At 37.5% G+C, this 123600-nt stretch overlaps 5 protein-coding genes and 2 long non-coding RNA genes across 12 annotated transcripts in view; 2 read left to right on the top strand and 5 right to left on the bottom strand.

Moving 5' to 3' along the window:
- LOC134794346 (BLOC-3 complex member HPS1) overlaps positions 1-18125 on the bottom strand; it is a 36855-nt gene extending 18730 nt beyond the window's left edge. Inside the window, exons 1-8 of the mRNA XM_063766139.1 lie at positions 17954-18125; positions 16326-16472; positions 15945-16057; positions 15481-15690; positions 11504-11625; positions 8089-8224; positions 4786-4909; positions 3342-3498 (exon numbers count right to left, since the gene is read on the bottom strand). Of these exons, the coding sequence (XP_063622209.1) occupies positions 3342-3498; positions 4786-4909; positions 8089-8224; positions 11504-11625; positions 15481-15690; positions 15945-16057; positions 16326-16472; positions 17954-18049 (1105 nt within the window). The 5' untranslated portion in view covers positions 18050-18125. The remainder of the gene's footprint in view (positions 1-3341; positions 3499-4785; positions 4910-8088; positions 8225-11503; positions 11626-15480; positions 15691-15944; positions 16058-16325; positions 16473-17953) is intronic.
- LOC134794343 (ATP synthase subunit s, mitochondrial) overlaps positions 1-33722 on the top strand; it is a 242433-nt gene extending 208711 nt beyond the window's left edge. Inside the window, exons 2-5 of one of the 2 annotated variants that reach the window (XM_063766135.1) lie at positions 32513-32546; positions 32715-33009; positions 33167-33430; positions 33601-33722. In XM_063766135.1, coding sequence (XP_063622205.1) covers positions 32523-32546; positions 32715-33009; positions 33167-33430; positions 33601-33635 — 618 coding nt within the window. In that variant the 5' untranslated portion in view covers positions 32513-32522 and the 3' untranslated portion in view covers positions 33636-33722. Of the gene's footprint in view, positions 1-32367; positions 32547-32714; positions 33010-33166; positions 33431-33600 lie in introns of those variants that run through there. The other variant, XM_063766134.1, reaches the window with a different exon arrangement.
- On the bottom strand, positions 27154-32267 carry LOC134794347 (uncharacterized). Its single transcript, XR_010144662.1, has 3 exons — positions 29714-32267; positions 28475-29326; positions 27154-27648 (listed from the first exon to the last, which is right to left on the bottom strand). It is a non-coding gene; the product is annotated as an uncharacterized LOC134794347 (long non-coding RNA).
- On the bottom strand, positions 33577-35660 carry LOC134794334 (dihydroorotate dehydrogenase (quinone), mitochondrial). Its single transcript, XM_063766125.1, has 5 exons — positions 35464-35660; positions 35184-35393; positions 34593-34987; positions 34060-34397; positions 33577-33943 (listed from the first exon to the last, which is right to left on the bottom strand). Exons 1-5 carry the CDS (start codon positions 35488-35490, stop codon positions 33732-33734), a joined length of 1182 nt encoding a protein of 393 aa, XP_063622195.1. The 5' UTR covers positions 35491-35660; the 3' UTR covers positions 33577-33731.
- A 12405-nt stretch (positions 35661-48065) lies between these two features.
- Positions 48066-51213, top strand: LOC134794583 (ras-related protein Rab-4B). Its single transcript, XM_063766391.1, has 4 exons — positions 48066-48230; positions 48337-48417; positions 48578-48910; positions 49545-51213. Exons 1-4 carry the CDS (start codon positions 48215-48217, stop codon positions 49760-49762), a joined length of 648 nt encoding a protein of 215 aa, XP_063622461.1. The 5' UTR covers positions 48066-48214; the 3' UTR covers positions 49763-51213.
- A 9201-nt stretch (positions 51214-60414) lies between these two features.
- On the bottom strand, positions 60415-114828 carry LOC134794331 (hexokinase type 2). 5 transcript variants are annotated; one of them, XR_010144660.1, is made up of 10 exons: positions 114314-114828; positions 74825-74987; positions 74567-74748; positions 74309-74482; positions 73217-73316; positions 72401-72590; positions 72109-72314; positions 67429-67655; positions 61438-63166; positions 60415-61380 (listed from the first exon to the last, which is right to left on the bottom strand). XR_010144660.1 is itself a non-coding variant. In XM_063766122.1 (9 exons), the coding sequence occupies exons 1-9, from the start codon at positions 76144-76146 to the stop codon at positions 63077-63079; spliced, it is 1362 nt and encodes a 453-aa protein (XP_063622192.1). In that variant the 5' UTR covers positions 76147-76305; the 3' UTR covers positions 60415-63076. The 5 variants fall into 5 exon arrangements, 1 of the variants encoding a protein (XP_063622192.1); XR_010144661.1 differs by lacking the exon at positions 114314-114828 and adding an exon at positions 86681-86919; XR_010144659.1 differs by lacking the exons at positions 73217-73316; positions 114314-114828 and adding exons at positions 73923-74022; positions 76117-76338.
- LOC134794316 (uncharacterized) lies at positions 93977-97387 on the bottom strand. Its single transcript, XR_010144657.1, has 3 exons — positions 96927-97387; positions 96170-96578; positions 93977-94079 (listed from the first exon to the last, which is right to left on the bottom strand). It is a non-coding gene; the product is annotated as an uncharacterized LOC134794316 (long non-coding RNA).
- Positions 114829-123600: the final 8772 nt, after the last annotated feature.

Below are 123600 nucleotides of genomic sequence, written 5' to 3'. Positions count from 1 at the left end.
CACAGCCGTGCTAGGAATATTTACGTGACAATGTGTAAAAACTATTTCAGTGGTTCGGACAGAATTATGAGATAAAAAGTTAATAATACGTTATAGGAAGTACTAAACTAATGATTTAGGTTAAGAACTCAGGCACAAAACCATATTGTTACCCTTAAAAGTTGGAAAAGCAATTTCAATTTTGTAGGTTATATACAATAAAATGGCGGTCAATGTTAAAAAGCAACGTGAACCGTTAAAATTCTTATATGCAGCATACGACTGTTATATATCCCACTATAAAGTCCAAGTCGTTATTTCGATACACTAGTGAACCTCTAAACAGTTATAAGGCATCTTATGGACGTTTTAACAGCCGCTATGCAGACAGTCCCAATGGTAGTATAATAGGCTGCTTAGCGGTAAACATGTTCAGCGCTAAGCCGTATTATGCGCCACATGTGTTCGATTATACGTCTATTGGTTTCATAATAGTTCACTCGTTCTCCCTTATAATAAGTCAGCGAAATAAAAGCTGCTTTAGCGGAGAACATGTTCAGCGATAAGCTGTATTATGCGCCCCATGTGTTCCATTATACGTCTATTGGCTTCATAATAGTTCACTCGTGCTCCCTTAAAAGTCAGCGTAATAAAAGCTGCTTAGCGGTAAACATGTTCAGCGATAAGCTGTATTATGCGCCACGTGTGTTCCATTATACGACTATTGGCTTCATAATAGTTCATTCGTGCTTCCTTAAAAAGTCAGCGTAATAAAAGCTGCTTAGCGGTAAACACGTTCAGCGATAAGCTTTATTATGCGCCACATGTGTTCCATTATACGTCTATTGGCTTCATATTAGTTCACTCGTGCTCCCTTAAAAGTCAGTGTAATAAAAGCTGCTTAGTGGTAAACATGTTAAGCGACAAGCTGTATTATGTGCCACATGTGTTCCATTATACGTCTATTAGCTTCATAATAGTTCACTTGTGCTCCCTTAATAAGTCAACGTAATAAAAGTCCACAATTACCTCCTTATACAGCACATGGCGTAATTTTATCCACTAAACAGACCTTATAACGGTTAAAGCATTTGATAACCCTTAAAGCTGTATAGGGTCGTAGCAAATATACCTTTATATCACTCTTTGCGTATTAATGGTAGTTTTCAGAGCCGTAATGCAGCTTTTAATCAGCCCTAACCTATATAAATATCACTGAGATCTATTATACAGCTGTAGGACCACGAGTGTGCTCTTATAAGTGTCTTAATACGCACAGAGCGTTAGATAGAACTAAAAGTGAGTAGTTATAGAGCTATCTGTGCTACTTGGGCTACTATTTTCGCGTAAACTAGACAATTTTTATATCTTTAGTTAATAAGGCCCAAAAGAATTATTTTTAACTTATTATAAATATCCTCTTGTTGTGAAGTACCAAATATTGTTATTTGTATATGTATAACTCTTAAGTTAAAAACAATAAAATCTGTTATTGTCTACTGTCAAAATTATTATTTTTTGCGGGATTAAGTAATACCCTGCTAGTGTTCAATAAGGCCCACAATAGGACTTTTATAAAAGGTATATTTTCCAAGAGTATCGTAATATTTTTATAACTATTTTGGTATAATGAAGAAACTTCAATAAATAAGATACCTATTTGAGTGAGTTTTTCATACTTAATATCCTGTTTATTAAAAAAAAAACATTTTAATTTAAGGTGGGCCGTATATAGGAATATACGGCCGACACGGAATATACAATAAGGTGAGGTCACTTACCTTATTGTATATTCAATATGTATACGTGTAATATTGAGCAGTTGGTTTATAATATACATAATATGATATTGACGTTGAATAGGACAGGACATGACAATAGGAACCAGAAATAGGTATAGTCGGTCAAACCAATTTGTCAGTAAATAAAAACAAAAACTATATTCATCCTTTTCTTTTGGGTGCTAGTACTAGTGTAAGTCAAAGATAGTATGATGATTCTCTCTATGTTTGAAATGAGACAGTCCTTTGACAAACTATGGTAAAAAATAGTTGTGAATATCATGTACATTTTTATTACAATTTCGAAATTCAAATGTTCTTCCTAATCAACTCGGCCACTAAACTAACTGATAACTTGGTATCCGATCCGCTAACTCGGCGAATGAATCGCCAATTCGCCAACTCTCCGAGCCGAGTCAACGCTATCAAACTGCTACTAAGGCCATTCAAAAATAAACCTTAATTCGAGAGCCCGAAGGTTCTTATATGACAAACAATACATTATGACTTAAAACTTTATGGGAAACAAAGGGACCCCTTTAATTTCACGTAATGTCCGCATCTAATTTATATATGTCCACAGTAAACAAACAAATGAATGATAAGAAAAGACAGACAGTGCTGTGAGCGGCAGGTGGGGCGAGGCGAGGGGCGAGGTATAGGTAGGCTATGATAGGGTCTCGGGCGCCGCGCCGGCGACACTGACGGACCAGCGCGGCGTATGTATGAATTTCGCGCCTTTTTAAATATATTTTACTATTACAATGCAAGCTACACACCGAAATTTCTTATTTTCCATAATATGGCTGCGTATATTATTTTATAATAGACTTATTTTTACAGACTCTAATTCAATATTAGATATTATAGGACAAAAAACGCATATTAATTCTAAAGCATATATCTTATTCTTCTAAATTTTTAGCTTGCCTTAACTTGCTTAACTTAAGAATTTAGATATGTTGTTGTGGATTTATTAAACTTTAATTCAATATCGACAAAATAATAAGCTAATTTGTAGTTTGACTAAGAAGCACGTTAAAAAAATTTCTAATAATTTTACATTATAAAGCGTCATACATATTATAAACGATGGAACTTAAACATTGCACTTTAATTCAATATTAAAAAATCATTACTAAAAATATATAAATACCTAATTTATATCTAACGCTCGTTCTAACTTTTCGTCATATTTTACAAATATGCTTAAAAATATGTCCCATGTCAGATAAGTATCACTTTTTCATCTTTAGAATTATCAAAACTTTTAGTGCAAAAATCCGGTCCCACTATTGGTCTATAATGTATAGTTATAGTTTGTAAAGTAGTGTATAAAAGCCTCGAACTGTTTGAATGTTGTTGCACACCTGTTATTGGTGCATAAATATCATACGTGTCTGCTGTACTTATGTAACTTTACTTGCTTTGTTTATGTACTGTTGGTGTGTCTTATAAACTAAAATAAAATAAAATAAAATAAAGTCTTCCAGCATCCGCTCGATAGAGACTTGCGTTCGATTTGTTTTAGGTAAGTATTCCGCCTATATTTAGAACTCATAAAGCAGTAGTAAATTTTACCTATAACAGTTTCTAGAGCGGTGTGCATGGCCGTGGCCGTAGTCTCCGGTGTGAGGGGAGTGGTGGTCGTGCAAGACTTGCGCAGTTCCAGCATCCGACTCGATAGACGCGCGCAGAGATTTGCGTTCGATTTGTTCTTGCGAAGGGCGTCGGTTGTCTGAAAATAATAAGCACAGTCAGTCGTATCTAAATATGAATACGCCTCAAAAAAATCTCAACGACCTTACACACTTCAAAGTAAAATTCGTATTCACTGTGATTTATATTTGTCGGGGCGTGACTCCAGAAGGACGTATTGCAGCGTGACAGTTCATAGTTTTAGACGCCTGTATACAATTGATTAGCAATGTTTGGCTACTAGCAATGTTTGCTGTTTGGAAGTTGTAACGAAATCGATAACGTAGAGAGTAACGCCATCTATTGGCGTGTTGTTGAACTAAGATGACAGGTAGAAGGCTTTGGAACGTCAAGAGGGTTCTCTTGGGTGAAGGTAGGCATGAAGGTTGGCATTTTTGTCGTTATGTTGGTAGACTGGTCAAGCAGGTTGACCAACTTGACGTTGAGGCGGGAGGACTGGGGCAGCGAGGCTTCTCCGCTGGTAGGCAGTCTTGATCGGACCGCGCTAGAAGTCGGACGTACTCGTTAGCCAACCTCGTGCCTAACTCGCCACGTTCCTGAAGGCTTATACCTGAAGGATTATTCTGATAGCTTATAGAATCCAACGTTCTTTAACCATTTAGCTAAGTGTTTTATTCCAAGTGTTATTTTGATTTCTTACGTGTGATTAAAACCTTACCTTTGTAAAATAAAGAGAAGAAGTGTTGTTTTGAAAAGACGTGTCCCGCCGAGTTTGTTGCCGGTCCCAAATAGGGCTAAATCTTCTCGGGTCCGAGGTGTACGGTTGGAGCCGGCCTAGCTTGACTTTAATAAAGACTTGAACGATTTTATGCGATCCTTTTATTTGAGTGCAATCCAAATACATCCCAATAACGCCTAGATATTTTAGTAGGCACTAGTATGGTTAACGAGTTCGAATGTTTATTTCATGCACTGGTAGCAAAGGTAGCATACTGATTTAGCTGTGAAGTAATACATTGAGGTACTATGCCCACTGCCGTCGCCCGTGCCTCCGTCATATTTTTAACCTTGACTGTGAAGTCATCATCACAGATATAACAGACCAACCCATAGAATTTGTGAATTAAAAGATGTACTTACGTAATGCCACAGATTCAGCACAATTAAGCATGGGAGTACTAATTTTTATGTGATCCCGGGCTATAACCGCGAACCACTTCGTCCGTTCGTTTATTTATTTGCCTCTCTGTCGCTCGAATATACAAGTGATAGTGAGGCAAATAGACGAAACTTTGATCTTCAAAGTCCGCGGCAGTCCTTCAAGTGTCCAATTTAGTTATACCTAACATTACTGAAAGTTATTTACCTTTTTTAATGCCGCTTCCAAGGCATCGAGTGTGCTGGGCAACAGCTCTAAATTCCTCTGTAACAGTAGTCTACGCAAGTTGGACAGGATTTGGGACGCCATGTTCACTGCTATCCCCACCTCCCTATGAATTGTAGAAATAACATTTTTAAACAACATATTTACAGACCACCTGCTACAGGATGGAGCATATAAAACAAATCGCGGGCACCACAGATAATATAGTGTGGAAGCGCGACTGCTTATTTAAGTTACGTCCATGTTTACGTTCTGTACTCAAATAAAAAATATGTAGGTATCTACAAAAACTGAGTTCTGCTGATGAGCACGGGTTGTTACATACAGTATAGAACTGCATAATACACCCTATACATAGTTGCAACTAACGTATGCCATACGTTAGTTGCAACTATAGGGTGGCTCTAAAAAATAACTGCATTCCCGTTGCCAGCGAGGGTTTAGGATTATTCTGAGCAACTTTTACCCCGAAATCGCGGAAAAACAATTTGACTGTTTCATACATTTTGGCTGGTCCATTTTCTATGGAAGGGTGATTTTTTTCGCGATCTCGGGGTTGGTCCCATAGTAAAAGTTGCTCACTATTATACTAGTAGTTCGCCCCGATCTGAGAACTCGCGGTTTGCCAAAAATTATATAGAGCGATTGACTTTGTTGCACCTACTTACTCGTATAGTTCGACATAAAATAGTAGAAAATAATTTTCAAGAAAAACAAACCGACTTCTATGGGGGCCGGTGAAAGATTATTGTACATAGATGGTGCACATGTAGAAAAGGAGGTAAAACCACCCACTTTTCTAGTAGGTAGCATTTCGTTTCTGAAAGGGTTGCAGTTTTAGCCTCACGATCCCACTTCTCTGATAGCAGTTCGGTTCTGTGAGGATTGCAGTTCGAACCTAACCAAAACCACTTTTCTAGTAGCATTTCGTTTCTGTAAGGCTCGCAGTTCTAACCTAACCTAACCCACTTTTTTTAGGTTCTGTGAGGATCGCAGTTCAAACCTAACCTAACCCACTTAACGGCGCGTGCGGTGCGGTGTACGGGGGTTTGAGCGGGAGGGGCTAGTACCTAAGTTAGGCATCATTATACTTTATACCTACATTTTATGGTAGGTAATCATAGTGGTTTATTTAGCTTAGGTATCAGTGGTTTTCCGGGTCAAGGTCCGAGTCCGGGTCCGAGTTCGGGTCTGGGTCCAGTTCCGGGTCCAGGACCAGGTCCAGGTCTAGGTCTTGGTCCAGGTCCAAGTCCAGGTCCAGGACCGGGTTCAGGTCCAAGTCCAGGTCCAGGACCGGGTTCAGGTCCAGATAAGAGCCCGGATCCGGGTCAGGTCTGGCTCCAGGGCCAGCTCCGTCAAAATCGAAATTCTAAATCGCCAAACGTGTAGTCATTGAAGAGTTATGTTCTGATCATCATCAGCAGTTCCACTTCATAAAATGCGACAGTTTTTAATGTAAATTCTTGATTTTAATACACAAATTTCTATACGCATGCCTTTAAGATTTAAGGAGTTCCCTCGATTCCTCATGGATGCCATCATCAGACCTCGAGCTTGACAAAAATGTGGCTTAAAAACTTAACTTGCTTAACAAACATAACGAAGAGGACAAAACGCCAAACGTGAACTATGCGTCGTTGAAGAGTTCCGTTCTGATCATCATCAGCAGTTCCACTTCATCAAATGCGACAGTTTTTAATGAAAATGCTTGATTTTCTGATGAAAATACAAAAATCTCTATACGCATGTCTTTAAGATTTGAGGAGTTCCCTCGATTCCTCGTGGATCCCATCGTCAGAACTCGAGCTTGACAAAAATGTGGCTTAAAAACTTAACTTGCTTAACAAACATAACGAAGAGGACAAATCGCCAAACGTGAACTATGCTTCGTTGAAGAGTTCCGGTCTGATCATCATCAGCAGTTCCACTTCATCAAATGTCACTTTTTTGAATGTATATGCTTGATTTGTTGATAAAACACATAAATCACTATATGTATGCCTTTAAGATTTGAGGAGTTCCCTCGATTCCTCATGGATCCCATCATCAGAACTGGGTTTTGACAAAAATGGGACCAATCTGTATGCATATACATACAATCAAAATAATAATTTTCAAAATCGGTCCAGTAATGACGGAGATATGGAGTAACAAACATTTTAAAAAATCACAATTGAATCTCCTTTTGAGATTTGGAAGTCGGTTAATAAATGAGGGCGCCACTTTCTAAGTAGCTGTCACATTTTTGACGTAAAATGCTTACACATGGCAACAATTTATAGTCTGTAGTAGAAAAAAGCGGCTAAAAAATGTAGGCGCGAAGGGTTATCGTCCCATAGAAAATTTTAATATCGCGCCTTTTTCTACTGACAAACTTGTTTGACCGACTATAGTATGGAAATTTTAGAGTTCCATTTAATTTAATTTCTACTATTTTATGTCCCACTATAGGCGGCAATGGATCAAAAATCGCGTGGATATATTACAAGGTCTGTGGAGCCCTTAACTGATACTGTATCTGTGGTAAGCCGAAATATTTCCTGTCAAATACCTATATTATGTTTATTTTTATCTTGCTAATTATTTCAAAATGGTAAATTTAAAAACGATATTATAAAAGTACAAGCCGAGCACTTTCATTTGATACCAAACTCCACCATACTTTCTAGCAAAAAGATGACCAGAATAGCAAGACACCTCACAAATAGCTTTTTAGCCTTCTAAGCTCTTCTAGCTCAATAACCCCTTGATCGAGTCTGCTCATAATTTAATGACTAAAATATAATGCCCTCAACTACACGTTTACCCAATTTCATTTAAATTAGAACAAATTTACTTAAGTTCTTGAGTATCAAACTATCCTTTGATAGTTCAGCTTAAAAACATCGAAATGCCGGGACGTGCCCCTAGACAGCCGCGTGTCCCAAGTCGAATGTAAGAACTTCGTTCGCTTCGCTCGCTCGTTCGATTATCCCAAAACAGTTATTTTTTAGCCACCGTACGTGTATATGGTGAAATCATGGGAGATCAATTCTTTCTAAATTTTTCGTATTTGCCGCCTTTTTCTAGATGTGCTAGTCTTTAACCCTTTTCAAATTTCTTCAACATTTATTCAGCAAATAGGCCACAAGGGCACTTTTACACGTCAACATTTGACGGCCAAAGACGTCAAATGACACGCGCGGCTACAGCCAAATATCAACCTTCGTGCATTCCAACAAGGTTCACAATGACGCGTTTCACACGATAGGCGTGGCGTTCAAAGGGACAATTCAAACAGCCTACCTCATCTGCAAGTCCCGCAGCACGAGCAGCACGAGGCGCGGCGCCACGCGCGCCACGTGTAGCGAGTGCGGCGCGCACGGCGCGTGCGCGGCGCCCGCGCACAGCTGCACCACCGCGCTGTTCTGCTCCGACAGCCCTGCAAGGCAACAGTATTTATTGAAATGGGCGTGGTCTAGTTTTTTTAAGATAAGATCTTTATTTGCTTACCAGTATGTTATGTACATAGGTTACATAATAGACCCTGGAAGGGTATAACAAAACATGCTGTTCACTATATGTATATACTACTTATTACTAATAGGCCTGATGACAAATTTTGAAATCCCTTTTAATATTGTCGGTACACTTGTATTGGTTCCGAAAAAACACAATATTTCAGGTATACTCATAAGATTCTACATAAATAATTGCATTTTATTGTAGCTAGTTTAAACCTCGCGCGAAAACGCCTCGCACGCCATTTGTGACGTCATAAATTAGATGGTGGTAGATATTGTTTACATACTTACAGTAACGAATTTTGCCTTGAACCCGAATGATATTGTTAATTCAGCACCATATATTACGATTAGGGGTGATAAATACATTACAAAAATTAATCACAATAACTCATTTTATACAAAAACTCTCACACGGTTGCAATTTAAGATTAATTATTTAGATACATGTAAATTTTTAGTGAAAATACCGAGCGCCGGTTTTACTTTTTCATTTTTCATTTTTTCTGGTTACGACAGCCAACATGGCAATGATAGTTCCATTCAGCCAAATAATTTAAAAAGTTTTTTGGTGAAATATCGTACTATTTAGCATTTTATTTATAAAAACTTTTTACAAAAAAAATGAAACCGACTTCAAAAAGGATGAAATAAAATATTATCCTTTTTTATGGCTATGCGTTACCACTGATATGTTTGAAGTCGGTGCCAAGCCAAATTTTGAAGCATACCATGACTTTGGTGTGATTCGATAAGGATTTACCTACGTTGGATTGCCTTACACGACGACAATGAACGTACTTTCTGCAGGTACAGTGGACGTTAAAAATATGTTTACACTTTTCGCCTTATTACAAAGGAGTAAGGTGCAAAAGTGTAAACATATCACTGACGACTGGACCTAAGAACACACCTCAGAACACACGATCAAACCTTCTTGGCGCAGTCTGTACCATGTTTGTCGGCACATTAGTGTAAATATAAATGCATTTTTATGCCGTCGTATTTTTTAAAGAGCATTTCTTACTAATGCTCGAACAGTCTATAGCACGCAAATGTGGGATTGGGACTGAGTTATTTCCCGTCCCTCATCCAGAGGACCACATTTCAAAATATAAAACAATTCAAGGAATTTACCTTCTTGCCAAATTTCACCTAATGCGGTTCAGTTGTTTAGCCATGAAAAGGCGACAAAGAGGCAGACAGAATTATTTACACATTTATAATAGTTATTAGTACAGTTCTAATGGGATTTATAGCCATAAAGCTGATTATTTTTGACTGGTATTGTTACTACTTGGCTTGGCACCGACTTCAAACATATCAGTTGGTAACGCATAGCCATAAAAAAGGATAATATTTTATTTCATCCTTTTTGAAGTCGGTTTCATTTTTTTTGTAAAAAGTTTTTATTTTACCATTTTTAGTTTTAACGCATTGTTAACAGCGCGACGCATGAATGAAAAACAATATCATGTTTTACACTAAATTCGTGTACCTATTACTTTAGTAAATATGTAATTAGGAATTTTCTCGAGTCCGTTTGGGAAATTATAATTCCTGTCAACTAAATCCATCCGCCCGCCCCGCCACTGACCCAATCCCTCAGCCCCCCGATCACTCAACCTCACAGCACATGAACTCCTGATCCAGGAACCCCTCGATCCTGAACCAGCAACCCTTCAACCGCCATTCCCCGACCCCTTAATCCCTGACCCCTTAACTCCTAACCCTAACCCCCGATCAGTAGCCTTACCAGCTTACCACGAGTTTGACATTGACATATTCGCTAGCGCATGTGTGTAACTTACTTCCTATGCATCTCGCTCGTACTAACCTTAGTGTGAGCGAGATGCATAAAAAGTTACATTTAGATGCATAAGACGTTAGCGAATATGTCAATGTCAAACACGTGGTAAGGCTACAGTTGCAGTACATCAAATTGGTGGTTTTCGGAAGCAAATGCTCGAGTTACTTTAGAAAACCCCGAAATCACTTAACACGTGTCTTTAAAAATTGAGGAGTTCCCTCAATTCCTCATGGATTCCATCATCAGACCAGAACCAAAAATAATACGGAAACACCTTGGAGGTAACTTCTTCCAAACAAAAAAAGAATTACTCAAATCGGATCACAGGTGCCGGAGTAATCGCTGAACATACTTACATTTAAAGAAATCATCATCATTATCATCAAAATAATCATCATCATCAGGTTTACTTCATCAAATTGGTGGTTTTCGGGAGAAAATGCTCGAGTTGCTTAAGAAAACGCCCAAAACACCATGCATGTGCCTTTAAAAATTGAGGAGTTCCCTCAATTCCTCATGGATCCCATCATCAGAACAGAACCAAATTAAAATGGGACCAACTCGGAGGTAGCTCCTTTCAAACAAAAAAAGAATTACTCAAATCGGACTACGGATGTCGGAGTAATCGGTGAACGTACATAGAAAAAAAAAAAAAATAGCCACAACCGAATACAGAACCTCCTCCTTCTATGAAATTGAAGTCGGTTAATAAAATAACCAATAAATATTTACTTTATATCGTGTAATAATATTATTTGGACGTAATAAATGTTTAGTGGCGAAATAATATTTTTTTTTGAACCTCCAATCTCTTTGGTGAGGACGTATGGATTACGGTAAATGAGGTTGTCTATGCTGCTCTAAGAAATATGTCATGGATTGATGACGTCACTTCTTAGATCGCTTCTGATTGGTGTTTCAGTGAAAATGGCCGACTGGAGAATTTTGTACTTTTATTTTATTGAATATATTAATAAATAATAATCCTTCAGTTTATACTGAGATTGGGCCATTTTTTAGAATCATATTAACATATATGTTTCTTTGAAACCATTATTTCCATGATTCTTTGTTACTGTCATCAGGCCTATTCCAACCAAAGTAGGTATATGACATCTCTTTGAGTTTATAATATATCATGTTATAAATTCGAGGCCACTTCCAGATGTTCGATTGAGCTGGAAACGGATATAAAATTATGACAATAATTTGTAAAATATGTCAATAATTTGTTTTGGCAAAAGTAAGTAGGCGTAGTAGGCCTCTCTAAAATTTTTAGGCACCCGTCACAACGCTGACCGGCTTGTGTCGCTTATCTGTGAAGCCGTGCACTATGAGTAAGTTTTGCGTTACTATTTTTTTTTTGTATAATAAAAATGTCACGTACAAGGTAGCCGGATCGTTTCGTCATCATCCTGACTCCCGGACTCTTCCCAGTACTCCTGCGCGGCGATACACTGCATGCTCATGAGGATCAGGTCCGGCGGTGTCAGCTCTTCAGTGCCACGGCTGCCGGCAAATATTACTCATGGAAAAAAATCGTTAAATCACTGGGTGTTGTGAGTGTTGTGTCGGACGAGTGAGAACCCTAGTGTGTGAAAGTGTATAATCTAAACCTATTGCAAACAATTCGAAGATTATTTTAGTTGTGTTCTTGGTTTCCTGAGTATCATCTATTGTTTCGGTTTACGGTCCCACTTTAAAAAACTACTAATCTTAACCATTGCAGGCACAGTTGTTGTGAGCCGCAACAATGTCCCGCAAGAGGAACATTGGGGAGAGAGATATAACATTTTAAGATAACATTTTCTAGATCCAGTTGGAAGCCGTAGCCTAGAGATAAACCGCGGTCACCAGGGGTCGTGGGTTCGAAACCCGGCTCGGGCCAATGAGTTTTTCAAAACTTAAGCATGAAATATTATTAAAATTAGAAGCTTTTTGAGCAAAACATCGTGAGGGAGCTAGACTAATCGCAATCCTTGTGTTCCCTCTCTCATGGTCGAACGGTTAAACGGCGGTCATTGAAAGTGATTTCATAAAAACACACTTCAGTTCAGTTTTAAAAACAGACTTGACAAACACTAAAAATAATTGGCCAAGCACGAAGTCAAGACTACGGTGTTCAGAGCACCGTTCCCTTTCTCTATACGCCTTACTAACTCTATGTGCTGGGACTCCCTCTGGTCGCATAACAACTTTTGTCATATTTTTAATTGTCATAACACTTTATGTATAAAATTGTAAGTCATAAAAATCTTTAGTCAGAATTATCCTGAGCATAACTGGGTTTTTGTCATAAATTAGTTATGTCATAATTTTTGTAGTCATTAGTTTAATTCGCATAAAATTTTAAGTCATCTGCTTGATATCCATAATTGTTTTTCGTTCGAAGTATTGCAGTGCATAGTATTAATATAGTCATAAAAAATTAAGTCATATATTTAGTGGTCATAAAAGAAACTAATCATAATAGGTAGGTTAGGTTCGTTAGGTTGCTTTAGATGCCCGAAGGGCAAACTACGCAGAAATAGGAGCCCCGCGTGAGCGGGGCTCCGTCGAATTAAGTGTTTGGACGGAGATTAGGGAAAAGGTTTTTTTCGAGGAGTTGTTGAGAGGCTAAAATTAGTTTCTTAAATTATTTATGTAAACCATTATGGTTGAAAATTATTATGCTACAAAACGTTATACGTAAAAACCTTATAAATATCGATAAATATGCTTTTAGCTGGTATGACATTTGATTAATTATAATCAAAACCTATATGCACAAAAAATGTATGACAACTGCTGAGTATGTCATCAAATATTATGGCTAAAAATGTATGACACAATATAATATGACTTTTCATTTGTATGCGCAATGATGATTATCAATCAATCAATCAAATCAAAGCATTTATTTTCAGGCTACTAAGGCCCATAGATACATACCTTACAAACTAACATATATATACAATAATAAAAAACTTAAATACTAAAAAATCATTTTCGTGACCCAGTTTTCTGTTGCGTCGTCACTTGCTCTGGTGTAGGATTCGGCAGATTCCCACGGAACCGCCGAAATATCACACCCTTCGGCCAGAAGTCCGTGCTCGCGATGGCTTCCAGCAGCGGCCGCGGCACGCGCACCACAAACGAGCTGAAGTGCACGTAATGTCGCGATCGCAGCTGGAACACTTTCAACTCGTAACGGGTCTTCTTGCGAAGATATTCCACCACATCGTCTGCCGTGGCGGAAACATGCAGGCGCGATACGTATAGCGCCGTATTCGGCGTGGCAGCCCTCAGTCCAGATGCAATATCTGGCTCCGCTGTGCCACACTGGCTCTTGCGAGGCGCCTTGCGCGGCCGCCTCTCCTTCGACGCCTGCGGGAAACCTTTTTCGGCGCGGGGTAGCTTCTCATCTCGAGAAGCAGATTCGGGCACCTTCGGTGGTGCCTTTCTTTGTTTTGCAGCAGCAGCGTAATCGACACCAGGAGTCACTGATACACCAACTGGAGCAGATGACGGTACGACGAGACGCGGCGTGCGAGGTGCGGGGGGCGGGCCGGCGGCGGGGACTGGCGTCATATCGCTCGTTGCTGACCCAGCATTGCACACAATTGCACGCGCATCACTACACGAGCCCAAGTCAGTGGCCTCGTGTGACCTACATACCGAAACAGTGTCACGGAGTGTCACTACCTCAGTACGAAGTTCACAAATGGTGTTATTGGCCACCTCTAACTTATGACACAAGTTGTTATGCGCATCAAAGATATGACCTAAACTTGTATGCAACCCAATATGGACCCCTATGTGCTCTATTGTGAAAAAAAAAACACAACGACAATGAAGAACGGAATTCTTAATTTGAATTTTTTCAGATAAACTGCAATAATAAATATGTTTCTTACTGAGCACATTGAGATTGTCAATTGGTTGGAAAGCCCGTTCGAAATTTAAACTTATTTGCAATATAATAAGGTTGTATTTTGTAGATCTCTCTCATACTTATAGTAGGCTATTTAGAAAAAAATTAATATCCCACAAAAATAAGCAAGCAGAATTAAACTTTGTATCAAAGACATAAGTCATAAATTTCAATGCCAAAGTTTTAACTAAGGATCTTTCTCGCTAAAACTACTCCCTAATATGAAATGACCAGTGTAAGCATCAGTTAGCTAGCCCTAAGCAACCAAAGATCAGGCTGCAGTTGAAAAACTAATAAAGATAAAGTTAAGCTGATAATTTTTCCGCCGTCTCCATGCTTCTTTAAGTTGGGTATTGACTGGTCAGCTGCCTGTTAGCTATAGTTTTCGCGAAAATCGCCAGGACAGAGGTGAAAATTTTTGTATGAAAACTTGCAACTTTAAATGCATTTTTTATCGAAACTATTGCACTCTAAAATGAAGTCAAAATCAGTCCACCGACTCAATTTTTTGCAAGCTTTCTAATGGTACCCCACACGATTCTTACAAATAAAAAAAAATTCAGGCTACCCCTCTCAACCCCCTAAATTTCCCCCTAAAATCTAAAAATGAACATTAATCGTTTAAAAAAAAACTAGTGCAGTGATATACACGCATCAGCTTTCAGCTGCTAGTGTATCAAACAATATAATATAAACTAGGGCCTAAAGAAAGGACGCTTAGCACGACGAATTTCGATCATTGACCCGCTTTGTTCCTATCTCTATCGCTCGTGCGTAATTATAATGTGCGAGCGGGATAGCAATACGCGTGCGATAGAGATAGGAACATGCTGGTCAATTAGGCTTGAGTCGGTCCTGAACTAAGAACTATTAAGAATGAAATCCCATCAAGGACCGAAAGGAACTAAATCTTTTTGCGCGCTCTTAATCGGTCTTTAGGTCCTTTAGTTCAGTGGGATTCGAGAGCGCTTGACTGAGTGAAACGTAAAATAGACGGAACGAAACGGTTGTCAATGTCGCTGGCACGAGTGTGAACGAGATGAAAGAACGACGTGACACTCCTAAGCCCGTAAAATATGAAGGAAAATCAAATATATTTCGACATATTTCACATTTTTAAATTATGTTAAGGTGTTTTAATGTTTAATACCGACACATCGTATCGTACAAGTTGAATTGTATTCAGTTACCAAAGATTGGAAAGAAACCAATGAAAAATCGACTCCTATTCATTCCCGGCTCTCAACGACCGAACTGAACTAAAGGAACTAAAAGACCGAACTAGTTCGTTTGACCGATTGACCGAGAGCGGAGCGCTCTCTGTAGTGACCGAGCAGGCACAAGCCTATGGTCAATGTACCAAATTCCTCGCGCTAAGCGTCCTTTCTTTAGTGGATTGTAGGATCTATGTAGTTCCAGTTTGCGGCTATCCATATCAGTTAAAAATGTACCTTGAATACAACGCGAGCTGTTTGTCCCCCACAAAAAGCATCAGATGGTACTGGCCCTTTATTTGCTTCGAGGCACTCTTGAGCGCGTTCAACGCTGCCCCAGTGGCTCCTGACTCCCCTATGATTCCAGTTGCTCCCGGTATGGAGTCCCCTTTGGTGCGGCTGTCAATAAGCACGGAGAGCCAGTTGCGGTAGACCGGAGACTGGAGTCTAAGGATGAGGTATAATGAACAATTTTAATTAGGTATTTAATCATATAGACTATATAGAGGGGAGGCATTTGCCCAGCAGTGGGACACTATAATGGGCACTATATATTTAAGGATATAATGATACACCAGAGGTTGTGAAACTTTTGGCGGTGGACCCTAAAAAGTTTTACAAATCTCAAATTAGCAGCAATTTTTTGGCAAATAACATTTACTGGTGCATAAAAATAAGATGAGCTCAGTCAAGAAACTTACAAATTAATATTTTGGCCACAGATGTGTTGTACAAAAGTCTTGAGGTCCAGCATTTCTCTTTGGGCATCATCCACTGCCTGCTCACTAATAATCATGAAAATATGGTCCAACCACTGAAAAAAGAAGTGTTACTAGCCAAAAAACTTTGGAAAATCGCTCCTTTTAATAAACTTTAAATTAGATACTACAATTACTACATTCTTCTTTCCCAACCAACTTAAAAAAGGATATTAATGGGCTTCCGGTGGGGTCAATCTGTGTAAAATTATTTTACTACACATTCGCTTTTACTCCCGATTGCATATTGGAAAGCTATTCTTGATGCTGATAAAAACATTAGTTAATCTAGAGTCTTTAGACTATTCTAGACTTATCAATTACCTCATCAAATACAATTGTTGTGTCATCTTTGCATTGCATGGAAGAGTATGTGTTCCCAAACTGCGCAGCCATAACCCGCTGTGATGTAATGATCGGAGACAAGAGTTGTGACACTTTTGAGCCATCTTTTAGGTCTAAGTCACTATGCTGAAAGGTACAATGTTTTTGATTGGTTATTTACACAAGATTACAGTATAAGCCAAGACATGGTGGGAATTGTATCCAATTAATACATAATAACTATAAATTAACAAATTGAAGTAATTAATTGTGAGAATTAGATATTTGGATTTTGTTGGCTCCTACAGAGCCCGCTTAAGTACGAGGCTGTTTGGCGTGAAGGGCTGCTTTGGCGATGCCAAGCTAAACCACTGTATGTCAATGAGAGCTGACTTTCAGCCCACAGTGTACGGGATAGTTGTTCATACCTGATTAACATGTTTTAATGAAATAACATTAAAATCATTGAATTTGTATCTTAGAGTCAGACCAAGCCAACTCTGTATGGCATTTGCAATGACAAAGTGTGGTGATGCTGTTGTCATCATTAATGTTAAATTTCAATAAATTTCTAATCATGAATTAATGATTATTATTACAATTTCTATCTGACATTTCTAATGAGACTCCTCACTTTGTTCTGTTCAAGTAAGTGCAAAGTTAACTTAAGGGGCCCACTGATTAACAGTCTGCCGGACAGTATCGGCCTGTCAGTTAGAACAAAATTTTGACAGTTCCGAACAACTGACAGGCCGATACCGTCCAGCGGACTGTTAATCAGTGGGCCCCTTTAGACTCTAGGACTCTACTAGCATTGGAAACTTACAGGTAATATTTCAAAATGGAAAATTATATTGATAACGAGAATATTTTATGACCCATTACTAACTGCAAATAAATTAACCTTGGCAGGAATGACAGAAATAAATAAAAAAACTTGCCAAGTACGAGTCTGACTCACGCACGAAGGGTTCCGTACCATGACCTAAATAGTGTTTCGTTTTTTAAGTTTATAAAAATGCATATGTTAGTGTATAATATCACGTTTATTATATGGGAGCCCCACGTAAATATTTATTATATTCTGTTTTTAGTATTTGTTGTTATAGCAGCAACAGAAATACATCATCTGTGAAAATTTCAACTGCCTAGCTATCACGGTTCATGAGATACAGCCAGGTGACAGACAGACGGACATATGGGCACAGAATAATTAATAGTACTACCGTACAGAAAGGAAACTTCCTACAAAAACGAAGTTTGACAGCGGTTCAGGGTCGAATCATGCTGTCCCTTTCTAATATATGGCACTATCCCTTTCGGCTATTTAGGGTTGTCAAAAATCAAGTGATTATCTTATCTGTGGTCGTGCACGCAAAAGGAAGTCAAGTGGTGCCAACCCTAATAATTGCTCGGAGCAATGATGAGCCGAGCGGAGCCGAGTTTGACCGAAGTCAGGAGTTTCGCACCCCTGATATGGGTAAAAGAACTGTAGGGAACGGCATCGAACAATATTTACAAGAAACCGATATGATTAGGTGCAAGCTTTAAATACCTTATATCATGAGACGAACAATAGTTAACTAATTAAAACAAACTAAAAACTGGTTTGGTTTGAATGTATGTACCTGTTCGCTCAGCGATTTCATCCGTTCTATGAATTCTTCGTCCCATTTTGAATACAACAAGTCGTTCACATTGTCAAAAATTAATGTTGCTTTCATTTTTAATAATTTTCTAAATAAATATTGATCCTTATCAACAAATAATTCTAAACACACAAGTTCTAGTGAATCTAGATCTAGATGAGATCTAGTGATTGCAAAAGATGTCAATAAACACCCAGCACCATAGACTTATAATATATAGAGACGGTGTCTCAGCGAGCTGTCACTGTTGCCACTTTTGTTTAGTGTACGATTAACAATGAGGCCCACCTTGCTGTAGCCATGTCGATAAAGTCATATCGATAAACTATCGACATTTCTTGCAATTTTAATTTTACTTCAAAGGCTTAACGATACCTAAAATGACCAAAAACGCTTTTATTCTTTATTGTGGTTATCAGATCACAATTTTATAGTCACGCCCCAGCAGGGAACCAAGGGAAAGTTCAGACATTTAATTAAAATACATAAATACCTCCTAAAATAGGTGTTCCGCAATAATTGAATTATATTATTATATTATAATATATTCATTATCCATTAGCATTTCAATTATGTTTATGTTTAACGAAGATATTGAAGCTTCAATTAATCGCTATTTCGTTCCGCTGTGTAGCGTTTATCGATATATAACATGATTAAAATCGACTTTTGACATCCCTAAAAGAGCATACATATACGCTTTTACGCACGCATACACAGCCTGGGCGCATCAAGAAAGGCAACACTTGATTTAAAGTCCACCTTGTCAACAGTATGGTTGTCCTTTTTTGACAAACGGCATTTTTAAAAGAGCGAGGAGAGAGAAATGATACTAGTTGCTGCGCCGTGAAAGAGAACAGAAAACGTTGGGCCCTTGCCCAGACTAGACTTGACATATAACAGCTGTATTTTTCCGGTGATTTTAAAAATGAAATTGCATGAATCCGTTCGTGTGATGCAGTTTTAAGTACGTCTATGAAAAACCAGACAAACATCAAATTAGCCAACTTAAAGTAGCTAACACACTATCGCACCGCACCAAGGTCATTGTGGGACGCACCCATAAGTAAGAGGGAGACAGCGATATCTCTTTCTCCCTCTTACTTATGGGTGCGTCCCACAATGACCTTGGTGCGGTGCGATAGTGTGTTAGCTACTTTAGGTAGACCGCGGTTGTGTATGTGTGCGTAAAAACGTATATGTGTGCTCTTTTATGGATGTGAAAAGTCGATTTTAATCATGTTATATATCGATAAACGCTACACAGCGGAACGCAATAGCGATTAATTGAAGCTTCAATATCTTCGTTAAACAAACATAATTGCAATGCTAATGGATAATTAATATATTATAATATAATAAAATAATTCAATTAGTGCGGAACACCTATTTTAGTAGGTATTTATGTATTTTAATTAAATATCTGAACTTTCCCTTGGTTCCCTGCTGGGACGTGACCTTAGAGGATATAACCAACGGAGACGCCATGTCTAAAATTTTCGGTACAAAATAGTCTGCCGTTTTTTGCGGGGGAAGGGCACATCAAATGTATAGGTACGTCATGTCAGATAAACGTCAGTCCATACCACGGACGTAGAGAGTAAACTGGATAGTGTACACTGGCCAAAAAGTGTGTCCCACAGAACACCGCCTCTAGAAACCTAATATTGGCCATTTTGTTCCCGACGCAAATCACCAAACTGTGAGATGCGGGAGGGGTGCTCACGGCGTTGCGATTGGTCGTTTCAAACATGGCGCGCTGACACGTGCAAGCGTAGGGATGGGACATATTCATTACAGGTAGTGGGTACTGCTACCAGTGATACCGAAATTTATTGTGGTAAAATTGTTACCAATTTAGTATACTTAGAGTAAACTTACTTAATAATTATATTGATTAATTTAATATTTCATTAAGTAATTTAACAATGTACCTGAAATTTTTACTTAACATATTAGGGCATTTCTGCTTAAAGTACCCAGAACATGAATTTTAAAGTTTAGAATTTTTATATTATTTCCACTCAGAATCGCAATCTCTTTTGATACGAGAAAAAAGTGTCGCCGAAATCTCATACAATTATTTTCTTTTGTCCGTTTTATTAAGGTCATAGAAGGTTGTATTGAAAACATATTCAAATGGACCAATAACATATGCCTATTACAAATCAACTCCGAGTTCTCTCGCACTTATTTGAAGTTCATCATCAGGTCCATCTCGAGACATGAGACCTAACTGCTCACCTACAGGATTCTAAAAAACCCATACAACATATGTCTATCACAAACCAACACCGAGTTCCCTCGCACTTCTTTGAAGTTCATCATCAGGTCCATCTCGTGACATGAGACCTAACTGCTCACCTAGAGGATTCTAAAATACTCATACAACATATGTCTATCACAAACCAACACCGAGTTCCCTCGCACTTCTTTGGAGTTCATCATCAGGTCCATCTCGTGACATGAGAGCTAACTGCTCACCTAGAGGATTCTAAAAAACCCAATACAACATATGTCTATCACAAACCAACACCGAGTGCCCTCGCACTTCTTTGAAGTTCATCATCAGGTCCATCTCGTGACATGCGGCCTAACTGCTCCGCTGGCCTAGAGGATTCTAAAAAACTTACACAACATATTACCTATATATTAATTTATGTCTAAAATGGTACAATACGGTATGACGAAGCACGAAGTTTCCGCAGCTGAAAAACCATCATCGTCACATCACTAGTTGAAAGGGAAAGGTATAGCGCATTACATTTTCAAGTTGACGAAAAGGGACGGACATACTTCGCCTCTGCTTACTGACCAGTATAAAATGAACCCCGCGGACAAGAAACATTATTCAATGAAATAATGAATTTGACTTTCCTGTGGGATGTTATTCCATCTGTTTCGTAAGTAGATGTCTTAGATGACTTGCCACACCATTTTACGCTGCAATATCCCATGATTTCCCAATGAATTCAATAGTTTACGATTTATTTTCTTAGACTCGTGCACACTGCTAACAGGTCGTTACGTTGGGCGCAACTGATCGGAGCGGCGCGCGAACAATCTTATATTTGACCTATACACCATACGGGCGGTGACCGCGAGTCGTCCTATAAGCTCGGTCTATAGGGGTTGGTCTGTGGTGTGTCCACATGAGAGGTCAAACCTGAGCCCTCCATCTCTTTCTAATTAGGGTGACCATAAGTCATATGAATGTGGGATATTAGCATAAGATGGAATGTATAGTTTGGCCAGGATCTTTTCTCATTCGTGCATAATCAGAGAGAATCATACTGTATTTTCCCTATGCTAGTATAATTGCCCCAGAAAAGAGATGGATATAGTTTTATTTCTCTTCTGTAAAACGTTTCACACAACCTTACTTAATTTAGTCGTTATAAAGCTTTTAGTCTTTATAAAAGCTGTTACAGATGGGATGGGCGTATTGGATCGCGATCAATGCGATCATGGTTGATTGTGAGGAAGGTGGTCCGCCGTACGTCCATCGTACGTATTGGGTGAAAACCAGCGTAGTGTCTTACAGACACTGCTTAATTATGCTGAGCGGCATCCTATTTGGTGTATGTTTACTGTATTGTTAACTTTATGTTGTACTTACCGTAATGTAGGTATGTTTTTGTACGCCATATAAATATTTTCTATTTCTATTTATTTCTATCAAAGATAAGAGAGAGCGAGACAGATTTCCAGGGTCGGGTAAAACGTTGTAGTTGTACTTGGTAATTCGCAAATCGTATCGATTAAAAACGCTGCCTTCGGTCGTGTTTTAATTTATCACCACTCGTTGCGAATTTAATTCCTACTTTCAACACTTGCAACGCAAATAAATTTATATTATTACTATGCCCACTGGTTATCGATACTAGTCATTTTGTCAATCCCTAGCGTAGCGTAACAATTTATGTTTTTACACGAAATTATTTTGATTATTGACTAAAATGATAAAATATTAGCACACGACGAAATAAAAACTTACTTACATTTAACTGTGTAACCGGCATTCTACACTATTTATGCTCTTCATAATTCATAATTTAACAAAACACCTATCACTATCAATATCATACTCATGGTGTGTTCATATACGTGATGACTTCCCTTTTGCATACTTTAGCTATTCTTTAAGCGTAAGCGTCATCGTAGATCTGTAATTGAAACAAAATTTTCAAATTTGCCGCTTTTGTATACTGACGGAAATGTCGGCCCAACCTATATAGATCGATTACATATATATAAATAGTTAGAATTAACGTTCCAGTAATTAAATATTATGTATAAATATGAGTCTGTAATGTCCAAGGACTTCGGATTTAATTTTTGGCAATTATGTAGCTTTCATTACGTGAACCGAATAATTAAACATGCCGAAATAAGTATATCTTTATTTATTTATTAGTATACTATTTAGGTAAAGTTATTTTTACATTAAGTATGAAATAACAATGTTGTAAGACCGATCCAAATCGTACCGACATCATGGTCACCCTAATCGTCATCAAGTTGGGGATACCAATTATTATTCAAAGTTACTACAATTTCTACCATATTCAATTTACTGTTTTTTTTTGTTGCGCACATGCTTGGCTTAATCAGTTAATAATATTAACATCATAATAATTAACAAATTACTTAAAAGATATCAGAACTGTAATTGGAATATAGCACTAAAATAGTATAAAAAGGTAATGAATTTCATTAGTATATTGATATAATTTCTACCACAATGGTATCTTTTTAATATTGGCAACATGTGCGAGTGAGACACAGGGCTCGGGTTTTTCTATCTCATGTGGACCGTTTTCTCTAGTCTGGTACGAACAACATTCTGTCTCGGTGATAAGGTTCAAATTAGTATGGCAAAAAAAGTGACATCTCGCTCCAGTTTAAACAATATAACTTCATGGTCCATACATATGGTTGACATGTGGTTGACCATTGGCCGCCTATTTTCGACAGAGGGGAACGCCTGTTAATGGCGTCTCCATTGTTAATTACTCCGAGGACGTGACTATAAAATTGTGATCTGATAACCACAATAAAGAATAAAAGCGTTTTTGTTCATTTTAGGTATCGTTAAACCTTTTAAGTAAAATTAAAATTGCAAGAAATGTCGATAGTTTATCGATATGACTTTATCGAGATGGCTACAGCAAGGTGGGCCTCATTGTTAATCGTACACTAAACAAAAGTGGTCCCACTGACAGCTCGCTTGGAAGGTATCTCTGTATATTATTATATCTATGTATTAGCGCTTTGCCCAAGGGCCCAACGTTTTCTGTTCTCTTTCACGGCGCAGCAACTAGTATCATTTCTCTCTCCTCGCTCTTTTAAAAATGCCGTTTGTCAAAAAAGGACAACCATACTGTTGACAAGGTGGACTTTAAATCAAGTGTTGCCTTTCTTGATGCGCCCAGGCTGTGTATGTGTGCGTAAAAGCGTATATGTGTGCTCTTTTAGGGATGTGAAAAGTCGATTTTAATCATGTTATATATCGATAAACGCTACACAGCGGAACGAAATAGCGATTAATTGAAGCTTCAATATCTTCGTTAAACATAAACATAATTGAAATGCTAATGGATAATGAATATATTATAATATAATAATATAATTCAATTATTGCGGAACACCTATTTTAGGAGGTATTTATGTATTTTAATTAAATGTCTGAACTTTCCCTTGGTTCCCTGCTGGGGCGTGACTATAAAATTGTGATCTGATAACCACAATAAAGAATAAAAGCGTTTTTGGTCATTTTAGGTATCGTTAAGCCTTTGAAGTAAAATTAAAATTGCAAGAAATGTCGATAGTTTATCGATATGACTTTATCGACATGGCTACAGCAAGGTGGGCCTCATTGTTAATCGTACACTAAACAAAAGTGGCAACAGTGACAGCTCGCTGAGACACCGTCTCTATATATTATAAGTCTATGGCTTTGCCTCTCGCAGTAGTATTATATCTGTGTTAGTGCCCTCCTGCCCTCACCACGGCCCTCCCGGCCAAAGATTATATAATCACTACGTTTTAAGAGACGGGACTTCCATACTAGCGACTGGAATCAGTTTTTGTGAGTTTGGTTCAAAGAATATAATACTCACTAGGAGAAGAACGGTAACTCCATACAAAAAAATGTCCCCAACCGTTTATATGTTTATACTAGTGGCGCCATCGTTGTGTACCAATGGAACTAAAGCTGACAACCGATTTAGCCTGGCGGGTATTGGTAGGTATAGGTAGTAATTCTGTTGATAAACATATTTGTTATCTTCATATCACGAAATATATGAAAGATGCAAGTATGAGTTGTTAAAATAAAAATATGTAAAAGGATTTTTTTAACTAATTTAATATCATTAATTTAAAATACATTCCGACGGTTCGACGGTCCACAGGTAACAGAGGAAAATGTGTGTTCACCTGTGTCAAAATTACAATGTGTAAATCTAACTTAAATGATTTTTTTCTATATATTATATTCTTGAATAATAAAATTAAGTCTTCCTTTACAACATATTTGATCCACTACCTGCATCTGAAAACATTTAATCATTAAAACAGACACACATACATTTTCTTATATTTTAGGTTAAAATCTTAAATAATTACTAGAATCCTAAAATATATTATATAATGTCCATTCCATTAATGCACAGTTAGATAATTTTCCACTAAAAATATTCGGAGAAATAATTATAGTCATGTTGCATGCAAGTTATTCAGGAAATTCACTAATTTTATTGTACTATTTACATTGATAAAAAAAATAGGCTGCAGCTATCGATACTTGTAGTACATCCCTAGTTCACAATGAAAGTGGATATGAAATATCTAATTTTCGATGTGTTTATAGCCTGCTACACCAAAATAAGGCTAAAGGTATCTAAAGCAATACATACCTGTCTTCATCTAATGGAAATTTCGTGATTAACTTCCTTTTTTGCGATTTTCGCGAGCGTATCGATATTTAACACTAAGGCCCCGTTCGCACGGCAGCTTTTTCAACGCGCGTTAAAAAAGCGTTTGAATGACACCAATGGATAGCCATGTATGTATTCACACGAAGGCGGTTTTTAAGCGCGGCGCTTTTTTATCGAGCACTGTTCGATTTTCGGCGTTGAGCGTTGGCGTCAAATTGAATAGAGCATACGGAACTCCGTGTATCTGTTCTCACAAGCGTTTTTTTTTTTTTTTTTTTTTTTTTTTTTTCTGGCTTACTCCCTGGAATTTTGCACAGGGTGGATTTGCCAATGTCGGTGTTGACTTTCACACGTGAGGAGAATGTTCGGTATAATAATTTTGCATTTTTGGGAGGATGTAGTCGGGGAAACCTAAAAACAAATAATTGTTATGAACATCACAGACAAACACATGACGAATACAACGATTAGCAAAAAAGCGGGAAGCGGATGACAGAACGTTAGTAGTGCCAACATGAAGGAAGTGGAAGAGAAGAAAACGATATATATAATATAGAAATATAGAGTTTAGAATAAAACGAGTATAGATTGACATGAATTATACGCATTAAATTAGAAGAGATAAGACAATAATTAGAGTTTTATGTTATTTGTTTGTAAATATTTAATTAGAATAGAAGTTAGCTTAGTATCCATGTGGCAAAGAAGCGAGCTAAAGCATATAGGTCGTGGAACATTTTCGGGTAGTACATCGTATAGTGAGTAGCTACATTTTGTACAAGCAAAGAAGATGTGGTCCAAGTTGCCCTCATCCAACCCACATTCACACAATGAGTTCGCACGGACACCAATCATAGCCAGAAATAACGGAGTACATACTTTGCCTAAGCGTAAACGGCAAATGGTGGATATTACCCACTTTGGAGAAGTACGGAATCGATAGAACCATGGTTTTCGAGTTCACAAGCGTTAAAAAAGCGCCGGCGCTGCTGTCAGTTGGCTGTCAAGTGTCAATTTTTGGTGTCAATCGTCAAGATTATTATTAGTTTCACCTTAAAAATGTCAACTTATGCTTACAAATTCCTGAAATATTCAAGCTATATTCAAATAATACGTCGTAATAGCAAATAAAGTATGGCTTTGCTGAGATGCGTACGTGGCATTACGACTCACAAGTGATTTTTAAGCGTTCATATGAACACAAATATTGGAAACGGTAAAAAAGCGCCAACGTCGGGTTCTAACGCAACGCTTTTTAAGCTGTCGTGCGAATGGGGCCTTAATGTCGCGCCAAGCGCGATGTAAGTTGGTAAGTGGTATCAACTAGGACACTTTGTCATGTGGCAACACTGCCACACTGACAGCTGACAGTTCCGATGGCGGGAAAAAGCACGATGGCGATGGCGCCATTAGAGAAGAAATGAAGGTACGTGCAGGAAGCGTAGGACGGCGCTGGGTGTACTGAGTCGGTACATGGTGCGCCTCCACGCGGTAACGGGAGCCTGCCCCGGTGAGTGTTTGTCCTGGGTGACGACCCAGGTGAGCCGACACAGGTAGTACCCAATGGTGATGACGCTGACCAGAGTGAGGACCTAGCTAGAGCAAGGAAGTCCCAGTGATCCCGTTGAACTAATGGATACCCAGGATTTGAGCATGCCTACAGAGCCGCGATGACAAGCAACAAAGCAATGTGGCTGACAGTTGATAAATAGCACTGACGTTTTATTTTGTTTTTTTTTTGGCTATGGCTAGGTCACCAAATTCCATACAAAAGCTGTTTTTGTTCCTAGTTGCGTCAGCCGCTCCCGGCCTTCACGTTTCAAACGAGGGTCTGAAAAAAGCGCGGGAAACGTGAAACGTGGCGGTTGTGTGTTTTGGTTTCTCGTACATTTAATTCAATTTAAGATCAAGGAATTGGTAATTTGTATATATTTTAGATAGTATTACATGTAAATATTTTTGTTTTCTGTATATATTGTGACATTCACTCATATTAGGTAAGTCTTTTGTAATTCTTCACAATGGGGGAGGATGATCCTCCCGACCCTGGAGGAGAAAACCTCCAGGTTGGTATAAATATTGAAATAGAATCTAGCATGGATACTGATACATCTGTAAATAATAAAAATGATTTAAAAAGAAAAGTATATAAAAATAAGAGGTGTAAAGATTGTAACAAAAAGAGAAAGCGAAATGCTGGTGGGGAATATGTTTGCGAGTGTGAAATTGTACAGAAGACCCAAGCTCATTCTATAACAAATACTGACACAAATAAAGTAGTTTCTGATATTCAAACAACAAAAGTTGGCAGAAATTTATTTTCAACAGCTGATGTTGCACCGTTTACGGTGCATGTTCAATTAAAACAAACTGATCCTAACTCGTCCCTGCACCCGGTGTCTTTTGGTAGGTTCTTAGTAAAAAACGGCTTCAAAAATATTATAAATGGCAGCGTGAAACGTATTGGTAGGACAAGAATTTCCATGGCTTTTGCAAATCATATCGATGCTAATTTGTTTGTAACCAATCCTCAACTTGACAACGAAAATTTAACAGCATACATACCATCATTTACAGTAACGCGCATGGGCCTAGTCCGTGGTATTCCATCACAGTGGTCGGAGGAGGAAATAGTGTCCAACATTTCCGTGCCCACTGGGTGTGGAAAAGTACTTAAAGTTCGGCGTTTGAATCATAGAGTTACAGTTAATGGTGCCGTTTCGTGGCAACCCTCTGAAACAGTTGTCCTAACTTTTGATGGTCAAGTTTTACCAAAACGGGTATTCTCATGCTACAACTCACTGCCTGTCGAACTGTATATCTTTCCCACAATCCAGTGCTTCAACTGTACTAAATTTGGTCATACGAAAACTAATTGCAGATCTAAACCCAAGTGCTTTAAGTGTGGTCAATTGCATTCCGGTCATACCTGTTCAGTGGAGGAGGACGATGCCGTTTGCTGCCTTTGCAATGGTTTCCATTTCGCCACGAACAGGGCTTGCCCGGAACACAAGAGACAGAAGGATATTAAAGTAACTATGGCTAACAATTGTATTTCTTATGGTGAGGCTGTTAAATTACATCCAGCTGCTTCAAAATCATTTGCCGATGTCCTTCTGACACAATCACCGCAACAGCCACAGTCTCAGCCAAATTTACATCGCAGTGTCAATAATCCAGCCCCGGGTACAACCATGCAGTCACACAATTATAAAAAGACAACTTTTTTGAAACCACGTACAGTTAAAAAACTTATAACAACAGGGTATGATGCAGCAGCTCACAATGCTTTAGTTAAAGAATATATCATTCCATCTCCTCAAAATGGCTGTGCACTACAGCAAGAGTCTCCTAAAGATAATGTTTCAGTAGCTGAGGAAATACAAGCGTTAATTAATCATTTATCTCAGCCTAATGTAAGAATACCGTCCCACGTTGCCCCCATGCTTGAAGAACTTGTCTCAACTATTAAAAATAATGGCCAAAATTATACAGTGGAACTGCAGAAGTGTAATAAATAAAAAACAAGATTTAATTTATTTATTAAACAAATTTCAACCATTTGTTTTTGCCCTCTCTGAGACATGGCTCAAGCCTGGGGCTCTTCTTAGAGTCACGGGATATTCATGTCTCAGAGAGGACCGTCCTTCGCGACCTGGCACTCCTGGCGGATGGGGCGGAGTAGCTCTACTTGTCAGGAATTCCATATCATATTCACCTTTTCATCTTCCATCCCATAGCGATGATTTTTCAATTGTTGCTGCCATTGTAAATAACATCTGTATCATTTCTGTATATATTCCTCATCCATCATCATCTATTTTTGTTGAGCTTGAACAAATAATTTCTTCTCTTCCTAGGCCTGTTTTAATTTTAGGAGATTTTAACTCACATCACCAGGTTTGGGGTAGTTCATCATCTAATTATAATGGAGATCGGCTCATTCATATCATAGACCAACACAATCTTTGTGTTTTAAACAACGGTTCTCCAACCCGCCGAACAGCTCCAACAGAGTCAATTAGCGCTATTGATTTATCAATTTGTTCAGTTGATCTTGCGGCTTCTCTCACTTGGCATACTCTGGAATCAACATATGGGAGTGATCACTACCCTATCATTATTACATTTCCATCTTCTATTCCGCCATCTCCAAAACCTAGCCCTAGGCTTAAGTATAATTTAAGTAATGTTGATTGGAAACTTTTCAAAACCCATGTAGAGGAGAAATTGTTGTGTTTACCGTCCATAGATGATAGTAATGTAGTTAGTTGTTCAGTTGCATTAGCTCAGATAATGACCGAAGCAGCTGATGAAATTTTCCCGGTTAAAAACAGTGCATCAGGTAAAATACCTTCTCCGCCTTGGTGGGATGATGATTGCACTCAAGCAATCAGAAACCGTAAGGAGGCTGAAAGAAAATATAGTCATTTTATGACAAATGAAAATTTTGAGACATACATGCAAGTTGCTCGTGAGACTAAAAAATTGTTGCGAAAGAAAAAGTTCGAAGGCTGGAAGCGATTTTGTTTGTCTCTTAGTCCTAGCGTAAAACCATCCATAGTATGGAATAATATTAAAAGATTTAGACATGCTTTCAATGAGTCCTCTAGACAGATCCTTCCTCCTAACCTTGCTACACAGTTTATGGATAGATTAGCACCTGCTTCCGTCCCCGAAGAATATGTATTTCACCCTGCTGCCTTTTCATTTGACTCATGCTATTATAATACTTTAAATGGGCCTTTTAAAATGGAGGAGTTAAAAGCTGTATTAAGTGGTTTAAAAGATACTTCACCTGGGGAAGATGGAGTTCCTTATTCCTTTTTAGCAAATGCCAGTGATGGTATTCTTTCTTATTATCTAAATATAATAAATTCTGTTATCCAGTCTGGTAATATTCCTGATTCTTGGAGATCTCAAATAGTTATTCCTATTTTAAAGCCGTTCAAACCAGTGTCAGATGTTTCTTCTTATCGTCCAATTGCCCTTTCCTCAGTATTTGTTAAAGTAGCAGAACATTTAGTTAAAAACAGATTAGAATATTTTGTAGAAAAAAACCAATTACTTTCTCATAGTCAATTTGGCTTCCGAAAAGGTAGGTCTACTTATGATAGCTTGGGTATTTTAATTTCAGATATTCGATTGTCATTTTCTAGAAATGAGTCTATAGTAGCTGCTTTTCTTGACATAAGCGCCGCTTATGATAATGTCTTAGTCTCAGTGTTACAAGCAAAACTTCACAAATTAGCTATACCAGTAATGTTAACCAATTTCATAATAAACCTTTTATCAGAAAGGTCCATTAGCCTTCTCATAGATGACAACAATAGGATTTCCCGCTTAGTGTGGAGAGGCCTTCCCCAAGGATCCGTATTAAGTCCTTTGCTATATAATATCTACACATTTGATTTAGAATCATCCTTAAATGACACGGTTAGAGTCTTGCAATATGCTGATGATTTATTATTATATTCGCCAAACCTTTCTATTGAACAAGCCAGTAGATCAGTCACTTCTTCTTTGGGCTTATTGAAGTTATGGTTAGATTCAAATGGTCTGCAACTTTCAGTGCATAAAAGTGTTGTAGTTTTGTTTACTAGAAGAATGTTTCCTCCTCCGATCAATGTGCAATTTAATAACTGCTCCATTTCCATTAAAGATAAAACCAAATTCCTAGGTGTTATTTTAGATAATAAATTAACGGGTCTTCCACATTGTGATCACATAGTTTCTAAATGTGAAAAAAATATTAATATCCTCAGGTGTGTTTCAGGAGTTTGGTGGGGTTCACATCCTTTTTGCATGAAACTCATGTATAATGCCTTGATTAGAAGTATTTTAGATTATGGGACATTTTTGTTAGAGCCAGGATATGTAGCTGGCTTCCAAAAACTAGATCGCATTCAATCCAAAGCACTCAGATTGATTTGTGGGGCCATGAATTCAAGCCCTATCAATGCCATGCAAGTTGAGTGTGTTGAGCCTCCACTTCATTTACGACGCCAATATCTTAGTGATAGATTTATTTTCCGTTGTTCCCAATTCTCTAATCACCAACTCTGGATTATCCTGTCTAACCTTGTGCTTCAAATAACTACTTCCAACTATTGGAAACACAAGAGTCCTCCTTGTTTAGTAAAAAGCTTTCAAAAACTTAAATCTATATCAGCTCCCACTGTTAGCTCTTCAACACTTCCCATTTTCCAATATGAATATGATTCTCTGACACTTATTCCTCCAGTTCTCCTCGATATTGGTGTCTCCAAGAATGATGTTGAACAAAATCAACAATTCCTGGGATTCATTGGAACAGATGGCCTGGGTGCTCATCATATGTACACAGATGCTTCTAAGACGTCAGAGAATGGTTGTGTTGGCATTGGTGTTCTCCACACCCAATCTAATATTTACCAAAAAATAAAGTTGCCACCAGAATCCTCTGTGTACAGTGGTGAGTGCTTTGGAATCCTGAAAGCAATAGAGTTCATCATTATAATGCATCTCAAAAAAACAATTATTTTCTCAGATTCCCTAAGTTCACTACAGGCAATATGTAAATTTCCTTTCAAATCTAAATCTAATAACCCAATTATTTATCAAATCCGTAGCCTATTGTTAAAATGTCACATTAAAGGGTATTCGGTTTCCATTGCCTGGATCCCTGGACACAGAGGGATTAAAGGTAATGAAAGGGTGGATGATTTAGCTCGAGATGCCATTAGTTGTGGGGACATGTTTCCGTTTAAGAATGTTGCTGAAGACCTGTTGGCACTGCCTAAATTATACCTACGAAAGGAATGGAGGAATTTATGGACATCTGGTGCAGGTGCTGCTGCGTTACATTATCGAAGCATTCAAAAATCAATTCCTGCCAAACCTTGGTTTGCTAAAATCTCTCTGCCAAAACCTGCAACTAGTATGTTAATTCGAATGAGATTGGGTCACGTATGTACACCGGAACACCTCAAACTACTAAATCGCGTGGCCAGTTCTGCATGTACTTGTGGAGCTGATCCCGCTGATCTTAACCATATATTCTTTGCATGTAAACTTTATGATCGTTCTATACTATTAAGACAGCTGTCAGATTTTAAAGTTCCGTTTCCCACATCTATTACAACACTCCTGTATATTAATGATTCTTCTCCATATATATTTAAATCATTGTATTCATTTATTTCACGTCATAACATTAAACTCTAACTGCCTATAATTTACCTTTTCCTGATCCTTTTCCAAAATTCCGTCTTACCCGTTATAATGTAATCCTTTAATTCCGTTTCCCTGCTTTACTCGTCTGGCTGAATGCGCCAGGAGCGCGATGCCAAAAAAAAAAAAAAAAAAAAAAAAAAAAAAAAAAAAAAAAAAAAAAAAAAAAAAAAACGAGGGTCTACCGCGAAAACGAAAACGCGACGAACGAGAGCGATATAGAGATTAGAGAAGCCGAAGACGGTTTCCGATGGTGACGGTAGGCCCTCTGTTTTGTACTTGCGGATATTTTGACGTATAACTATTCAATAACATCGCATTACATCATCGCCAGCAATCGCCGGTATTTGACTGTACTTATCAAATTTTTGTAGTTTACGTTATTCTCTGCTAAGATGTGGACTGTAGCCTCACGCTTCGTAAGTACAGCCAGTTCCCTAACATAAGTATCAAGTATCCACTTTTCTGTATGACGTGACTACTAATATATGAACCAAATTCATAAAAACCACAACTACGCAGTTGTTGGTCATTTAAGCGTAGCGTTTCCAATAAAACATCGAGTCTTCTCTTCTTTCATTTCGCAGACATTACGATGCCCAACGCTTACAGTGAAAGCAGCTCAAGCCAATCAAGTCAGATGTTTCTGGGAATATGTTAATATGATGTTTAATAAGCCAGACGCAGAGCGTATAAAAAAAGTTGGTCCTGACCGTGCGTGCGCTGAATGGGTGCTACGGAACGGGGGCACCGTCGAATGGGTTGGAGGGCAGAAGCTTGCAGACTACAATCTGCTGCCAGCTAATGACCAACCAGTCCCAAGACTGGCAGTAATTGATGCTACAAATTCATCAATATCACATTATGGTTTCTCTCATTTAAGTATGTATTTTGCCAAACAATGAATCACTTGCAAAAATGCCATTACATTGTCCCAAAATACATTTTTGCAAGTGACTCACTAGCAACTACGGCTATTCTATGCTCAATTGGAATTATTTGGCGATTTTGTTTTAAAGATTTAATTTTATTTTTTCAGTTGGATGCATCAAACTGTATAAGATTATACTTCACAAAAGTTCATATATTGAAGACAGAGCATTGAAGGGTTTATCACATAGTAAAGACTCATTAACTCACTTACAAGTCTCAGATATAGCTGATGTCAGTGACGCTGGACTCAAGGATTTAAAAGATTGCCACAATCTACAAAAATTGGTGCTGTTTGATTTGAAAACTGTAAATGACTTGGAAGAGTGTAAACAGTACTTGGCATCACAGTTACCTAACTGTAAAATACAAGGTAAATAAGATCATTTATTTGATTTGTGTATTGACTTGCACGCATTCAGGCTAAGTCTCTCATAATGATATTATACCTAAACATAAAATCCCAAATACAGTAAAACAAAGTTTTCTTAAATCATTATTTTTTATTATTTGTTTCAAACTTTCTGACATTGATATTTACAGGAGCACCTGAGGTAACAAAAGAAAAGCCATCATAGATGGAATGTTTTACAATGAAGTCAGCACAAAAAACCAATACATTGTTAAAATGGACTGATAAGTAATAAATATTAAAATAAATCAAACCACTTTTGTCATTTAACACCTTTACCAATGGCTTCATTGACATTCCTGTAACCATTTTTGTGTAGGAGGTCAGCAAGCTCTTGTTTGATCTTATTGACTATGGGAGGTCCATGGTATATTAAAGCTGTGTAAATTTGTACTGTACTAGCACCTGCCAAGATCTTCTCATATGCATCTTGGCCACTGAAAATACCTCCTACTCCTACTATTGGCACTTTACCTGAAAATATAAACAAAAACTGTTAATATCGTAAGATGATAAGGTTCTGGCCATTCTTACTGTTTGCAGAATTGTAGATTGATTGCAATTAAGCAACTTGGACTAACTAAACTAACCCTGGGTTAATTTATACATCTCTTTGATCATTTCTGTTGATTTGCTAGCCAATGGTTTTCCACTGAGACCACCTGGCTCTTGGGACACATCTTGGTGTACCAGTTGTGGCCTGTCTATTGTTGTGTTTGAAATGATAAGTCCATCAACTTGACTTCCTTTCTTAGAGATAACTGCTGCAACATCCTTTTTATCTTGTTCTGTCAGGTCTGGCGCCAACTTAAGCAATAGGGGTATGTTTTTCTTGGGAACCATTTCATTTCTTACTTTATTAACCTCGGTTAATAATTTTGAAAGTTCATCCTTTGCCTGTAGTGATCTTAAACCGGGTGTGTTTGGGCTGAAACAAAATAAATATAATGATTATGAAAGATATAAACAGAGACAAAAAGCAATAGGTAAACTATATTTGAAGATCATTATTTTTGCATAAATAAAAGCATTATCATGTATTCTAGCAACATGAATGCTAAGTTTGACACCTGTACTTAAGTAAGTATTCGCAAATTATATACTTTTAGCATTTTTTTTATACCTGCTAACATTGATGACAAAATAGTCAGCAACATTCCAGAACTTCTGTATACCCAAACAGTAATCTTTTACAGGGTTATCAGAAAGCTTGTTCATTCCTAGATTAATGCCAAGCAGTGTACTAGCCAACAGTGACTTATCCAGATCTTTTATTTTATTATACACATTGTCATGGCCTTCACTATTGAATCCATATCGGTTAATGACTGCCTTGTCCTCTGGCAGACGAAAGACACGAGGCTTTGGATTCCCCGGCTGGGGGAGAGGAGTGACAGATCCTATTTCCACCATGCCAAAGCCAGCATTTTTCAGGCCTATCACAGCATCTCCATGCTTGTCAAAACCAGCAGCAATACCAATTGGGTTAGAGAGTTTGTTGTTCAAGAATTCAGTTTTCTGTAAAGTTAAAAATAATCAATTTTGGGTATTTTTTAAATTTATCTTTAATGAATGCAAAACTACAGATTACTAGTCTGTGCAGAAAGAGAAGAGTCATGAAATGTATGGGATCCAAAACATTCTATGACTCTTCTCTTTCTGCACAGACTCTAGTTAAGAAAAAAATGATAGTACTATTAGAGTAGTAACTTACTAAAACACCTGAATCACTGTCACTTTGAGCTGGGAACAGACCATATTTAAAGGCAGATACTCCAATTGTGTGCGCCAATTCAGGGTTGAGAAGTTGACTTAGGGGTTGCAGCACATTCTCATAGTAACCATTGAAGTCTTTCTTCATATAAATAAATTGGTATGCCAGAGAGCCTCCCAAAGTCAGGTAACATAATGACTTAATTTTCTTCTGTAAAAACCAGAAAGTGTCGTAAATCATCTCGGCATTGTAGTATATGAACAGAAGAAAATGTACTCACTCCTGCTTTATTCCTGGCGGAATTCATGTTGTCTCATGAGAAACCTTGGCTGGTATGTTTACAAATTATTATAATTCTTATGATGACTGAAGTAGTGTCGGAAAGGCAAACTTGCTCACAAATGAGTTAAAACTATAGTTAATATAGGTACCATTCAAAATAAGATTTATGTTTATTTACATCCCTAAAAATTCTAATAGTGATTAGTGTCAAGTCAATTGATTTTTTTAATGTCTTTTTCAAAGAGCATATAATCCAAAGAATATAATACTCACTAGGAGAAGAACGATAACTCCATACAAAAAAATGTCCCTTTCAAAAGTTCGTTTATACTACTAGCGCTCTGGTAGGATACCATTGTAATTAGAATTGACAACCCGTTTAGCCTAGCGGGTATTGGCAGTAATCCAGTTCAGGAAGCTAATGGTCCTGGGTTCGAATCCCAGAGAGGGAATTTCTTTTTGTATTTTTTTCTTTTTTGTTGGGGTCAGGTTTTTAAGAGCCCATCAACGTGCACACTAGCGCCACTGCTGAATACATTAAACTAGTTTTTATGTTATTGGATTCGTCAATCTACCCGTCCAAAGTTAAAACGGCCGTTTTTGTTTTGAGCTCATAGATCGACGAATCCAGCAACATAAAATCTAGTTTGATGTATTCAAAAGGTACCTAAATACACAATACAGTCCGTAGCGGCCCCTTTTTTAAATACATGTCGTTAAATTTAAATAATCACGATTATTTAGCAGTGGCGCTAGTGTGCACGTTGTTGGGCTCTGAAATTAGCATTTCACAAATAAGTAAAAAAATACGTTAAAAGATAATGATTAGGTACTATATTCAGAAATTCGTGAAATATAAAAGGTAACAAAAAGTTACGTATTATTAAGATATAAATATTTACGTTGTTATTACATCTATCCGGTTATCGGACATTTTCTGCTTCACAGCTCCGCGCAGCGTTCTTGGTCACCGGGAAACTAGTTTGGATATGCGGCAGATACGTGCCCTTCTGAGCTTTTTCCAAGAAATCATATGACGGCCCAGGATTATATTATTATCTCACGCTCAAGCCATCTGCTGATTCACTTTCTAAAACAAAATAGTCAAAAAATTAAACAATATAATCTATCTTCCTAATTACTAACGTCGCTAATTCCTAGGGTTACCAGCTTAAACAATGTGGGGTTTTATGTTGAATTTTGATTTTAATTTCGGACGCGTCCGCGGGACTTACGGGGATAGTAAGATTAAATTATTATATTTGAATTTGGTAATTAGCACGCTCATTTTTATTTAAAGATTAATATATATCTTACCTTGAAATTATCGCTGTTTCTGATTTACTACATCGGTTTCCACACACACATTAGGGCTTTCCATAATCCGGATAAGAATTGTTGATAAAGTCGCCATTGCCGGATACATACAGCAAGGAAGGAAGAGAGACAACGGTTTAAATTTAACTAAGTCTGTGCGAAGACGCATTTAGATATGTTGCTCGTACATATGAATAGATTTTATTTTTAAAATTAATAGGTAAATAAATATATTTCAAGTGAATAAATCGTTTTATATGAAAATTGATATTTTTGCATTAAATGACTTAAATGACAGCATTGACATTACAGACTTTTATCTTGTCTATGTTCTTACCGGCCAGACCCAAATCAAGGCCTATCAAAGAGGCCAATTGACAAAGATTTTTTTTTATTTTATCAAGGAGGGTAGAGGCACGTCTACCCTTCGTAGATTTTATGAACATAGACAAAGAAAAACTGAAATATAATAGATAATAATATACATATATCAAAAAATAAATAATAATTTACATATGACTACTTCATAAAATACAAATCAAAATAATTTGATTTGTTCCTAGAAATCGCATCTATAGACAAAGCCAGTTCTAGCAATGTTGCTGTAGTAAAATATTTTGATGTTAATTACTGGCAATCTCGTCTGGGAACGGACAACACATGCACAATTTTGAAGGGTCACATCGTTTCAAGGAAGTCAATAGGCCTTGATATAATCACTACGTTCTAAGAGGCGGAACTCCATAGTACGTTTTTGTCAAACGGTTGGTTTTGACAGGACTTGACTGATGTATGACTGATGAGCATCTATTCATACCAACATAAAGAAAATTGTTTATAGCACAGATAAAGAAATATATTATCTATATATTTATCTATGGTTTATAGAAAGCAGTGCTGTGAAAAATCGATAATAGTGAGTCTCGAAACGATAATAACCGACATGATAGAAAGTAGTGCTGCGAAAAATCGATAATAGTGACTTCCTAAACCGATAAAAAACTAACTAGCATAATTACCATTTACCTTAAAAGATAACTAGCATAATTACCATTTACCTACACTGTTCGATGTCGATGGTCTGGCATGTAAAGGTTTGCAGCTGAAATTTAAAATTCTGGTGAAAAATTATTTTAATATTTTTAACATTAGGACATGATGTCACGATCCTCAGCATTGAGGGAACGACTGATGATGATGATGATGATGGTGAGATGATCTATTTTTTATGGGTAATCAAATATACCTACTGTTACTGTCTGTCTTTCGGGGCTCCCTGAGGATGGGGGCCATGGGCACGAGCCCTTATGGGAAAGACGTACTGACTTATATATTAAACCACTTATTCATAAAACTTAGCATCTACCTTTGTTAAATTTGTCGTTAGTTTCTAACAAACACAAATGACAAAATGACGGATAAAGATAATCGATTATCAAGGGCTTAAAAGCATTTGTGAATAATGTCATAAGAATACTGTTGTGGAAATTGAAATAAGTACCTTCAATTCAATCTCTCATAGCATCTAGCATACTTAGTACCTATTGATTGAAGTTTCTTGTTAGATGGACATTGTTTCCATCAAAAAATAGGTAGGTAATACTAATAAGTAATTACAAATAATGAAATAGCTGTAAGTACCTACTCTGGACTGGAATAACCGTGATGTGCACAAAAACAGGCCAATTCGAACATACACTGAAATCAGAATAATAATTTATTTTAATCATCATCATGCATTCATTGTTAAATTTAGTCATCGTGCGTCTTGCCCGCACCAATACATGTACGGAAAAGTACGATATTTGAATGACATTAGTTAGATGTCATTATGATCCAACCTCACAAACACCCAATTATATGACAAATTGTTTACAGTACCTATATTAGGTACTCAGTAAAATTCCTCCTCCTTAGAAGGTAGGTAGTGTATGCCGTTTATACATGTTTTAGGGTTCCGTACCCAAAGGGTAAAAGCGGGACCCTAATATTACTAAGACTCCGCTGTCCGTCCGTATGTCTGTCTGTCTATCACCAGGCTGTAACTCATAAACCGTGATAGCTAGACAGTTGAAATTTTCAAAGATGATGTATTTCTGTTGTCGCTATAACAAGGAATACTAAAAACAAAATAAAATAAATATTTAGTGGGGCTCCCATATAACAAACGTGATTTTTTTTGCCGTTTTTTGCATATGGGCACGGAACCCTTCGTGCGCGAGTCCGACTTGCACTTGGCCGGTTTTTTAAATTATAATATTAGGTCTTGGTTCAAAGTTTGTTTGGGGTTAGCTGGATGAAGGGATAACTTCATCTTTATAATTTAAAATGTATCTGTTGCTGTGCTGGACTGTTTTAAACTTACCTACGATAAAATGTTTATTACTTACCTAATCACTTAGTGCCACTTGCACCATACCACTAACCCGGGGTTAACCGGTTAAACCATTAACATAGTGTCAAATTGTACTGGTAACCATGGTTACTCTAGGTTGAATCAGTTAACCCCGGGTTAGTGAATGGTGCAAGTGGCCCTTAGTGGGCTACAACTAAGGCTAATTACCAGGGGCGTATTTTGATATTTGGCGCCCCGGGCCAATAAGTTTCGCCGCCCCAGAAGTTAAGGAACAAAAACACAAAATGTTTAATTATCTTTGACGTGAAAAGTTAAAAGGTCTTTAAAAATCCGTAGATGGGGTCGGACCAAAAACCAGATGTAATGTAACGAAGTGTTATGGCGTGGTGGCATATATCTCTGTAACTAGGCATAATACCTTAATGTATAGTTTTGATATCAGTGTATAGAAAAAAGTAGCCTACTCGGAACTGCATTGCAGTGGACGCTGATTCTGCGCTAGAAACGGCGCATTCTGAGCTAAAATGACCCCTATTATATTTGCAGTGTTTATTTAGTAAGTAATTACTCATCAGTCCATTAACCGATTCTGGTGAAATTGGTGTCATTTGATAGATCTTATTCCATAATATCTAATGAAATTTATAAAAATAAAATACGAGGATTATACTAAGCTGTAAAAAACTAAAAATGTGGCATTTTTTACAGAAATTTTACGACTGCTCTTGCTTGAGGCCACCGTGTGCGAAAATTAATACACAAAACTGACGCAAAATACCTCGTATAGAAGGATGAAGTAAAAACAGTTCTTTACGATCCTTTTTAACCCTAGTACAACATGTTCATCTCCTCAAATAGTGCATTAGAATTTATGGCCGCGCGGCGCTATAGCGGGTACTTACCTACAGGGCGCCTGAGACTGTAAGCTTAGAACGCTTTTGCATAGAGAGCGCATGCGGCGCCCTTTACACTGTAATGTCGGGCAAAGCTCTGACATACCTAAAGGGCGTCTGCGGGGTCTTTTACACTGTAAAGTCAGGCTTCTTACATTCAGGGCGCCTGACAATGTAAGCTGCACGCTCTCATTTACAGGGCGCCTGCGGCGCACTCTCACTGTAAGGTCGCGCGAAGCGCGCTCTGTCATACAGGGCGCCTGCGGTGCCCTTTACACTATGGAGTCCCTATAAGCGGCCCTAAGCGGCGTTTGCAATAACTTTCCACGCAACGTTTCACGTAAACCACTGTGGCTGTGTCCCTGATACAGCCTATCCCTATTTATTTATGTTAATTTGAAATTGACAAGACAAAAATAAAGTAAGAAGTAAAAATTAGTTAAATGGCGCCAAAACCAATACAAAATGCAATCGGCCAGGGGCGGCTTTCGCCGCCCCTGTGGGGTTGGCGCCCCGGGCCATGGCCCGGATGGCCCTAGGGTAAATACGCCCCTGCTAATTACTAATTATGGCTAATAGAAAGTTACCTTGTCTACTTGCAGCATGTTGAGGAAATTCTCATAATAATTGGTATTCCGACAGTGGAGGTGCGGAAAGATTTAACTTTGGATAGGCTCTTTTTAGGGTTTTGTAGTCACCTAGAAACCCTTATAGTTTCGCCATGTCTGTCTGTCCGAGGCTTTGCTCCGTGATCGTTAGTGTTAGAAAGCTGCAATTTGGCATGGGTAACATATATATATCATGCATTGCGGCAGCGATAAGTTAAAAACTATAAAAAAAATTTTTTGTTCCAATAGCGTGGGGTACCGTTGGATAGGTCTTTCAAAACGAATAAGGAGACCCTTTTTTGATATAGTAAATTTTTCGGAAATAATTGCTCCAAAAGAAAAAAAAATATGTGTCCAAAAAGTATGACAAAAATCGTGAAACAAAAGCTTAATAAATAATTTCAATGAAAACTATAGCAAACATGATCGGTCCAGTCGTTTTTGAGTTATTGCTAAAAATCTCCTTTTTCTTAGTAAAAAGACGTACAAAGCGCTGCAAATAGGTACTCCCTGTAATTTATAATGTACCTACATGATACTTACGAATATCCCCCGTTTGGCCTATTTTGACAGAATCGTAACTACGAAACTCTACACTGAGCAATTGAGCATGGCTCGACATGTAGCTTATTTTCTGTCTTGCCAAAGTCTCTCCGTTCAAAATGATCGCCACAAACGTGACGAATCTTCTGCAACTTTTCTATGGGTAAATGAACGAGATCTTCTTTTCCAGTCTAGCTTATCTAACCCAAGTTATACACCTGTAAGCAAAGTGGTTTTGGCTTCCTTTTCATTGTGTACTGTAAACATAATATTGAGGGACACAAATGATGCAAATTAAAATAAGTATTGCAAACATAAGAGGAAGATAGTAGTAGTAAGTATGTGCTTTAAAGTGATTGCGACATTTGGGTTCATGCAGGACTACTTTCAGATAACTAAAATATGAAATTGAATAACACGTAAGCTTTTATAGTAATAAAAGGTCATATTTGAAAAAGAAATGGTGATTATAGAGATTCGATGATGATAAACAACGTGCGTTGTGTCGGTCTAATAAGTACCCTGTGCCCTAACTATTAGAAGAGACTTACAGGTAGCAAACATAGCAAATTCAAATAATACACCGCATAAGTAGCAAATAACATTTTTAGGAATTTATAAATTGAAATAGACGTCATCTTTGAATGCCTGGGAAGTATTTGACCAACAACTTTGATAACTAGAGACTGATGACCCCACAGTCAAACTCATTGTTGAGTTTTGCTGGGCTATGACTATTTTTAAGAATACCTCTGTATTTTATTAAATAAATAAATAAATAACATTTAGGGCGAGCAATACGTGCTTGTTCCTCCTATTACGGAGTGGCGGAGACCGGATTCGAACCGGCGTCTCGGTCGGTCTTTAGCTTGTTACGCGGCTGATAAATCAAAATGTTTAATAAAATAATTTGATTTGTTCCCTGGTAGTTGTATTTCGGAACTTGTAGACTTACCGCTGTTCATCCTTGAGAAATTTGGCAAAGAATCCTCCTCGAGTGATTTCTCAGACACCGCATATTTCACAATATCGGTTTTTGCCGGCCATTGTACTATTTTACAACAGTAGGTACGGGTTTCTGTTTCAAATCACCACAAAACTCAGGAGAAGCAAACTCAACTTTAGAAAACTGTTATTATTTTGCAAAATTTGCACACGAATTATGTCAATTTTGTATTTCAAAATGGTTGCCGCTCGTATACGCATAATGTCAAGTTGGCATTTCAACAGTGCTGCCGCCAATGCCACGCCGCTGAACTAATTATGACAAATATCTTTGCTATACGTTTGTTCGTAGTAAGAGAGTTTCTCGCCACTGGTCTTTTTTTCAAAATTAATTTACTTGACAAGACAAGTGAAATGTAAACACATTGACGTTTCCGGAGTTAAGCCCCCCATTCACACTCCTACCTTGTAGTCCGCCTCGTTGGGTAGGATTGTGTATGGGGGTCGCGGACTACGTGCCTTCCTACAAACCCAAGTAGGATGCCTCTTGGGTCCTACAAATCCTACAAGCCCCGCCCACCGCTGTAGTCCGCCGCGTAGGATTGTGTGTGGGTTGTCGTCCTACGTTGCGGACTACCGTGTCTGACGTCTGACGTATAACAACAGTGCGCGGCATTTTTTAGGGTTCCGTACCTCAAAAGGAAAAAACGGAACCCTTATAGGATCACTCGTGCGTCTGTCTGTCTGTCTGTCTGTCTGTCCGTCTGTCACAGCCGATTTTCTCCGGAACTACTGGACCAATCAAGTTGAAATTTGGTACACATATGTAAGTTTGTGACCCGAATACGGACATGTAACGTAAACAAATGAATTTTAAACATGAGGGCCACTTTTGGGGGGTAAATGAAAAAATGAAAAAAATTTTTTTTCAAACTATATCATGTTACATATCAAATGAAAGAGCTTATTGTAAGGATTTCAAATATTTTTTTTTTATAATTTTCGAATCAACAGTTTAGAAGTTATTCAAGAAAATAGGCAAAAAATGACCATCCCCCCCCCCCCCCCTTATCTCCGAAACTACTAGGTCTAAAATTTTGAAAAAAATACATAAAATAGGTCTATACCTATAGATGACAGGAAAACCTATTAGAAATGTACAGTCAAGCGTGAGTCGGACTTAATTACAGTTTTTAATCCGACCCCTACGGATTTTTTAAAGAGATTTCACTCACGTTTCACATAAAAAATACATTGTTAACAGTGCCGGATTACTTAGAGTAGTAGTTTTCTTAGAGTAATTGGTGATAATTTTCTGATAAGATAATCATTTTAAATATTTAACGGTCTTACCTACTTACGAGTAATTGTAAGGTCAAATTAAAAATAATGTTTAAAAAAAATGTTAAATTGAGAGCTAGCTTAAAGTTTTTTGTACTCGTCGACTTTAATGGTTGAATTAATAAAGACTTTGTAACCAATAAGCAAAACAAGCACGTGCTTACGGCACCACGTTCAGGGAGGGCACCAAAATGCCAGGTTGAAAAAGGTGAACAAATTTTAAAATTAGGGACAGACACATCGTTTTTACCACACGATTTTTTTAGCTGTCCAAAAGCTAATTTGCAAAAATAATGGCGCGTAATTCTTTGGGAAACAATCGGCAGCAGTAGAAGAGTCGTGATTACATGCATAGATTCGATTTCAACCCACTCTTTTGCGGTTCGGCGTTAGGTCTTATGCGAGGCCTTCTGCCTTACGGCAAAGTTGATCTTCTGCCTTAATTACACTTGGGCGTGGATCCAAATCCAAGCTTTCCTCTTTCGCAGCTGGGCCTACTGCTTTCTCACACTTCGCCAATTCAATTCCAAGCTCTCTGCTTTCTTGCATATTTTATGCATGAAAACAACCTCGCTGAGACCCTTAAATATCGAGCCCTATGCGAAGCTAGGCTGATAGAAAACTGTCCCATCCCTTCTCTGTATGAAATCCTGGATTCGCGCCTGGTTGGGACTAAAACTAAAATTGCGTTTTTATATCGAAAAATTTTCGCGCTCGCTTCGCTCGCGTTTTCAATTACTTTATAAGGTATGATAAAGGTGACATTCGGGTGGCGACTGCAGCAACATTACTCTGTTGCAACGTTACTGCTGCAGTACTTCCGTGATAAAATGATGTGACTGATTTCCATACTAAAAGTAAAAATGTACAACTGTCTATCATATTGCGTTTTTATATCGAAAAATTTCCGCGCTCGCTTCGCTCGCGTTTCTATTACTTTCCACGCTATGATAAAGGTGACATTCGGGTGGCGACTGCAACAGCATTAGGTACTCTGTTGCAACATTACTGCTGCGGCACTGTCAATTTTCGTGATAAAATGATGTGACTGATTTCCATTCTCAGCTGTAATGGGGCAATGAACTTCTCTCAATTTACCAAAAAATCAATGTAATCTTGATGACCCTAGGGAGAGGGGGCACCTAGAAATGCTTAGGGCATCAAAATATCTTAATCCGGCACTGATTGTTAAAAATTGTGTAATATACGGAACCCTTGGAACGCGAGTCCGACTCGCACTTGGCCGGTTTTTTTTTTATTGCACTTAACATTTTCAAGAGTAAGTAGACCGACACTTGTGAGAAACGAAGCAGAGGGGCTACCGCGAAAACCGATATTCGCAAATTGCGGGGATCTTTTTCTTTTACTCCAATGAAGGCGTAATAAGAGTGACAGAGAAAATGCCCGCAATTTGTGAACTTCGATTTTCGCGGTTACAGCCCAGTACTGGTGATGGACGGCAAAACAGTACCGTGTGTGAGCTATTTCTTGCTCCGTAGTCCTGCGAGGCGGACTACAACGTAGGAGGGTGTGTGAGCTAAATCCTGCTAATTCCTACGCCATAGACGCCGTAGTCCTGCGAGGCGGACTAAAAGGTAGAAGTGTGAATGGGGGGCTTTAAGGCCCCATTAGCACGACAGCTTAAAAAGCGTTGCGTTAAAACCCGACGTTGGCGCTTTTTTACCGTTTCCAATATTTGTGTTCATATGAACGCTTAAAAATCACTTGTGAGTCGTACTGCCACGTACGCATCTCAGCAAAGCCATACTTTATTTGCTATTACGACGTATTATTTGAATATAGCTTGAATATTTCAGGAATTTGTAAGCATAAGTTGACAGTTTTAAGGTGAAACTAATAATAATCTTGACATTCATTCATTCATTCTTTTAAAATTATGGCTTCAGCCCATTGGGGCTATTTCGCCAGTGTCAAGGTCGTAGTAGCAGGGTAAAACGATTGAAATTGTACGGTTAGTACAAGACAGTGTACGGTGATTTAGCTCTTGTAAAGCGATAGCGGGCTTTACAAGAAACACGTGGACAACCGGCCGTCGACTCCAAAATGATGGTTAAACGTGCTTCAAGATAAATTCTCCATTCACTGCACACTACCACATTAGTTTACTGTATAATAGGCTATCGATATTACACTTTAAACAATATTAATGAGCAAAAAAAGAATCAATTAATCTCGCCGCGTGCCATCAAGATGGCGCTCGAACCGGAAGTCCTAATCTTGACGATTGACACCAAAAATTGACACTTGACAGCCAACTGACAGCAGCGCCGGCGCTTTTTCAACGCTTGTGAGAACAGATAGGCCCCGTTCGCACGGCAGCTTTTTCAACGCGCGTTAAAAAAGCGTTTGAATGACACCAATGGATAACCATGTATGTATTCACACGAAGGCGGTTTTTAAGCGCGGCGCTTTTTTATCGAGCACTGTTCGATTTTCGGCGTTGAGCGTTGGCGTCAAATTGAATAGAGCATACGGAACTCCGTGTATCTGTTCTCACAAGCGTTAAAAAAGCGCCGGCGCTGCTGTCAGTTGGCTGTCAAGTGTCAATTTTTGGTGTCAATCGTCAAGATTATTATTAGTTTCACCTTAAAAATGTCAACTTATTCTTACAAATTCCTGAAATATTCAAGCTATATTCAAATAATACGTCGTAATAGCAAATAAAGTATGGCTTTGCTGAGATGCGTACGTGGCATTACGACTCACAAGTGATTTTTAAGCGTTCATATGAACACAAATATTGGAAACGGTAAAAAAGCGCCAACGTCGGGTTTTAACGCAACGCTTTTTAAGCTGTCGTGCGAATGGGGCCATACACCACTAGATACACGGATTTCCGTATGGTCTATTCAATTTGACGCCAACGCTCAACGCCGAAAATCGAACAGTGCTCGATAAAAAAGCGCCGCGCTTAAAAACCACCTTCGTGTGAATACATACATGGTTATCCATTTGTGTCATTCAAACGCTTTTTTAACGCGCGTTGAAAAAGCTGCCGTGCGAACGGGGCCTAAAGCCGTAACAGAGGGCCTACCGCGAACCACGTTCGACGTGTTGCCTCTCTGTCGCACTTGTAAATTACTACGTAAGTGTGACAAGAAGGCAACACGCTTTTACAACGCGCGTTAAAAAAGCGTTTGAATGACACAAATGGATACATGTGTATTTATTCACACGATGGCGGTGGCGCTTTTTATTGAGCGTTGTTGGATTTTCGACTTTAAGCGTTGGTCGTTAAATCTAATTTGTTTGCCCCTCACGGACGCACGCGTATAGCACGTCTATAGGATCTTATCATCTATGATACACATTCATAGTGTTGTCTCGCTTGCACCTGTCATTCCGTACGGAAATCGAATGAAAATTCATGGAAACTTCCGTGCGTCTGTGGCTCTATGGTCTGGGGCAAGGCCCCAACGCTATCTGTTCTCTTTGACGGCGCAGCAATTAGTATCATTTCTCTCTCCTTGCTCTTTTAAAAATGCCGTTTGTCAAAAAAGGACAACCATACTGTTGACAAGATGGACTTCAAATCCAGGTGTCCCCTTTTTAAGTAGCTAGCACACTATCGAACCGCACGAAGGTCATTGTGGGACGCACCCATAAGTAAGAGGGAGACAGCGATATCTCTTTCTCTTAGGTAGACCCAGGTTGTGTATGTGTGCGTAAAAACGTATGTGTGTTCTCTTTTAGGGATGTCAAAAGTCGATTTTAATCATGTTATATATCGATAAACGCTTCACAGCGGAACGAAATAGCGATTAATTGAAGCTTCAATATCTTCGTTAAACATAAGCAAAATTGAAATGCTAATGGATAATGAATATATTATAATAATTCAATTATTGCGGAACACCTATTTTAGTAGGTATTTATGTATTTTAATTAAATATCTGAACTTTCCCTTGTTTCCCTGCTGGGGCGTGACTATAAAATTGTGATCTGCTAACCACAATAAAGAATAAAAGAGTTTTTGTTCATTTTAGGTATCGTTAAACCTTTTAAGTAAAATTAAAATTGCAAGAAATGTCGATAGTTTATCGATATGACTTTATCGACATGGCTACAGCAAGGTGGGCCCACGTGGGCCACATTGTTAATCGTACACTGAGCCCCCATTCCCATGAGAGCTTTTTCAACGCGCGTTAATAAAGCGCTTGAATCTGTCCGCTCTCTAAATTCGATTTAACGACCATGACTTAAAGTCGAAAATCCAACAACGCTTGATAAAAAGCACCACCGCTCTCGTGTGAATACATACATGGTTATCTATTTGTGTCATTCAAACGCTTTTTTAACGCGCGTTGAAAAAGCTGCCGTGCGTTTGGGGCCTAAACAAAAGTGGTCCCAGTGACAGCTCGCTTGGAAGGTATAAGACGGTCAAGCAGATCTTGTCAGTAGAAAAAGGCGGCAAATTTGAAAAATGTAGGCGCAACGGGATATCGTCTCATAGAAAATTTGAATTTCGCGCCTTTTTCTACTGACGAGATCTGCTTGACCGTCATATCTCTGTATATTATTATATCTATGGTCTGGGGACTCTGTGGTTAGCTTTATCAGTGGTGTGTACTTTTATAAAAAAAAAGTGACATTAAAAAAAAACTCCGGAAATGAAACATCTTGTGTTTTGATCGTGTTTGTACATAATAAAAATTTTGTGTTTCTTGATTCTATCATCAGAAAATCTAATAAAATTAAGGCCAGTTGTGATTATACACTTACATCATGTCCGAATCCTATGGTATGTACTATGATATAGAATCATTTGCTTTATCGAATCTATTGAGTTTTCCATAAATTTTCTAGCTCTAGTTAGGTCCAAATATCCGTATTTTTTCGTTTTACAGAATACTTGTTCAAATTCCTCGTTATTGGAAGTGCTGGTACAGGAAAATCGAGCCTCCTTAATAACTTCATTGGCAACAAATGTAAGTACTAAATGCTTTTGTTATTCATCCGTAAAACTGATTCATATGTTTTATACGGTCTCATTTACTTAAGATAATGATTTAAATAGTTCTTTCACTTGCTATCTTTCATCTCTTTGGGTGGTATTGATATTGATACAAAAACTTTTTTCGATTGTAGTCAAAGAAGATAGGTGTCATACTATCGGAGTAGAATTTGGATCTAAAATTGTGAATATAGGAGGTAAATCAACCAAATTACAAATTTGGGATACTGCCGGGCAAGAGAGGTTTCGTTCTGTGACACGGTCATACTACAGAGGGGCTGCTGGTGCTCTATTGGTGTATGACATCACATCCCGGGACTCATTTAATGCTCTATCTAACTGGTTAAGAGACGCGCGAACTCTCGCTAGCCCCAATATTGTCATATTACTTGTTGGAAATAAGAAGGATTTGGAAGACTCCAGAGAAGTAACTTTTACAGAAGCTAGTCAATTTGCTCAGGAAAATGGTGAGTAATAGTTGTACTTAGCTTTAAGATATAGTAAAATAATTAATTATATATAGGGTCATTGCGTCAGTTCACCGTCCAGTGCCTGTTTCTGTCCACTTGGCGTAGTTGCCACAAAGAATTGTGTATTGTAAAAACTTGCAAAATAAAAGTAACAGGATATTTGGACAGCCCTGGCATATGCCTAGAGGGCGCACAGAATAGTACTGTGTTAATTGTTATATGGCCTCGCCAACTTGCCTAGTAGGCACCTACAGATATTGTATGGTTTCTGGAGTACTGTTTAATTTTTATCCAGCAGTGAATGTGTGAAAGTTAATTATAATCAGATTAATACTAATTGTTCCTGGCCATGATACTAGACACTAGACATAGTAGACTGAATTAAAATATAAAATTTGAATGTAGATGTAGTTAAAATTTTTGCTAATTATTTAAATAATTTAGATATGTTCATTCACAAATTTAAAAGGATTACTTTTTCACACAGTTTGCTGTGACAAAAAGTAATCCTACGTTTTGTCACAGCAAACTGTATCTGATTTTTATTATTTGGCACATTTAAGAGTTGTGAATGAACATAGCTTTTGTATTTTGCCATAATTTCATCAATATCTATATTTTTAAATTTCAGAATTGGTGTTTCTTGAGACTAGTGCAAAGACAGGTGAAAATGTAGAGGAGGCCTTCTTGAAATGCTCTAAAACTATCCTAGCCAAGATTGAAGCTGGTGAGTTGGATCCTGAAAGAATAGGTTCTGGTATACAATATGGTACTGGAGCATCCAAGCGTCTGACAGCACCTAGGAGCAAACCTGCTCGGACACCTTCAGAATGTGCCTGTCGAGTATAAAATTATTATTTATTTTTAAGGCTAATTTACATTAAGTCAAGGTTGCACACATTTTTTACTTGCTAGTGGAAAATGTATGGAATGTTGCCAAAATGAATATTAGCTTTAATAAACTGTTAAGTTTGGAACAATTTTACCTTTACTTTCTTGTATAATATTAAGGAAATATTTGTTAGTATCATTTTTCGAATTTATTTGTGTTTAAAAAAAATGCAATTTCTTAATTATAATGGATTTTCAATTTTAATGATATCTCTGAATCTAAACTTTGCAATAAGAGTATAAGCGGGCCGTAATTTCAGGTTTTAGGTTAGGTTTCGTTCATATCGTCTCGGATATGGGTGAATATGGTATCGATGCATTCAGTGTAATGCCCTGAACACAAATATATGAGATGACAAGCGCGAAAGTGGTGGGGGTAGTTGCTGTGGCGTCATAAAGTCTGCAGTACAAACTTTTTTTTAGTTTCTTTTAAACATACCATGTGGGGTACCAAATGAAAGGGCTTTGTGAGTAGATCACAAATATATAACATACTGTAACATTTTCAATACTTGGTCTAACAAATTATTAGAAAACGTTCAAAAATTTCACAATCCACTGTTGACTTTCAAGTGCTCTAAATTGAAAATGGCTGAATGGATTAGTCTAAAATACATACCAAATGACTGTGAATATTCTCTATATAATGTTAAAAAATAATTAACCAGATATATCTAAAAATAAGAAAAGTACATCAAGTTGAAAAAGTATAATTATCTGTTACATTAAACTGCAACTATTATTAAAACAAACAAAAAACCCGACTGTTTACATATATTTTTGAAATGGTCTTTTCACTAGCTTTCATTTGGTACCCATATTGCTATAATAAGAAAAAAAATAATACCCCCCGCCCCCCTCCATTTTTTTATTTAGCCGGCGCCATTTTTGACATATGAGGTGTGGTTGAATTTGTCAGAATTGTGGTAGTGACATAGGCTACATACATTTTGAGAATGGTGCCCGATAATGTAAAAATGGAGGGGGGGGGATTGTTTTTTTTTCCTTACTATTAGCAATATGGGTACCAAATGAAAGCTAGTAAAAATACCATTTCAAAAATATATGTCAAACTGTCGGGTCTTTTGTTTGTTTTAATAATCGTTGCAGTTGAATGTAACAGAAAATTATACTTTTTTCAACTTGATGTACTTTTCTTATTTTTTGATATATCTGGTTAAATATTTTTTAACATTATATAGAAGATATTCACAGTCACTTAGTATGTATTTTGGACGAATCCATTCAGCCATTTTCAATTTAGATCAGTCAGAAGTCAACTGTGGATTGTGAAATTTTTTAACGTTTTCTAATAATTAGTTAAACCAAGTATTGTTTATATTATAGTATGTTATATATTTGTAATCTACTCACAAAGCCCTTTCATTGGGTACACACATGGTATGTTTTGTAGGGACTGCGTCCTACATTCGCCCAAGCTTAGATGATATTAAACAAATAATTAAATAAATAAAATTTTAGCTTTTCCCGTTATACGCAATGTGCATAGCACACGCAACGGTAACTTTATTTTATGAATTTTATGATGGCTAGCCGTTAGGGATAAGCTTGTAAAAGTATTGTATTTCCTTAAAATGTATTTCCTTTGCTTTGCCGGCACTGACTCTTTGTTTATCCATCTTTGTTTTATTTCTTTGTCGGTGTCCGAATAGCTATTGTTAACTTACGTAATAAACTAATTTGTACCCAGCGTGAGAAATGCTAGGATCAGGCATGTGCAAAACCGTTATCGGTCCTGTACCGCTATTCCGATGAGCCTGTTGCTTACCTGCAAAGTTATGGTCATCAGGATCGCGGGGAGTCAGAATGAGTTCGGAGTTAGACGTCAACTCGACAAGTTATCTTGTACCTTTATCACGGGTCGAGCTTGATCTTATATCGCTCCCTATACTTGTTAAATATTGTAATTTTAGTTAGTTTAGTTTTCTTAGTAGTGTTAATATAGAACAATTATTTTTTTCCGGCGTCTAAACTTTTATTTGCAATACTCCCAACACCTTGGTACGAATACCAAACCCCACTGCCAAATTGGTGACCCCGACGTGATCGCTATAAACGGCAGTATTGGTTAGTACATGTGTTGTGGACATAAACTTTAGTGCTTTTAGTGGACTTATCGTGTATAGTGACTTTTGTGGTGAACTTTTAAAATGGCTAACGAAAGTGCGCTTCGTTTACCCGCATTCATGCCTCGCGACCCTGCGATGTGGTTCTCATTGGCAGAAACAATGTTTAGCAAGGCCGGCGTCGTCGACGACGTTAGCAAATACCTTCATGTGGCGAGTGCGTTAGCGCCACATGATGCCACAGAAGTGCGCGACATACTAATCGCCCCGCCAGATAACGACAAGTATGATGCACTTAAGACCGGCATCATTAAGAGGTTAGGTGCATCACAAGAGGTGAATACACGCAGGTTGCTCGAGCGAGAGCACATAGGAGACCGCAAGCCCTCGCAGTTTTTGCGGCATCTAAGAAGTCTCGCTGGATCCGCGGTGCCAGACGCATTGCTTCGTACGATGTGGCTGGAACAGTTGCCGCGCCCGATGCAGATGGTCCTAGCTACGCTGGCAGAGCAGAGCTTGGACAAAGTTGCAGACGTCGCGGATGCAATCGCGGACAGCACTACGCCTACGCCTAATATCGCGACTACGGAAAATCCAGTGATGAAAGTTTTAGAAGTTCTAAAGAGTGAAATTGCTGACTTGCGGCAACAAATGAAAGCTTTGTCTCTCAACGCAAGTGCGCGACACAGAGGCAGATCACGCTCGCGTTCGCGATCTCGACCTCGCTCAAGGAGCAACTCAGCAAGCGGTATGTGTTGGTACCATGAAATTTACGAACATGAAGCGCATAAATGCGTACCGCCTTGCGCATTTAAAGCAGCCGACAATGCGGGAAACGCGAGCGGGAGCCATTAGTGGCGAATGGTTGCCCAAACACAACAACAACGTCACGACGAGTATTCATCATGGACAAAAACTCTGGGACCAGGTTTTTAATCGATACTGGAGCGGACTTAAGTGTATATCCTCGCAGCCTAGCCCCTCACAGTGAAGAATCTTTGTACGAGCTAGTTGCAGCGAATAACACCCCGATCAAAACTTACGGTTTCTCCACGATGACCCTAAACCTCGGACTACGTCGAGATTTCACATGGCGATTTGTTGTTGCTGACGTGGCTAAGCCGATAATTGGTGTAGACTTTTTAGGTCACTATGACTTACTAGTCGATCCAAAAAGGCATAGACTGATAGACGCCACGACAAACCTTACGGTCACCGGTCAGGTAGCCGAGTTCGAGCCGCCGCTATCAATCAAAACAATAACCGGGGACTCGCCTTATCACCGAGTTTTAAGAAAATATAGCGACATCACTAAGCCCGACGGTGCCGCGGCAACACAAAAGAAGCACAACACAAAACATTACATTGTGACGAAACCGGGACCGCCAGTAGCTCAAAAACCTAGAAGGTTAGCGCCCGATCGACTTATCGCCGCGAAGAAGGAGTTCGACGCAATGCTAAAGTTAGGCATTGCGCGCCCGTCACAAAGCAGCTGGGCATCGCCACTTCACATGGTTCAGAAGAAGGACAATGGATGGCGACCATGTGGAGATTATCGCGCGCTTAATGACCGCACATTACCGGACAAGTATCCAGTTCGGCACATAGAAGATTTTGCCCAGACTCTTAGTGGAAAAAAAGTGTTTTCAACCATAGACCTAGTGCGTGCGTTCAATCAAATTCCAGTGGCGGAGGAAGATATACCCAAAACGGCTATAACTACGCCATTTGGATTATTTGAGTTTCCATATATGACTTTTGGACTCCGTAACGCAGCTCAGACTTTTCAACGATTTATGGACGAAGTGTTACGTGGTTTAGACTTTTGTTATTGTTATATAGACGATATTTTGATTGCTTCCAGTGACAGTGACGAACACTTAAAACATTTAGAGACTGTGTTTAAGCGATTAAGTGACTATAGTGTAGTGATTAACCCTTCTAAGTGTGTGTTTGGTAAGGACCAAGTTGAATTCCTAGGTTATTTAGTGTCTGCGGAGGGCACACGCCCGTTACCTGGTAAGGTAGAAGCTATACGCTCCTTTCCACTCCCGACCACAGCGAAGCAATTGCGACAGTTCTTAGGTATGCTAAACTTCTACAGACGTTTCTTACCTAACGCTTCAGCGCATCAAGCTAGATTAAACGACTTACTGAAGGGAAACCTTAAAGGTAAAGCGCCGATTCACTGGACACCTGATAGCATTAAAGACTTTGAGGCCTGCAAACAATGCCTCGCCGACGCAACAATGCTGGCCCATCCTCAGGATAACGCTGACCTGGCGCTATTCACAGATGCGTCAGATAACACGGTTGGCGCCGCACTTCAACAACGAGTGGATGGCGCATGGCAACCGTTAGCATTCTTTTCTAAAAAGTTGACAAGTGCTGAGAAGAAGTACTCTACTTATGACAGAGAGTTATACGCTATTTATGCCGCTGTCAAACAATTTCGACATAATTTGGAAGCGCGACCATTCACAATATATACCGATCATAAGCCTATTGTGTATGCATTTGCGAAGAAAGATAAACAATGCACTCCAAGACAGTTCCGCTACCTGGATTTTATCGGTCAGTTTACAACCGACATCCGACACATTAGCGGAGAACAAAATATACCTGCCGATGCAATGTCTCGCATTGAAATTGATCCAATTGAACGAGGAATTGATTGGAAGGCTTTAGCCTTATCTCAGAAATCGGACGACATTTTATCATCGCTACTAAACAAAACTGATTCGACGCTACAGCTCAAGCTTGTACAGCTACCTGGGCTTGAAGAAAGTATTTATTGCGACATTTCTACTCCGTCTGTCCGACCTTATATTACTGAGCCTTTCAGAAGGACTGCTTTCAATTCAGTTCATCAACTTTCTCATCCAGGAGCCAAAGCTACTATCAAATTAGCTACGCAGAAATTCATCTGGCTGTCTATCAAATCAGACTGCAGAGAATGGACTCGAAGCTGTTTAGAGTGTCAGCGTGCTAAGGTTACGCGTCACGTGTCAGCCCCTGTCGGATCATTCGCACCGCCTTCTACTCGCTTTGAACACGTGCATATAGACATAGTTGTAATGCCAATTTCAGAACGATGCAGATATATTTTAACTTGCATTGATCGTTTCTCTAGGTGGCCTGAAGCTATACCTATTGAGAATCAGGAAGCAGAAACTGTAGCATGGGCATTTTACTCAAATTGGATCGCACGATTCGGCGTACCTCTACGTGTCACTACGGACCAAGGCCGAAATTTTGAGTCGCATCTCTTTAGAAGCTTAAATAATCTGATTGGTACGACTCAACTGCGAACTACTGCATATCACCCAGCTGCAAATGGAATGATTGAGCGATTTCACCGCCAATTAAAAGCTGCGATTAAATGTCATCAAAACGACCAATGGACACGAGTTTTACCTACAGTTATGATGGGTATTCGCGCAGCATTCAAGGACGATCTGCAAGCTACGCCCGCTGAAATGGTTTACGGTGAAACCATTCGCTTACCTGGAGAGTTCTTAGTACCCAGAACAACCAGCGATTGTGATGCATCGGATTTCGTCACTCAATTAAAAACTAACTTTTCTAATCTGCAACCCGTCGCAGGAACTCGACATGGACGTAATAAAATATTCATATTCAAAGACCTGAAGACAGCTAGTAATGTGTTTGTCCGTGTTGATGCCCCTAAACGAACCTTGCAATCGTCGTATGAAGGTCCATTCGCCGTTATATCAAGAAACGATAAAACATTCGTCATTAACAGACGAGGACATCATGTAACCGTTTCGGTGGACCGACTGAAGCCAGCCTACGTACTAGCAGATAACATTGAACCGTCGCACGAGTTCCAAGACGACTCAGCACAGTTCATTGTGAAGCCAACAACCTGCACTACAAACAATAATGCGAGTACAGCTAGAGCACCTGCACCGATTGTACAACAAGCGCCGCCTATTAATGATAACGTCCGCAGAACCAAATCAGGTAGACGAGTCCGTTTTCCGGATTATTACCAGGCAGGTCTCAAATAATTAATGTGTGTAAATAGTTAAGCTTAATTTACCTTTTTCCGTAATATGTTTTTGTATTATTATTGTTTTTATTGTGTTTTCACCGTGTATTATCAATTTATCATTAACAATAAATATTGGTTGTAGTAGTTATTTTAGCGTACACGTACATAGCACTTAAGCAAATTGTAACTAACAATTTTATCCACTGTACATCTAGAATTGTATTTTTATTATTTGTATTTAGCTTTACTTCATTCCTTTTTAGTTTGTAATATGTTTACCTTTTTCCATGTGTGTTTTTACCAATTGTTCTTTCATTTCTGTTTTTCTATCGTGACTTCGTCACTGGTAAGGGGGTACTGTAGGGACTGCGTCCTACATTCGCCCAAGCTTAGATGATATTAAACAAATAATTAAATAAATAAAATTTTAGCTTTTCCCGTTATACGCAATGTGCATAGCACACGCAACGGTAACTTTATTTTATGAATTTTATGATGGCTAGCCGTTAGGGATAAGCTTGTAAAAGTATTGTATTTCCTTAAAATGTATTTCCTTTGCTTTGCCGGCACTGACTCTTTGTTTATCCATCTTTGTTTTATTTCTTTGTCGGTGTCCGAATAGCTATTGTTAACTTACGTAATAAACTAATTTGTACCCAGCGTGAGAAATGCTAGGATCAGGCATGTGCAAAACCGTTATCGGTCCTGTACCGCTATTCCGATGAGCCTGTTGCTTACCTGCAAAGTTATGGTCATCAGGATCGCGGGGAGTCAGAATGAGTTCGGAGTTAGACGTCAACTCGACAAGTTATCTTGTACCTTTATCACGGGTCGAGCTTGATCTTATATCGCTCCCTATACTTGTTAAATATTGTAATTTTAGTTAGTTTAGTTTTCTTAGTAGTGTTAATATAGAACAATTATTTTTTTCCGGCGTCTAAACTTTTATTTGCAATACTCCCAACACCTTGGTACGAATACCAAACCCCACTGCCAAAGTATGTTTAAAAGAAAATAAAAATAAAAGTTTGTACTGCCGACTTTATGACGTCACGGCAACTACCCCCACCACTTTCGCGCTTGTCATCATATTCATCCATATCCGAGACGACATGAGCGAAAATCGATTTCTAGAAGACTTTTCTTTCGTTGGCCGGGCCACTATATGAGTGTATTGTATTAGTACAATATAACAATATTATTTGATGCGACCATACAGGACAACTTGTTAAATTATTAACATTTAAATATTATATCATTGCACCATATTTTTAAATTTTAAGCCTTTTTAGAAAGAAAGTTTATAAATATATATCTATTTAAGAAATTTTGTAACATGTAAGTTTTATGCCACACGCAAGTAGTACCTACATATTTTGTAAATGTGTTGTTTTGGGAACATGTGATTGATTATTTGCCTAAATTAATTTCAACATATTTGTGAAAAATCATGATAAGGCCTTATGACGAGTATGATGATTTGATGAACCCCCCCTAAAAAAATGTGATGATTTCTATGATTCTCATTGAATTAGGTTTTATAAGGAATTAAATTTTAAGATGGGATGGGAAGAGGCTGATATGCCAAGTTTTTTTTTATTTTCGTTAGCTTTATGTAAGTCTGGACATACTTAACACTTTCAGAAGAACCTGCTAGTTGGGTTCATTTTGTATTGGAAATGGGGCACTTGGCAATGTCACTATTACAGGAAACTAATGGTATATCAGCCTCAGCCTACACTACATTAAAAAGTAATTAACACATGACAGATTAGATCTTTTTAATTTTCTAATGATTTTACTAATTCTATGTTTTTATGATACTACCTATATGAGTCATTAGAAATAATTTGTGGAGACATAAAAAAATGGTGACATGCTTGTTACACCAATGAACAGGAAATGCCGTGTATGATGCATGTAGCTGTGAATGAAGTACTAGCATTATCTATAACTAAGTATATTATATTGAAAAAAAAAAGTTTTTAAATTAATCCTACCGCTTATACCGTTCGACATTTTATATCTTCTGACAGTGTGAAATGGACGTGTACTCTATGTGTAAACTCATAACTATAGTATACTTCACATAGCTTGGGTTGGGTAATTTTGCGTTTTAAGGTATGAAAGCTTATAAACAAATTCTGTGAAAAACTTTATAATGTCGCCTTTTCAAACTTTACATTTATAAACAATGTGAAGATCTTATATTTTATTTACCTCCTAATGTAAAAAGTTGAATCAATTAGTTGGACAAAAAAAAACATCTTTTACGCTTCACCTATAGGGGCTAAGTACACGTCCATTGTACACCTTTTCCAGGGGTCGGCAAAAACTAGCTTTTGAGTAGAAAAACCAAACTCAGTAGAAATCAACAGTTTTAGAGTCCAATGACCCTCATGTGATTTTCCGTGACGTGATGTCAATCTTGTTAGTGAAAAGAAATGATTTATGTCATTTATGCATGTAGAGATACAGTTGTGACTTGAATACAGTTGTAGTGCATAATTATTTTCCTTCGTATTTTCACGGAAACGTACGAACGTATCTTGCTATTTCAGTGAACCTCGGTACAAAAAGTACTGAAGAGTACTGAAGTAGCATGACAAATACGAATGTTTCCGAGAAAATACGAAGGAAAACAATTACGCACTACATCCCTGTTATTGCATCTCCAAGAGCAGCATGCGACTTGCGAGCCACGGCACGCCACGGTTTGCCGACCTATTCTTGTGATACTTATATCTGCTTAATTAATTCGTATAGTCAAGAGTTGTGTCTAGTATTCTATTCAAGGTTGTTTATTACCAGTTTATTATTTATATATTTTTAATTACATAATTAAATTTAGACTCTGTATCTGCGAATTTTTGAGATGTTCTGTCACATAAATATATTTAGGTATGCAACACTCAGCATATATAATTAATTATACATGCACCTGGACCATTAAGATTTTTATTTAGAATATTATAAATCATCTGGACATTCATAAGAGCCTCCTCCTTTTTTGAAATTTAAGAATTGGGTCTTATTTTATCGACCGAAATACAAATTGATTCATTTGTTAGATCTACAAAGTGAGGCTTACAAAATGCAAATAATGTATGAACTGATTAGTGGATATTATTGACATTATTTTGCACATTTTTGTAAAAGTATGGATAAATTTGTAAAAAAGTAATTCACTAAACAGACGGTAAAATAAAAAGATTTGGTATTGTTAACTGCACTACTTAGTTTAAATAAGATAATAAAGTATGATATATGATTGTATGTTGTGTTTGCTTATAGTTTGAGATTAATTTCATAATCATAATATCGTTTATTGCACCATGGTAAGCAGTTGTTACAAAAAATACAAAGTACTTATAAAGTTTTTCAAGGACCCCAGAAGGGTGTTGCAAACATTTTCTTAAGCTAAGTATCAACAAAATTACTTAGGAACACAAACAAGCCTTGAAATTAAATGTGTACAAATTATTTATATTAATTGACTCAAGAAAACTATCATTAAGGAATTCTGTGACAGAGTAGTACGCTTTTTCTGTAAGGAACGATTTCAACTTTTTTGCGTATGCAGTGTTCTTCTGCCTTTATATAGTTCGGGATGTGATTGTAATAATTGACTGCTGCATAATGAGGGCTTTTTCGGTATATTTCTAGATTTGGGACGGCTAATTCAAGCTTATATTTTAGTCTTTTATTTGGTAGCTCTCGGAACAAGTGAATGTTTTTTCTTACATATATGCCTAATTCAAAAATATATATAGATGGTAGAGTAAGTATGCCAAGTTTAATAAAATGAGGATTGCAACTTTCCCAATTTCGGATTCCTATTAATACACGAACACCTTTTTTTGCATCACGAATAAGTCGTGTGCATCTGTACTATTACCCCATGTTAAGATCCCATATCGTAACCAGGCATAGTAAGCGGTTAGAGCTGTTGCTAAGTTTATAGTTTTGCGAATTTCCTTGTGGTTTGATGCAAACCCTTGATTAATTATTGAGTAGGGTAGGTATCTCTTGTATATGTTAATTCTCGTCGATGAACAAATTTTTAGTAGGCATAGGTAGGCACCTCATAGGAAATTAGGTTGAAAATGATTAACTTAAAACGTACGATCGTTAGTAGTAAGTTATTCATTCTACGCTAAACCTACGCTATGTTAAGTATAATAAGTAGTCTTGAGCGACCTTGTCGGTAATTTAGCGTCCGGTGGTAAATAGCAAAACAAGAGCTCTGAGAATTTTATAAGAGTTTTTTTTTATGCTAAATGAATTTGTTATGGTAATGCATCGAACTTTTTAGTGCAAAGGCGTGACATTTATAAGACGAGGAAATGTATTTTCTGTATATATTAACGTTGCATGGGATTTTTTTTAGTTGTGAACCACAGACGAATGGCGGTGGTTGGAGTGGCCACGAAGGCCCAGGGTTCGGTTGTTGTTTCCAAGTTTATTTCTCAGAGTGGCAGTATCGGAATAAATGAAAGATGGCCGGTAAATTTATATAAATTTATTCTTGAAATAAGTAACATTGCTCACAGCTCTCACACAAAAAAGAACTATCTAGGTACATTCATTATCTCTTTCACATAAATTATTTCATGATTTCATGATATTTAGTATATATAGATTTCTATTCAAAATTATAATTTACACAATGTGTAATGAAGCAATAACCAAATCGGGCGCCAGGCCAAACAAACAAAATTCTAAACCTATTTACATACAACGGATCCATGATTATTGTCTCATAATGACAGATGTGATATGTGTGTACATTTCTGCTGTTTGGGTTAGATTTTCGATGAATTCATACGACTATACTGAACCTAGGAGCTTCAAAAGCCCTATGGAATGTAAAACTAGCCGTTTCACGCGGACACAGATGTAGCGTTGTAACTCATTAAAATATACACAATACTGCTCAACGAGTCATGATCCAGATGAATCGAATGTATACTAAATGTACACCGGTTTATTTGTGCATTCTTCGGGTGGTTGGATTAATTTTAACGTCTAAATAAGAAATTGAAAACATAAAACGGTTTTCTTGATTGGAGCTTTGAGCAAATCATATAGATGATTAATTATAGGTATACAACTTAGTAATTTAAGAGCGCAATAATTTCACTCGATTATACTCAGTATTATTTTTAGTCTGCTAAATAAATAACAGACTATTATCTATTTAGTATGCGCTGCGTAGATACTAAATATCTTAAAGGAGTACTTAATTCTAAATAATTTAAAATAACAACTGTGTTACATAGCATGCAATGCAACAAACTCATACTGACAATACGCAATATACGTAGGTATACATACTTAAAATGCACCTATTGAAAACTAGGAACTACTAATGATGTTATGGATTAAAAGGGCATACGTGACGGTAGTAATTAAGTAAATATTGATCGAATATACATTTTAAAAACAACCAGATGTTTCCACAATTTTGCCTTAAATATTGATCGAATATACATTTTAAAAACAACCAGATGTTTCCCCAATTTTGCCTTTTGTACCTAATCTTTAAACTATGCTATGTCATTGTTTTTGTAGATATTATTAAGTAACTATGTCAAACATATCACCAAAAATTAAGACCTTTTAGATAACAAAGACTAACGAAAAATTTTTATAACATATTTCTAGCTCTATCACAGTTAAATATCAATAAACTAAAGTTATATTAATGCAGTGTTTTCTACCTGGGATTAAATCTGTCATTTTTGGATCTTTTTATAAAATCTCCTGACAGTAAGTGATCAATAAACAAATACGAACTAATAGAAATTGCAAACTACCTTGTGTTGTGTTATACTTAGAACCTGCCTATTTGAATGCCAGTTGCTATCAACTTGTCTTGCAAATGTCAAGCTTGTCCATACAAATGAGAGTGATTACTTGTGGTGTCCTATAAATGGAATGATCAAAAACAATGGCTCACTACACTTACAATATCCGCAAAGAACTAACTGAGATTCTCGTGTAATGTTACATACAATATGTTACCTATAAGTCCTCTAAATATTTTCTTATGGCATCACAATGCATAAGTCTTGGACTTAGGGTAGCTTGTGCTAAATATTCGTTTTTTTTTGTTTAATGATTTGTATAAAAATACTTAAATAAATATGGTATCAACAGATAGTTTGCTTTTCGTATGTGATGTTCTGTATAAGACTAACAATATATTTAACAATATTTTCTTACTCAAACTTCAACATCGTTATAAAATATAGCTTTCTCTCCGTTAAAGTGCATTTTTTATCTACTTATTGCTAATAAAAGGAAACATATCGTTGATGGTTGGGCCAGATCTCTGCAATGCTGGCTACGAAACTGCGAACGGGAATGCAGAGCGCGCAGACCGACACTAAGATCAATATTATTACAAGTGTAAAAACCAGGACAAGCATATGGATAGTGTTCAGTCTTTCACAAATACCCTCAATAAACAAATGGTGAAACGAAAATGAAGACTGAAGAAGATGTAACAACAGATAACTTAATCCTGGTATAATTGTGACTAGACTATTACAAATATAAGTACAATAAAATCTTTTCGACATCGATATAAAAGTTTTTAAGTTAGGATCTTAGTGTCCATCTAAAAAGTACTTTTGGTACATAGAGTAGTAGTACTCATAAGCAGAAGACTTTCCAAAATATCACCGGAAGCGATCTTTTCAACTACTGACCCATATACATTTGCATACATTAAAATGCTCCGACCACTAGAGGCGATTTCCCTAAGATATATTTGAGACCAATAACATGTATTAAATCTATCTAACCGTCGTCAGACCGGACAAGCGCATTCGCGTCTTTGGTGCGCTACTTTAAGGCTATTAATACTCTACATTATCCTAATTATGTAACCCGAACGTATGGGAGAAAAAAGCTGATTAAATTTTAGTATGTACCATTAATTCCGTCTCCAAAAAAAAAAAAAAAAAACAGATGTCCAGCATCTAGTCCGGGCTGTTTCCATCAGATCGAAATAAATACTTTGGTCACAACTGTTAAAAATGTTAGAAGCCAAAATCTTTGGGAAAGCCTCACTCGAGCTACGGCCTAACCGAGGAAACGTGAGATCCCAGCCATGTCGGTGGTGAAGGTAGGTACAGTGGGACGGAGAGAGTCAGCGGCTTACGCGGCATTTTGGATCTCACGACACGCCACCGCCGCCACTAGCGCCGCCCCGCGCCCGCTGCCGTCCTCTGACAGCATGAGGTCAAACTGGAAACGAAAACAAATCGTAATTAAATAACCGCTAATAAACAAAAATAATTAATATGATAACAATTATTATTTAATGCGTTTTACGACGGCTAGAGGTGAGAGGTTAAACAATAAACACAGCAAATTCAGTATCGGTTGCAAATTGCACTAATACACACAATTCAAGAACTGCGCAGCTATCAATTGCACAGAATTGTCCCATATTTCATACAAGCAGCAAATGAACTACGATATCGTTGATATTTAGACGATTTGGTACAACTGGCCGAGGTAGGCTCGACGTAGGCGTCTTAGTATAAATAAATTTATAAAAGATATCTAAAATCGTGTTGGGACCAAAATACTAAATTTTTAAACTGCCTAATTCATTCTAAATACATTTTAAGAACCTACACCAAACTAGGTACAGTCAGCAGAAGAAGTTACTAATAAGCGGGCGAGGTGTTCAAAATTACCTTGACACGCTCTTATTCTCTCAACAATAAAGTCGCGTCAAGATCATTTTGAACACCTCGCCCACTTAGCAACTAATGCTGCTGACTATACCTTATTTAAGGATAGGTTGAAAAGCGTTATGTAAGAGAAAAATAAGAAATGTAATACTTTAACTATAACTGCCAATCATTAATTTGGTGCTTTATAAAAGGCAATGCAGGAATCGGATATAAAAATAGTGCTAGTATATAGCATCCTCATCTATTGTCAACTAGCAACTAGTACTGATAAATTCCGCTACTTGACGCTAGACGTCGACTACGAAATATTAACTCGCGTTTTGGTAAGAAAACTGATGTATGGAGTTACCACTCTTTCTTTACCTATATTACTGTATGGTATTAGTTAATGCTAATTACTTACTTATTTTTTGAAATTAAGTATATCATTTAAAATGAAAATTAAATGGAAGTTAGGTGAAACAGTTATACATCCAATTTAATACATATTATGTAACCTTCTTACGATAAGCTACCAAAAATTCGTCGAACTATGCGGAGCGATGTGTTACTTGTTCTTGACATACTTCACGTTCGTAAGCAAGTGACATTGAAATAGTCTGCGAGATAGTTTCGTTGCAAACTTTTTAAAGTAGGTACCTACTTGACGTTTTATTTTTATTTTATTCATTTATTCACAAGCAATATTTACATCGCATTGGAAATTATACATAAAAATTGGCTAACACAAAAGAAATACACAATAACATACAAGGAATACACGTTAATTTCCCCAACTATAACAAAAGTAATTTACTAATTAAAAAAATACAATAAAATATAAACAAGGACGTTATTAATAGTTCGAGCTAAATTTGCTCATTTAATATCGGGCCTAGTAATTTGGTCCTAGTCACAATTCTCAGTGTAACTTCATATCATGATCAAGCCGACGTTTGCGTGCGCGCCAATTCAGATATTTAACTTTTACTAAAATGTCTGGTTATACCGGCTAGTTACCACCAAGTTGTTACCAGTGGTAGCTACTATTAACGTTCCTTTGTATTTATCTAATAAGATATTTTATTTACAATCACCAAATATTTGTTAAAAATTGCCGCATCACGATGATCCTATTCGATTGATTAAATTCAAATCATATGATTTGACGTATATGAGAAGGTATTATTATCGTGTTATTGATAGCTGCTCCAACTACTTCTGTGTAGCCCTTACGTTGCACATTTTTTGTGGGAATTAAAATCGATCCAAGGACTTGATTACGATTGGGCAGGCTCTTTTTTGGAAGGTCTAGTGTTATTTGGCTGCAGTTTAATTCTAATTTAGATAATATTTATCAGTGCGACTTCTAAGTACGAAATGTTAAAAGTAATAGCCATTATAGACAGACATAGACTTATAACATTTCGTCAGCGCACATCGCGTCACAGAGGTCGAGCGGTCAAAACAACGCCTTCTTTTTTCTGATAAAAATTGTTGCGATATAGCTTTATTTGTCGGGCATAGTCCGCCTTTGGAACGGGTTTATCATAATTCGATAAACTTGTTATTGACGAGGGGGCTCGTCTTGGTCACTTCGGACAAGTGATATCGAGGAAGGTCCAAAGGCCGCTATTAGAGTGATTGCGCGGATTTATTAGTTCTAAATACGTGGGTGGTGTAGTGTAGATTGCGTTGTGTTTACTAATGGGGTAATTAGATATTTATGACTTATAATTAAGTTTCACAAAAAATATTGCAGCTATTTTCCTCGTTTATAAGAAAATACGAAGCTGTATAGAAAGAAATCCACTTCCGTCATCCGTATTCCCTGATTAATGCAATCTAAGTTTTTCAAGGAGGGTTTTATTTTCCGCGTCGGATTAAGCGTGACTATAGTTAATTGTCGCTCAATTTGCAAAAAAAGTAGATACTAAGGAAAATTAACTATTCACTACCAGATCTAAACTAGATAAAAATCTTTTGGTAAGAATCGTTTTTTTCCACGCTCAGTTGTTTTTCCTTAACAAACATGTTACCTACTGGGTTTATTACGCATTGGCACATCTTACAACCGATTAGAGTAGGGTTGCTTAGGTTATCAAGTTGGTTATAATTTAATTGGCCCATAGTTTATCATTTGCAGAAGTCTTTATTATATTTCGAACTGATAAAACGTACAAGGCAAAGGATCCTTAGTGTTAGGTATATTATACAGGGTGTCCCTAGCCATTGGACAAAGCCGAAATGTACATATGCATTAGGGGATTCACGAGACGTGAGCAGGACTAATCCTGCACACTCAGTAACTGATAATTGATCGATCACCGTCGTATTCAGGTGAATAAACCACACTTTTTCTTATTTTTGAACTTTTTGTGAGGGCAAATTTAATTCTCTACAAATGATTGTATGAATGATTGTAGAGAATTAAATTTGCCCTCACAAAAAGTTCAAAAATAAGAAAAAGTGTGACCATGAGGTCACCCTACAAGACCTAATTAATAAACATAAAACCTCTTTAACCGTAGGCAGCATTTTGATTACGAAGAAAATAAACTGTCAAACTTGAGTAAGATAAGAGTTTTCAAAAGTTACCAGACCGTGATGACACTGATGACATTTAATTTGACACAGAATATGGGTAGTTTAGTATTCTCATTTTAGGGTGACCATGCATGTTGTAAATAAATTAATAACTTTTTTTTTAACACGACTAGAAAATTAACGTTAACCTCACTAATACTGATACGAAACAGTTGCTTATAATTTACGTAATGCGCAGTGTTAGTCCTGCTCACGTCTCCTGAATCATCCTGTATACAAAGTATCATAACAATCGGTGTAGCGGTTACGAAGAAATTAATAAATTACGATTCTTTACTTTGGAGCAACCTGTATGTGTTAGTAGCTCCTGAGGTAATAAATAGTATGAAACCTTCTTCGACCGTTTTGATTATCTTTTTTATTTATGACATTAATCACAGAATAAATAATAGTACTACCGTACAGAAAGGAAACTTCCTACAAAACCGAAGTTTGACAGCGGTTCAGGGTCGAGTCATGCTATCCCTTTCTAATATATGGCACTATCCCTTTCGGCTATTTAGGGTTGTCAAAATTCAAGTGATTATCTTATCTGTGGTCGTGCACGCAAAAGGAAGTCAAGTGGTGCCAATCCTAATAATTGCTCTGAGCAATGCTGAGTCGAGCGGAGCCGAGTTTGGCCGATCTCAGGAGTTTCGCACCCCTGCATTAATAAGATTCTGACTGTTAACAAATGTCATCATTGCCGCACATTTTCAAACAAATAGTCAAAAGCGCTGCCAATGACTAATACAGTATGTTTCTTTTTGTTGTCGATTATTGGAAATAACTTTTGTTTGGTAATGTATTTTTTTATCTTTTGTTCTAATTAAAAAAATATTACCGTTAGAGCATTTCTGAGAAGTAACCTTACGTGGGATTTCAGGGTTTGTCCAATGGCTAAGGTCACCCTGTATAGCAAGACGAAGGGCGCGATGTAATCAACGTTTCTTAGCAAATAATTATAATTAAATGTCTGTTTACTCGTGTAAAGGCCGATAAGAAAAACACACATATAGTAAAGTAGGTACTTATTGGAAATAATGCCGAAATTGAAATGCTTTGCGACACTTGTCTGACATAGCCCTAGAAAAATTCATCCAGACCTCTGAGGCAGTGCCGCAGAGGCTGCATCAAGGCTTCGGTTGGATGAAGCATAAAGGTTGCCACGCAGTGGCAAATGAAAATTCTAAGAGTCCTTTAATCAGGGAAAACAGGCACTGATGAAGTTTGTCTCACCTGTAGCCCGGGCCGGATCAGCTGTGCGATCTTCTCGCACATGAGCGCGTGGAAGTGCGGGTGGAACCTGTAGACGGAGCCGTCGATGCCGACGGTGACGCGCGGCTCGCCCATCTTGTTGAGGAGGACCGCGAGCCCGGCCGACACAAGGTGCGCGGCCCGCCGCGAGACGCATTCGCAGACGTGTCGCACGGCCGCCATGTCAGCCTCCGTCGCATGGGACAACCCTGGAATTAGAGTACACGATATTGTAGATGCTGTTGGAAGCGAACATGGGCTAGATACACTCGTAAATCGATGACGAGCCGATTTTCGTCTGACTAGATTACGGCCAATGTCAGACGGCAAGTAAGTTTCGTAGTAAGTAAGTGCTTTCGAAAATAAAAGAAACTAAGAGTCAAGATATACCAGTGCTGGATGGTCTTTGGTTCGATGAAAATAACTTGGAGATAACGTTTTTAACTATAGACAAGTTTCCAATGCATTACGAAGAATAGAATATTAATCGTGATTGCTCGATATGTTTTTACATAAATTGGCCAATTTCAACACATTACAATAAGTATAATGACACTAACCGAAAGTCTAGACTTCACTAAAAAGCTGCTTTTGAACAACACATATAACTAGTAGTTGTTAAAGGCAGACCATGCTTGTTAAACTTGTCAAGCGAGATACTGAAAATTTTAATAAACCTAAAACTGCGCAAGCTTGCGTCACCCACTTCGTTAATAGTTAATAAGGACTACAAGGACGTTTTGTTAGCTGTATTGACATGTATCAGTTAGAGTTCCCTTTAAACAAACGGGTGTTTAATGTTGGCGGCATAGGTATTTACAGAGTTGGATTGGATAGAGGTTTTGTAATGTATTGTGGTATTGTGTAGCACCACGGTATGCCCTGATCTGATGCTGATATGTATATTGGTTAGTAATCGAAGGAATTCTTAAAATATTTATATAGATGCACATAGGTATACATACATACTTGTAGGTAATTAGGTATACTAATTAATCTAATTATAGATAAATCAAAAACAGAGTTGCATAAATTAAAACCGGACTTTTCTGTGATTAGGTAATTCATATTTAGTGTCAGTAAAGTATATTTTTTACTACCTACAACTATTATGCGTAACTTGCTTAAGCAAAGGCATAAAGATTCGTTGTTTTAGAGTTTAGAGGTAAAGAGATAAGCACTGATTATTTTTGTAAATTTTCCCTAATAATATGCAAACCCAAGTACCTACAGGTAGTCATTTCATTAGTTAATCATAGGTGGTATACTCGTATACATCCTCGTATACTCGTGTACATAAGATATTTATGTAAGTACCTAAAGATTACACTCCCTTTTTATTCGCCGGGTTTCGTTAAAATTTACCCTCAAATATTAAAGCTAAACTGGTTGATGTTTAGGTATGTTCTAAATCCATATTGTTTTATGTCGAGTCATTTTCACTAGTTTCACTAAGTATGTATGGTACGAATCCAACGCGAAGTCAACCTACAGGCAGTAAAACAGTTATCACGAAGTTTTTGTTCGTAGATACTGAAAACGAATTCCGTCACAAAAAAACTATTGACGTCACTAACTTTAGCTTACGGGGACAGTAACCTTTGTTTATAGCGATAATCGTGGAATATTTTAGTTTACACATTGTTTTTTTCATGTTAAGTATATAATATTAATTTTTTATTGCTTTCGGTCGTCTTGTGTATACCTAATAGGGATTGCAGAACCGGTACTGTTTAAAAGCTTTAAAAGAATTCCCGGTATTTTCGGTACTTTCGGGACTGCACTGAGAGAAAAATCATCACCAGGAATTAATAAACAGTTCTGTACTGGGGGAAAAAATGAAGTTTTAGTAGTAATCATGGAAGTTTCACTATTTCTGTAAAATTTATTTATTTCTACAAACAGCTCAGTAATACTAAATCTAATTTCAGCAAACAGACTTTAGTAAATGGAGCATTAAACAAAGTTCAGTATTTGTTACAATCAATTTTTATTACTACTAAAATTCTCCGATTTTTACTAGTAAAGTTTGTGATTTTTGGAAAAAAGCATCTGTGATTTCAAGTTATGATTTTAGTAAATGTCTCACTTACATAGTTTTGTAATATCTAAAAAACGAGTTCGCGGGAATAACATTACCCCATTTAAAATAACAATTCAGTTGTTACTATAGCGACATTACAAAGTTTACTGGTATTTAGTAGATAGACTTGTTGTGTTTATGTTCATTGTTGTACCAATCACTAAACGAGTTTTGTAATACCAACACAGCGAAACGAATGTTAGTGATTTTAGTAAAATTTACTACTTGCTACGTTCATTTGGTTAGAGTTAGTATTGTGTCGGATGTCGGGCGGGCGTGTCTCGTGTCTTCTTTGTTTAAAACATACTTAAGTTAAATAATAAATTTAGGATATATTGTGGGCCATGGACATATTAACCCGCGACCTACTGTGTAGTTGGGGTCTACAGGAATATATTGTTCTGCAACTTCGAGCTAGCTGTTGTTATTCTAGTGATAATGACATCATAGGTAAATCTAAACTGTTTGCAATTCCAACCTCCCTAGCACAGGTGCGCCGCGAGAGCATGTTGCGCGCGTAATAACTACTAGTCTCTTTCTGACTGTATGAATAAGAAAGGAATGGGTAAAATATCTCGACAGGCTTTTATAGTGCCTCTTTAGTACAGAGATATACTACCAAATGCTTTTTTATTCATACAGACAGAAATAGAGACGGGTAGCTACCACGCGCGCATGCTCTCGCGGCGCCCGTTTGCTAGGGGCGGAGGAATTGCAAACAGTTTAGTTTTTGCCTGTGACGTCATTATCTCTAGAATAACAACAGCTAGCTTGGAATCGCAGTACAGTTTAGTAAAACCTATGACGTCATCGTCTCCGATATTGCTAAAGCACGCTTAGAATTACAAAACGGTTAGTTTTCACCCATGACGTCATCACCTCCGATATTGCTAAAGCACCTCTCGGAATAACAAAACCAAATTTCTGAAATTACTCTAGCATACTTCAAATTACAAATATAGAAGTTGTATTTCCGACTAAATGGAAATTGCAAAAGTCAATTTGTTCCTATTAGTTGACTCTCCTTGTCCCCGGATTAAGTTTTATTTTTGTAATTCTTAGTGTGTTTTTGTTAGTTTTTTGTCTCAGTGTGCCTTCAAAAGTCATATTTTACCTTAACTTTCAGTAAATAAAAGCGTAAAATGACCATGAATCTTTCTCTAAATATTGGTACGATATAAAAAGTATCATAGTGAAGGTACACACAATTCTTTTGTACGATAATATATATGTGACTTTAACCCACACAATCATTGCCTACATTAAACTGTGATATGGACTGCCTCAGTGCCTCTGCGTACTATAGGTACTATATATGTACTTACTAACTACTAAATAATATAATTTGGTTTAATCCTAAACTAGGTATATGTCATATTTTTACTTTCTGCAAAGTCATCCCTATTTTTTGCTCGTACTTAGTATGTACTTAACTAATTATTCGTATATAATTATTTATCGTATAAACGCTTATGCCTTTAAAGTTTCAAATTACGCAATTTTATATTGTCGGCATTGTCAAACCCATTGACTATTTTTTTTTTATTTTAATATTGTGGTCAGCCGTAAAAGTATTAGTATCACCATCAGCGCGCATAAGTTGTTTGCAGAAATCGCGAAGCGTTTGGTTGACGTAACTGGTGACCTAAGAGCTGGCGGCTACCTCGCACACACAACGTATCAGCATGCGATACAGCGAGGAAATGCCGCCAGCATCCTTGGTACAATGCCTCAAGGGCCTATTTTAGATTTAAGATATTTATTGATTTCTTTTAGTAATACCACAGTATATATCTTGTTTGTAAATACATGATTTTATGCATCAGCCTTAGATTGATACAATATATTTCTTTAAAAACATGATATTTCTTGCTAAGTAACAGAAAACAGTCAAATATTGTACCGGAAATGTTAGTCCCTAAAATCCCGAAAGTACCGGGATTTTAATTTTGTAATCCCGGTTCTTTGCTTGGCTCTAAATCCCGGGAATTCCCGGTATTTTCGGTTCCGGTATTTCCCGGGAGCAAACCCTAATACCTAACCTACGGCCTGACTATGTATAATGTGATGTAATATAGTATAGTCTGCAACTTATGCGCAATATTCATCAGGTAGCTTATGTAACCCTATAACATATGTATTGTGTACCTACCGATGCCTAGCAGTTTTTATCATAGATCGTTTCAACAGTATAAAAAGACCAGTCATCCATCACAACCACTTGCCGCTAACTAACTGACGATACAAAATGATTTGCCATAAAATAAATCAAAGACAATGATATGACTGTTCCTTGTGTTGTAATTTTTCTAGAGCCTGTATAAATATACAACCGGACTCACGTGCATCATATTAATAGCGACTATTAAACGAAAACAGATCAATTGTATCGAGATTGGCTCTGATGGATGTGATGTCGTAGTACATAATATCACTCCCTTTGACTGTTGGTAAAAATCGTCAAGTTTGAGTCGCGTAGCGCACATTTTGGTTCGTACGCGGATAGTGCAATAGTAACAATATATTTGTGACTCAAGCCAGTTTGCAAAAGCTACAGTTGGAAGTTGGTCATAACTTACCCAATTCCTCAAGCACCTCCATGCAGCTCATGAAATCTCCAGGTTTGTCAGACTCGATTTCAGAAACGTATTTAGTGTAGAAGCTGCCTCGTTGGAAGAAAAGGTCCGAGCCGCGACCTCCAAAGAGTAGACCCATCCGCGTGAACTTCACGAGCGCAAGACGGACTAGTTCTCCCAGATACATGCCAGATATCATCTTCTCCTGGCTGAAACGAAACATTAAATAAATCAGTACACATTACAGGGAAGGGTATCTAGTTAGTATTTAAAACTGCACCTGTTACCGACTCACATTTGTTTGCCTGGGTTAACGGAATGTTGGTCGATTTCGCGGTCGAACTCTGTGCGTACAAAGTCAAGTGCTCCATCATCTCCAAATGCTCCCCACTCTGTGTTTACAACCATGTCTTGTTTGCTCAAGCCACCTTCAAATGTCTCACAGGCTTCCGTCTTCTCAACATAGCACGCGTTGCTGCCAGTACCTAATATAAAATGATTAGGCATTAAAAAACATTTGCAGTAAGATTCATTCATAAAAAAGCGTTAATGACACAGTAGCCGACAAAAACTCGTCTAAATAAATGCAAAATCATGCCAGTCTGTACTTTGATCGTTGTTAAGTCTCACGAATAATACATAGCCATTTTCCCACACACTTGTCGTTAATAACTAACTAAAGTAACTGAGGTGTAAATTGAAGTTTAATATTTAACATTACTACAAGCTTCATTAGTCTGTATTTTTCATTTATGAAAATTCTGGCCTGTTTTACGCTTGATTAACTCATTGTCATTCATAATAATTTTGCTCACTGGAGTTAAATTTAGAATTTGGTTTAATTTAACATGCTTATGCATTCCCAATATGGTCAGGCAATCATGCTTTAAAAATATTAATAATGTCATGTATGTTATGAGAGTTAGAAGTAGATAGCCAGAGGAGTCTTAACTAAACACACGTCGTCGTTTGATTATGATTGAAGATGATGGTGAACTGGCGTCAAAATCATTTTATCTCGACGTGTGTAAAGTTGTATACTCAAGCTCATTAGACACATTAAACAACAGGAAAGCACACCACCACACGCCAATAAACAAGGTAAACCTACCAACGATGAGTCCTATTTTGCAGTTGTGGTTTTTCCACGCGCAAGACATCAATGTACCCGTGGTGTCATTCAGAATAGCGCATATGTCAATCTGTACGTCCTACAAGAGTGAGAACACATGCGTTTAGGAATAGATATGAAAAATTATTCCAGTTTGAGTTGAGTTGGATGCAGAGTTCTGAATCGACCTCATGTTGAAGATGATTTTAGAAGCTTTCGAGTTTATTTATAGCAACTCAGTTGTCAGTTCGATCACAAAAGAACAATTTATTAAATGTATGTATCTCAAAAAATATATACTTTATTTCAATTATAGTAATCCATTATCCATCCAGGTAATTATTACCTAATGTAAAATTTTGTTAAACAATTGAATTGGACTTCGTCAATTGGAGAAACCGAAAACGTAAAAAGCTGCATTCCAATTAGAACCAAACAAGCTATGTGCATGAAACTAAAAGAAACAGTAGGAAGCATCTCTTTGGTCATTTCTCATATCAAAGAAAAGTCGAAGAAATATCATTGGTTATTTTGTGTGCAGTCCATTGATTAAATATTAATCAATAGGATTAAACAGAAACAAATGATCGACCATAGGTACTGAGTTGTCATAAGTTGTCTAGAAAGCCTCTACTGGGCTCTCATTTCGGTTGCCAGATTCATGCGTTACATCGAAGATAGAGAGCTGGTATCATCGTCAACTCACCAATTATCAAGCCTATCTTGCAATGGCGTTCCTTATGTGCACATGACAAAAGAGTGCCGGTGGCATCGTTAAGAATGCCCATCACAGATAATGAAAGGTCCTGTAAAATTACTTCTTATGTACATTTCATCACAATGATGTGGGCTAGGAAGACTGCAATTTGCAAGAAATTATAAATGTTACTACAACAGCCTCTGAAGCTTTTTCGGAGGGCACAGGAAACTTGCTACTTTCTGAAGAAAAAGGTATCATTCTTAATACCTATGTCATGCCATTGCATCAATGAGGAGAACTGCACAGGATTGTTTTCAATTATGGGATACTGAGGGTTTTCTCTAATTAGTTAAACTAAAAGGAGTGATATGATTAAGATATTTGACACTTACTCCACGTCTCGCGATGGCGTCTTTTAATCCCTGGACGACATCTGTGCCGACAACGCCAGAGCAAGAGAATCCTTTGGTCCAACGTTGTAAAATGCCTTTCGTGAGACCAAGTTGTTTTAACGGGAAACTGAATGTAAATCCGAGCGCCAAACGTTCTTCATACACTCCGTGTTCCTAACAACAAACCAGCATTTAAATTAAAAAATATGTTTTTAATTGCGTAAATACATCTTTTGTGACAATCTAAATGTTTTATACCTTCATAAAATTGGCTAAGCACTCGGCTATGTGATCGAACAGAGCTAATCCAGTACCAGTCATGATGTGTTGAGGTATGGCATAAATTTTGGACTGCATGTCGAAGTGATTATCGCCTAAATTTATTATTAATACTCTGAAGTTGGTTCCGCCCAAATCTAACGCCAAAAATTTACCGCGTTCTGAAAATAAAGAAATATAAGTCTTTGTCTTCTAGCCTACGAAATTACAATTTGTTTTTATTGGATGAAAGTTTACCTTTTCCATTGGGTAAGTCTTGAATGTAAGTGATCCAGCACTTGACGATGGAGGATTCATGGGTATCTCTGCCGAGGCCTTTCTCAATAGCGCTGTGGAGGCGCACCATGATCTCTCGTAGCTGCTTGTCGGACCACTGGAAGATCTCGCATTCCTCGCGGATCTGCAAGGAAGAGAAAACCTTGTTAGGAGCATGTCCCACTGACCGGCTCGTGATATGAACGAGAGGGTATATGCAATAAGGGAAATAACCCATAATGTCCATAAGGGGAAATACCCCATATAGAGAATAATCATTTTGTGGAATAGGTATCCAGGTCGGCGCAGGGCTATTGGGTGCTATACATACACCTTAATCTTTTTTTATCAAATGCAATTCGTAAGTCTGACTAAGACCTTTACAGCGTTATCTCTTCATTGAAAAATTTGCGGCTTGATAAAGTATCTATAAGCCTGAAAAGTAATTGGTTATAAGTTACAATATAACCTATGAGACAGGATTACCCACGACCTCCGGTTTGGAAAGTCAATCACAATATAAATATGTATTTACATACGATATTAAAATATCATGTGGAGAACGTAACATGAACTTGGACTTGATATTGCCGTGTTTTAATACGTCCTAAGCGGCTGCACGTGTAATTTGCACTTGTTCGAGCTGTGGGGCTGCACGATTGTAAATATTATTTGCGAATAAATAAGTTGTGATAACATGTGATGAGCAATATGAGCATACACTTTTACTGGCTTTTTTATGATAATAAAGTCAGCCATCACATTTTTATGCTAAATGCTAATGGTTATCCCAGAATAGTAATCATGTGTAAGTAAGGATGGTTTTCCTTTAGTACGATTACGAAAAAAAATGTAATTTCCTTATTTTATATGCAACAATACACCATGCGTCGTCGTCATAGCACTCACTGCTTCTGTAGATTAGGTAACGAGTTGGTAGTTGTTCGTGAAATTCGTGAAAATATAAAACTTTTAATCACAATATATTCATAAGTTGGATTGAAAATACTATAAGTACTTAAATTTCGCTGAATTTGCTTAATATATTAAAAGCATAAGAGATTTTACATAATCCTTCACTGAAACTGGATTGCATTACGCGCGGATGCAAAACGAACGAGCAAGATAGGAGACTCGTTCTTTATCGTGAACAAGTTCCACAAGGTCAAAGCGGTCATTATAACTACTGTTACTTTCCAATTCAAACCAAACTTGCCGGCTATTAAAATTAAATATAAAATCAATACACATATAATAAAACAGAGGACACTCACCTGGGGTAGATTATTGATAGCCATGCCCATTTTGATTAGTTATGTAGTATTTTTATTCTTATACTAAATACACTGCGAGTGTTTGTGTTCTGTGTATAAGCTGGCACAACACACACGCTGCGCACGACACGTCCGACTACGCGCGCAAAGAATTGAGGAATACGGCTGGTGGCCGTCGAACGCGTTCTGTTCAATAGTGCGCTCTTTTCATTCATACGTAAGTCATGACGAATTACTGTTTTCTCACTCTACTATGCCTAAAACCCGCGCAAAAGAGCAGCTCAACCTGATTTAACAAAAACACAGCGAATCCGATTCAAATTCAAATCATATTCAATGATTTTGCGACTAATACTTATCTTTGAGGTAACATGTAACTTTATTTATATGGGATTTTGTATTTTTATCCTTTTGTATAACGGTTATGTTTATCGCATGAACCCAGACGAGCCTCTCTGTGTTTGCTTGTGATTGGTCGGCGCGTGGGCTCGCTCAGGACGTCATACACATTCCTCGACCTCTATTTATAATTGCGTTAGTATGGGTGCAGTTATCGCTAAAACTTCAACATGCGAGGCTGGTCGTTGTAGTCGATGGTATACAGTTATTTTGTAATTTTTGTAACATCTCTGGAGTCGGAATGTCAAATTCCTGCTCGTTTAATGGTTACATCAGAAGTGGCAGGCCTTTTATGTGCTTGAGTGTCTAAAATAATGATTTTGAACTGAATTGATTAGCATACGAAGCAAATCGGGTTTAGCGTGAAGAAACGCGTTAATTTACATTTTGGCTCTTGCTTTTGCATCTATATTATTTATTTTAGTTTCCATGCAAAGTTGAGTTGTTTTTGTATGTAACTTGTTATTGTAATCAAGATGTACCTAGATGTTATTGCAACCGGATCTTTCAGTGTAATCAGAATGAACTTTATTTTTTAATCATTACTATTGCACTATCAGTTCAAATAAATTTGTTAAGATTATAATTCACTTTTGGTTATTGAATTATAGGAGTCTGCCAATAGTGCCAATTATCATTCAAAGTTATGGTATGAGGTGAATAAACTAAAATGTTAAGAGGTTGAAGGAGAATATTTTAGCGCGTCTCTAATGGACAAAAATCTAAAAATAAACGTGTTTGCTTTGCTCGGACGTCAGGATGAACGCACGCTGAACCGTTTCTTGGCATAGTCTGTTGTTTATTTTAGATACCAGCACCTTCGTGACGACGCCGCCGTTTTGACAATGCACGCAACTGAATAGGTACACAGTTAATGGTAGAGGATAATGGTCAACCATTACATCTTCCAATTTAATGCTGTCAACGAAACTACATTACTCGAATGTACACTTTGCGTATAGTGACTCTATAGGTCATACTGAACAACTTTTATACCGGGACCAATGGCGAAATCGCGAAATAAAAATCAGCGGCATCACATCAGCCGGAATGTATGAAATTTTACGCAATTTTATTGTTCGTAGCAGCTCAGTAAAATTGACGAGTACTAGAGCTGGACGATAAACCACCGCAATGACCCTATATGGTCTAAACTCTAAATAAAACAAAATCAAAGTTATAAACACAAGTTTCCTAAAAGTTAATGCGGACTTTAATAAAATATAACTAGTCCACATTAAAGAAATCATTAATTCGCCAGGAAATAAAACTGGGCTCAGACTTGGTAGGAATGCGGCTCCTAAAGGCCAAAGACTTTTTATGACCGATGAGAATGTATTTACTAAATGTATCTAGCTAGTTATCTAGTTACAGATTGATACACAATTGGCGCCGAACGAATTAATAAAAGTATTGATATTGTTACAAATATTATTCATATATATACACAGGTGTGGTTTTTCGATCGAACCCGCAAAATTGATAATTTTAAGTTTGTAATTGATAACATTAAATAAAAGAACTTCAGTAAGTATAATGATCACTCGATTTTAATTAAACTTTATATTCTTTATAATATTGGTGACAGACGTTGTTTTTCAACTGTTTTGTTTTCGGATTTAACGCATTAAAATTTTAGCACAGGATACATTCAACACAGACGCCTAGTCATGGTGCTCGAGTCGATTTAATAACTGATAACTCATAAAGCTCCATATCGGTTTTGAGATAGTATTAATAGCGATTCATGTAGATGATAATGTGATGAATTGATGATAATATTATCTGTAGAGAAATCGGGACTATTTAAACAACTCCCTGAATAAATGTCACAGATAGCCCCCGGGCGACGGCGTTCTGCTGTTTTTTTGCAACCCACGCGGTCACGCAAATGGATGGTAGTTATAATTTACCAATTTTGATATCTAATTAATAAAAAATAATGTATGTGATGTATGTCCCTTTCCATAGAATTTCCAAATTGATGATGGATGAATGTTTATTTAGTTTTTCTTTGTTTGAAATATGTACCTACGTAATAGTACCTATTTGGATGAAGAATGTACGAATGTACGGTCACAGACTTTAATTTTATTGTTGATCCTTCTAAGGTTTAAGCTAATTTGGTTGTCAATACTGGCGGTATGAAATGTGCAATGTAAAGTAAACCCTAAATGGCTCAACAATTAAACATTTTATATTTAAGGAAAAAATGGAAAAATTACGCTTCCGGCAGGACTCCATTCCATTTTTTCCTTTAAGGCGACGGTAGCGGTGGGTAAAATTTCAGATTCTGTCAATTTACCCCATTTCACACACAAGCGCACTTCACGCACATTACCTCACTTTACTGGGACAGGTCAGTGACCCATCATGTTTTTTTAAGATTGGACTTTTAGTTTAGTATTGACCACTGGCCTCCTTTGAGGGTAAAAGCGTTCCATTGAAAGATGAAAGAGAAACAATGCATTTAATCTTGCTTAGCTTGTCTGTTCATGTCACACGTGACGTACCTATTTAATTCATTTGATTGTTGACTGTTTTACTTCCTAATATTGCTTTGTCGAGACACGCGTTTTGTACATTTAAAGCGAATAAAACAAGATGTCATTAAGTCAGATATAAAATGTTATTTACTACTCTATACGGTTTTTCATAAGGTGCAAAATCCATTCAATGGGAATTTAAATAAATAAAGTTTCGGCAGGGTGGCAATTCCATTTTGGCGGATAAAGCGAAACCGAATAGTTCTATCGAACCTGCTTACAAATTTTCACGAGAATCAGTTGAAAAATGTGATCTGCAAAGGAGAACATACAAAAGCATTTTTGCCTAAGCTGAAACGGAGACCTTTGCTAACGCTCGGTCAATGATGGTTTAGGTACACCTATAAAAAATGGTTGTCCCTGCTGTAATTTTAATATCTTTATATTTCAACCGGTATAGTTTTACCTTTAAAAATAATCGGTATCGCTAAACAATAGCGGTACCTTACTACTTATACGTTCACGAAATCGGTATCTGCATAACTTGATTGTTAGTAAACTAACCTGGAAAATAATCTCAAAATCACCGAAACATTTATGTACAGTCACCTGAAATAATATGTTACATACGTCATTAGCGCCAACTTTGCCTTCAGGGAAACTTAGTCCAAAACGACAATTTTAAACAAATTCGTTACTTAATGTAGAAAAATTTATAATAGTTATGGCCACCCTGTTATTTTAGTAGAAAATAGGTTATATTTCTGAAAAAACTATATACCAGGAATGGCGGACCGCGGTCCGGATCCGGACCGCGGACCTATACAATTTTAATACTTCTATAATAAAATCAAGTAGAAACGGACCGCGATGGTCACATTATTTTAAAATCGGACCTCTGAAGAAACTAATTGGTGACCCCTGCTATATACCAAACTTGTGCATAACTTGACTTGGGAATTTTCAGCGAGTTGTCTAATATAGGGTATATTTCGGCGGGCAAAAAATTGATAAATAATGAATGCAAGTAGAAAAAATTGAGAACCCTTTGATTGACAAATATCTCCGGGTTTGAGTTATAACACATGAAGCATAGATTATGTCTATTGAGATTTAAACTAAAAAGGCCTAAATACACAAAAGTTTTAGCGGTGGGCAAAGTAATCCGGTAATTTGGCATCCATACCAACATTGCCCACCACCAAAAACGGAATAGGGTTGTCACTTTCATCTAATTTACCCAACTTCGCAAGTAAAAGAAGGTTATGTTGGTACACTAAAGTAAGTTTATAAATATATACTTACTGTATTTAATTTGTCTTATTATCCTTTATTTAGATGTTTTATCCCGTTAACTAATGAAAAACAGCAATAATCATATTTTTGGCCATTAAACTATTGTAACAGATTTTCTCAGAAGTGACAACCCTAGCCTTTGTAAAATGCTTAAGCGAGCCTTATATGGAAATGGGCAAAAACGGGTAGGCAACATTGCCCAGCAAATTTATTTAAAAGTTTTTACACTTATCGCTAAGTTATTAACAGGGAATGGTAGGATTGATCCTTAGACATCATCATCATACGAGCTGTATTTAAATACCAAATTGACGTGGGCAATGTTGGCGAAAACCCCGGATATCTTTGCCCACCCTCTAAAACGCAAAAAAATGGGTAAAAACTAGTGATGTACCGGCGAGAAATTTCTCGTTCTCGAGAATTCCTTCCCCTGGAAATTCTCAGCAATTCTCGAGAAATTTCTCTTGGACGGAAATTATTGAGAAAGTACATACCTATAATCAAAACAATATCAAATTTCATATTTTTTTAATTTATAACTGTTAGTGATTAATAACTATGCGTAAGGTATTCGAACTAATTAGACGATACTAAAGGCCAACTTCTCTTTGTTCTCGAGAAGTTTGCAAGAAATTTCTCGGGAACGTTCTCCATAGAAGCTTTCTAGGAGAAAATTTCCGGATTGAATATTTAAGAAAAAATACGGGTTATTTCGAGTATTATTGTTTAGAAGCTCATATAGTCTGGATTTATGTTATATACAGCTGTTGGCTTGATAAGTTGGTTTCTGCCAAATGAAATGAACGTTCTAAGCGATAATTAAATTTTGTTCCCGAGAAATTTCTTGAAATTGTTCTCGACTACATTTGGCGTTCATGTAAAACAGCCAATCCATACCGATATTATTATACATAAATGCGAAATTGTGTCTGTCTGTTACCTCTTCACGCTTAAACCGCTAGACCGATTTGGACAAAATTTGGTATGGAGATAGATTGGGCCCCGAGAAAGGATAGTTTTTATCAATCATCATCATTATCACGTAGACGAAGTCGCGGGCAGAAGCTAGTTGTGCAATAATATAACAAAAAATGTTTCATATTAAAGAACTTGAAAACTGTTTTGACAAACTGTAATAAAATATAATATTATGGAGTTAATACAAAATGACTAATTTCTACTCAATAATTAAATGAACGGTAAATATTTAATAAAACAGATTTGAAATATTTGGCAGAGAATCATGGTCATGTCATGAATATCTCAGGTACCTAGTTTATAAAACAAAAGAAAGCCGCCAAACTTTCCTGTACCCTGTACATAATGCTTATCGCCAATAATACTCCATTGTTTTATATTTATGTGATTTTTTTTTATCCTCTAGGTAATTTTTGAATAGGGAAGGGTACAGATGCTTTTTTATTCTCTCAGTGTCATCAATGCTAAGAAAGTGGACGGTTGTGACAAATCAAACGTGTTAATAAATTAAAATTAAAAAGGTAAACTGTTTGAGTAGGTACTTTAGAACTTTGTCGGACGATGGATGTATCAAAGACGTGTGTTCATTTTGTGATGCAGTGTATAGATGCAAAAATATCACAAGATTTGGTACGGCATATGATAAATTGCCGATGATAAAGTCGGGTTGAAGTAAAACACGAATTAGGAAAGAAAGAACCTGAAGTGATTAATCAATCTGGAGTGTTTCGGATGAGCCCATATTACAGGGAATACATTTAATGAGGTAACCTTTAATGTGTTTTCCAGTAGCTAATACATAATAGTATATTACGATACAAAAGTACTACGAAGTGCAAAATTAGAAATTTCGCAACGAGTGGTGATAAATAATTAAAACACGACCGAAGGGAATGTTTTAAATCGACACGAGTTGCGAATTACCTGTTTAACAAAAATGTGTTTTATTTATTAACTATTTACCATTTAAACGGTACTGAATGAACTCGAGAAAGTTTTCCGGAGAACATTTTCAAGAAATTTCTCGAGAACGAAGAGAATTTTGCCTTTAAAGGTTTTAGAAGAACTAAAATGTATTGCGAATACCTATAAATTACTAATATCAACACATAGAAAAAACAAATAATCTAATTTTTATTATATTTAAAGTACTTTCTCGGAAATTTCCTTTCGAGAGAAATTTCTCGAGAAGCTTCTCGCGATATTATCTTGTTTCCGAAACTTCTCGAGAACTGCCCATCACTACTAAAAACACGATAATTTTTTTTTTCTTCAAATCAACTGATGCGTTTGATCACAATGGACGTGCTGAGCAAAAAAAAGTCATATTATGTGATTTTTTTTTGAGAAATTCGTGTTTTTTCAAAAAAAAGCGGGCAAAGTTGGTGATAATGACGGTACCTACTCTTCGAAGGCCGCAAAAATATGTGACATGCTCTTATGGTTCTACAAATAAGATCGTGTCAGATATTTTTGCGGCCTTCGTTGTGTAACATAAATTGCAGGTGACTGTCCTTTTGGAATAATTATTTTATTTAGTTTCAACGAAAGTTTCAAGTTTAGTACGAAAATGCTTCAGATATGCAATATGCACAAAATGTAGACCTAATCGAAATAAAACATTGCTTTTTATAGTAAATTTATAAAACATTCGATACATAGGTATACATAACTATAACCAGGCCACAGCGGTATTGGCCTGTAAGCTTCATCTGGTCTCCAAAGCCGCAAAAACTCGCAAGTAGGTACTGAGTGCTGGTCTAGCCGTTATTTTTTCTTGAAGATTTTCAGAGAACAGCACGTACACGCATTATACAAATAGACGGAACGAACGGCATAATCATAATCATTTATTCGTCGCAATCCATGGTATTACAGATTAGGTACAAGACTTTCAGGTATTACTTATACGAATTACATAACGCTTCCTGTTAATAGGCAATATTTTAAAATAAAAGTTCTATAATATAATACAAGATTACAATTGTCATCAAAATTCATTGACGTACAGAAGTCAAATACGTTTTTAAAATGGCGCAAAATGAATACCAGCATAATGAAAATTAATCCCAAACAGTAAAGATGAGTCTTTAAACTTTTTTCATTTTAAGCGAGTTTTGAAGGAACATAATACTTAAATTCGACTGTAATCGTATTGTTTTAAGATAGTTTACTGCGGTTTTCAACCATTATGACCCGTAAATAACAGCAAATCAAATTTAAATGAGACGCGAGCTGATATTTATGTACCCTATTTTTTGAAATACAATTTATCTACTGGTATACTTTCTCGTGTGCGTTTATGATTTAATGTCAATATAATTGTCAAAAGCAAGCTAATCAAGCTGTCATTTTCATTTGAAGAAGTATACGTGTGCTCCCGTGCAGCCCCAGCGGGCATCTGACTTGAAGAGGAATTTTGAGTGATGTCGTCAATGTATGGAAATTGTTCGAAAGTTTACATTTGAGATTGAATTTCTGTGTTGTCTTTGTGAGTAAAAATATAAATCGATAATAAATTGGTAGTTGAATTATTTAATTATCTAGCTTTCAAATTCACACAATAATTCAATTACTGTCACAGACAAAATTGTTTTGCTTCTTTCTCAAATGGAACTCCATATTTTGATTTTTTGATACTTTTAGTGTCGATTTGTAGAGAATAACAGCAAACTAAAAATATAATGGCATGAAGAGTCGTTACACGGTTTCTTCGTGAACAAATTTACGTGTAATTTAATGCAATTATTGAACAAATTATGGTCACAAAGTGAAGTCTAAATCGAAAACGTCATATACCGGCCCCTTAATATAAAATTTGGAATATCGCTTGCAGACGTATCTGCATGTTTAAAAATTGATTCAACAATTAAAGTCCATGACGGTACCTACTATTAAGGTAAATATTATGTTATGTTATGTACAGTCACTTGCAATCATATGTTACACAACGAAGGCCGCAAAATTATCTGACACCATGTTAGGCATAAGAGCGTGTCACATATTTTTGCGGCCTTCGAAGAGTAACATATTATTGCAGGTACATATGAATCATGATTTATGAAGTGGGTTTTTTTTGTTTTGACTTTTCCTATGGGATCGGAGTATGTAATACTTTTCGTTAGGAGTAGCAGGTAAATTATTCCCCAAGTACATAGTGACCTCTATTTAGAATGTTTAATTAACCGCTATTGAAGAAAATCAAACTCAATATTGAAATTGACAGTCAATTTAAACGCTGGTCAGACGAGGCTTGCTACTTTATTGATCTTATTGACTTGTGTGATTTGTAGAGACAACCTAATAGGGGCCACTCAGCATTCGTCTGGTTTTGCTCTCTGATGTCATAATTGTACTAGACCTAGGGGTACTATATTATAATATGATCATCACTATATAATATATAGGTACATAGGTACCTGTACATAGTTCTGTTGTTCCAAAATTTCGATTGATTTTATTGAACCAGACAATACTTGTAGCTTGTAGATGAGAAAATTTAAAAATAAAGTTTTTCAAACTATATCGTGTTATATGTCAAATGAAAGAGCTCATTTTGAGAATTTCAAATATTTTTTTTTATAATTTTAAATTATATACTTAGGTTAGAAGTTATTTAATTTAAGAAAATAGCCAAAAATAGTTGTTTACCTATAGATGACAGGAAAACCTATTAGAAATGTGCAGTCAAGCGTGAGTCGGACTTAATGTACGGAACCCTTGGAACGCGAGTCCGACTCGCACTTGGCCGGTTTTTTCGTGTTTAATAGGTTTCTATTTTTGTCTTCTACTAGTTTCCGTTTTGGGCAATATCTGTCACTTCTACCAATATCCTCCTTAAAATTACTTTTTCACTTCTCATGCTCAAAAAGGGCACCTTTATGTCGTGCGTAGACGACATAAAATCGCATTTTATGCTCTAGAGCATAAAGTAAAATCATCTATTACGACCCTTATTGACTTAGCAATAAAGTCCAAATTCTGCCATACAAACTGCCAGCCCCGCCGGCGCGCCCCCGACCGGCGCTCTCCCGGCGTGCCCCGCGCCTCCGACCGGCCCAAGAACAATTTTCTTTAGTCTTGAATAAATACGTTAAAATAACCTAAAATATTTGATTTTTTGTATATTTTCCTCGCAATCGAAGTGAAAAGCAGAGTATACAACAAGGGCATAAATGTCCATTTTTACCCTCATCTACTATTTTTAAAATTGCCTCGGGTAAAAATGGGTCACTTTATGCCCTTGTTGTACAATCTACTATTTCTTGCTTTCGATAACGGAACGATGTGGACTATCTTCCGTTCGTTGGGCAAATTGTAGGTACCTACTTCTAAAATCTAGATTAGCTACAATTAGTTCTATAATCCATAAAGCTGCATTAGTTTAGGCGAAATAAATGGCTTCAGATAAGATAACCATTATCAGGGAAAAACCTCATGAGTAACAGCATCGAAGCGATGTATTAGAAGGAAAGGCTATAGATTATTGTAAAGAACCGCCAATTAATTGAGTTTTGCCTGATAGCAATTATCATTGAAATATTTGTACAAACATTTCTCAGAAGTTGACGATAAGACGAGCTGTAGATAATGAAAACCGGTTATATCCCCCTAACTGCCTTGCTAATATGACGCTAATTAGAAACACTATGTTGAAGTCACGACCACGGCACAAAATTATCACAATGTTAGAATTGATAAACACTCATCCTTATTTCTTATTTATGGAATAAAAAACCCTATGATATAAGGTATGTGTACTATTTTATCAGTTAACAGCTTATGCAAGCATATAAGTTCTTTTGTAATTGAGCGTGTCGTTACTTTTATGACGCTTAGTATATCACTATAATATGTAGATAAGAGTACCTACATACTTAAGTAGGTAAATGTTTTTAGGAAAAAGCGGAAAACCCCTTAAAGGTTTTCCCTTCTGGCCGCTACTGCCATTAGCCACGCGTCCTTGTGACCTTGAGTCATGACCTTTACTATCTTCCGATAAATTTATAACATTAGCAATATTACCTATTTGTTATCAACATTAATCATTTGTAGGTATTTCATTACGACGTCGGAACGAACCTACCTACTCGGAAATTCTAACTAGATCGACATTCGTTTTATAACCTCAAAGTGGTGAACCCTAATACGAAACTTAATTAGCATTCTTTTTTTATTTAAGTAAGCAGATATACGCGGAACTTTCTTGATTAATTTAGATTTTCTATAATAGCCGGTGGAGTTCACAGCCTAACCTAAAATCTTCAAAAACAAAATTCCTTTAAAAACGTATGGACACACTGGACTGGAAACTGGAAGGGAAATGTATTCATTAAAGCTTTATTAGTTACTGGATTTTTTCTAATTAACGTAAACATTTAACGTAATAAGACAAGCATACTCACTATATCTCGCGCTTGACGCATATCGATTTGTCTTGTCAGTCGCGACGACCGCGATAAGAGATGATGAATGAGGAGCGTTGAGGTCCACAGGATGAAGCCTTTACTTGCACTCGGTCACAAAAAAAATCGCGAATCGCTAGACTGGAGACGTTCGGAACGGCTGAACGAAGTGAAAGGAGTACAAGCGATGCAATCACGGAAACTTGTATGTGGCCGGCGCGACGTTAGGGTCACCTTGAACGGCGGCGCATGTGCCGAGGCACACCCTCGGACTCCCCGAGCCCCGCGCTGTGACGTCACGCGACGAGGGCCCGCGCGCGACTGCGAACCCCTGTTGAGGCGGCCTTGTCTCTAGCAGCGAAAGTGACTAGATATTATCAGCCTTCAAAAGAATCACGACTTTTAATATTATTGTTGTTGTTTTCACCTCTATATTTTAGTTAGACACTTAGCCATAAATCTATTCTATTCTATTCAATTATTCTATAAGCAGGCAGGCAGTTGTGTCAACTGATATTGTCTGTATCCAGTAGTCATTGACAGTTACCTATTATTGAAATCTGTCACTTCTTGGATAAATTTCTAGCCTGAAAGGGCATGTGCATTTGTTGTATGTATGAGATTGAGAGAATACATGATTCACTCTGGATTGTAACTTTGTAAGTGAACTTGTGTATAGGTAGGTAACATTTTCTGAGTGATATATGTATACCTATTTTTTAATTTTCAGTAAGTTTTCAGCGCCCGCCTTAATGGTGTAAAATAATGTTTTGACTGTAGGTAGTGTAGGTAGGCTTAGCAGGTTAACATTATTTTACTTACTTACTTACCACAGGCTTATTACTTATTAGGTACTTGACATTGGTCATGACTAATAAGCCTGTGGTCACTGTCACTGTGGCTACGGAATTTAGGTACATGAACATCATGAATGTTATGTAAACAAGTAAGACATTTTATCTTATTACGATAAATGCGTTACATTCAGTTACATTAGTTTAGTAATAGCATAAGGTCATTATCGCGTTGATTTAATATGATACACATCACACTAAAATGGGCACGAAGAAACGTCTGTTATATTATAGCTTTAACAGTAGTTCTTTCAGAATCCCCTTTACATCGCGTAGGTATAAGGGTTTGATATTACGCGGCCGGCCACCTTGTGTCACGTGACTCCCTTCACGCAATACGTCCTCTTATATCGCAACAGATAGGAAATAACACGCCTTGCCAACTTAACCATAAACAAATAATAAACTGCAATAATCCGGTTTTAGACACCTTGTTTTCAATTTATTAGGTACTGTGACGTCAACGGCTAATAGAATTAGTCCTGACTGATAGGTATACCTAATACGTCATAGACTGGTAATTTAAACTGTAAAAGTTCTATCTTGAAACTGTAAAAGTTGAAATGTAAATAGGTAGTTATATTTTCCTGCGGTATTTACACACTACACAGTTGTATTTAGAAACTTATGACCAGTATTTTCAGGTGGCCGTACCATTGTGCATTTCTAATTTTAATTTATTACATTGCGTCATCGCATTGGATACGTCTCATACGTCTTGCAATGTCACGTTAATGAATAGCGGCAAGTTTTATGTTATTGTCTTTAGTGTTGTGTACCCAGTACCTACCTACTAATTTATTACTTAACTTGGATAGCTAAATGTCAGGCGTAAGTAAACAGAAGTGCAACCACCGACAGCAATAGTCAGAATAGGCCAAGTTCGAGGGTAATACCTACTTATATTGAATAGCTCAACATTCTTGATAAATATAGAGTCTAAACTTGAAAATCTTGTTTCTGTTATAGGTTACCCATGATCGATATTCATGCCATATGCCTAATATTTATAGAAAATAAAATATTCTTATTTAACTACCTGCTTGCATGTAGATATTATTTTAAGTTTGGTATTTAGACATATTTTGTTGTTTTCTATAGTTAGATTTAGATACTTAAACTGGAATTTAATCAGTGGAAGTGCAATGATTGTGAAATATGTATGTACGTACAAATAAGCTAACGCAAGGTTAGGTCCTTCTTGCAACTTGCAACCACTATTGCGTGCAGCTTGTGCAAACATAAACATACGTATACGTACTTACACAAACACATACCTATAATACAAGTTATACAACACAATATGTGCATACATCATTCGTACAACGTCCTTCATATCCTTTTAATCCGAGTAATCAGACAAAAGCCTTTTTTTCCTACCTCAATATTACAACATTTTTCGTCAGTGAGACAGGCGACAGACGCCAAACAAGAACTGGCTTTTAATAAGCCAAACATAACATTTGCAAGGCAAGGTTCGCCGATATCCAAATTCCAAACTCAATAAAATCTATATTGTATTTGCCATTAAAAGCGTCTAGATTGACTTATTATTTTTAGCATGTATAACATCATCAAAGAGATCAACGTTCAATATTGTGACCTTTAAGCTAAAGGGTAGAGCTGCGAACTGGTGGAATAGGTCGGTGTAGTGAAAGGATGGGTGTGGCGACGCGACGTGCCCCCGGACGCGTGCGCCACTGCGCCCGCGCACGCGCGTCGCGTCGCGGCGCGTACGTAGGGCCCAACATCAGGCGCAGAAGGACTTAAGGCCGTTCCCGTACCCAAATGAAATCTACAATCGAGCCTCTCCTCACGCCACCCGTCCCGCCCCTAGATACAATGACGATACAACAGCGCCATGTAAGAAGTAGTGACTTAAATGAACTAACAGGACACTGATTTGTAAAACGTATTACTAAATACTGAAAAAAGCATACTGCATCTCATAGATGGCGTTAAAGTTAAATGGGAAAAATAAATGAAACATAGTGTAAATTAAATATTCATTTTTTGCTTTTAATGAAGTCAACTCTTATTTCAATAATATTTAACTATAAGGGTAAATACAGTTTATATTTAAACAAATTAATGACTGCATGTTTTCTATAATATCATTATTTATTAGGTATACTGTGCAGGTATATCATCGATATTTATTAAAAAGTTAGGGCATACCGATACAAGTGAGAAAAATAGGTAATTCGCACATGTATCGTACAACGTTTTACAGTACATAATATGACCCTTTAAATTGTCGACATAGGTAGTTACGTAATGTGCTAATTATCGCACTAATGCGGTAAAGTAAAGCACCATATTGTAATAGTACTTACTTACCTACATTACGTTTACAAGTGCGGCAAATAGGAAATTCGAAACGAGTGGCGATAAATTCTAACACGACCGAAGGGAGTGTTTTGAATCGACACGAGTTGCGAATTACCTATTCGCACATGTATCGTACAACGTTTTACAGTACCTACATACATATGGCCCCTTGAATTTTCGACATAGTCACGTAATTGCTAATTATCGCACTAGTGCTGTAAAATAGCACCATATGACTGTAAATCAAATTTATTCATTTTAGAGGGTTCCATAGGTTCGTGGAATCACTCAGTCAAGAGTCAAGACCTTTTTTCTCAGGAACGTGTAAAGGTCTCAAATTGAAATTATATCAAATAGGTACTCGGATCTACTTTATTGTCAAATATATTAGCTTTTTTTCTGGTATATTGCAAAAATCTGAATTAATATCAAAATACCGGTGTTAATATTGAAATCCCGGGATTGACATGCAATATCGGAAATCAATCCCGGGATTGAGAACGATCCGATATTGCATGCCCTAACCAAGTTTCAACCTAACAACGAATAATACATCCCGGGATCCGGATATTTCGATATTGGTCCTTCTCAATACCGAAAATGGAATCTTGAGCTTTGCGAGGGTTTCAAGTAGGGCTTCCAAATACCGGACTCTATTCAATACCGGTATTAATACCGAAACTGTCGTCATCAATACCGGGATCCCGGGATCCCGGTATTGACTATAAATTGCTTAATTTTTTTGAGTTTTATTTAAAAAAGGCTCACTGTAACACCAGTTATGTATGTCCTTAGCTTAGGATATTAAACAATAAACGCCATCTACAATAATTATCATTTCACCCTCCAGGTTGGCAATCATTTTATCCGCCTTGTTGACTTCAACTGTCAAATTTTTAGTTCAACCTAATAAACCAGCCACTATATTCAAATTTGCCGCCAAAAAATCTTTGATATAAACTTTTTGATATAATTTTAAGAACTTATTATATTAATATTATATCGTGAACATCAGAATTCATCACCAAATATTTATCTAACGCATATGCACAGATCTTGTTTCAATAAATAAGGTCGTGCTGCCAGTTAATGCGTCTGAAGTGTAGTAATCTTCTTGATACAGCCGAATTCAATAATTTTAATAGTTATTATTAAACGGTATAATCGGCACATTTTCCTTGTTTTTGAAAATACCGGGATCCCGGTATTGCATTAAAAAATACCGGTATTGAACAGACGGGATCCCGGTATTGCGGAATCCCGGGATCCCGGTATTGGGAGCCCTAGTTTCAAGGCACGAGGGTTAAACAAACCACTTCACAAATTTTGCACATTTATTCAAGCCCCTTATCTTGTCTAGAATACAAAATTTCGTAAACGTAGCTCTAACAGTTATTCATAAATTAACGTTTAAAAACCGGCATTTTTGTGACTGACTGACTAATAGATCAAAACCTAACCCACTTCCAGCTGACCTAGAAACTTGAAATTTGGCACCAAGGTAGACTATTAGGAGTTTATAGAGGGAACAATCTAAAAACTGAGAATTATTGATAATTTGATGAACAAAAACACATATATCGATAATAGGCTAGATGACTAATTTTCATTTATGGTATCATTCGATCAGGTATGTCTTTAGGATCAAAAGTCTATATAGGATCCATTGCATTAAAGGAATACAAAAGTCAGAAATGATAGTCAAAGTCCGACAGTCGTACTTCACTCGCGAAACGCCCAGAACAAAACGTCAAGGTCACAGAGAGTCCATCTTGAAGTATGAACAAAACAAGAAAATTGCGATTTTGTCTGTGAAATATTGCGTTTATGTATATAGTTTCCATACAATCTTTTATTGGATAAAATGTGAGGAATCGAATGGTATCCTTATTTTTGTAGTATTTGGAAGTTGAAAAAAAACTTTAATTTTGAAACTTTCAGGCGCTGTACTTTTGTATTATTTCCATATATTTTTTTAATATCCACAATATTGTGATAAATTGCTCATTTGCTATCTATTTTACTGGATTTTGTTGTAAAATTCAACATGTGTCATCATACTTATTAATCTTATTATTTTTTAGACTTATTGATCAAAAACCTAACCTACTTCCAGATGACATAGAATTTGATATTTGGCAGGTAGACCATTAGGAGTATACTGGTATAGAGGAAAAAATCTAAAAACTTATTATATATATCACACATTTTCAATAACTATCAAAATTTAAATATTTAGAGCATACAGGTTGCAGGTTATCAACAGGGTTTGAAAAAGTAGGAATAGACAAACATATACTAGATGAAGCCATGTCTTGTCCTATTTTATCGTCTGGCTTATGATTTTCCTTGTCTTCTTTTTGGATTGGGTTCCGAATCGGTAACCCACGAGGGTGTCTCGGGTCTATCAGTTCTGGAAGTATACACCGTATATAAAAATCTTTTAATTTCAATTCCATCTTCTCTGACCAAAACTGATCATCCCGGACAATTATTTCAGTTTTTAGTTTTTCTTTCTCACTACTCCAAACGGCAAACAAACATTTACTCCTACCTGTAATATGGAGCTGGCCTTGTATTTGATAAAACCATGGGTGTTTTTTATTAACTTCTTCACCTTTTTTGGTTCTCTTCCAAAAGGTAACTTTTTTACATTTTATGGCTTCGTCAATGCCCATTCGGTGGGCTGTGATAGGACATTTTATTTCTATGATCATGTCATCTCCACAAAGGCCATCTGGTGTTGCACCTAGAAAAGGCAACTCAGCGTCAATGTGTAGACCACATGGCCTTATGGAGAGATTGTGTTCTTTCTCCAATTGTTTAAGAGCCATCGTTTCGTTCTCTTTGCCGTGTTTTATTGAAGACACGTGATCGATGTTGACTTTGTATAGCAGATCCTTTACAAAATTTGCGCAGTTGGTATTTGGACGTCTATTGATCACTTTTCCAAAATTTGACGCCGTTAACAGTGTGCGTCTAAGCTCTAACCATTCCCCGCTTTCTGCTTGTAGAACTGTATTTTGTTGAATTTGTTCCCTTTCTTCAGAGGTTTTGTTTAAGTCGTTTAAGAAATTCTTTTTTAGGGATTCAAACACGTCTGGTTCGATGTCTGGTTTCAATGACTCTGGCCCATAGTCTTTGTCGGTAGTTTTATTTTCGACACGTGTATTTAGACGGAGTTTTGCCTTAGCATTTTTTTTTCTTTTCATATTCTTGCTTACGCGTTCACGTTCTAGTCGTTTTAAAGTACCCTGTGGACTTCTTCCGGCGTTCATTGATTTGTATAACAGAGATATTGATTTTTTTTCGTTAAATGATACCGCAGCTGCTAGACATCTCGTGTGGTAAGAACTTTTTTTGGAAAAGTTTATCCTTTTGCCGCCGACAAATTTGGCTATTATGCTGTTATATCGTTCCACAACGTTGCTGTCGACGTCGTGTATCAAGCTGCGGGCATGACTAGCAACATATTGTGTCAAAAAGCAGATTTTCTGCCATAAAGCGCTTGAAGACAATTTTTTAAAGCGATTCTCAACTTCACCTACTTTGTGACAAAAATATGGTCGACACTTGGAATGGTCGCCGAATCCGTGATGATGACTAAGCAAAATGTCTTCGAAAAGAAGTTGAACATCTGAATTTGTTTTATGTTTAGCCATGGCTTTGCAGATGACTGCTCTCGTGCCTAAAATAGTATTTCTCGATATAAGGCCTCTTAATTTTTTCTGATACTTTGTTTCAGTAGTAAGGTTTTTTAATTTATTACAAAAATTTCGTAATATGTGATTACGGCACTCTACTTTTTCGACGGTGACATCTGAATACGGACGTGCTTGTAAAATTTTTGCGTAGGTGCTGGCGTCACCGTCAGAAATTAATCTTTCATATATTAAACCATGCATTTCAATGGATTTCTTGAATCCTTCGACAATGATGTCGCTCTCTCAATGCATGCTCCGGAGTAGTTGTTTCTTTTCTTTGTGCATAGGCGCAGGTGCTACAATATTTATTTTTAATGCCAAGATATAAAATTTTTCCTGTTCTTCTTCCGATGATTGATGCGGCACCAGAGGATGCGTTGTAGTTTTTTTTATACGAACGCTTGCTCCAGCAGCCATCAGCAACTACGTCTATTTTCGGAATCCCATTCTTTACGCGACCTTCTTCTAATGCCAATTGTTTTTCTTCTTCAGCAGCTTTATGCATTGATTCTGTTGACAAAAAAAACAATGGGCATTAGAAGGTCGCGTAAAAAATGAGATTCCGAAAATAGACGTAGTTGCTGATGGCTATTGGAACAAGCGTTCGTATAAAAAAAACTACAACGCATCCTCTGGTGTCGCATCGATTATCGGAAGAACAGGACATTTTTTATATCTTGGCATTAAAAATAAATATTGTAGCACCTGCGCCTATGCAAAAAGAAACAACTACTCCGGAGCATGCATGCTACAAAAATTGCAATGGTTCTTCAACAAGTATGGAGAGCGACATCATTGTCGAAGGATTCAACAAATCCATTGAAATGCATGGTTTAATATATGAAAGATTAATTACTGGCGGTGACGCCAGCACCTACGCAAAAATTTTACAAGCACGTCCGTATTCAGATGTCACCGTCGAAAAAGTAGAGTGCCGTAATCACATATTACGAAATTTTTGTAATAAATTAAAAAACCTTACTACTGAAACAAAGTATCAGAAAAAATTAAGAGGGCTTATATCGAGAAATACTATTTTAGGCACGAGAGCAGTCATCTGCAAAGCCATGGCTAAACATAAAACAATTTCAGGTGTTCAACTTCTTTTCGAAGACATTTTGCTTAGTCATCATCACGGATTCGGCGACCATTCCAAGTGTCGACCATATTTTTGTCACAAAGTAGGTGAAGTTGAGAATCGCTTTAAAAAATTGTCTTCAAGCGCTTTATGGCAGAAAATCTGCTTTTTGACACAATATGTTGCTAGTCATGCCCGCAGCTTGATACACGACGTCGACAGCAACGTTGTGGAACGATGTAACAGCATAATAGCCAAATTTGTCGGCGGCAAAAGGATAAACTTTTCCAAAAAAAGTTCTTACCACACGAGATGTCTAGCAGCTGCGGTATCATTTAACGAAAAAAAATCAATATCTCTGTTATACAAATCAATGAACGCCGGAAGAAGTCCACAGGGTACTTTAAAACGATTAGAACGTGAACGCGTAAGCAAGAATATGAAAAGAAAAAAAAAATGCTAAGACAAAACTCCGTCTAAATACACGTGTCGAAAATAAAACTACCGACAAAGACTATGGGCCAGCGTCATTGAAACCAGACATCGAACCAGACGTGTTTGAATCCCTAAAAAAGAATTTCTTAAACGACTTAAACAAAACCTCTGAAGAAAGGGAACAAATTCAACAAAATACAGTTCTACAAGCAGAAAGCGGGGAATGGTTAGAGCTTAGACGCACACTGCTAACGGCGTCAAATTTTGGAAAAGTGATCAATAGACGTCCAAATACCAACTGCGCAAATTTTGTAAAGGATCTGCTATACAAAGTCAACATCGATCACGTGTCTTCAATAAAACACGGCAAAGAGAACGAAACGATGGCTCTTAAACAATTGGAGAAAGAACACAATCTCTCCATAAGGCCATGTGGTCTTCACATTGACGCTGAGTTGCCTTTTCTAGGTGCAACACCAGATGGCCTTTGTGGAGATGACATGATCATAGAAATAAAATGTCCTATCACAGCCCACCGAATGGGCATTGACGAAGCCATAAAATGTAAAAAAGGTACCTTTTGGAAGAGAACCAAAAAAGGTGAAGAAGTTAATAAAAAGCACCCTTGATTTTATCAAATACAAGGCCAGCTCCATATTACAGGGAGGAGTAAATGTTTGTTTGCCGTTTGGAGTAGTGATATGATTTTTTTCATTAAATTATGAATAATTTTCAGTTGAAAGATTTTTTCCTCTATATACTCCTAATGGTCTACCTGCCGAATGTCAAGTTTCTAGGTCATCTGGAAGTAGGTTAGGTTTTTGATCATAAGTCTAAATTAATTATCGATATACGTGTTTTTCTTCATCAAATTATCAATAATTTTCAGTTTTTAGATTTTTCCCTCTATAAACTCCTAATAGTCTACCTTGGTGCCAAATTTCAAGTTTCTAGGTCAGCTGGAAGCGGGTTAGGTTTTTGATCTATTAGTCCGTCAGTCAGTCACAAAAATGCCGGTTTTTAAAAAACAAACTGATAAATTGGTTCCCATTGGTGAAAAATACTTTAACTACGTTAAATTCCATACCTTCTAATACACGCTCCCAATGCGCGCTACAATTATCGTGGCATTCAGCATAAGTTTTGTCGGATATCAACGGTAGGTTTATGGCAGACAGCATCTCTTGCAACTGTGAGTGTCCGCAACCAATTGCAATAGTGCCTGCAACAGCACATTGGTTTACTCCCAAGTAATTTTCTCCACAGTCATCACTTGGTATAGAAAATTTCTTCTTGCATAGTTGACACCGAAACATAAATTTTGATGTTAGCCCATGTTTTACTTCTCCAACCAACTGCATTTCTTGAATACCGCATCCTAAGGGTCCATGATTGCAAATCGATTGTAATTTTGTAAAAAAATTACTAATTGCGACAATTCTTCGACCGACGGTTTTGTCAGGAAGCTCTTCTTCCACATCGAACGATATTTGTAACTGAAAATAAAATATATTGTAAGTGTTAGCATTTACAATTTGTCACATCATGTACAGTCGACGTCAAAGATATGTACCTATTGCACCTTACTCCTTTGTAATGAGGTGAAAAATGTATACATATATTTGACGTCGACTGTACATATAAAGCACCGGTGGTAAAGAACCAACGAGAGAAATAGAAGTAAGACCCTGTATAATAGACTACGAATCGTGTGATAAATCAATTTACGATGGAATTCTGGCACACGAAGTTGAAACAATGTTATTCTAGCTAGGTAGTTAGTACAAAAGGTAAAATTGTTCTCTGCATACAATCAATAAGTATAATTAGCATGAATCACCTACCTCATGGGTATCTTCTTCCTCTAATAGACTAGGAACCCGATAAGTGTCATCCAGCTGTGCAATGCGTGGGTTCAAAATGTTTGAGCTGGTCGCCTCACTGTCAAAACCAAAATTAAATAAATGTATGATGTTTTACAGCACATATGGACTTTACCGCACTAGTGCGATAATGCACACACACATTACGTAACTATGTCAAATATTTAAAGGGTTATATGTACTGTAAAACGTTGTACGATACATGTGAGAATAGGTAATACGCAACTCATGTCAACTTAAAACACTCCCTTCGGTCGTGTTTTAATTTATCGCCACACGTGAATTTCCTATTTTTCGCACTATTTTTTATCATCAAGTGATGATGAACAATAACAGCCACATTTTGCCTCTCATTAAGCATCCGGACAAATCTGTCGGTCGAAGAATTGTAGCAGCCAGTCATTTCTTTACAACATTACTCAATTTAATTTGTCCATTACTATTTCATAAATTGATCATGGACCCGCGAAACGCAGCATTCCAGAAATGCAGTTATTTCGAAAAGTGAGACAGACTAATTTCAAAATTTTTATGTAGGTACCTATATTATAACAAGTGATGACAATGGAGAAAACTACTTGAAAGTAAATAAACCATTGTGCTGGTTACAGGTACAGTCGGCGTCAAATACTTTGTAGCAACAAAGTAGCCAAATATTAACATCCAGCAAGTAACATAATAAAAATGCGATTTACGATTTATGACGTAAGTATTAAAAAAAACTGCTTACTAGATCTCGTTCATACCAATTTTCGGTGAAAGTTTGCATGGTAATGTACATCATATATATATTTTTTGTTTTATCATTCTCTTATTTTAGAAGTTAAAGGGGGGGGGACACATTTTACCACTTTGGAGGTGTCTCTCGCGCAAACTATTGAGTTTAGAAAAAAATGATATTAAAACCTCAATATCTTTTTTGAAGACCTATCCCCCCCCCCACACGTATGGGATTGATGCAAACAAAAATTTGAGTTTCAGTTCTAAGTATGGGGAACCCCCAAAATGTATTGTTTTTTTTTCTATTTTTGTTGGAAAATCCAAGTTTCAACAGTACCTATAGTTCTTATAGTTTCGGAAATAAGTGGCTGTATATACGGACGGACAGACAGACAGACATGACGAATCCTTAAGGGTTCCGTTTTTTGCCATTTGGCTACAGAACCCTACGTAAAAATGCTCTATCACAGGTAAACGAGAAATTGAAAATGGAAATAATTGCCCAAGATTATTAGTTTTATTAAAATAAAAAATCGGTCAACACGCTCAAGAAAAGGAAATCATTTACTATTGTGTAGGGTAGTATAATATAAAATAACTATCAGTTCATTAAAAAATACGTAAAATAATAACGAAAGTACGGACAATCGGTAAATCCCGGGATTTTAATTTCCGGGACTTACTCAGGCAACCCTATTACATTTTATCAGTGTACATTTTTAGGGTTCCGTACCCAAAGGGTAAAAACGGGACCCTATTACTAAGACTTCGCTGTCCATCCGTCCGTCTGTCATCAGGCTGTATCTCATGAACCGTGGTAGCTAGACAGTTGAAATTTTCACAGATGATTGAATTTTTATCGCCGCTATAACAACAAATACTAAAAACAGAATAAAATAAATAGTTATACAACAAACGTGATTTTTTGCCGTTTTTTGCGTAATGGTACGGAACCGTGCGTGTGCGAGTCCAACTTGCACTTGGCCGGTTTTTTTTTAATTAAGTACCTCTTGGAGAATATCAAATAACTGATGAGGGCAATGTATCTCGTACGATATTATTGATTGGCGACATTTTATTTAGTTTTCGGCGAACATTTGCTAAGTAGGTAGTACTAATAGCCATCTAGGAAAATAAGTACAAAATATATCCAAATAATTGAGAATATCAATTCAAAGCATAAAAAGATATAAGCATCTGCACTGATAGGAAAACAGTAGGTATCTAACTAAGGTCTTTTCGTACGCCGCCGCTGTGAGTAGGTAGGTATTTATCGCAACGCACGAAGTTACGCGCGACATAGGTACCTACATATGTGACGTTATCTATGAAAAGGGACCTTATTGTCGATGGCGCTTCCGCCATTATTAACGATGCTCTGATATAAATACCACGCCGCGCGACGCAGTACGTCGTAAGCGCCATAGACAATAAGGTCCCTTTTCATAGATAATGCCACATTAATTTTTATTTTTCTATGGATAAATAAAGTCTATTAGAATTAGAAGTTAGAACTTACTCGTTACTTTGAATGTCAGTGGTTGATTCCATATTTTGCAGTCTGTAAATAAAGATAAATTGTAGTGTATTGTGTTACGTAGGTAGGGGTAAAAAGCACAAGTCAAATAATTATACTCACTCGATGTAGTCTAAAGATATAGTATCATGTTCGGCTGTGAAATTATCAAATTTTCTTCTTTTCCTAGAAAGACAAAAAAGCAAAAACTTTAGACGCATGACAAATCACGAGCTGAGGTTCGAACCCTCGATAGGCGGATGGATTGCTAAAAGAACGCTTTCTGTGTGTAATTGTGTGCGTTACTTGTATCACTGTGTGCTCGTATTTATAGGAAGGCCCACTACACTGCAACCGCGTAACTATGACTCACGGAGACGCACACATAGACGGCTATGTTTTCTGTCTTTGCCGTGCAAGGCAACGGCGCTAGTGCCGCGTGGTGTAAACTTCGTCGCGAATCGCGATATCCTTTTAAGCTATTTAGATGATGACAATGTTTACCGGTAGATGGAGCGATTATTAATTTTTAGAATGTTTCAAGTTATATGGATTACTAATTAGTACGATCAAGTATATATTAAATTAAGTACTTTATTTCACTGTTTAATAAATATACATTTTTACTTACGTTACTTCCATTGTTTCTTGGAATCTTCTGAGTTGTCTTTTTCGAGATGTCTTCTTTTTATTTAATTGCTTGTTACCCATTATAACTTCTTTATCACTAGGACACACAACACAGCACAGTTTTTATAAGTGACACTATATAATATATATTTACAATGAAAGTCCTGTAAAATCTTATATTTGTTTTGGAGACACGTAGTACAGGTCCGTCTGGCACGAGCGCTCAGCCATCACTGTCTCATTTCGAAAGAGGGACGGAGACAGAGTTGCAGGCCGTAAATCGATATTTTGTTACGATAGAATTAGTCGATGTTTATTTATTTTAAAAATATTGCCTCAAATTATCGAAATTCTAAAGCTGTCAAATTACTATTATAATTATGATTGATTTTTCTATTTTTTTTGTTTCATAGTGTCACATAGTAAAGAAACGAGTAAAGTTGGAGTATAAATTCGAATTGGAGGTTACTTTGGGAATAAATTGTATCGAGCGAAGTGTTATGAATCGTGTATCGAAAGCTGTGTTATTAAAGATAATATAATCAAGAATTATATTTATTTTTCCCACGTCTACAACTATCACCGTTTCTTAGAAAAATAGGATAATTATTGGGGTATTTTTACATTTCTGGCTCAGGGAACGGCCTTAAAGGCTCCTCTTCACGTTGGGCCAACGCCAACGCCAACGAGGGACGCAGCCATGCGGTAGAATGAGATAGCAATATCACTTGCTCCCTCTAACGCATAAATGCGTCCCTCGTTGGCGTTGGCGTTGGCGTATGGTGGTGGCGATGACGTATTAGGTATACCTATCAGTCAGGACTAATTCTATTAGCCGTTGACGTCACAGTACCTAATAAATTGAAAACAAGGTGTCTAAAACCGGATTATTGCAGTTTATTATTTGTTTATGGTTAAGTTGGCAAGGCGTGTTATTTCCTATCTGTTGCGATATAAGAGGACGTATTGCGTGAAGGGAGTCACGTGACACAAGGTGGCCGGCCGCGTAATATCAAACCCTTATACCTACGCGATGTAAAGGGGATTCTGAAAGAACTACTGTTAAAGCTATAATATAACAGACGTTTCTTCGTGCCCATTTTAGTGTGATGTGTATCATATTAAATCAACGCGATAATGACCTTATGCTATTACTAAACTAATGTAACTGAATGTAACGCATTTATCGTAATAAGATAAAATGTCTTACTTGTTTACATAACATTCATGATGTTCATGTACCTACATTCCGTAGCCACAGTGACAGTGACCACAGGCTTATTAGTCATGACCAATGTCAAGTACCTAATAAGTAATAAGCCTGTGGTAAGCAAGTAAGTAAAATAATGTTAATCAGTGGAAGTGCAATGATTGTGAAATATGTATGTACGTACAAATAAGCTAACGCAAGGTTAGGTCCTTCTTGCAACTTGCAACCACTATTGCGTGCAGCTTGTGCAAACATAAACATACGTATACGTACTTACACAAACACATACCTATAATACAAGTTATACAACACAATATGTGCATACATCATTCGTACAACGTCCTTCATATCCTTTTAATCCGAGTAATCAGACAAAAGCCTTTTTTTCCTACCTCAATATTACAACATTTTTCGTCAGTGAGACAGGCGACAGACGCCAAACAAGAACTGGCTTTTAATAAGCCAAACATAACATTTGCAAGGCAAGGTTCGCCGATATCCAAATTCCAAACTCAATAAAATCTATATTGTATTTGCCATTAAAAGCGTCTAGATTGACTTATTATTTTTAGCATGTATAACATCATCAAAGAGATCAACGTTCAACATTGTGACCTTTAAGCTAAAGGGTATAAGAGCTGCGAACTGGTGGAACAGGTCGGTGTAGTGAAAGGATGGGTGTGGCGACGCGACGTGCCCCCGGACGCGTGCGCCACTGCGCCCGCGCACGCGCGTCGCGTCGCGGCGCGTACGTAGGGCCCAACATCAGGCGCAGAAGGACTTAAAGGCTCCTCTTCACGTTGGGCCAACGCCAACGCCAACGAGGGACGCAGCCATGCGGTAGAATGAGATAGCAATATCACTTGCTCCCTCTAACGCATAAATGCGTCCCTCGTTGGCGTTGGCGTTGGCCCAACGTGAAGAGGAGCCATAAAGCACATGGCGATTCTGCCGGGATACTTGTTTTAGCAGTTAGCAACAGCTTTAACTGCCCCCATTCTCATACTTTTAGTAAGCTGTTCTTTTATTATCTCAAATACTAAAATTAAAATTACACTCTGATTGGCCAATTGACTACCCCATAATCCCCATCATAATTTATACTGCTTTCAAAACCAATTTTGTTCCAAAATGTGGCAATCGTACGATCATTTTCGTAGGTATCTGGAACATAAAAAAACTCGTACTAATTTTATGTCATCGTTTAACCCTAAAAGAAGATTTTGAATCAAATAAGTATTCCGAGTTAAAACTATCGGTGTCCAATATCCATTCAGCCTTTTATGCGTGATTAAACAATTTAAACATGGATTAAACAAAATCCATCTAAAAATTCAAACATACACAATTATTGTGTATATTATATACACATTAAGTAGGGTACCTAGTACCTACACACTTTCTCAGTTGGACGTGGGGTCAAAGCGGTATGATACATCAACTAAATTTTGGATTGGCAACCTTATTTTATCGAGATAAGGTATCTTTCCCCTAATCAAGACCGTACCTAAGTGTTCTACGTGACGGAGTCCATGTGTGTGCTCCGTGGGTAATCCCCAATTTCCCTAGTTTGAATTCTTCGTCTGTTCCTCATGTTATTTCGTATAAGAAATAAAATAAGAAAATATAATGGTACCTATGTATATCATTGTCGGTATATTATCAACATTGCTCATTCTAGTTTTCACCGGAAACAATGATAAATTTGAAGGCCATCATAACAAATACCTATAAAATAGGTACGTACGTACGATATAAAGATGAATCTACAGGGTGATTGGTAATTCGCCGTATTCCTTGAAAGGGGTTATTCTATGGGTCATTTGCAATGATTTAAGTCCAGTCAACCAGGGGTCAAAACTCATTGGTTTTCAAGTTATTTGAGTTTTTTGTTTAAAAACCCCGCTTCTGACTAAAAAGTGGTAATTGTGAAAAAACTACTCAAATTTGGAATTAAAAAAATCATTCATCTAATAGCCAATAAACTACTGATTACGTGAAACAAAAAAAAAAAATAGCCAAAACTTTCCAAAATTTTCCAAAAAAAAGGATTTCAAGTCACAATTTTTTGTAATTTTCCCAAGGTTTTGTAACATTTTAAGGCATTACTTTAAAAAGAAGTATGACACTGTACAAAATACAGAAATGAGTTCCTCGGTTCCTCAGCTTTCCAAAAAAGTACGACTGTCGACATTTTCTCTTAAACTTTTTAAAATAATAATAATAATAGCAGAGCAGGCGGAAGACTTGACCTAGCGTACGTGACCATTAATCGGTTTGTTTGTGTCACTTTATTATCTCCATGGGATTTATTTGTCTCTTAATCGGTTTGTTTATATCATTTTAGTATCTTCTTGGGCTTTATTTGTCTTCGTTACCTTATCTTATCTTATTTTCTTGGGGTAGGGGTCACATCCTTGCCTTCGGTGACACAAACTAACTAATTAAGGATCATTAAGGTACTTAATTAGTTTCTACGTAAGCATTTTTTGTCTTCAGTACTTTATCTTATCTTATTTTCAAGGGGTGGGGGTGCTTTCCACGGAAAGAAAGTTGAAACTAAGTGATCGATTACTTACTGCACGAAGATTAAATAAGGCTCGGTTGGTCCCAACCCTACTCCATGGAAAGTACTCCCACCCCTTGAAAATAAGATAAGATAAGGTACCGAAGACAAAAAATGCTTACGTAGAAACTAATTACCGTAATGACCCTTAATTAGTTAGTTTGTGTCACCGAAGGCAAGGATGTGACCCCTACCCCAAGAAAATAAGATAAGATAAGGTAACGAAGACAAATAAAGCCCAAGAAGATACTAAAATGACATAAACAAACCGATTAAGGGACAAATAAAGCCCATGGATATAATTAACTGACACAAACAAACCGATTAATGGTCACGTACGCTAGGTCAAGTCTTCCGCCTGCTTTGCTATTATTATTATTATTTTAAAAAGTTTAAGAGAAAATGTCGACAGTCGTACTTTTTTGGAAAGCTGAGGAACTGAGGATCTCATTTCTGTATTTTGTACGTAAAGTGTCATACTTTTTTTTAAAGTAATGCCTTAAAATGTTACAAAGTCTTGGGAAAATTACAAAAAATTGTGACTTCAAATTAGACGTGCGCGCCGCGCCGGCGCCGCCGCGCCGCGCCGCCATTCATTCGCGCCGCCGCCGCCGGCTCGTCCACTTGGCGCGGCGCGGCGCGACCCGGTTAAGGTTATTGGTGAGGAAGAGGTAGAATCAGATCCAGCATCAGAACCAATCGATCTAAGCTCTAACAATGACGAGTTCGGTAGAGGAGAACATGTGCCTACCATTATAAATAAATAAATATTATAGGGACATTCTTACACAAATTGACTAAGTCCCACGGTAAGCTCAAGAAAGCTTGTGTTGTGGGTACTCAGACAACGATATATATAATATATAAATACTTAAATACATAGAAAACAACCATGACTCAGGAACAAATATCTGTATCATCATACAAATAAATGCCCTTACCAGGATTCGAATCCGGGACCATCGGCTTCATAGGCAGGGTCACTACCCACTAGGCCAGACCGGTCGTCAAGCCATTAAAATAAATAAGTACCATTAAAACATCTTCTCCAACACGCTGGCATCATCTTCTTCAGTCGGTCCCTCAATACTGAGGATAGTGACATCATGTCCTTCTGTTTAAGACCAGGTTCCTCCATAGGGTTCTCATCCCCGCCAAGCGCATGGCCTCGTGCAGTTTTAATTGCATAGGTGCCGTGATTTGAGAACACCATCTAGTAGGGGGAGGGGCCTGAGGTCTCGCGCCTTCAACTTTGCCCGTCATTATTACTCTTTCCAGGCTATCCGGAGAGCGACGTGAGAGGTGTCTGAAGTATGAAAGCATTTGGTCCTGGCATATCGTTGAAACCGTCGTTTAATGCGTAGCTCCTCCAGTATGAACCGATTGGTACGCATTGCCGTCCACGGTATTCGTAGAAACCGGCGCCAACACCACATCTTAAACGCGTTAATACTCTTGGTCAGAATGGCTCGCTTAGTCCATGTCTCCGAACCATACATAAATATTGGGAAAATCAGAGAACGCACAAGTCTAACCTTCGTCCGTCTTAATATGCTACGATCCTTCCAAATCTTATCAATCCGAGCCATAGCTACCTTCGCTATTTGAATCCTCCGGATAATTTCTCCGTCACAGCTACCATAGATATAAGTGAGCGGAGGTAGGTGAAGGCGCTAACACAATCGAGATCCTTTAGTTCTAAGCTTCGTGGAGGAGGTTTTTTGCGATACACGAACATCAGCTTGGTCTTTGCATGGTTGGCGTAAAGTGCTAATTTGATGCTTTCGGCTTCTATTCGTCTGAACAGTCGACTCATCTCCTCCTCATCGGTCATCGGAAGCCAAAAGTATTGTGTCGTCAGCATAGCGCAGGTTGCATATCGTCTTCCCGCCAATCGCTATGCCGCCGTCCCAGTTCTCGGTGGCCTTGGGTACAATGTATTCGCCGTAGATATTGAACAGCTTAGGCGACAATGTACAGCCCTGCCTCACTCCTCTTTCCGGCTTGAACTGACCTGACAGCGTATTCTCGATGCGGACTCAGGCAGTACTTTCGGCGTATAGATTTTCTATGAGATGTGCCAGATGAGCGGGGACACCCATCTCAGAGAGCACGTTCAGCATGTTTCCCCATCTGAGACAGTCAAATGCTTTGGCATAGTCTATGAAGTATAAGACTAGCGGTTTGTTCCATTCACGGCATCTCTCGACGATCTGGCGCACGTTAAAGATCTGCTTCCGTGACTCCCGCCCAGGTACGAAACCAGCTTGCTCAGTAGGTATTTGCCGGTCCAAGAACCACGCTGGCATAGCGTGCTTGTTATGCTGGAAAGCCTTGCTTACTTTTGCAATAAAAATCCGGTCAATAGTTGTAGTTTTTAGTAGGTAATACCTAAATGATGAAAAATAGCCACACGCCGGCGCCGCCGCGCCGCGCCGACCTAAAATGCCGGCGCGCCGCCGCCGGCAAATTTTAGGTCGGCGCGCACGTCTACTTCAAATCCTTTTTTTTGGAAAATTTTGGCAAAGTTTTTTTATTTCACGTAATCAGTAGTTTATTGGCTATTAGATGAATGCTTTTTTTAATTCCAAATTTGAGTAGTTTTTTCACAATTACCACTTTTTAGTCAGAAGCGGGGTTTTTAAACAAAAAACTCAAATAACTTGAAAACCAATGAGTTTTGACCTCTGGTTGACTGGACTTAAATCATTGCAAATGACCCATAGAATAACCCCTTTCAAGGAATACGGCGAATTACCAATCACCCTGTATAACGTTTGATAAATATGACAGACAAGTACCTACCAGGTTATTATTTATTCGGTAACTAGCTATATGCACTCAGCGGGGCGGCGTGGGCATTGGGGCGATTGTGCACTACAATGAATTTTACTGTCCGGCAGTCCGAGTTTTTACGGTCCGATATAGCACGCCATTAAATGTATATAGTAGCTTGTGCACTAGACGTAATTTTACCGTCCGACATTTTACTTTTCCCCATTCCGGACAGTTTTTTTCCGGTCCGAGATGATAGCTATGAAAAACGTGTTTATGCTTGTGCACTGCGTCTGGAATTAGTATTATTCATGACTTGGCCGGTTTTGTTTCATGCCACTGCGCCGCACCTGCGAGTAAAAAGACGGACAAGTGCACAAGCCAATCATCCGTTTTTTTCATGCCTCTGCGCCGCACCTGCGAGTAAAAAGACGGACAAGTGCACAAGCCAATCATCCGTTTTTTTCATGCCATATCGGACCATGAAAACTCGGACTGCCGGACAGTAAAATTCATTGTAGTGCACAATCGCCCTTGGTCTGTGTTAGTCATGTCCAAAAATAAATTAGGCAGGTATATAGCCTATGATCATCCCCAGGATATCATCATTCTAATTGCCAAGTTTCATCAAAGTTTAAGTAGTGTACGTATGTAGCCTTGAAACGATAATAGATAAGCAGACAAGAGTAGCTTTCGCAGATAGTTTTAGTATACCTACGTACATGAATTAGTATCGATATGGAGACGTGCAGTCGTGTATCTCTATCTTCTGTTCTTTAGAAGTCCGTATCGGGGTCGCACTCTACGTAAAAATATTTATATTTTAACAGCGCCAATAGTCAGCAACCATTCTTCCGCTATGTATACATGTGGATAGCTTTGGGGTCCATTTGACTTTTTAGGTCAGTTTATTTAAGATCATGACGTGGCTTTTCTGCATGTATTTGTTGATTGTTCACTTAGATATTTTACTCTACAGTATTTTACGCCTGCGTCACGTCACGCCCTCTTATTCTATCAAGTCGTATAGGCCCCTTGTGTCTTGGACTTTCTATAAGCGATTTTGGCCAATTTGTCGCTTCTAACAGAGGTTGAATTAAATGGGAGTATTGGGAGTGTTGTGCAGGTACGTAGTTACTGTATGTGGTACAACTACGGTAGGAGTTACGGAGGAGTCACAATTAATTGTCACTATTCTGCCATTAAGAAAAACCGGTTTGCAACGGGGAGATCCCTAGCTTCCAATAGGGAATATTACGCAAAACTCTGCGTAGAGGGCGTCACTCGCATACTCACAGGCCCTACCGCTAAAACACGAAAATCGAAAATTCTGTTTCTGCCTCTCTATCACTCTTGCGTATTCGATCGATAGAGAGGCAGATAATGAAATTTCGATTTTCGCGTTTCGCGGTAGAGGCCACCTGTAAACAAACCGCCTTGATGCATCAATGTCATAGTGAAAACTTGTCAAAAAACTGTTTAAGGCCTAGTATGTATAAGTTACTCTATGTTTAGTGCTGCACTCTGGCGGCAGAACATTGCAGTAATACTCCCTATTGTATCGATTTACAGCACTAGATCACAATATTCTAGACTTTATATATATAGTCATCGGACACTATTCATACATTATTTTATCACTAGTTAAGTCACATAATACACTTCTTGTATTGTCATATTATGTAGGTAATTAGATTACGTTTATCAGCGTGGGTGACACTGGTGACAGTCAGAGCTATTTCTCTTTTTCCGCATATGGTCCGGACTTCCGGAGTCCGGAATTCCGGATTTCCCAAAATATCGTTGACTATGTTTAGGTTTCTCAGAGCTTTAGCAACCCACACATACTCGAAAGGTTAAGATTTCTACTTATATCGTTTTACAATCGTTTTAGTAATTTAACGACGAAAAGGTAACAGACAGACATACTTACAGTTTATTAGCATGGATGGATTGATTGCCCTTTTAATTTTCTGCAGCATTTTATAGACTAGCTAGGTTCAGGTAAATAATGCAATAGGTGCATACCGACCATACCGTGCATATATCAGTGGGTGACGAATCGTCACGTCACTGACGATATACCAAATGACATTGAGGTGACTTTGACTTGTAGGAGTGGGTGATATAGTCTTTATCTTGAGTAGGTAAGCGTTTTCATTTAATATCATCATTTTACTAGATACGAGTAGGTATATATTCTTCTGTATAAAAAAAGTTCCGTTACTTAGCTTAGAATTTAGATGCTGACAGTTGACTCACAGCCTAAACCGTTGAAAGTAGGGCTTTAAAATTTGAAATATAGGTATTCATCAAATGTTGAAGAGCTCTACTTAGAAAGGATCTTTCGAAATTCCACCTCTAAGGGGGAGAAAATGGGGTTAAAAGGTTTTTTAAGCATCGAGCAAAGACAAAGACTATAGTTGGTCCCTCAAACATCGGAGCGACGTGCGAATCGGATCCAGTGTGCTAACCGCCTAACATCTCAGGTGATGAGCTGATGATGATGATGATGATGATGATGATGATGATGATGATGATGATGATGATAATGATGATGATGATGATGATGATGATGATGATGATGATAATGATGATGATGATGATGATGAGTAGGTAGTATAGTATTGTAGTAGGTATATATAAAGTACTAGCTGTGCCCGCGGCTCCGCCCGCGTGTAATTCGGTCTGTGTCAGTAAGCGGCTAATTTCCAATCCTAATTTATCTCCCTCTCCCCTGGAGGCGGAACTTGAAGTAAAGTTGACAGATGGATATGCTAGAGGACTGTAGTCCAGATAAAATATTTTACAATTAGGTACCACTAAATAAAACTACACTCCAAAATCAATAGTTTTATTCGCCCTTATTCAAATTTTACTCGTGATTTAAACTTAGAGAATATAACCAAACGGAGTGGTCATTAACAGGCGTTCCCCTCTGTAGAAAATAGGCGGCCAATGGTCAAACGACGTTTATCTGACATGGCTATGTTTACATTAAGTAGGTACACATTTGATGTGCCCCTCCCTCGCAAAAAACGCCAGACTATTTTGTACCGAAAATTATAGACATGGCGTCTCCGTTGGTTATATTCTCTAAGGATTTAAACGACAGAGTAGTACTTAGGTGAATATCGGACGATACAGTAAGGTATACGCGCGCGAGCGAAAGCGAAGCGGCCTGCCTGGCTAGAGCGCCACTTACCGTGGTCTTCTTCAGAGTCCTGAGGAAGACCACGTGCCCCTTGTACCTCAATGCGTTGCGAAACTTTCGCGAATGATTCGATTTTTTCGGAAAGGCATAGTAATGCGTATAAAATGCGAGTCCCAAATCGTTTGATTCCGCAAACGACCAGTCGGCCGGATTATGATATTTTGATGCCCTAAGTATTTCTAGACCATGGTACCCCCTCTCCCTAGGGTCATCAAGATTATATTGAATTTTTTTGGTAAATTGAGGGACGTTCATTGCTGCATTTCAGCTGAGAATGGAAATCAGTCACATCATTTTATCACGAAAATTGACAGTGCCGCAGCAGTAACGTTGCAACAGAGTACCTAATGCTGCTGCAGTCGCCATCCGAATGTCACCTTTATCATATCTTAGAAAGTTATTGAAAACGCGAGCGAAGCGAGCGCGACAAAATTTTCGATATAAAAAACGCAATTGATTGACAGTTGTACATTTTTACTTTTAGTATGGAAATCAGTCACATCATTTTATCACGAAAATTGACAGTGCTGCAGCAGTAACGTTGCAACAGAGTACCTAATGCTGCTGCATGCGCCACCCGAATGTCACCTTTATCATAAACATCTTAGAATGTTATTGAAAACGCGAGCGAAGCGAGCGCGAAAATTTTTCGATAATTTTTGGTGCCCCCTAGACATGGTGCCATTGGTGCCCTAAGCAAGTGCTTATTTTGCTTAAAAGGGTTAATCCGGCACTGCAAATGACACAGGTCAATATGTTTTTTTTTTCAAAGTACCCACCTTCGTGGCCATTATTAAGTGCTTAAGGAGGCGATACGTATGAATATGGATTTGATATGGATGCGATATAATTACGATTAGGTATAATTCATGACGGAGAAAATAAATAATTTTAAATAATTTTATGCAATTATACGCTTGTTGATATGTGTGTTTATTTTACCACTATGTAACTATGTAAACCCATTTTTAGTTTTCTTGGTTACTTAATGTTTACTCAGCTCCCCTAAAGATGGCACTGTGCAATGAGGGGCAATTAATTTACTGTCGTTTAATTTTGTTGTATTATTAAATCAACACAATTATTCAATTAAATTTGTTGATATCCGTACGATTGATTGAAATTTTAGAAGAGGGGTCTTCTAAACTTAGAGTTATTTTGGCAAAATCCTTCCTCGGTGGCTTATTTATGTCACATCGTATTAAATTCAGCGCCATCTGTTAGTTTACCAGGGTACTCTATAGTGTTACCACATATTTGAAAAAAGTTTGCCCCTCCTTCCTAAGTAGCGCCATACGATTCAGGGGCAAACTTAAGTCAATCGAGTGTTGTGGCTACTCCTTCTTTTTAGGGGTTGAATTTTTATAGCCTATAACCTGGCCGGGGATTTTCTCGACAGATTAGTAAAGTTTCCATCAAAATCCGTTCAGCCGTTTTCACGTGATGCGCGTTCAAATAAACAGACAAACAGATAAACAGATAAACAGACAAACAGACAAAAATTCTAAAAACTGTTGGAACGTGTTCTGTTATCAATTCTAAGTATCCCCAGCCAACTTTTTTTCAAATATCTTCCATGTACAGACTTTCGACCCTCTTCAGCTTTATTATATGTATTTTTGTTGTATTATTAAATCAACACAATTATTCAATTAAATTTGTTGATATCCGTACGATTGATTGAAATTTTAGAAGAGGGGTCTTCTAAACTTAGAGTTATTTTGGCAAAATCCTTCCTCGGTGGCTTATTTATGTCACATCGTATTAAAGTCAGCGCCATCTGTTAGTTTACCAGGGTACTCTATAGTGTTACCACATATTTGAAAAAAGTTTGCCCCTCCTTCCTAAGTAGCGCCATACGATTCAGGGGCAAACTTAAGTCAATCGAGTGTTGTGGCTACCCCTTCTTTTTAGGGGTTGAATTTTTATAGCCTATAACCTGGCCGGGGATTTTCTCGACAGATTAGTAAAGTTTCCATCAAAATCCGTTCAGCCGTTTTCACGTGATGCGCGTTCAAATAAACAGACAAACAGATAAACAGATAAACAGACAAACAGACAAAAATTCTAAAAACTGTTGGAACGTGTTCTGTTATCAATTCTAAGTATCCCCAGCCAACTTTTTTTCAAATATCTTCCATGTACAGACTTTCGACCCTCTTCAGCTTTATTATATGTATAGATAAAGGCATGGAGGAAAATAAACAAAGCAATTGCTGAGACTTGGATTAAGTTTATGAGTGTGGCTAAAACGACGATGACTGTAATAGAGGGGGATTACCGAGAATCGTACTAACACCACTTATTGTTGTAAGTACCTATTATGTTATTGTATGTAGGGTAGGTACCTATGAAATGAACCTCGGTCTATCTGTACATTCTGTACGTGATGTATGTGTGTAATTTGTTTGAGTCATTCATTGAAAACACAATCACCGTAACACAATAACTTTAGGTGCAATTATGCATGACGTAGCAAATAGATGAACGATTTATTGTCTATTTCAGAAACTATAAAATACAGTAAAACCAGCATAAGAAGATTTTGAAAGGTTAACGTCAAAAACGGGCCTTAAGCAGAAAAGCGTATTGTAATAGTAAAAAGTTTACACTAATTATACTCCATCCTAAAAAGTATGAAATCAAGTTGCCAGGGTATAATATTATACCAGTGTTAAATGGCGTAATATGCGGGAAATCGTAATAAACGGGATCGTATTAAGCTGGTTCAACTTTATTTGCTTCTGACGATTTTTTTTTAGGCATTTTTTCATTTTCCTTTGTAATGTTATCGACTGTTGACACAAACTTTGAATTTCAATTACGATGGAGTCGCTGTTTAAATATATTCAAGTGTGTTTTTATAATTCCACTGTTTAACATTAGATAGGTATGTACCTACTTCTAAAACTGACTGTATTCAACAACTGATACTTAGCTCAAGTGCAAAAAAAATTGTACTGTAATTGATCTTTAGTTACTTACCTACATAATATATTGTATTGTTTCCTTTTCTATCTATTATTTAGTATTTATTTCATGCATAGGTAAGTATACTAAGTATATAAGTTCACTATTCACAACTAACGCCAATACACTTACGAGCAAATGCATGTTTATACCTAACAGCGTCTAGCGAACTTACTACGGACTCGAGGCACCGGTGCCTTGAAAACGCGCTGATTTAACATGCCTGGGTAGGACGAACACTGTATTATCCGGCCATGCATATAAACTCCAACTCGCATGATAAAGACTCCACGGATGCTGAAAACTCCTGCCTTCCTGAAAAGGCTCTCTGTTGGAAACTGTCTCGGTCTGCGCAAAGATACCTTTAACACGCTCTTTGTGCTCTTTCCAGAGCAATCAAGGTAGATTTGCAGCAACCTCCCCAAGCAAGGATGCAGTAGTTGAGTACAGGTTGACACAAGGCCAGGTAAACCAATTTCAAAAGATTTTTATCAGCAACGTCCCTCAAGAACTTCATCGTGTAGATGAGTTTACGGACTCTGGCTGCAGCGATCGCGACATGTTTTTTAAAATTAAGATTTTCATCTAATGTGACCTGATATTTAATGCCTAGATATTTAATGCTGTTAGCTTTATTAATGCTTTCACAACTACAGTTTATGTCTTGGGATGCCTGGTGAGCGGTGCAGGTTGAACCGTGAATTTTTAAGGTATTCATCGAGTCAGGGCGGACGCGACCTATTACTTTTGTGAAAGCATAGAAACTGGGTTTTGGCAGCGTTTAAAGTTAAGAGGTTGCACTCCAGCCAGCTGGCAATTTTACGCATCCCCGTTTCCGCTGCTGCTCTTGCGTCCCGCTACGAGCTTCCGTTAAACAGTATAGCTGTATCATCAGCGTAACACAGGATTTCGCTATCACTAAGTCCTAGAGACATAATGTCGTTTATGTAAACTAAAAACAGCGTAGGACCCAAGATGCTGCCCTGTGGTACGCCCAATGAGACAGACTCCAGGTCACTGTAATGCTGATTAACCCTTACACGCTGGTTTCTGGCCCGGAGATAGCTTGAGAACCAGTCAAGCGCCAGACCACGAACACCACATCGCTCTAAGTTTGCGATAAGGATAGGGATCGAGACCGTGTCGAATGCCTTCGCTAAATCTAGAAAGACACCGACACAGCAACGACCACTGTCAAGAAGGGACGCAGCGGTATCCGTTAAACATATTACTGCCTCTTCAGTTCACTTGCCCCGGCGAAACCCAAATTGGCAGCGTGATAATATGTTATTGGATTCCAAATAACGTACCAACCGTTTATTTATTACTCGTTCCAGGAGCTTAGAGAAGACTCCTAGCAGAGATATGGCACGAAAATTGTTAGGAATATCTGAGGGGCCGCTTTTGTGAATAGGGGGATTACTGTCACGGTTTTCCAAGCCTGTGGGAAGGAGCCCGAAGAGATACTTAGGTTGAAGATAGCTGCAAGTGGTTCTGCTATGGTTTCGCCAATTTCTTTTATGAGACGATTGCTAATGCCGTCAAACCCCGGGGCGCTGTCTACGTCGAGCTGCCTAATGAGACCAAGGATTTCTTTAGCATCCGTGGGTTCGATGAAAAAGGAAGTTGGAGTTATACTGTGACTTTCATTCACTTTATGCAGAATCGAGCCAGCCAGTTGCGAACCCACCGTCGAGAAAAACTACCTATAGCTTAAATAGCTACTATACTCAAACGTATTACTGACCTTAAAATTCACAAAGTCGTTGGACATGTTTCTTCTTCTTCAAAACACGATTCTTGAATGAAGCTTCCCGTCGGTCGCACTGAAGTCAGTGACGAGTGAATTGATGAACCGACACTTCGACAGGAAATACGCGAAAAACTTCAACAATACCGCCTTTTCTACACACAACAACAATAAAATCCTTTATCTTTACGGCTAACACAATATAATCTTTATCTTAATAAGGCCCCCGTATAATAACTATTTGACGACAACGAAGTTCTTATTAAATTATCTATGTTACATATGAAGAAATTTTTCTGAACAATAAACGGCGATGTTTGATAATTTTATTGTTCTAGTGTGGTGGTCTACAACGAACTATACGTTTGCGAATGTGGTTACGTAAAGCGTACTTTGGCACTTCGAATCGGGAAACTTGGATGGTAACCAAAGAAAAATACACTCGACACCACTTTTGAGACTCGGTTTACACTTTGACAGGTAGAACGTAAATGGATTTGAAAAACACTGTTTTCAAGATTTTATTGCGAGTTATGAGTTAAACACAGTGTTAGGTTTACAGCACAAGCTTATCTACTGTTTAACTGAAAAGCAATGCTTTGAAACTGGCGTGCGATTCGTACTGTATCGCAAGATTATGCATATAATTATAAATTAATCATTTTAATGGCCTGTAAAGAAAGGAGATGGATAGTTATCGTTATCACTTAATAAACGCATACCTCGGATGCTTGGTATATATTATGTATTTTCCTCATCTTGTGACATTGCATATATTATGAATGACATGACTTGGTTGTAATATTACGAAAGTATTCGTTTACCTAATGTTTTCACATCGACTTTTTATGATTACCGACGACCGACTTTCTATGAAAACTTAATAGTTCGCCAGAAATATTAAGGTAGGTACTTTATAGTTTTTAGATAAGTGACCTGCTGCCGTTATGTCCCAATTTGTAATTAAAATAAGTCGAATTTGGCTTCCAAACCTTTATTGTTTTCTAATATTCCATTCCTAGTACCCATTTTAGTCAGATCAGAACTAAAGCTTGGGTCGGGTTTTATAAATACTATCACTTATCAGACAACATACAACCCAAACAATGTAATGGGTGAATTTTTAGATATAAATAGTATAGTAGAGCTCCAAGTAAGAAAGGCGTTTTGGAGAGAGTTGGAATCGTATTGCAAGTATAAAGATATTTTTGCTCGGGCGAAGTCGCGGGTGGGGCTAGTCGTATAATTAAAAGCCATAATGTTCAGAATGGGTACCTAAGTATATAATTTATCATTCACTTATGGCACACTTAAAATACTTGCGAACTCCTGATAACAGTAACGCTTCTACATATCAAAATTATTAATTTATTGTCATACGTAGCTTATAATAAGTGTAGGTAATCATAGTATTAAGTAAAAAGCTATCACTAGTATCACTACATGATACTCATGATAGTTAGTTGTCCATGATAGAGTAAATATGGTGGTCCACTGGTCGACATATCGATCACTGTGAAGCACTGAAAACCGGAAAAAGCAGAGGGGGAAAAAGAAAATGAGAAATAAAAACCTACACCTTTATTACTTGTATCAAAAAGAATAGATAGTATAGAGGGGTCCTGTCATTGTAAATTTTGTAGTCACTGTAAATTTACTGCTATCTATCGACACACGACTAAAACTCAAAATGAAAACGTATACAGTTATCAAAAAATGTATAAGTATATATGGATAAATGATTTCATTATTTTTATATCATTTTGATCCATGTTCATTCACTGATATCTATGTGTTAAAATTGTTAAATATGAAACGGTGTCGTCACGCCATCTAGCCGAGGATAGGCTAAACGTGTGTGCGGCATCTATTCGAGAATGACTTTTACTTGAATTCCGAGGCACGTTTTTTCCTTAGACTTTATTCGTCTTATACGAAGTTACATATGTCTTTGCTTGTATTTTAGACTAGACGTAGAGGATTTTTTCTGTTCTGGGGTTCCCTAAGAACAAAACATAGTCTTGTAGTCCCTTATTTTCCCTCTCCGCCTACTCGCCCCATTAGGATAAAACATCATATATATTCACGAGGACATGGAATTAAGCTTCAAAGGTAAATAATTTAGAGAAAAAAGTAAGAGATACATAAATTGTATCGCCATCTACCGACGCGTAACAGGTATCTGTAAGCTTCAGCTGTTGTTTCATTTCATAACATCGTAACACATAAGCAAAGCAAAGATAAACCATGTTCATATTACGCTCGTCCCATAGATGGCGTTATTATTTACGTGTGAAATATTTCTAATTTTTTTATAAACTGATTTGTACGTTGAATTTTCAGATCGTCAGTTAGACATGTCACTTCAACAGTTTCATATACGCTTTGAGACGTGACGCGTAACAGTCTTTGTGGCTCTAAATGTTTTGGCCTTGAACAACGAGATTCGAGGTAGGTAAATAAAAAAAAATATATTTGACTACTAATAAGGCCTTGTTCTCTGCTTGACACTGCTTGGAATGCGTAGCTACAGCGTCATATTGCAGAAGACATCATGAACATTTATATAGGCAAGGTCGTCGGTTTAAAAGTTTAGACAATTTCAAGTTCCGATTTAGTCCACATGATGATCTTCCCACGCGCATGGTTTCTTAAAATCGTGACGATGTATGCAACGAACGGTGTCAACCGGATGACCATGGTTTTACTAACTTGCAGTACGAAAATTGTAACACACATTATAATTTCTTTCGCAGGAAGAAGATTTTGCGCTACCCTTTTCAACAGGCGTTAGAGGCGTTAGCCGACTGATATCTTGCCGCTGACGCTGCTGGGGAATACGAAAAACTAAGCATTGTTCTATCTGAGGTGAGTTTAAAAACAACGATACCTATTAAGAATATTTTAAAAGGCTTATATGTACTAATATTTGTGATCCTCGATAAAAAATTGGTCCTTCAAACCGGATTTCATACAACTTGTTCTTGCTTTAGGGCTATATGGGTAAAGTTTCCAGTTCTTAAGTTATAAAATATTTTTTTTTTTACTTTTACAGAAAAATACAAAACGAATATCCAATTAAATCTACTCGCATATTTGTGCTTCGGTTCGGTTTGTGATATGCGATTCCCGTTAGGTATGTACTCGATTGACGCTTGTGACTTCGGTTAACACACCGCATAACGCACATAACGGTCCTTTCGGATTGCCTTAGAAAATGTATGTCCTCTGGGAAAAACCTCGACTTAATAAAAATATAATACTTCACTTTCTCAACTCGCTCGTTAACCCCAATGAACCTAATTTGAAAGTTTATAACGCCGTATATCAAAGCATCAACAAGGCCGGCGCGCTCGTTCAATTAAACTAACCGTGGTCTATCCAATCGTAGGTCATCCCACGCTTTAACGACATTCCGCGGACCATATCGTCCATATCACATGTAACGCGGTTAACACACGGATCCGCACGCCGCTCCGGTGAGTAACGCATGTAAAGTGTCATTATATGGAACTTGCTATTAACTATGTAAACAACAGTCACTAGTAAATTGACATCCAGAGACAGTTTTAATATGGCGGTTTGTTTACATAGTTAGCAAGTTCCATAGAATGACACTTTACGTGTGTAGCGATGTCCCGCTCAACACTGGAGCGGCGTGCGGATTTTAAATTTTTTTAGATTGCCTGATTTGCGTAAGATTCCCACTAACCGGTCAGAGGGTAATGGCACCTTAAATATACTCATACTCCCCTGACTTGATTGCAGTCCTGCAAAGCGGGAGGCAGCTAGAAGTGTGAGCGTGAGATGGAAATACCTACTTAAAAATACAAGTCGTCTTTACCGATTACCACGCTTATCTTAAAATAACGGCCATTATATTTTGACTACATTTTCATGATTGTTTCTTACAGATAATATACATTCGTTACAATGCCTAAAATACGTACCTACCTATCATTAAAAAATATTTCTTCGAACGAACCACCGTTTAGGACCGCCGTGAATGCTAGTGGCCAATTCGACACGTTTTACCAACAGCTCGTGACATTGCATCATAATTTATTTTGTTGGTTTGTTTGAGAGCTCCATTTTTTTGTGCAAATACATGTTTTTTTTTGTTTCTTTGTGGCAACTTTGCAATATTTTGGTCATATAATGTCACCTGAATGTCACAAGATTGGGAACTTCACTAGATGTCATACCACTCATAATAATAACACTTAGTCAACAACAGCTCCTATATATACAAGGCGTAAATCAGTTATTTCTGTTATTAAGTACATTGGTGCAATTTACTGCGCTATTTCTATTTGAACGAGCCCACGCCACAAATAATTCTAACCGCTGAGTTCATCGTGGTACTAAGGGAACAGAAATGACCGTGCGCGGTTACACTGTTAACTGTTACACATACTTTTGTTTCAATGAACTTAAGGTTCAATTCCATATGTCTCGCTATCAGAGAGAAACCCAGTTGTGTTTTAACTACATTTGACTGGCAAAGGAAACGATATTTTAGATTTAGAACCTACTATCACAGAATAAATAATAGTACTAGGTACAGAAGACTCACTCTCTAACAAAACGCTTTTTCGTTAGAGAGTTCTTTCGGCTTTCCCCAAAATTGGGGCGGAACCGATGTACTTTTAGCTATAGTATGAATTATCTCAGGTGATTTTTTCGGGCTCAGGCCCTAATCCGTTAAACAAAAGCCTTTTGTTTCCTCCAAGAGCGGTCTTCAGCACGTGCCGCCCATACAACCATTTCCAGTCGCCGTTACGACGCGGTGTTGACACATCTTGTGTCGACACCGTCTGTTTCGGTCACAATTCCAGTCGCAGAGTCGTCGCCGTGTCGACACAGTTACCAGAAATGGGGAAGGGTCGACACATGACACAAAGTGACATAAAGTGTGGTCGCCGTGTGCACACATTGTTTCGGGTTTGCGACTACTTTATGCCAAAATCATTCGTTCATTCGTTCATTTTGTTCCTGTCAAATGGAAACTGTCAGATGGAAAAATACTTAAATAAAAATAAGTGACATTAATACGCCATCTCTAAAACGGATTACAAGACGTAATTATATATTGTTTGCATTTATATTACAATATGACTTAAATTATTATGGGGAATTAAACTGCTCGAGTGATTTGATAAACTAAGTGTAATATAATCAACGCGCCACCACATTGTTTTAGTTTAGCCGGAAATGAAATTGTTTACTTCTCAGTGCCTGTGTTCATAATTATATTATTTGAAGCATTTTTAGTACTTCGATGCGTATACTATACTTAAATAACAGAAATAACGCTTTACATACTACGAAACTTGTTAATTATGATGTATAAATATGGTTTAAGGCTGAGAAATATTGCAGTCACAAAGTAGTTGCAATGTTTCGACTTTGTGTCGACTCTGTGTTGACACATGACACGCGCTGTCAAAAGTAATAACAAAGTTACTGGTATGTTACTGGATTTGCAAAATGGCTCCTTGTGTTGATTTGTTTTCAGATATTCTCAAAGTGTAAAAATGCCGTGGTCAGAGATGGGCATTAATCGATTAACTGTTTATTCGACTAATTAATGGAATAAAAAAAGTTAATTCTCAAATTTTAATCGCGATTAGTTTAGTCGACCTAACATAGATTGAAATTGAATTAATCTGAATATTAATCGAATATATTATCGATTAAATCTCGATTGAAAGTTGACAGGGGGCCATTTTTGTACGTAAAAATAATAGAAATGTCTTGCATGCAGATGGTAGCAAAACACTTTGTCATAAAAGTCGAGATGGGTGTCGATATATAGGTTTTAGGGAGTGCCAATTTCGAAAATAATGACCATTTTGGAATCCGAAATGGCGGCCATGCACTGTGTCATAAAAGTCGTCATGGATGTCGTTTTATACGTTTTAGGGGGCCCCAATTTTGAAAATGATGACCATTTTGGAATCCAAAATGGCGGCCATGCACTATGCCATAAAAGTCGTCATGGGTGTCGTTTTATAGGTTTTAGGGGGCGCAGATTTCGAAAATGATAACCATTTTGGATTCCAAGATGGCGGCCATGCACTATGTCATAAAAGTCGTCATGTATGTCGTTTTATAGGTTTTAGGGGGCCCCGCTTTCGAAAATGATGACCATTTTGGAATCCAAAATGGCGGCCATGCACTATGTCATAAAAGTCGTCATGGGTGTCGTTTTATAGGTTTTGGGGGGCGCAGATTTCGAAAATGATAACATTTTCAGTTTAAAAATGGCGGCAATGCACTATGTCATAAAAGTCGTCATGGATATCGTTTTATAGGTTAAAGGGGGCGCAGATTTCGAAAATGATGACTGTTTTGGATTCCAAGATGGCGGCCATGCACTATGTCATAAAAGTCGTCATGGATGTCGTTTTATAGGTTTTAGGGGGCGCAGATTTCGAAAATGATGACTATTTTGGATTCCACTTTTATGACAAAATACGTAGCCGCCATCTTGGATTATAGAATGATCATCGTTTTCGAATTCTGCACTCCCTAAAACCTATAAATTGACATCCGTGACGACGCAAGTTATCTTTATTTTCAGATCTAACAAATTGCTACAGAATACAAAGGACAAAAAAGAAGCGAGGAGGTAATGAAACAAGCAAAAATACAGATGATTCCTCGACGCAATTGGGTGATTCTTAAATTGTTACCAGATTTTTTTTGTCATAAAAGTTTATATTTTTCACATATTACTCTCACAAGTTCCGTGACATTTCGACCTTGTAATTTTTTAAGTAAATGTTTTTGTTTATCTATGAGGATCTCACTAGAATAGTATAATCAAGGTATGTTTATATTTGATGAATGAAATAGTAACGCAAAAAAAAAAAAATTTGTGTCTTATATTCCTGCCGAAGACTTTTATTTTACCTTTTCCTTCTACAAAAGTTTGGCCAAGTAATAAGAATTTAGGGCTTTCAATTTTATTTTGACTTCTACAACAGTAAAGCTACGAGGCCATGTTTGGTATCGTTTTCGTATACATTCGCAGTACCAAATTTAGTTAAGGTATCACATTGACACCATTCCGAAGTAAAAACATATAAACTTATTAAAATACTTTCTTTTAAACTCCTCTTCACGCTTAAACTGCTGAACAGTTTTAATTTAAATTTGGTACACATATATTTTTTGAGTCCCGAGACAGGATATAATAAGTTATCTCAAAAATCATCCTTTAAAGGTGTGAAATGAGGTGTAGGGGGGAATTCAGAATTGACTTCTTGAAGTTAATACTGTTTAAGTTTAGGTTTGAAGTCATGTTTTTTTATCATTTTTAACTAAATCAAAGATGTAGACCATCCCAAATTTCATATAAATCGGTTCAGCGGTTATTGATTTCCCGTACAAATTTGCACGCCACTTTTCACACCTTCAAAAGATGATTTTGGTTATAAGAGCAATACTATGTCGGTTCCGGGACGCAAACTATTTCTATACCAAATTTCAACGAAATCGGTTCAGCGGTTAAAAGCGTCAAGAGGAGTTTCAAAAAAACCGGCCAAGTCCGAGTCGGACTCGCGTATTAAGGGTTCCGTACATTAAGTCCGACTCGCGCTTGACTGCACATTTCTAATAGGTTTTCCTGTCATCTATAGGTAAAGAACTATTTTGTGTATTCAGACGGACATACCTACATACAGACGCACGAGTGATCCTATAAGGGTTCCGTTTTTTCCTTTTGAGGTACGGAACCCTAAAAAGATTTTTTTTTATTTTGTGGAATGGTGTCAATGTGATACCTTAAATGGATTCAGCACCCCAGATTTATACGAAAACGATACCAAACACGGCCTAGCACCTTCACTGATATATATATATATCAAGATAAAATTGAGAGCCCTAAATAAACTTTCAAGAGCGGATATCTCAAAAACTATTCAACATATCGAAAAAATTGACTGAATAAACTTGTAACAAATTAAATTAACTTTCATTTTGTATAAGTGGCCATGTCGCTGAGATGCATAGTTTCCGAGATATAATCGAAAAACGGGAAAATGGGACCTTCAAAGCCCCCTCTCTCCCCCCCGCTCAAGGGCTACGGCCGGGGACTTTTGATATGTTCACCTCCTACCTTGTCAAACCGAGTTACGGAGTCAAAAATTGTGTTCCGAGCATTTCCCTCTACAACTTTTGGAGCATTCGTTGCCTGACCTAAGTAGCTTATTGAATTTCTTTAAAAACTTTTCTGTAAAAGGTTGACGGGTGTTGGGTGTTTACATGGTTTCGGTCGATTATTATCATTTGCATTGCCCATGATGACTTACTAGAATTAAGAGCACACGAGACACTAATAGTAGTTTGACAAACCTTGGTTTTCAAGAGGTATTTTATATTGACATTTGCTGTCACAAATTTGCTGTCAGATTTAGTCGCAAACCGCACGCAAAGTGCACACAAATGTGTCGACACCTTGTTACGGAAAAGTGTAGACACGGCGACGACACTTTGTTTCGAAACAATTCTAGACACATTGTGTGGACTCTGTTACGACACATCTGACATTTAGTTACCACTTTGTGATTCTGCGACTGGAATGGTTATATGGGCGAAGTAACCAATGTCGTTTAAAAAGCATCTATCGTGATAGTATTAAGGTTCAAATTCATGTGACAGTTCATTCAGAGAACAATCAGGGTGGTCTTGGTTTTGGAGATAACAAAACGTGTTATCTCCGAATGGGCTGTTTCATGAATTTGAACCATATAATTAGAATGGTGAGTTTGGTTTTTAAACGGGCTTGTTCCCGTTACTTATGTCGGGGCGATTAGCAGTAAGCAGTGTATCTGTCGTAGTCAGATCGTATAATCCGCCGTATTACATTACGGCTAGCCGTTATCAAAAACAGGGGCGTTTTGAAATGCGGCGGTTCGACGATTAGCCGGATTGTCATTGCGATACGTTCTTCAATAAGGCGGCCAACGTTTAGCCGCATCGTACTACTATTTTAGATTGTAGAGTGACCAGTTCTTTCGGTCGCCTACGTAACCGGAGTTTGACAATGTTTGCAATTTAATTTATTTTTACCATGGTCCCACCGCACTACATGTGTTTCTTTTCCAAAACATTTCCTTCACAACTTAAATAGACGGAGCCCCGCAAGCGGGGCTCCTATTTCTTGAAAAGAAACAGTCCGACGAACTCCAGATTTGATGGACACCCCAGCGTTTGTCAGGCAGCGCCACGGGTGTTAAAAATGGGAACTAAAAACTGTCAAAGCGGCCGCTAATGAC

Source organism: Cydia splendana, chromosome 10 (genome assembly GCF_910591565.1).
Source record: "Cydia splendana chromosome 10, ilCydSple1.2, whole genome shotgun sequence".
In the NCBI taxonomy this organism is placed as follows: Eukaryota; Metazoa; Arthropoda; class Insecta; order Lepidoptera; family Tortricidae; genus Cydia; species Cydia splendana.
Note: the sequence above shows the minus strand (reverse complement) of the source record. Positions and strands in the feature narration are given on the sequence as shown.

Excerpts from the sequence above, each read along its gene's own strand:
- LOC134794334 (XM_063766125.1), bottom strand. The coding sequence starts at position 35,490 with ATGAATTCCGCCAGGAATAAAGCAGGA. Across the intron at positions 34,988-35,183 it reads ACAGTGATTCAGGTGTTTTA|AAAACTGAATTCTTGAACAA; the intron begins GTAAGTTACTAC and ends TTAACTTTACAG. Across the intron at positions 34,398-34,592 it reads TTTGTCATCAATGTTAGCAG|CCCAAACACACCCGGTTTAA; the intron begins GTATAAAAAAAA and ends ATTTTGTTTCAG.
- LOC134794583 (XM_063766391.1), top strand. Across the intron at positions 48,418-48,577 it reads TAACTTCATTGGCAACAAAT|TCAAAGAAGATAGGTGTCAT; the intron begins GTAAGTACTAAA and ends TTTCGATTGTAG. Across the intron at positions 48,911-49,544 it reads TCAATTTGCTCAGGAAAATG|AATTGGTGTTTCTTGAGACT; the intron begins GTGAGTAATAGT and ends TTTAAATTTCAG.
- LOC134794331 (XM_063766122.1), bottom strand. The coding sequence starts at position 76,146 with ATGGGCATGGCTATCAATAATCTACCCCAG. Across the intron at positions 74,749-74,824 it reads AGACTTACCCAATGGAAAAG|AACGCGGTAAATTTTTGGCG; the intron begins GTAAACTTTCAT and ends CTTTATTTTCAG. Across the intron at positions 67,656-72,108 it reads GGAGGTGCTTGAGGAATTGG|GGTTGTCCCATGCGACGGAG; the intron begins GTAAGTTATGAC and ends CTCTAATTCCAG.